Source organism: Parambassis ranga, chromosome 15 (genome assembly GCF_900634625.1).
Source record: "Parambassis ranga chromosome 15, fParRan2.1, whole genome shotgun sequence".
Classification (NCBI taxonomy): domain Eukaryota; kingdom Metazoa; phylum Chordata; class Actinopteri; family Ambassidae; genus Parambassis; species Parambassis ranga.
This window is the reverse complement of record NC_041035.1, coordinates 7,759,446-7,903,624: the sequence shown is the minus strand read 5'-3', so window position 1 is coordinate 7,903,624 and position 144,179 is coordinate 7,759,446. Positions and strand designations below refer to the sequence as shown.

The window sequence follows — 144,179 nt, the reverse complement described above, 5'->3', positions numbered from 1 at the left end:
TCCCTTTTATTTCGGATGTCACTTCTGATGTCACTGGCCGGCTTTGGCGCTAATTTGAATTCAGACCTTTATCAGTCGCCGGCAGCAGATTTTGAGTGACAGCGCCACCAAACGCCTCTCGCCAGCCGTCCTATTGATTTCTCTAAATCCCCAACAATAGCATTTGCATGCTTGTTTCTGTTATAATACAGATATGCCGTTTCGGAAATTAAAGAGCGGCAGGCAGACCAGAGGTAACTAATTGTGTGCCTGTGTAATGAGTGCAGTTTCAATTTGATATAACCCACAGCTTTTCCCCTCGCAGGCCTGCGCTAAGTACTTTCAAGTCTTTGTGGGGAAATAATTGATTTTTTGTGCTTTGGGCACAGGGAAAACTATTATGATCTTTTTGAATAATGGCAGCAGGAGAAAAGGCACGTTGAACGATTTAAATTGGTATTAGAGGAGAGGAAGGAAGGGAAGGAGGGCTTGGTGACGGGTGGAGGACTGATAGCATAGCGGAGTCCTGGGTTTGACTGACAGTCTGCAAATGGCTACCAGTATGTTGATTACTCATTCTCTTAAGGTGGAAGTGGGGCAGTAAGTAAAGCCACATTGAGCCCGACCGCTTGGGTTGATGGCTCGAGGAAAGGGAGGGAGATGGAGGGATGAGAGGAGAGGAGGGCGGTCAGGGTGGTCTGGCTGGCTTGTGATGCCAGGGGCCTGTTAGCTGGCCAAAACAGGGGGTGAATGAACAAGCACAGAGGGTGGGGTTGGCATGTTGTCATATAGCTTCAGGGGTCTGTGTGTGTGTGCTTGTCCTTGGTTGGTCTTACAAGTGCCTGGGTGCAGGATGGTAAAAATAAAAATTCAGTGTGCAAAGTCATAGAAAATGTAGCACTGTCTCAAGGACGGATTTAAATGTGTGTGTGTCTGTGTGTGTTTGCACTACATGCCAACCAGTCTGATTTATTTGAGGGAGTTGTGATTATTCTGGATATCAGTGAGCCAAGCTGTCTTTCTCTCTTATGACTGAGAAATCCTTTTTGGTCCTCTGTTTCCGCTCACTCTCTCTCTCTCTTCTCTCCTGAGGCTTTGTTTCTTTTGTAACAAAAGCAGGGTTTCTAAGTTAATTCGGCATGTTCTAATTTCACACCCTTAATTGTACGCAGAGATAAACAGGTTCTTCTATTGTGGATGAAGGTGGTGGTGGTGGGGGGGGGCTTTTAGCATTGCACTCCTTTCGTCGTTTTTACACGGTGGAGGGCAACAACTATGCCATGTTCTCTTGTCCTTTCTTTGAAGCCCACTGGTTCCCCATTAAAATTACAGTGACCATTTTTCAATGGCATTATCCGATGCTCAAGGTTTTTGAGTGACAGGTGAGTACAAAAGGAAAGGAGAGGACGGGTTTGTAGACCTCTCCTGCGTGTTTCCTTGTAACACAATATAGGGGGGTTATGACAGCTTACATTGTGTTGTTGAAGCCACACGAGTATTTATTACAGTCTCAGTAAAGGTTGAATTATAAAGGAAATGAAAAATGAAAAGAACAAAAGTTTATTTTTAAGTTATTCTGTGAACGTGTTTATGAATATGACAGATTTGTTTAACATGTAAAAACACACATTTGGTCAGTCTCAGAAAAAAATGCTGCTTTTGCCACAAGGTCAATCAAAAGCAAAATAATTGAAAAAATAACCCTCATTTTTCACAGCTGAACTCAGGGTTGAATTTAAAAGATATCTCTAATTAATACTGCAGTTAGCTCTTTGAATGAACAAACCTGCTGAGTATTGATTTTTGTGGGATCTGGGAGGTTGTCTTTGCACATAGACTGCGTCTTCCTGGGGCTGTAAGAATACCAATATCATATCTGCACATGATAAGCAAGGGGAATAGGCGGCGAGGGGGCAGGGGATGGACGACGGGCGCAGAGGCTGCAGGTTGTTGTGCTTGGCCCTGTCGCGTCTCCTGTCAATACAGCCCAGATGTGATGGCTTAATACTGTTAGCGTGGGCTTAGCAGGGAGCAGTGAGACGCTGGGAGTGTGTGTCTTTGGGATGTGTGTGTGTGAGGGGGTCAAGTCATGCAAACAGAGTGTGTGTGTGTGTGTGTGCGTGTACGCCGAATGGATCACAACCACTGTGTCTATCCCCCAGGTCAATACACATTTAAACACACTGAGGCCCTTCTACGCAACCATATGATTTTTTTTAAATAACAAAATTAACTTGTAATGAAAGCACATATATATGTATCGATAAATTACATTTTCTTACTATTTTAATAGTAAATATAAATATTTATTGTAGTAATTCACCTGTGTACACTGTTTCTGTATATCCATTGTATTCCAGGGATCTACATGCAATTAATTTAATTTAAAAAATCAAACACAGAAATGCCATTAACCCTGAGGCTCATGAATCAAAGAGATGTTGTTAACCAGAGTGTCTTAACTGTCTCCCCGAAAATTGTGTTTATTTTCACTAGATGGTCTTTTCAGCTGCACTGGAAAAAACAGCACTTTACTCAAAGTTATTCTGGTGATTGTTTTATTCCACTGAGACAATTGTTGGATTTTCTATATAATTTGAGAGGCATCCAGTGAAATGACATTAAGTAAATAAATGAAATTACATAGTATGTGTAAAATTACTGTGGTAATGGAAAATTTCATGTTATTTTGGCTTGTGTTTGTGCATTTGCTTTTTTCAAATACTTGACTTTCTAAATGTTTCCTTACAAAGCCAGTGTGTGCGTGTGTGTGTGTGTGAATATATTATCATAGTGTTATGATATCAGTGCAAACACTGTGTGTATGGTTTGCAATACACAAGTCCCAGAGTGAGCGATACAAAATGAGCCACTTCAGTGTACACACATACCGCTCACAGCACTTGGCCTCTTTCTTCCTCCATCACTCAATATTCACCCTCTTTCCATCAGTCTCCCCCTGTTTGTCCCTCTCTTTCCTCCACATGCTCATTCCATCCTCCTTCCTCCCTCTCTCTCTCTCTCTCTCCTTCTCTCCCAGGGAAGTGGCAGTGGTTAATTTAGTTGGTCATAACTAATAGCAGCTAATCTGCAGGCGGGAGTCTGCCGAGGATATTGGACAGTGTCGAGGTTAATCGCAGCCCGCCCGGTTAGCCAAGGCAGACAAGGGGAGGAGGGTGGGAGAGGAAGAGGTGGAGGAGGAGGAGGGCTTAATTCCACCGAAGGCAAATGGCATGCCGGTTTTTATCTGGGCCCCTGATAAGGAAGCGCTAATACACCGAGGAGAATGGATGCTCAAGGGCCGGGTTCCCCTTATCAGCAAACTTTACAACAGGAGCCCCGGACTAACGCCGCAACCCCCATGCCGTGCACAATAAGCACCTCATTTCACCTCTCAAGCAGAACTATCGCCACACCACCAACCCACTACTCACCCAGCCTTCTCGTATGCCTGCATGCACGTACACACTCGCACACACATGTACACTGCATCCTCTCCACTTCACTTTTCCTGGTTGCCAACCCCACCCAACACCACCACCGCTGCCACCAGCACATCAAGCTGTAGAACATACACATTTACACACACACACTTGCTCACACACTTACATACACGCTGCTTCCCTCCCTGTCTCTCTGCAGCCCAGAGCAGGCAGCCACCAGGAAAGGGGGAGTATTATGAGCGTGGGCTAATTGGAAGATCACTCTAATGCATTAAGAGATAAAATAGTTTGGCTGCGGGCCTAGAGGCAGGATCAGAACAACATTGGAGGAAGCTATCTGGCCCTGTCACACATTCGCAGATTTCCATACTAACGCAGAGAGAGCAATTACCCCAAACACAGAGCTCTGTTGGCGCTACAACACACTCCCTGCCAGTACCACGGCCCCAGGAAATTAGAGGAGGTGTGTGTGGGTGTGTGTGTGTGTGTGTGTGTCTGTGAATAAGCCTTAGCAAAGGAGGAAATTGGCTTAGTGTTGTTTGATTGTGTATTTGTTTTCTGGGGAAAAAAGAGGCAAGATTTGGCTTTAGGATGAGTTTGGATTTTACAGGGTGGCCTTGGGTGTGTCACAGAGGGAGCAAGAGACAGACTGAGAGACACATACATCCACCAATACAAAGATATTAAGACAGTAAGCTAATCAACAAGGCTTAATAGAGAAACAGGCATCTGCTTGCTTACACCCCGTCTGTGTTGTTTTTCACATGCTAATCACTGTTTGTTATCACCATCAGTGGGAGGTGTGTGTATTTGTTTGTGTATTTGTGTGTCTTTAGCTGATTTCTCTGTTTACCGCTCTTTGACAATATCATCTTCTGTCTTCTTTGCTTTTTAAAACGAGGTCCATCCTGCTCAGACTGAGGGCTGTGGCTCATTTTGATACAATTTCTGACAGTATTTCTTTTATTTAATAATTTACTTGTGAATGAAACTTCACAGCTACCTCACAACTACTTTCTGTAAGCACCCACAGAGATACCTCAGTGGCACCTGTAGGCCTGAGTAGCAGGCGTAACAGGTAGGCGCTCCCTGTAGCTCAAAGTGTGCCTGGTGGAGTCAACACTGTGCTGGCATGTGCCCGTGGGCAGAAACAAGGGCTCCCCTGACTCTCTTCAACTAAATGGATAACAGGTCACGGTTATGAAGAGAAGGTGCTTACGGTCAGAGCGATTTCATACCTTAACTGAGACGAGAACGCTTAGCCAACAAGACTTACATACAAACGCACACAGAGGTCTTCGTAGATCCTCGCTGTAGGGTGGGACAGACAACAGCCCTTAGCGTCCACAGCCATTGTTGTCTATGATTTGCCGTTAAATCCAATTTATCGCTGTTATGGAAATGCATCTCTACCCCAGGGCACATAAGACTGGGTTTATACCGCACAACCCCTCCATTTATCCATCTTTCATCCTTTTGGTGATTTGCTACGGTGCCATAGCTTAGATGAATGTAACAGCAGCCTGGGGCTACAGTACATTATGGTATTTACATTTTACTGACACAGGAGTTATTGTACAGTGGTGGTATGTAGCAGTCAGAGAGTTACCTGAATGAAATCCCAACAACAAATGTAAACTAAAATACACTTTTTATATCCTGTAGTGATAGTTTTGGTTTATTCACTCAGGTCTTTTTGCCTCCAATAAAAAGGAAGTGACTGAGTTTTTATTACATTTAAAAAATATCATGAAAACAAAAAAAGGACCCTGATTCCGTGGAGAAATGCTGAAATCTTTGAATGACATTTCCACTGCTGTGTGCGCTACTAAAGAAATTTCATTATTATCCATTGTACTGAGGTGGCAGCAGAAATCTCAGGCACAGATCTCAAAACCAGTGCAAAGAAAACTGAAGCTGTTTGCACTGATTGATAACACTAAAGGGAAGTAAGTGAATGTGACTTTTTAAAACCAGTGACAGTGATAATAGAATATACAAAGGTGAGAAATTGTATTTGGTTATGCCTGCAATAACAGTTTAAAAGAAATTACTGCTAAGGAATTTTAAATATAATTCCCATTAACCTCTGATTTAAAAAAGTTCACAGGTCCACACATGACGCAGAGGATGGAGTTGACACAGATTTAAGAATAATATCACATCATAGACTGCAGAAGAAGATGGACAAGATATCACCCACAGGTTCCTCCATTGGTTGCTATCTTTTTCAGCATCTGAGTCTACCTAACTTTTGGTTATTCCAAACACGGGTAGAATAGTAAAGTGAAGCTGAGTTTGAGAGACGCATGTATGGGAAACTGCAATCTGTGACACTACTAGTGCTGTATTGTAATGCAACCTCACCTTGCTGCACTTACTCTGGGTTCAATCCCTTTGTACTGTTGGCACAGTTAGCACTAGCTAGTTAAGAAGCCTACTTAAGTGAAGGTAAGTTAATATACAATGTTCAATATATTTGACATTGAGCGAGACATAGATTATGGGTTAGATAATCTAACAGATTACAAATTGGAGATTGCAGATTGCAATGGGATGTAATCTGTGGTGAAAAACTATTTAAAACTAACACACCCCACATTGTTTATAACAGAAATGGACACTACAATTTTAAATATTAAACAGTCCCTGCACTTCATTTCTGGGGCCCTGTCTCATATTTGTGTCTAAAGACAAACATAGACCCTACGTCTAATAAAAAAAAATTACACTTGCACCCTCTGGAAAGCAGACACATAGACAGACAATGTCTTGTGGGATGGTGTCTGTTTTTCCTCCACCCCCTGTGTAGTGTGCTAATTGCTCACAGGGTGATATGTAACAACCGGAGCAACTCCTGTCGCAGTTTTCATTTCAGCGGGGGTAAACAAAGGCTGGCTCTGCCCATGTGGGGTGGTGCTGTGTGTGCATACATATGTGGTGGGTGCCCTAATGTGCATATGTTTGTGTCAGTGGATGCTGAGGTGTATGATGAGATGCCTGATAAAACAATAAATATTCATTATCACGCGCACACACGAGCTGCTGGCAGTTGGTTGTTTTCCACTAAGCAAGGAGATTGGTTCCAGGTGTCAGTGAAAGGCAGTGAGGCCAAGATATCTGAGATAGCTGCTGTCTGAGCGGATTTCAAAGTGTTAGGATACGCTGTTACACTTCTAACACTCCATCTGTCTGTCTGGTCCACACACACACACACACGTCAGATCAATATAGGCTGGAGCGATGACACTGAGATGCTCAATGTGAAGCCAAGAGCTGTTTCTATCTGTCTGTTTTTCCTCTCCTCACATTACCCGTCTACTCCCTGGCCTCTGCAATCTTCTCTTCAAACAGTCCACTATGGAGTATTGTCTCACCTCCACTTGTCTCCTCCTCCTCCTCCCTCCAGTCCTCTCTTCCTCTGTTCTCCAGCCGTACCCTCCCTCCTCATTGTCCCTGTGAAACAATTGGCAGATGTAACATTTAATTATGGCTGTATCTCCTCAGGCGCTGTCGAGGCAGAGCGAACCTAACGCCACTCACAGCAAAGGAGGAGTTGCATTACAATTTACTGTGAAGTGATTTATTCTGCGAACAAGGTGGGAAGGAGGAGGTGGGGGGTGGTGGTGGTGGTGGTGGGGTGAGAACCAAGCAGGAAAAGGTAATTTCTCGATTCTTGCTACAAAAAGGTCAAATGCTTTTTAATGACTGTGTTCCCTGATAATGCAGAATGGAGTATGGCGGTGGCTACAGTGACAGCAGTGCTGCTGTGGGAGTGGAGGTGTGTGGGGGTGGGGGGTGAGCCTGGCAATAATAAAGTTGCAGATTGATATCACATTGCGACGGTTTAATGGAGTCTTGTGGCTGAGGACTTCATTTGCAGCGGGGTCCGGCCCTCGCCTCGCTGCGACTGTCAATGTGTGTGATTTCTCTATATTCCAGGCGGGGCCCTGTCGTTGTTGTTTGCCATCAACGCCAGCCAATTTTAAAAGAGCAAATGAAGTGCGCCCTATTAAATGTTGCCATTCACACAGTCATCGGGGGTTATTGAATGGTGATTAAAACAAGACAGAGAGAAGATATGACTGTGTGGGCAAACTCAGGGGGAAAAAAACACGTATAGTTCTGATATAGCCGGTATGCATGGAGGACGGGGACGAGAGAATATAAAGAGAACTGATAAGGGCAGAAGGGGTGGAGTTAATTAATGAAGCAGACGGGCCATACAGTAGCCACAGAGAAGACATCCAGTCTATTACAAAAGTCAAACTAATTTATATTCTACAGCTCTTCAGGAAAGGTCATATACTTTTTGTCGAGTCCTATTTACGTCCTTCTTGAAATTCTCTTTTGTAATAACATCTAATAGATAACATTGTTGAATAGTTACAGCTATTGATGAGCCACCGAATAGAAAAACAACCATTACCAGATAAGTCACTGGTTGAGCAGGCATTTTTAAATCATATATTAATGCCCCTTTAACCCTATGAGCTTCCACAGAAAAACCCTTTTGGGACATTTTTTCATTCACACTCACACACAACTTTGGGGTGTCAATGCTTCATTTACCAACATTCATTCATCCATTTAAATCTAGAAATTTTTCTCTCATTTCTAAAAGAATAACCAATGTAACAGCTATAATAGTTCAGTTTGGACAAATGATTAAACAAAAAAGAATAAATGCATTTTTCATGCAATCTCTTATCATTATTTGTCTCAATATTCTCAATATTTTAACTGTTTACTCACACTCCACCTTCTGGCCCTTTATATGTGTGAACTGACAAGAATGAACTGCTGTCTAGAGACAATATTATTATTTCCACAATGACTCTTGTCAAGAAATACAGAAATACCTGTAGTTTATTTTCACCTATGGGAGTTCAGATTGTAGATGTGTTTTGTTTTTATTTGACCTAAAGGTGCACGGGTTAGGTCTCTTATAGAAAAGCACATAAGGTATGTGGAGCCCAGAAACTATAAGGACATGTGCTATCCAATACATTTTCCATCAGTTATCAACATTTAGATCATTTAACTTGTCAAACAGGGTCACACTGTATATGAACTGGCAGCCATGTTGTTTCTCTGATGTGACAGCTTAAAATGCATAGCAGACTAATTACCTGGTGTGTGTGTGTGTGTACACACAATACAATAGATTGTTAGAAGATAGCTATTTTGATATTGACTTGAAAAGCTAAAGTATAGTATGTATGCACAGATTGTATGGCCACTTGGGAGTTTCATTAACACCGATGCCATGTGGGCACAAAAGAAGCCCTTCAAAACTGATGCGCTTTTAATTATAGCTTTGCCTATATACAGCAACGTAGTGTATTTGTACCAAATGTGGCTCCAAGTCCACAGGAATTATCAGTGTATTGCTCAACACCACCCCCACCATCCCAATCATCCACAACCAAGTCCTGTTTTGAAAATTACATAATTCTCCTTATTAATGAGCGTGAATTGTACTCGACAATTAGAGATGGGTGGAAAATGTTAAGTTGGGTGTAGAGAGAAATGCTTCCAATTACACGGCGACACGGGGCCTTGTACCTTCCCAGCCTCCATCGTCGGTAATTAAATCCACAAGCTTCTTAACGAGGCAGCCATGAAATAAGAGTTGAAGGGTTAATGCGACTATCATTTCTCCCCGCAGAACGACTCCATGAGGCGCATACACACACACACACACACACATTAGCATATCTGCCGCGACAACACAGAGCAGCCTTGGCTTTTGAAAAAATGTGTAAAAGTTAAAAGAAAAGAGGGGAAAAAAGGAAATCACCTTTAAAAACATTTACGTCTCAGCACAGCGGAAAATCTGTCCCCATAATAAACTGCAGCTTCTCTGGGTTTTTCTTCTGGTGTTGTCATTGTTCACCAGGTTTTCCGGCTTCAACATGCTACAGCATAACTCTGACAATTGCTGAGCAAAATTATGCCACTGAGGAACAATGCGAGCCAGGGAGTCTGTTGAGATGATTAGGGAGCTGCTGCTGCCCCTCTGTGTCTGCTGCGCACAGAATAGACCGTCACTGCAAGGCCACCCTTTTAATTTCCACATGTGGTTAAAAATAAAAACACGTCGACAAAAGAGGGTTGTGGACATAAATGTGAAAGGACTGAAAATTAGTTTGTAACATGAGACACTATTCATGACGTTGCCCTTGAGAAGCTGTAGCACACACAGGCCTACCAGTGTAGGTTACAGACCTGCGGTTATTTAAAATAATTGGGACTGCTTCTGTTATTTAGCCTCTGTGGTAATTTGGACTTTTGTGTTGTGTGTTTTTTCTTAAATTATTATTTTATTTCGGGGCCAGCGGTGACATCAAAAAAGGGAAAGGCATGCGGTCTTTGGCTATTTGATGATTTTGTTAACTTTTCACCTTCGTTCAATATCCTGTCAGCGCGGCTGAAGGCTGTGCTTGCCTTGTGCCATTATCAGCAACAGCCCGTGACTTATTGTAATGGTTCCCTTCAATCACGGGAGGATGTATTTGAATTCATAATAGCGGCAGAATCTGCGTCTAATCTGCAGCTTGAGCGAGGGGGCGCGCGCAGAGCCGCGGTGTGCAGTCACCCGCGCTAATGGAGTGAGCGTCTCACTGTGAGAAGGCACTGACAACAAGCACTTCACTGTGCGCGCTGAGTGCGTGTGTGTGTGTGTGTAAAGTGATCAATCTTAATGCGTCATTTGTTTTAAAATCATATTGTTTTCCTAAGAGTTAAATTAATCGTATAATTGGTTGTGATTTAGATTTTAGGATTTTTATTTTAAGGGATATAAAGTAAACATTTTGATGATGATGTATGGGGGGGGGGGGGGGGGGGGGGTAAGATATTTATGATATAGGGTTCTATTTTTTCAGGGCGTGCCGTCCTGCTTGCTTATTTCCATTGCATTTTCTTTTCTAAAACTTATTCACTCCATCATATAGCTATAAGGTCTGTGCTGGCACCTAAAGATAGTTGCATAATCCGTTGACACAATGACTTTCCCATTATTATGTTTGGCCCTAATCCTCAGCTTTAGCAGAGGTCATATCTACTGAATTCTCCGGTCGCAGCTTTCTTATGCTGCGCCACCAATTATTGATACCTTATTCCAATAGGCGATGTGTTTCATTTGTATTTTATTCAACGCAGAATGACCTGAAAATGTGTCAAAGAGCTGACATTGTTAAAAACCAACGATGTGGGGAAACCTCATCACTGCGCCGGCTCTGAAGCTCCTCTCGTCCAATAATTAAAACACTGTTAAAATATCAATGTCCCGCGAGAAATGAGCGCACTTCTCCTCAAAAAAATGGGCCACGGACATAAAAGATATATGAGGCTGTTCACGCCGTTATAATTTAGTGAAAGAAATGGAGTCTGCTCATGGTAATGTAATTTAAGGTATTGGTGCTTTCTAATGTCCGTGGATCTGAATATATCCCCGGTATTTGACCTGCATGGAAAATAACCTTCTGTGGAAACTCAGGCACAGTCACACTGCAGCAGCCCACTCTCTGTCTCCTATTTAACGCTACACATAGAAAACTGTTATGTTGCATAAGGCCTGCTTACATGTTTCTGTTATATATCAAAGGAGGCCTGAGGAATCCCCAGCTCACCACACACACACACACACACACACACACACACGTTATTACACATATGGATTCATTACCTTTGTTTGTTTTGTCGACCTGTAAACAGCGGAGGCCGATCTGGTATCTGTGGCCTGCAGCTTCGCCCGGGCCAGACACAAACACATTCCTTTTAATGAGGCTACAGAATTGCCTGCACATAGTCCTCCACTCCAGATCATTAATATTGTATTGTTCATATCATGAACTCCTAGGTTACACCGAGCATGCATTTTTCATTACGATAATCCTTAATTATTTTTATGCACCCTTAATCTTTCATATAGTTTCAGTGTTTTGCTTAAATATTTAATGGCATGATGATGCGGCTTCTCTTTCAGGACTCGGCTTTCTCAGACGAGGAGGGAGATGGAGAAGGAGAAAGAGGTGGTGGAGGGGAGAGGGAGAGAGACAAACACAGAGAGAGAGAGAGCGAGAGAGAGAGAGAGAGATGAGAAAATGGATTTTAACGCCTCTACCAATATAAGCCTCCTCGGCACTGTCTGGTTGAGTGACTAGGCCTCCAGTGGAGACGCTGTTTTAATTCATATCAACACTGACCTCATTCAAAATAATCCCCTCTCCCTTAATCGCTTTTATTCTGGAGCTGCAACTCATTTCTTCATAACTGCCAGCAAAATAGATGACGCACAAAAAGGGAAATAACTTTAAATAACTTGAATATGTTCATTTTTAGAATTCTTATAAAAAGATCCCATTATTATTATTATTATTATTATTATTAGTAGTAGTAGTAGTAGTAGTAGTAGTAGTAATTATATTATTAATATTATTAATAATAATAATAATAATGTTTTAATTGTAAGCTAATTGCCAAGGAAAAAGGTAGGAAATATTTTTCAAAAATAATGCAGTACTATTCTGCTGAAAAATATTTAATAAAAACCATCTGCCAAGCACAAAAACTAATATGATAAAAAAAAATACATTTTCATATAGACTTGCTACAAAAAATGGCAATAACATGTGGCCTTTCACTCAGTAATCACTAAATAAGTTCTGATAAATTATGAATCGATGATTGTTGCCACTAAACAGTTACATTGTTTAAAAAAATGTGCTAGGTCAAAGGTCAGCCTGTACACCAGATACCTGGTGGATGGATTTGAGATGTTACTGTGGATGTGATGAGGGAGGTATCATGGTGCCCTGGGTTTAAACTCCTGCAGCTGAGTGGCAGATGGGCAGTGAGTTGTTACTGGTTCAAAGGTCCATACTTGGATGTGTTTATCTCCACACATTGCACAGAGGGAGCCTAGTTTAATTCAAGCATCGCGCTTAGGGATCCATTAATCCCATCTACTGATATGATAGGAACGGAGATGGGATAAATCTCCACCAACACCATTAGAGGTAATGTTACTGTAATAATAATACCTATATTAGTGTGTGGTTTCAGAGAGAGATACAGTATATAGGGTAGTTCTAAATAATCTGGTTAAAGATCTAGACCATGATGATTGATAAGGTATAAATAGATTCTACAGATGACTGAAGCCTTGATTATCTGAGGAAGAATATACAATGACGGAATATTATTTATGTCTTAGGCCATTTTATAGAAAGTGATAATAAACGAAAACAGCAGCAGCTTCTTAAGCAAAGAGAAAAGATATAAATTACACTACTGAATCACAGGAAGAGGAAATGTTTGAAAATGCTTGCACTTATAACAGAGGAATCATGATTCTACAGTTTCTTAATGCCACCAAAACTCCACATTATTATCCCTGCAGTGTCACCAAACTTCCTAAGCCCATTAGTACTGCTTGGTGACATCTTCATTACAGGCACCGTAGTTTATTTTGAGCATTTCACACCCAGTCTGCAGCTGAAAGTAGTCCCCAACAACTACAAATACACAAATTACATCTGCTAGAAGCTGGTGGGCGCTAAAAAACCAACATACAAAAAAGCAGCTAAACCTTAAGAACGTTCCAAAATGTCCTAAAAAGTTTTATCAGCAGTTAGTTCAGAGGGCATCTATGTTTTGTCTGAAGTAAAATGTATGTAAAATGCGCCTGTCCCCTCCTCCACCCCAGCAGTCCCTTCCTTTCCACACCTGTTGTATTGTAGTGAAGAGATGCTCTTATTCCTTCTTCTGGATTCACTTATGCTCTCTCTGCACTTAACTCTCATGGAGATCTTTAGACCACCCAGGCTCTCACTGTATTGGCGTCCTGGCCTGAAAATTGTGCAGTTGATTAATGGTAGGAACACACTAAAGAAAAGACATTAATAAATACTCAGTTATTTAATGATTGAACTATTTCTGTATCCTTTAAATAACTGAGTGGTTTATTAGACATAGAATTTGGAAGTGAATGCCCATGTTAAAAAGGGAAATGAGAATTCATTCATTCATTCATTCAACCTTCTCAATTCTTGATTGGAATACCTTCTGTTACACAAAGTCTACATGGCCCCTTTAGGACTGTTTAACAAGTCTATAACAACACCAGCAAGAAGGACATCTATTCAGGGGATCCACCACCCCTGATCTCCTCATAGCATGGCCAGTCATGAAGAGCTCTTCTCTGGTCTCCGCTGAGCATGCCCTGCGTGGGCTGCTGTTATAGTGTATAGTGTAAAGGCAGGAGTATAAGAGGAAGCCAGGTTCATCATCTTGGAGAAAGAATGGTAAATAAAATGCACTCACAGGAAGCAAGAAGAAGAGGAGCAGAAAAGCACAAGGATGAGAGGAAGAAAAGGAGGAGGAGATTGTCTTCACTGCTAATTAGCCACCTAGCACGGGCCCTTCCTTGAAGAATACTATGGTGGTGAGGACTAAGACACTCACACACACACTCTGAAGCACTGGGTTGTGTTGTGTGGGGGGTATAGCATCCTCTGAGTGTTAGGTAATTGGAGCGCTGTACCTCTAGAGAAAACTGCTGATTTCATAGGAAGTGCTAACAGGACCTTTGTGTGCCATGTTTCCCTTTTCCAGGGAGCCAGAGAGGCCAGACACAGAGAGAGCTATGGGTCTATAGTGGGAACAGACCCAGCCATACCTGAGTATAGCCAGCCACAGCGGTAATGAACCTCTTCACATGGCCGTTCACCCAAAAGAAAAAGAGGTGGATAAAGAAAGGAGGAATGAGAGAGAGGAGGGGGTGCAGCCTAATTTCACAGCCGCAGAATAGCAGGTGGGACAAAAGGTCGAGCTTGAGGAGCAGAGGTGGGGGTGCGGGGTGTGTGGGGGGGCTTTATTAGTGGTATTCTCCTGCCCCATTTACACCATCTCTCTCCTCGGCAATGGAGCACTTATCACAAGTGTACCCATCCAGCTCACCAATAGAAACAAGCAAACGCTATCCGTCAATGTTTACCATTAAGGATCCGTCATTTGCAGATCCACCATATGTGGCAGATTAATGGGACACAGGCCTCTCTCTCCTTCTCTCTCTCTCCTCTCTCTCTAGTGCACACCTAACACACGGTGTGGCCAAACTCAATGTTATTCTGAGAAACAGAGAATGAAAACAAACCAGAGAGAATGGAAATGACAGAAAGAGAAAATGACGGTCAGCTGGGAGGTAACGAAAGCTGTTCATTTTACACTCTACATTAGACTACGAAGGAGAAACGGCTTGACAAACATTTTTACAAAATGTAATCAAAACATAAACAAAACATATTTATATAAAGTCCCCCCAATGTGGTTTTTAGTATATTGTATTGATTTTCTTACCTACTTTGTTTGTATATTTTGTGTTATACAAACAAATATATTCAAACACTTAGGCACCCTGTTCTCTGTCTTAGTGTCTTGACCTTTTATAAATTTGTGTGGTCTGCATCCAAACCCCCTGCACACACTCTACAGCACTGTAGTTAAAGCAAGCCAGTCAAGCCGGAGCCGAGACACTGACTTCTTTTCTCCAAACTACACACTGGACATCTTTGTCAGCACTTTGGGCTGAATGGTGACCTATTGCCAAAGAAGAGGAAGGGGAAGAGCAGGGAAACAGGGCGAGGGTGACACTCAGGTGGTCCTGACTCCCCACTTCTTTCTCCGACTCTTTCTCCTTCTCTGTTGGACAAACATCTCTACACTGTGGTCCGTCTGTCTGTGTGGCTCTCTTCACCCTCGTGGCCATTTCTGCCCATTCAACGAGGTCCTATAAGTAAGTGAGTGGACAAGGGTGGGAGGTGGAGGAAGGAGGGAAGGCCAGACAAATAATTTGGGTTCTCCCCTTTTTTGTTGTGCTCTTCCTGTGAGCAACACAAAACAACACAAAAGAGAAAGTTCTGTTCCTCTTCCTGACCCCCCGTCCTCTCACTTGTAAGCCCCCAAAATACACACATGCACACAGAACAGGCCCTCTGTAAACTACAACTTAGATAACCCATGTCAGAAAGGCCCCTCCTTTTTTTCCAGAGAAATCACAACTTTGCCTGTTTGGGTGTACACAAGAGGCAAAACCTCTTCTCAAATTAGTCCACATCAGGAGAGAGGGCAGATGGAGATGAAGAGACAAGGGACAAGGAGAAAGAAAATAGTCAACCTGCTCCAGAAGTTATCACTCATTTACAAAAGAGAGATAGATGGTAGGGGGGAGGAAGCAGGGCCAGAGGGAGGTAATGAGGAGGAGAGGCCAGACTTCACTGAAGTTAGCCCTTATTTCCATTGTGCTTTTGTGCCCTGATGGCCTCCCTTTGAGGGTCTCTGATGGCTATTGTTGGTGCCAGACTGGCTAGGCAGAGAGGATTGAAGAAAAAACTGGTCTGGATATAAAGGTACGACTGAAACTTACCTTTTATACAAGACAACCCACAACCAACATTAAGATTAAAGACGAGAAAATAAAAAGACGGTAAAACAGAGCACTCCACAAAGCGGTCACAACACCAACAGCTCTTACTAAGGGCGTGGAGACAGTGCATACCTTTTAAGAACAGGAGGATGTATGTCTCATTGTTGTACTCTATATGTCATCTACAGTGAGGCGGTATGGAAATTGTTATGTATACTGAAATGTCATAGCAATCAACTGGCTCTCAAGCTGTAATTTGATGGCTGATTTGGTAGCTAGATGGTAGAAGGATGGAAATGCAGGATGTGATGGGGAGATAAGTTTGTAAATCCAGGCTCACTGAGAAGAAGAAGTACTAAAAAAAGAGCAGGAGCCCGACACAGATCTACCACAGGCACAGTGCAATGACCTGTCACAAATACATGCAAGGAAACATTAAGAGATATCTACAAACACAAATAAGATTCAGACTGTGTGGAGTTTCTTATGGGCTGAGAGGAAGACAGACAAAAGGCCAGAAAGCGATGCATTGCAGACAGAAAGACAGGTTTGTGTCACAGAGAGCTGATGGACAGGTTTGACTGACAGGCAGACAGACAGGTCTGTGGCAGCCCAGTCAGTCCCATTATGGCGCAGGGGTGTTCCTTCTACAGTGGAAGCTGTCACTCCTCTATCGCTCAAATGACAAGCCACTCTAGCCGGGGACGCGCTGCAACGGGCTGAGAAAGCATGTCATCTTTTTCTTTTCTTCCCCCCTCTCGGCGATGTCTCGCTCGATAAAGGAGCAGCCACAAGAACAATAGGAACGACGGACTAGAAAAGGACAGAGAAAGACAGAGAGACGGGGGAGAGGGCGAGAGGGAGAGAGCGAGATGGGGCGTTTTGACATCTGAATTACATTTCTATCGCCTCAGACATGGGAGAAGAATGGAGGAAAAAAGAAAGATAGGAGGAGGGTGGGAGGCGGGACGGCAAACCATCACTTAGATGTTTATTTTAACTTCACTGTATTTGGCTGGCATCTAAAAAACTAAAACCTCTGCCTGTGACATGAGCTCTTTGAATAAGGCTGCACGGAAGGAGCGAACAGAAAAGTGATATTCGTGTTATTTGACAAGTGCGACAAATGTAGGGAAGAATTTGGGTTGGAGGCAGTTTTCCAAGAATCACTAACTTGTAGAGTTTCTCACACTGCGGTCTGCAAATACCACACATGAGGCCTGACAAAAAGGGACACTGCAATGTGACAGGCGATGACAGCAGGCTCTAAAGACTGCCGCTCAAAGACGCCTGTGAGGAGATAACTGACACTACCTGTCCATGTGCTGCAGGATCCTTCCTTTTAGCGGCGCTGCTTTTTAGTATCACACTAACTATTCCTTCTTCATATCAAGCACTACATTAATGTCAGCTGTGGTTCATGTGGTGCAAGAGAACAACAAAAGCCAAGGGGGTAAAGAATGAGCCTTCATCTATTCACTAATTTTTACCCATTCTTCCATCTTATTATCCCATTTCAAGCTCTTCTCTCACACTTTAACTTGGCATACATCTACACAGTAAAGAGTGTGCACGTGCATATGTAAATGTGTGTGTCTGCCAGTCTGTGTTCATGTGTGTATGTGACACCCAGCCCTCTATAACCTCATTAGAATCTTTCAGGTCCTGCTGTGCACCCATCCACACACACTCACACTGCTTTGATTTCTCAAAGTCTAAAGATGTCAATCACCTGCCTCCCCCAAGTCAGAGCAGGGGAATTCATACATGCAAGGCACACACACACACAAATGCCCGTGCACACATACACACATGCATAAACTATCCATCAACGTCCTCCTCCCACTCCCCTCCATCTCTATCTTGTTCTCCCTCGTCACTCCCCCTCAGCCATTCCACTATTTGAGAGTAATTTCATGTGCCAGCGTGGTGCATAATACACTTTTAATGGACAACTAATTCTCTGCCATTACTTCGTCAACATGATTACGGGATCTGCCGCTCGCAATCCTGAGGAGTTGGGCCCAGGCTTTTTAAATATACACAAGACATTAATGTGTCTCTATTCAGCTTTACATCAGGGGATGTCAGCCATTTACATAATGCTGCCATTGAGGTCTGTGACAGCCTCTCTCTCCCTCTCTCTGCCTCGCTCACTCTCTCTCTGTTGCCCCAGCTCTATTTTTCGACATGATTTCTTTCCACAAAGGGCCTCAGAGCACTGCCTTTTCCCTTCTCTCTCTCTTCTCCCTCTCTCTCTCTCTTCAGTTCTGTGAATGCTTGCACTTTCCACCAATGTCATGGAATAGAAGCTGGAGAGATGGAGAGAGAAGGGAGCAGGGATTAGGCGAGGTTGGTTTTTCTAAAGGGGTGTGAATGAGGAAAAGTTGCCTTTCCATCACCTGTACAAAGACGGGATATCAGAGGATAAAAGGGATGAGTGTATAATTTGACCACTTAAACGGCTAGTTCATTAGGCCTGTCAGGATAGCACTTCTCTGCCTGTCGGGAGGCATGGCAGATATGCAAATCTGTTCTCCGTAGAAGACATCCTGCTTTTGGTTTCTTTTTTTTCTTTCTTTTTTTTTAGGGGGGTGTGGAGAGAAAACACAACTCAGACTGCAAAACACAGGCATTGCATTAGAGCAAATAAATCAAAAGTAGTGAACCTTTGCGGTACAGTTTTCTTTCATGGATTTTTAAAAAGGAGATTAATCAGATTTGATGTGATATGACAGTCAAGGGAATATCAACAAAAGGTTCAGGTTTTTCTATCCTTTGAATGAGGGCTTGAATCACTGCAGTCAGTTCATCTTGCTGTATTTAATGAGAAAGGCTAATTCAAAAGGAATTCTATTTACAGAAATGTAGTCAAAAGGCCTTCCGAGGCACTGCTCATCTAAATCTTGCTCATACACTTTATGAGTAAAAATCCGTAAAGCAAACTTAAAATATTTAAAAAGCATTTACAGTGAAATAGGAAGGCTGAAAAATGCATGTGCATATAAACCCAGTGGCCCGCTGACACAGGAAACAAATTCTCTCTTCTGGCAGGAAGTTCGGGCAGTTTCTGAAGTCCAGTGCTGAACATAATAAAAGCCTCCATCCGGCAGGTTTGGGTACCTTTTGGCCTCGATACACAGCCTTGCGTGCAGTGTTTGTACAGTGGGGTCTCCAGTTAAATCAAAGAAACCAAGGTTGTTATTGTCTCCACAGGGACATTTCCTATTGAGCCCTGTTTGATGTATGAGAGCAGACCACTATTGGCCACTGGGGCCAAATACAGGAAGTTGTCTTTCATGTTGTCGACGCCATTTTGTCAGGTCACGGCTGGTTTATGAGTCTCTCAGGAGCATGGGGTGTCGAGAAGAAGTTTATTATAATGCATGTGTTTTTGTTGACAGCAGTGCAGAGGTGATTATTATAAATCTAATTTTCTTTTACTCTTGTATTTTTGCAATCAGAAAGCTAAAAAATACATTAATAGTAGATGTATGTAATGTAATAAAATGCTTAATTAAAAAAAGGTACTAAGCTGCACAAGTATTGACCAAGGTGTCATGTACCTTCTGGGATGTACAGTGCATGCATGACATAAACAAACCAGCTCTTTGACCAAAAGAGATAAAAAAATGCATGAGAATGTTAGAGGAGGCACTGTAGTGTGAGCAGTAATTGCCTCTAATGGAAAGACATATAATAGCAAGAGAGTAGGAAGGCCATACAGCAGCTTAAGAGTGAGAGTACTTTACTTTAGAAAATGGATGGAAAAGCCTCAGTGGAAGACTGTGTGTGTGTGTGTGTGTGTGAGTGTGCGTGCGCACACAGCTGGAGGTACCACATTGGCTACCATAAGGTGGGTAACAGGTGTCCAAAAGAGCCAAGTGTGTGTGTGTCTGTCTGTGTGTGTGTAGGTGTGTAATAGTCTGTGCTTGTCTGTAATTTGCCACCACTGCCACCATTAAGGGCTGGGCTGTACTGATGATGGATGCAGCCACATGTGCACAGAAAGACATAACAATAAGTTACATGTGAGAAAAATGACAGCAGGAACTAAACTATGAGTGCATTTAGTTGCACATTAGTATGCAGAATTTGTGTCCAATCCTGGTTTTTGTTGGTCATTCATTTAGCGGCATATATATTCATAATATCCAGGTTACTAAAAAAAAACAAAAAACAAAACTGCATTTAGTCATGATTGAAATACACATTCTTATGTTACTGTCGTTTTCTTACACCAGCATTAGGTTAACATTTAACAGACATGTGTTTGTTTCATTCATGTGTCATTGATCAGGATGTACAGGTAGATTTTGTAGTGAACATGCATTTTTCTGGGTCTTCTTATTTTTTTCAAAACTAACCATGTGTCACTGACTAAAACCTAAACAGGCTGGACAAACTGAACTGGACAATCCATAACCGATCCTCTTAATGAGATCGAGCATGGTGATGACAGTAATAATAATGCCATGACCTGTATTTACACTAGATCAGTAGTAAACATACTATACGAATGACACATTTAGATTATAAAAGAATGAAAATTAAAGGCTCTCCGCTGTGAAAGAAAAACCTCTGAACAGTAACAACTTTGCTCGCCGAAACTGACAATTACTGCACTTTTCAGCGGCACCTGTGTGAAATATTAATTGATGCTATTCCCATATAAACATTCCCCTTCTCAAAATGTATTTCACAGTGTGACTGCTCATATAATATTGTTTTGACTTCCAAAGCTCAGTGTTGCCATCTCCGGGTTTGAGATAGTGACAGGTAAAAACACATGCTATATATAATAACAGACATTTCAATGAATAGCTGAACAGTGCCATTAGAGAGGTGAGGGGTGTGGTGCTATGCAGATCACAGAGCAATAGAAAGATGATATTGCTATTACCAGGTGTTGACACATGAGATTGCATTTACATTTTCATCCAATGGAAACCTAAACACAGGCTGTTGTTTGTGCGAGTTAGCCACAAATCGTGAATGCCAAAACAGTAATCAATATGTAGAACAACTTTGAGAAATTGCATTGTAAAACATGAAAACATGAAACATCTTGCCTCTTCACCTCCCATCTCATCTGTCTTTGTCTCTCTTTTTCTCTCCTCCCCACACCGTCTGCCTCCAACTCTTACCCTTCACTTCCTTCCGCTTTTCACCAGCCCTCTCTCACTCTCTGGACCTGGTTGTCGGCGAGAGACTTCTCTGTGTTTGTGTTTCGTGTTGTCAATGGCAATGGCGTTATCAATTAGTGCAGCAGTGGGAGCCCAATTAACAGCATCAAACAGCTAATTAATAGAGCCGTGTGAGTTAGTAGCGCACAACAGAAAGCTGCATGACTCTAAGCCAGCACAGCCGCGTTATAACATGAGTACATGGCAGGAGAGACATGGCTATACAGTAGAGCAGTCAGACATCCATGCATACATTTGCACATGGATTAACACTGTGCCTCAAACACATATGTAAACACAAAAGCACAAAAGAACAAGCATAGTCAGGGACATAGAAACCAAACAAAGACCAGAGAAACATGACTGATGTATTAAAGACAGAAATGTTGATGCTCAATTACCAACTGAAACCAGCTCCTAGTCATAAACCATTATGTTGCTTGAAATTAACTACAATAGTATATCAATAATTATGAAATGCAAACAGCAACTTGTTTGTTCTATTAGATTACATATTGACAGCATCATAATCTGAGATTTAAAAAATAAAGTTCTCTTACCTGCAGCTGGTAAAGAAGCTTGTTATTGAGCAGCATGCTGCAATTTCATATTAATATAATCATTTTTGGCATCAATTTATAATATTTAACATGCTTAGAATATTAAAGTAGTTAGTACAAACTGTATCTGTAGCACCTTACACACTGTGATACCAAATTGACTGGTGAGCAGGAAAAGTGCAGCATAAAAAAAGTGTCTTCAGATCCAAAGTAAAATCTCAGTGTGAAAGAACCTTGGTGCGGATGATCATACAATTAAAGGACGTTGGTCTCACATTTCACTCAGATGCCACTTCACACAGAACCGACTCTGAACCAGTGAGCTGAGGCCGATCATTTGTTTCACAAAACAATGAAAAGCTAAAAAGATTCGTCATTAATTCTGCGCTGCATAAACATACAACACTATGTCATTCAACACACGTTCTTTTAACTCTTCAGTTACTGGTGAACAGCATCAAACAACAACTAATCCAAGAAATGCTAGTCGCAGCCTTCAGAATGTGCATTCACAGAAAAAAAAAATCCAACCACAATCTCACACACAGACCCAGAAAAACTTAAGTGGGCCCGTCTGCATTATTCCCTGAAAACATGGACAGGAGTTGGCACTCTTGTTTCCTATGGAGGCTCGCTGGCACAGTGGAGCACAGGGGAATCAGGCCAGCCACTGCAACAAGTAAAGTGCTCAATTTTTGTCTGGACAGCTGGGCACTTGTTTGAATCAGCTGGCAGCAAAGGGCACAGACTACACTACAGACAAATTGCTTAGTAGTACTGCATGGATGACATCCAAGTGAGACTGTCCTCGGTGTAAAGAGAAGAGCAGCACAGGTGACCACATTTAAGGTATAATATACACAAGTCAGCAAAGGCGATTAGAAAAAAGCATGAACATGAAGGGTAATACTAAGCTCTTCTGAAGCATGCCAATATTTTTCTTTTTTTTGAGGGGGTCCAATATTTTTTGCACACTCTTAGCTCAATCCATTGAATCCATAAAAAACAAACTTGCAGCTAGTAGACTCTTGACAGATGACAGTCTGCCAGGGCCACAGGCAAGGCTCAAGCTGAAGCTGTGGATTCTCCCTCTGCAGGAGAAACCCCGGCCATAAAACTACAGCTCAGAGTCTAAACTCATTGGCTGGAGAAGTAGCTGCACTTAGGGCAAGTCGGAGGAAATAACAAACACACACAGAGATTTACATGCAGAAATTTGTAAGGAAAACTATGTAGAGCACATCTTCCTGGGCCTAAGTACATAACCCTCATTCAGTATTTCAGAAATACACATGCCTCTCTCTCTCTCTCTCTAACACACACACACACACACACACACTCTCTCAATCACTCACAGGAGGTTGTGGTTATGGCTTAGGGAACACTCCAGCTCTATTCAATCAAACAGAGTACTAGGACTGAATCAGCTAAAGGTTAATTGCACAAATGTCCTTGTGCACATATGGAGGGGAAACGTGCATGTGTGTATGTGTATGTTTGTAGGACTGAGTGTATCTGTTGAAACCCTTACCCGACTGCCGTATTGAAGCAAAATGCCTTTTTGTCACAGAAGGATTAGTGTGGACATAATCTATGTACATTTCCCCCTGAGGAGGCAGACAAGTGGCTGCTGGAGTATTTACCTCCCCCAAACAGAATGGCCAGAAAATTGTTTGGAACAGGTGCATGCCACCCTGTAAGCTGACATAGAAGACAACTGTGGGAAAAATGGCTGAATCAATGCTTTGAAACTGAAAATGTGTATTGTGATAACAATCCTTTAAACTGATGTAGGGAATATGTGTTTTAAGTGCTCCACACTTCTTTTTCACTAGCAGGCTGCAAATAAATAAAATAAATGACAGTAAATATACAGGATTCTTACAGTCTAATGTGGTGATTCCTAATGGCAAAAGTGTTTCAAGAACCTATCCTGTTGTATAGCCTGTAGACCTGTGGAGACAGTGCTCAGACATCACTGGTCTATGAAGATTTTGTTCTTTTTGCCCACAATGTGAGGGATCGCACAAAATCTGAGAACTTGCCAGATAACACTTGAACATTTGATTTTTAAATATCTAACTGAGGTCATCACTGCATGAGACAAAAATGTAGCAGTAATTTGTTATTACAGTACATTCAGGATCTGCACTCAGACCACAGGTTCTAGTTGAATTGGACCTTCAATTTAAAGCTACATTTTGCAGTGCCAGTCGGGGTGGGCAGGTACAGAGGGCCTAAGAGTCAATGGCAGAGTGCCGGGCTGCGGCCCCATTGACCTTCAAAGCAGGGACGAGGGCCCTCTCCATCCCGCCAGCACCACTTGTGGCAGGAAGAGAGGCTCGTTGACTGGCCTCTAATGGCCCCCTGGCCCACGGGAACATGGGTCGGCGGGTTAGAGCTGTTTCCCTGGAGACCGCAGGCACATAGGCCAAAGGGAGAGGTTGTGTTGGGGGGAATTGAAAAAGCATGACTAGTAGTGTCTACTGGTAATAGAGTGTACAGAAAGATCATACCATCCGTATTTTTATATTGTATTTTTTGTTTTGGACACAGGCTGGCATGAACTTACGATGAACTAAAAATATAATGGGGCAGGTGCATGTATCTGGTTTACATTTGAACCTAACTAAAATAGGCTCTATCATAAATATTAATATCTCTGTATTAGTTTGGGGTTACACACAGCTTGAATCCACAGGCAAACTGTACAAGACGCTTTTCAACTTTTTGCAAGTTTACTGAGGAGAACAGGTGTTGGCTAAGGATAGCTATAGCAAATATCCCTGTCCTGTTAATAAAAACGTTTATTCACCGGAAACATTCTATGCTGTTTATATGTTGGTGTGAAATCATACTAAATACGATCTAGTGTGCAACATGCATAAGCACAAAAAGAAGCTTAAACTAATTTAGTTTTAATTTAAAACAAAATAAAAAATGATTGAGAAGAGCGATTTTAAAAAATAACAGACCTTGTCTTTTTCTTATTTAATGTTTGTAAAAAAAAAAACAATATTTATTTCATAAGGCATACAATTTTTAATTATTCAAATGGAAAATTTTTTAACACAAATTTTATCTTGAAAAATATTCTGTATAACTAATGGACAAATATGTTTATCACTAAAAATGATGTACAAGTACACATGAAAAGGAAACACTACACCTGTGTTCCTGTCTCATTGGTGAATTTACTAAACTGCTAGCATTTCCAGTCAGGTGGTCACAGACACACTGGTTGTTCCGCAGACTGATTGATGGCTTCACTGATTAACTGACTCACAAAGTCACAGGCAGACAATAGCACAGAAAGGAGCTGCTTGTATGCAGAGAGGCAGGTGTTAATTCAGCATGGCTCCTACAGTGGCTAATGTCGGCCCTCTCTCATTAAACGTAGGGTAAACACTGCCACGAGAGACTGTCAACATTTAGAGGAAGGACTCTTGAACAACACAAACCACTTGTGTCGTCCTATATGTCCTGCAGCATGTTTTCTTCTTTCTCTCTCTGCGTCTCTTGCGTCCACCCGGCCTGACCTAATCAGCGATAAGTTGAGTGCCTTCGTCAACAGTGCTGCCCCTCAATTAGCAGCCCATTGCTATAAGCTCATATGTAAGCATCACTGTACTGTGTGAAATTGCATGTGTGTGTATATACTGCCAGCCTCCAGACTGACCTCCGCTCCCTCCAGTCAGCCAGAGAACAAGTCTGTCAGTGAACTTCCACATATCCAGACGGAGAGGTTTAATTGGTATTTAAAATGGAAAGGCTGAAGAGGTAAATGAGGAAATATACAAACAGCCTAAACAGCTGTGCAAGCCTTTTAAAAAAGACAGGATCATACAATAGATTTGGTGTGTTTACATCTACGAGCAACAACAACGGTACACGATAACAAACACTAAGACAGTATTCTGTTCCACTCAGCTCCAGGTGACTACATTAATGCCACAGAAATCCACCACCACACATTTCTCCATTCCTTCTCCCATAATGAAAAACACCATTGTCGTCAAGGCCAGGTGTGTGTGTGTGTGTGTGGGAGGTGGGGGTAGCTCCCACTCGGCCACGTCAACTCATACTCGATGGCTTTCTAAATTAAAAAAAAAAAAAAAAAAAAATGCTCTCAGGGACTTTGCTGCATTCCACTTCATGAGCACAAACAAACGGACCAAAAAGCCATTCTGGAGAAGGAGTGTGAGGCTGTGGAGGGTTGTGGGTGGGGGCGCAAGCAGAAAAAAGCCCCTTTAAAAAAAGAGAGAGGTAAAGAGGAGAGAGGGGTGGGGGTGGTGGATAGGAAGCAGGAAGGCAAGCAGACAGCACTGAAAAACCAAAGTGACTCCACTACCCATAATGAGCGGATCATTTAAAAAGCCCTCCTTAAATTGCCTTGAGGAGGAGAAGAGAGAGGGAAGAGGCTTGAAAGGTTTTGAGAGATTTTGGGCAATGGACGGAGTGGTGCAGGTGGTGGTGGTGGTAAGTTACAAAAAAGAGGTGAGACATGTAAACATGTTGTGGGCTGTGAAACCCACACACTGTGCACTCACATGCACAATGTACATACCCTGGCACATATGGCTGGTGTTAAGGTCAGAGGTATACATGGCCACCTGAGCCCACCTGGTGCACACCATCTGCAGCCTTAGGATATAGAATCTGCAGGCTGTCTGGTGATGATCCAATGCAAACTGGAAAACATGTAATATAATAGGAAAACAATTGTAAGAACATGTTGGGCATAGATGAGGCTTTGCTATATTTTCTTTAAATTCAAAAACATGTTTTTCTTGGTTAAACTGCAAGTGTAAACACATAAAAACAATGGAATGGAACTGTGGCAAGAAATGAATGTAAATGAAATAAAATTCAAAAGCTCAACAAAAATAAACATCAATCCATTTGGCCTTCATTTAATTAAATACCTATTTTTGACCTTGTACTTTAAAAAACAAAAAACAAAAAAACAAATAAGGTGCTTTAAGATACTTTGGAGTGCTGTTTTAAATTTGTGGCATCGAAAATGTGCTCCTGTAAGAAAGAGCAGAATCTGCATTGATGATATGCAGCATGTGTGTATGTGTGGCATGCTGCTGCAGTGGCAGAGACCCTGGGGATGCCAGCTAGCTGGCAGCAGAGTATCAACAAAGCTCGACATGACACAACACGGCTGGACTGCAGCTGAGCCCACAGCGAGCAGAGGATGTGAGCGTTTGTGTGTGTGTGTGTGTATGCCACGGCTGTTTTGTTTTGTTGCCTTATTGGGCTGCAAATGTGTGTATTCTGTATGTGTGAGCAGGTTCATAGTGTCATGTAGAGGATTCCCTGTTGCGTTTGTGTGGTATTGTGATGCAGGTCCACTTATCTGTTTCTTTCAGCTCATGTTTTGGTTTATTATCCCAGATTCTTTTGTCTGATCGCAGTCAAGCCCTAAAAAGATGGAAACAGGAACATGTATCTGGTGTCACTGACACTTGTTCTGTTTAAACAGCTGTATGTCTGATTGAATGACTTGTGAATAGAAAAGGTAACTGTACAGTGGGTGAGTGGATGTGCTCTGTCCTTGCCTGTCTTTGTTGTAGCTTTAAGACAAACCCATTTTAATGGACAGTTCATAGCCAGGTTAGAGAAAACAGCTCCTTCACTCTAATAACACATATGTTGTCAAAGTGGAAAATACACAAATGAATCAAATGATGCACGCAACAAATGGAAACAGAAAGGGCTGCAAATAACAGTATAGTGAAAGCTTCTAGAGCACTGCTCCAACAAGTCATTTGCATGTTGTGAGTGCAATCAAATGCTCAAATGAAATCAGTGTTAACAACAACTTTGTTGCCCTTCATCATCCGCCCCTCACTTCCTTGTTCTCTCACTCCCTCAGTCCCCTTCTTCCTCCTCCCTGTGCCTGCCTTTCTCCCCTCTCCTCTTTTCCTTCCCTCTCCATCTTGACACAGTGCACTGAGCCTAATCGTGGATAATTGGGTGGGAGGGGCAGTGGGCCGGCCCTGCCTTTGTGTGCAAAGGGCAAGTGGTCAAGTTAATGGGGCCCTTGTGTCGAGCTGGGAGCACTCTGTCTCTCTCTTTTCCTCTGTTCGATCACTCGGCCAGTCAATCTCAGTCTCTCAGTCAGCTTCTCTTTTCTTTCACGGCTGAAGCTTTTCCCCACTGTTTCGATCTAGTTTCACCTCATTTCCAGCTGTCTCACATGGCCTCTCCTTCCAGACATTCAGAGTGTCTTTTCCCATCTCTGTTTTCCCTGTTCTTCCTCTGCCTTCATGTCTCTTTTAGTCTTTGTCTTTCTCTCTATCTCTCCAGCAGAATGTTGGGGAGGAGAGAACAGACCTCTTTAAAATATCAAAAGACAGATCAGGAGGCCTCACTGGTTGCCCCCCCCCCCCCTCTCCACCAACTCTCCCTCCCTTTCTGACAGATAAACAGAAGAGTGAGCCTGCAGGATTAGCTGCTGTGTACTGCCATCCCTCCCTCCTTTATCCCTCTCTCTTTTCTTCCTGTGGAGGGGTAGGACTGTTGACTGGGCTTGATATGTGTGTGTGTGAGAGCACATGTGTGTTTTAGTCTGTGTGTGTTACCTTGTCTGAAACCAGCTTAGCCTGCAGGAGGCCATTGTGTGAAACACAGGCCACAGACGATCTAGGCCTGAAGAAAACTTTTATTACATCTATGACCAGTTATCCCTGGAGTCTTGATAATGTGCCACACATTCACCTTTTATCATTAAAATAATGCTATAACACTTTATAATTTCATTAATATAATGCAGTAAAATAAATAAATAATCTGCAATAACAATTCAGTAGAAATGAATTAATTTAATAATTTAAAAGAAAAACCTACACATATCTGCATTTTTTTTAATTGAATAATTTTTCTACCATTTTATTAATGAAATTATCATAAAGTGTTATTATATCATTATTTTAAATTGAAAGTGTAAATAAAAACAGTCAATTTTTTTGAGGAATTTAAAGTATTTATTCTTAATTCATTCACAAAAAAACCCCACTCGTAAATATTCCATCTTCTCAATCTATTACACTGAAGTAGAGAGAATTTGGTGCTTCAGCGTGAAGCATGAATGTCTGTTCTTGAACAGGAAAAAAAGGAACACAGAATACTTTGAACTGCACTGTGGCCATAAAATCTGCTTCAATTCTATCTAAACTCTAGAGTTTTAGTTTATTTAGTCTTTTCCTCCACAAAAAAAGAGTGACAGCATGTTGACCCAGAGTACCAAACATCCAGAAAAAGTTTCAAAGTAAAGGCCCAGAAAATTAGACAGAAAAGAATCAGCCAGAAAATATGTACAGTAGAACTGCTGAAACTCAGGTTTTACACTCTGAATCATTGTGGCACATACTGATGGGTTGAAAGAAAACGGCAATAGATCTGATTTAGAGTGGTTGGGCTAATAATTTTAAATGATTCTGTTTTATAAACAAAACTGAGACTTTATCGTAGCTGAGACATCCAACAAAACAGCTATCATTTCTGTTGAGCTGCAGTAACTGACTGCCTCAGAGCCGTTTCTGGACCGGTCTGTTGTCACAGTGAGAAGTGGTTAAGTGTTAATATCATAACAACAGAAGTGATTTCATCATCATGTGTAAACACAACATCACAGCTGAACAAGGATGGAAGATGTTGCCACTGAAAGAGGCAGCGATGCTGCAATAAGGATGTCACAGTAAACAGTGATGCCTTATGTGTTGTCACATTAGACAGTGAAGTCTCTGTACACAATCACAGTCAGGAGGGTACCAATGTACACAGTAAACTGCATTACACACAAAAATGTAATTAAATACCTTTTGAACCTTTTAAATGGGAACATTTTTGCAATGCAATTTAAATCCTCCATGCACTGAGACCACTGATAAAACCGGCTTAATTTACTTTTCTGAGTAGGTGCTCTCTTATGTTTTGAAGGTGGACTATTTTTCAACACGAGGAATGTAAATAGCAGCCACCAGGAGATTCTGCATAGCTTGTTGGTTCTCATACACGGCAATGGATCACAGTGAAATATGGAAACACAGCTTTAGGCTTGAATCACTCATAGGTAAAATGAAGATGGGAGACTTCTGGTTGCAAAATCTTAATAAAACATAGCATTCAGCTGCCACATTTTAAATGCTGCTTTCTAATGCTGCTGATTGGTTTATAATAAACATGTTTCTGTTCATTGTGGGTATTTATTACTCACACTGCAGGTCAGCAAGAATGCAGCAGACTGACTGCACCCAGTGGACATTAGGGACCAGAGACAATTATGACAGCTACATTACCAGAAAGACACAGCAATAATACTTTTCTTATCATTTCCACAGTATTGGGGTCACAAGTCATTAATAACAAATGGTGATGTATGCATCGTTGCAGTTTAGGTGCTTGTATTGTCTCTCACTTTAGACAGAAAAACACCAGTGGTATAGGTTCAGATAAGGAGCTTTAGCAGCATATAGTAGCTGCCACAGGAGCTGACTGTCATCAGAAAGTGGTTGATATTCCACACAATGGCAGATACATTGTATATGTTGTGTATGTTTTTTGCTGCAAGGTAGTTTGCGGTATAGAATTGCAAAAACAGATGTTTCAGATGTAGAACTTAAACAGAGATTGGCAGAGTTATGTAAGATGTAATTATACAGTGTAATGTAGTCAGGACTACTTCATTGTGCACTAAACCATCAGTAGCTCCTGGGCAGCAGCGTTTGCTCCTTAGTCTGAACATGCCTTAATATGTTAATGTTGTGTTTTAAGTAATGCACAAAAGAATTGTTAGCGTTGCCCTCTGACTGGGATGAGTGAGTTGTATCAGAAAATAAAGCAGGAGAAAACAGAGGAAACTGTGAGCCGCTCCACAGTCTGTGACAGTTAATGAATTAAAGCTGGCCTCCATGCTGAGGCCAGGAACACAGTGGCACAGGTTAATACTAACAGTTAAAAGGAGAATGTCTGACTGAATAACTGACACCTGTGGTAAGGCAGACATATGTCCATGTAACAAACTGACTGAACAACTATCTGACTGATAGTCATGTTCATTGAAGGCCTGACAGAGTACTGAATGGTTACCGGTACTTTGCTGACAAGCAAAGACATTGTTGGCAATATGGTTGTAAACTGAACTTTTATCAAACACTTCAATGACAGGCCAAACTTTTTAAAGGGCTGACTGACCGTGTGGCTGCAGTATTTCCTGGACATTTTGTCTTATGGCAGATGGGTAAATTATTCTAGGTCAACATATATCCAGGTTGCCTTAAACATGAGAATACATGTGTATGGTGAAAAGCTGAGCTCACTTGTTTTGGTTTACTAAATGTGGTTGACAGGTTGAGGTCCTTTGGTCAAGGTGAGGAGGAGAGGATAGTGGATGTTTTCATCATATGCTTCTTTTCCCTCTGTCAGCATCTGAAAGCACAAATTGAACTGGGTTTGATGTTAATCACTACAACACAACTCTAAATCAGTCCGTGTTAATTATAAAGACACAAATGTAGTGAACTCATGTTATGTTCAGTTGCCTCGATTTAAACAACATAAGATGCATGTTGATTTTAACATGACACAGGAGGAAATGCTTAAATAACACCAGAATGCTTGCTTAATGATTTCCTGTCAATTAATTGGCTAATTATTCCCATGCATGCACACATACAGAGCTTTGTGGGGTGCCCATGTGGTGCCCACTCAGTGCCCTCTTAAGCAGGCTTGGCAGTTTGGGCATGCACCAGCTAATCAGCTCGCTCAGTGTCTGGCCAAATGATCAGAGACTTATGAAAGTGAGTTTAGTGAGTCTACTCATGTGAGAATGTGTGATTGACTACATGGTGTGTGTGTGTGTGTGTGTGAGTGGTGGGAACAGGATAGTACAGAGCTGTGTGAAAAGGAGTCCTCACAACAAACACAAACTGAGACTGACCCCAGATTCACTTCAGTTCAGTGATGAGTGCCAATGCCCCAAACATACTAACATTCAGAAATGTTGACTGAGTCCCGTTTTTACCCCCCCCCCACACACACACACACACACACACGCACACAAAAAAAAAACAGTTTAAAACAAACAATTAACAGCTAAAGATGAATTTGACTAATTGCATTTTTTAGATTCTTTATAGCTATAAATTAATATTAATAAGACCAATGCATTTAGGCCAGCACAGAAGGCTCCAGCAAAAGTCAAATTTACATACTATTAATTAATTAGAATTGAAACGACAATAGCAATTGTAACATTCAACAAAAACTTCAATGCTGCTTAGCTTTTTCTGCAACCTCACAAGTCATACACTATGTTTATATTGGATGTGTAAAATCAATGAAAGTGGTCTTGATGAATGTGTCTTCCATATATATCCACAGTGTCACAATACCCAGAAACCAGCAGTGTGGTGTGATGTAAGCGGTTACCTGAGGTCCTCTCCCCTGACACACCTCTTTTATCACACATCTTCCCCACCCTTTCTCCTTTAATAGTGTGAAATCCTTACTCTACATTTTTCATTGTTCTTTTTTCTGATTTCTCCCTCTTTTGTTGAGTGTGAACAAACTGTTCATGTCTGCCTCTCCCTGCTCTGTTTTAGTCCCTCCCTTCGTCCCCTGGTGCCCTTTATGTGCGTTATCTTCCTGTAGCAATCCCTCCAGGCACAGGCCATGGTTGAACCTGTGACCCCCAGAGAGAGAGAGAGAGAGAGAGAGAAAGGTTGGCAGAGAGAGCAGGAGCAGACGACCCAGGGGGTGGTTGGGCGTGGAGGGGCAGCTGCCTGCCCCCTGTGTAAAGCCTGCTGTGGGGACCGCGGCCAGCTTTCACATTCAAATTCTACCAGGCAGAAGGAGCAAGGAAGCGATAGACGAGAGACGTAGGGATAGAGTGGGAGGGATGGAGGGATAGAAGAAGGAATGGGAGGGGGGCCTTAACACGGTGAGGGCTGAGAGCTCGCAGAGGTGAAAAGTTTAACAAGCAAAGCTGTTCCTCCTGATCGCAGGCTGCCTAATCAGCTTCATGGGTGGCTGGCTAAATCGGCTCTCAACCCGACCCCCCACCCCACTGCCCCCACAATCTTTTTTTTTTCTTTTCCAAGGTGCAAGTCATTTATTTTATTGCCATTTTCGCCCGAGCTCCTGTCTCTCTTGCTCGTGCTCTCATTTTGCCTCTCCATTTCTCTGCCTCCTGTGTGTGCATGTGTGTGAGTCTGTTTTGACCTGTACAAAAAAAAAGTGTGCAAGGTGGAAAAGAGGGAGGAGTGGGCTCTGAAACAAGGGAAGGATGGATGAACCGGATGTCTGGGGTCTCTCTTGGTGGGATTAGGAAACAGAGAATGAGGGATTGGATGGACGGAGAGATGAGTAGAGGAAAGGATAGAAGGACAGGCTTGGATAAATAGAGAAGTGGGTCGTGATGTAGGAAATGGGAAGATAAAGGGGAGCAGAGGGAGAGAGAGTGGAGAAGGGTGAAGGAAGATATGTTAGCGAATGGAGGGAGGGGGAAAGGCAGGCTGCTGTGGTGGGGGGGGGGGGGGGGGGGGTTGCATGAACACAGTGGGGATAGTATTTATGCATGTGAGAGAGACGGGGGATGTACACATGTGCACACACCCTTGCATGCATGTGTGTGTATGTGCATTGGTGAGAAATTAAAATTCATGACTCTCTCTTCACAACCATTTGAGTAACAAGATTAAGATGGCGGGTTAGAAAATAGTGCTGGCATTATCAGGCTGCTTGCAGTCCCTCCAGCTGCTTGCCTCTCTATTCCACAACAGTGGGGATAAGAGGATAACGCGCTAGCCCTGTCTGCCTGTCCCAGCACACGCCTTACACTCACTCTCCAACACACACACACTAGCGCTGCACATCGGGCCTGCCTGCCTGCTGTTGGCAGTCCCTTGAGTGTGTTTGTGTCAGAGGGTGAAAGTGTGTGTATGTTTGGAAAACTGCAGAGTAGTGAGCTGGGGTGTGGAAAAGGTTTATAGAGAAGGCTAAATAAAAACACTTCCATCTCTCTCTCTCTCCCACTCTCCCCACAAACACATGCAAACAGTGGGACTGGTAAGACTGGCAGTATATTCCAAACAAAATCAAATCTGACGTGTTGAACCTGACACACACAGAATATTCACAGCTACTGGGAGCACATGTTTAACAGCAGCTGTGCCAGATGGAGGAGCTTATGAGTCACTATAAGCAGGTGAAATAAGAAGAGACACACCAACTAAATGATACACACAGAATTACATGACAAGGCCACATTAAAGTTTGTTGCTGCTGTCCATGCTAATAGTTCGATTTAGAAACTACTGTGAAATTAACTGCAGGTAAGAGAAGTTACCAGAAAAGTAATTACTCAAACTTTAAATGTGCATAAAATTGCTATATTATGGTGAAACTGATTTTGAAAACATCTTAATATAAGATTCTACAATTTTAAATTATTATATAATATATAATATTAATGTTATATTATTACTGCCTCTGTAATAAATATTATAATAATATTTGTTACAGAGGCAGCAGTATGAAAAAAGATTACATGCAAAATGAAAGTTACTAAACGCTTGCAGTTATTTAATAAAGTTATAATATAACTCAACATACAACCTAAAGACTCAGGAAGCAAAAAGATAATTTAGTGTTAAACTATGTAAGTGAGGCTTTTCAACAGCTAGAGGTTTCTGTATGAACACAAACACATACAGGCTTCTCAGTAAATGTATACGCATGCTTTCCGTGGAGACGTCTTTGATTCTTTTAAGCCAAAGTGAAAGAAAATCCATAGTGTGTGTGTGGTCCACTGTCAGTTCTGATATGCACGTTTCTTCTGTTCTGCTCCGCCTGCTGTAAGTAAATATAACTAAAGAAAGCTAATCTGTAGTGCAAATGAGTAGCAGCTGCTCATTTGGATGTGCATGTGTGCAAGCGTGCACAGAGATGGTGTATGTTTCGCTGTGATATCATCATGTGGTGTGTGCGTGTGTGTTTGTGTGTCATGTCTAGCCAATATGCTGTCTGAGTGATGTCTGGTCTGTGTGGGATTGTGATATAGCTTGTTTCTTAGCTGTGTTCACAGTGTGTGTGTTTGTGTGTGTGTGTACAATGGTCAGGGAGGCACCTACACACACACTCACACACACACACAAGTATCCACACAGGGGTTGTTCAGAGTGTTCATCAGAAGATAAGCAGGGGGAGACTTAATCACCTTCAGAGATGCGGGGGGCACTTCAACTTGTCCTGATATCCACATACAGCACCTGACCCTACTACCTAAACGTGTGACTGTGTGTGTGTGTCACACAAAAAGAAGTGTGCATTTCGAAAATACTCTGAATGGTCTGACAATTCCCTCGCACTGTACAGAAAAAAAACCCCAGAATTTTAGGGTGACTTTATTGTTATCCCACATCAGTTGTATTGTGATTCTATTGTGCACTGGGCACACACTGTTGTCAAACACCTCTCATTACCAAAACAGGTCTGAGTGGCAATTTGTCCCAAATGGTTAAGTTGCTGAACCATTAGAATTATTCAGTGAATGCAGTCTGTGGCCTTGAGGCCCAACCAATTCTTCTTTCCCACAAAATGTATCTCTTTTAATTTTAAGACAATGACAGTATCCACTTTAATCCCACAGGGGCGACATCTGTCTTTCAGCCTTGCCCCGTTTAACTTCTTCGACTCCCTCACCTTTTGTTCGTTATGAAATGAAATGACTTCAGCTCGTGTTATGCTGAACCCACTCCACCCAAGACCAGAACTTCAGACTATGAGAGTTTTAATGACAAGCTCTTATGTTTTATGTTTACACATGCTCAATTCAATTCAATTCAATTTTTTTAAATGGCACTTTTTACAGTCAGAACCGTCTCAAGGCGCTTTACAAAAACTCAGATCATGAACCCCCGAGCAAGTAGAAAAACTCCCTTTTAACAGGAAGAAACCTTGAGCAGGACGCGACTCATAAAGAAGAACCTTCCTGCTGACAGTCGGCCGGGTAAGGGAGGAGAAGAAGAGGTGGACAGGACAGAAAGAGAGAGAGGAACATACATGCAAGAAACATCATACATCACAAAGGACAAACATGAAAGGTTGTTGTAATTTAAATGTTTTTTAGTTAATTATCAAGTTGATTATATGCTCATTCATGCCTCTGTTTTTTGCTAAAACTGATGCAAAGCTAGTGACACACAGCAGAACACTTTTAATTAGAAGTAATGATGCAGGAATGCTGCATGTTTCAAACTTTCTCAAATGTGGATTGTAGCTTGAGTGAATCCAGTCATCATAGACGTGGTTATACTGACACAAGACATGCTGATATGTGGAATATGTAAGGAATCATTCATAATAGAGCTGGTTTAAGGACAAATAATAAAGAGAAGGAGTATTTCCTCGCTGAGGTTTGGGCCACTTTACAGGCACTTTAATAGCCAGGCTGTCCAATTCTCCCACCACAGAAAGTGAATGCGTGCGAACCAATTTAGCCCACTCCTCGCTGTCCTGTTCTTCTGTAGCTGTGTGTGTAATGGAGTTAACAGCTGGACACCACTTCTTTTAACACAGCTTACTCAGGTGCTTTCTGTCACTCCTTTTCACTCCTCTCTCATTCTTACAGTGCCAGGTTAAGGCAGCTTGTTTTTGAACCACAAAGTGTCTCCAATCATCAACAACAGGCTAATCTGCTAGTCTTTATTTAACTTACATGCACATTATTCAACCTGGATTGTTGTTTTGGAAAGGCAATAAAAGCAGGTTTTTTATCCGTTATTTTAACATTATAATGATTTAATCAAGTCCATTTATGAACACGCTAAGGGAGTGTTTATAAAGAATTGTGTGTTCTTCATAGCTCTTCCCTAAAGCTATAGCAGACGAATGAATACACTAACCAGCTATTTCAACCAAGCGGCAACCTTCGGAGCTCAAACTTAAAGCCCATGCGGAAGTGTCAAATTTTTTTAAAACTCACTCGTTTTAATTGTATTTGGACTCAAAATTATGCATAATTACGGGAAATGCCTCTTTAGTGACAGGGTGACGTCACGGAAGCTCTGGCTATAGTTTTTACTGTCAATGATTTCAACTAACACATGACATGTAACTGAACGTGCTGACCCTACTGACGCACAGTTCCTCTTTTACTAAATGAGATGCGACTGAATCTCGCGACTGAAACTTGGAGCAAGATATCAGAAACTGAAAAATTCCAGAGAATAGCTGTTCATCATGGTCTAGATATCATAATTAGTCATTTAAAAATATGCTTGTACCTCAGCATCATGATTTTCTACGTTAATTTGGTGCAAATTACTCCTGGATATGTTTTTTCTTCTCACCTTTAAATGGACATCCCAGACCTGAGCATCATACTGCTGGTGCTGTGAGACGTAGAGTCCGGCCTGCTGGGCCAGCTGACAAAACAGTCTCAGAGTTTCACCTCTCAGTGGAGCGAACACCAACGCCATGCCCTGGATAGAACACAAGAGAAGGAGGGTGAGTGTTTTATGGTGTTGGAAAATACAGTAGTAGGTTTTCTGGGGCAGTTCACACATACTGTCACACCTGCTTTCTGTTCACACACCGATACTCATAGTCAGTCCTTTTACCAGGTATATATTAGATGGTAAACTGCAGAAGTATCTGAAGTTAAGGCTCTGTTAATCCAACCAACCTGGATAACTCTAACACACACACACACAAGTAGGTGTGAATTTGAGAGTATGACATATTTTTTTGTCTGTGTGTCTGTGAGAAGGACAGAAAGAAAGAGAATGTGTCTGCACAGGCATCACAGACATCCTGCAAATACTAAGAGGATTACCAACAGGTTCAAAGTTTCTTTGAAATCCTTCAGCTTTTAGTTTCATTTCATGTTGATCGTGTTCTTATTGTTTTAATTAAATGGACCAAAAGAAGGATGCTTACACAAACACACACATAACAGAAAATACACACACACATGAAATGCACAACAAAAGGCAGTGAAGAAAGCAGGATCACAGCTTTTGACAGATGATTTTTCATCTTTATATCCAGCAGCATTTTTTTTCTCAAAATCCTATTCTCTTTCTAAAAACACTGCAAAAGTAAACAAAATTCCTCTCAGCACTAATCAGCTGATTAAGGGGATCCAGCCCACCGGATTGACCACCTTTGTTAGAAACAACAAATTAGTGCCATTAGATGGGAGAATTAATTGCTTTGTTAATTGTTTAATCAGCTTAGCAAATTATTAAATATTAGGCAAAGCTTGTTGTGGTAGCGACAGTCTGATGGCCCACACTCAAATCATATTAGCCCCTGAATTATCTCTGTTGGATTAAAGAGAGCGAGACATGAAGAGAGACTTAACACACAGATGTACAACAACGGCCAGATGTCGTGTCAGTCAATAGACAGCATTCAGCAGCTCCTGCCTTCACCTGCAACCGAGACCCATATTCAGGGAGCAGGTGCCACTCCATGTTCTTCTGTCTGAAAAGTCAACTGTAGAAACTGGAAACTATGTGTAGTTCCATTTGAATATCAGGACCCATGCTGCTGCTTCACCTCATTCTCACAGTGCATCCTGTCAGCACATTGTTTATACCAGGTAAACACTGCATTTCCTGTTATTAAGTCCCAGTTAGTCCAAATATGGACAAAGCAGTGGAGCTGATGTGGACGGGCAGACACCTAGGAGTTCATGCTCATGCACAAGCTTTGATTTAAGTAAAGCACTATAGATTCCTCCAACAGGAGAATTCTCAATACAGACCAAAACAGTTTTTATATGAGGCTGTAAACATGTTTATTTTGCTGTAAAGTTGGACATTTTAACATGGAAGGCTGTGGAAGTGACTTGACTTCTGGAGCTACTCTCAAGTGGCCACTTGAGGAACAGCGTTTGGTGCTTCTGTGTTGGTTTCCTGTAATTTGCCACCTATCATAGATTCCTGCACTTGCCCATTGTTCAAACCCAAATACCAGAACTTTGAGATACAACATTTCTTCCTCAGATCAAATGAGTGGACTGAAACAAGGACTTTTCAGAAACAACAGACTATCAATATAACATGCAGCATACAGTTTCAGTATGTTTAGTAAAAAGTACTTCTAGTGAAAATATTTCACTTCATGAAGGTGATTTTTTTTGTTGTTATCATACTTTATTTGTCTGTGCCACTTATAAACAAGCTCCAGTTCCACATTTACCCTCATCACCCATTCTTGCTTGATCTTTCTCTCTCCCCACATCCTTCCCTTTCTGTGTCTTCTCCTCCTCCTCCTCTTTCTTCTTCCTATCTCCTTCCCCTTAGTGCCATTTTCACCTCTTTCATAAACAGATACTCATTCTACTAGTCTGGCCTCTGTACTTAAAACGCACCCCTCCTCCCTCTGATGAATAGAAATCTCAACTCTATCCCTCTCAGGCTTTTTTTTTTTCTCCCCATTTGCTTTGGCTGTCACAGCGTGGGGTCTTATCGCAGGGCCAAAAGGGAGAAGTTGCCTCGGATTTATGATTAAGGGAAGAGAGAGACAGAGATCAGAGCAATGCATTCAAGTTGCCTATAATAAGCATTAAAGCATTACATGATATTAATCCTGTCAGACTATTAATGTGTATAGGGGTTTGGGCAAAGCCTAATTATGATTGAGAGAAGTGGGAGGTGATTTAGAGAAAGGGGATAAGCACAGATATATACAGTAGCAAACACGAGCACACGCACATGCACGCAACCTCACACACAGGCACAGTCACATATCCACACACACACACACACACACACACACACACACACTTACATTGGGTTGCAGTAATCTCCTTATAGCATCAACCAGGCTGGCTCTGTACTGGTCCAGAAACAAACTGAGAAGCAAAGAGAGAGGCAGGTTAGAATGCATTCTTATGATAGCAGCTCCAGATAAAGCAGCAAGCTATTTATTTTTTTTTGTTTACAAATAAATCCACCAACAGGAAGAGGAGAAAAACAATTTGCATGAGTAAGATGCTCTTCCTTGTTGTTTACGTCCGAGTTGTCATGGGTATTCACCTCAGCCGCTTGTCAAGGCACTGAGAAGAATGCAAAACATCAGAAAACCCAATGTGCACTGATACCATCATCTCCAGTAAACATACACACACACGTCTATGTGCAGGCATGCACACCTTAACCGAGACACTTCAAAGCAGCACAAAACCACCTTCAATTGGTGGAATTAATACCTGGAGTGTGCACTTTGAAGTTAATATGAAAATATAGGAATAAAAAAACACACAAAGTGGAGAAAATAAAGAATTAATTGGCTCCATTGTACACAAACATACTGTAACTTGAAGAAGAGCATATACATACATATATCATAAAGTAGAGTATTTATGCTCTATGTGTACAACACACACCCACAATGATAGCACTACATCTGAAAGGTTCAAGTATTATGTCACAGCTAAAATACAACCACCAGTTAGTATGCTGTGTCTACTCTTCAGTGCATCCACCATGTGACTGTGTGTGAGAGCATATGCATGTAAAATTTCACCGTAAATGATTGATTTATGTAATGGGGATTCACTTTTACCCTCAAAAGAGAGGTGGATGTGGCTACCACTTATACACACACATGCATACACATACACACAGGCCCAAGTCAACTTCAATCCCTCTGCACAAAGTGACACCTGTCTGTCTGCCCACAATGACAAATATCAATCCATTATGCAAGTAAGTATGCTATGAGTAAGAGAGAAAGAGAGAGAGAGTGTGTGTGTGCCTATTATCACAGATGAGAGTGGAGTAATTTATCTAAAATGCAACAATACAGTGCAGATTTGACATAATCCTGCACATCCGTCCAACTGGCCGGTGGGTAGGCAATCTGGATGCAACCTCCGAGTCACAGTCTCTGACCTTTCCTCATCAAAATCCACTGATCCCAGTGAGGAAGGAGAATGCATGTGACAGAATGTCCTTTCTGCAGCTACATCCTGCCTACACAGACATGATATACTTTTCATGGCTTCATTTCTGTCCACACACTTTTTAGAAGAAAGCTCTGTCAAATCACTTCTTGCCAAAACAAAAAGGACGCTGACAAAATGCTCATTTATAGAAAAATTCTATGTTTTAATGTATAGTCACAAGCCAGTGTTTCAGCCGTTAGGGTGCCAGTTATTTTGTCCACTAGCGGGTGTGGTTTTCAGTGTATGACGCTCTGTCTCTATAGGCGTAAAGTTTATTATTCTTTTAAGGCTAGACAGAAGTGTGAAGTTTATTTAACTTGAACGGTGAGAGGTTTCTGTTTGGTTTATTTTGCCACAGATATCAGTTCACAGGAAAAGTGAGTGGCAAGGATAACAAGGAAGCAAGCTTGTTGGGTGGAGGCCATAGTATTGACACATACACACACAAACTGAGGCCAAGGGAAGGACAGAGTGTCATTCAAAGGGCAACAGATCCACAGCCACTGAGGAAAAATGCTGTTTTGACCATGTCTACAACTACTGATCTGTCTACAACATAAGCCTTTCAAAATATAGTGTTACTATCAACAAGTGGCCACTGTTCCCATTTTTTTACATTAAATGTAAATATTAGGCAAATTAATATGAGCCAGTTCTAATCATGTTTGAATATGTATTTCAGTATTAAATAATTGTGCCATATGATGGTCAAAAATATAAAAAAATAATTTACTAACAGGTTGTTTTCTGACATATTTTACTTTGACAGTTTATTAATGTCAACTTAAAACGTCAACTTAACCTGTCAACAACAGGACATACTCTTGTGAGACACACACACGAACAAATGTCTCACTGTTGTATAGTGTCAGGATGATATTTATGAACTCCCAGATGGAGTGATCTTCCCCTTCAGGGTCACTTCTAATACACATAGACAGCCAGAAGCCTATTGTCTCAGCCTGACCCATCCCACCCAGGACAGGCCAGTCAAAACTGACAGGAGGTCAAAGGGCAAAGAGGGTGTGTGTATGTAAGACCATTGCTGCTATATTTGTCCACTGACGTATGTGAATGTATAGAATGTCATCACGGCTACAAATGACATGCATTTTCTAATAGTAGGGCTTTAGATGCTAACTGGTGGGTGTTAATAATAATCTAATGTAAATGGTCTGTTTCATCAATATGATAAATATTTTCATTGCTTAAGCCTCTATAGACTGTGTTTACAACATAGCATTTACAGCTTTGTAGTATGACAGATAGAAATATGCACCAAAGTTAAGAAAAGTCCTCTTTGTGTGTGTTTCAGCAACTATCTAATAAACTCAAGATGACAGCTCTGTGTGAATGTACAGAGAGGCAAATGGCATAGATATAGTACACAAATAGCATGTGCACAAACTCACACACCCACAAACAGAGCTTTATCTCATTGCCCACACATGGACAGATTTTGGGGTATGCAGACTTGCCAGATTCGGAGCCAAAGAGCCCCTGCCACCCACATGCCCACTGCAGGAATCCCTCTCTCCCTCTGTCTGCCAGTCACACACTACCACGTGTCAATATGAGGACATTCAAAACACTTTTGCTGCACAAGATGTTTCCTGCTTCGCTGAAACTCTGTGTGTGTATAAACATTTCCGCATCCCACACTCATAAATTTGAACCAAACTGGCTTCAAAGTAGTTTTGATGCCACAAAATCCTGGTGAAAGGCGACTGAATAAACGGTTCATGACAGAATGTAATGTTTACTCTATCCAACAGTTGTCTGATATCTCCATCTCTCTACTGTTGTGTTTCATCAGTATCTCATATATCTTCATATCTTCACAGCTGATCGTGTCCTTAGTTGTGTTTGTGTAGACAGCTTAAAATGGCACAGCAAGAGTGTTTAAATGGATGACAATCTATGACTGCATCTGACATTTCTTCTGACTAAACATATTTAATGCAAGCAATGTTTTTTTTACAAAATTCATTTTCGGAACATACCAAAAGCAATCTCAGCATGATGAGTTATTTATGAAGTCACACTACAGTTGTGACGAATAAGAAAAATCATCTAAAGAGCCTAAAGCTTACTCAAGTAGTAGCAACAGACCTTAAGATAACTTAAATAACATTTGTAATGGCCCAAACCACTCCGACACTGTATAATCCTACTTTTGAATAATACCCCTCATCATGGATAGGCAGGATGTCCAAAGAAGATGGCACATAATGGTCTGCTGATAGACAATCTTACACCCAACTCCTCTGCTCTGCTGTCCTTTCCTCTCAGCAGTGGTTCCACTGCAACCAGTAGGGGCTATAATTAATCAGAGTGGAAGTCGTGTTGTTGACCTTTTCGCAGGTGATCATCACAATGACGCGCCCGTTAATCGGTCAGCCATCACTCTTCAAACACCACCACTGCAATTATCGCACAGTGACTCACTCGCATACACACAAAGATGACACCACACAGTCTTGCTACACACATCGCAGCGACACAGCTACAGCATGGATCTCTGCTGAGAGAAGTGGAAGAAGAACCTGTGATATGAAAACTTCACGTACAATTTACTCTTTTCTTACACCGTTTGTCACACACACACATGTGCATAGTCCGCTGTAAGATATGCTCTATTAGCTGCCTGCTCTCTATCTCTCTCTGAGTGTTGTACCTGACTATTACTTGTAATGACCGTGACATTAAAATAATGATAACAGCGTTTGCTAATGCTGCACTTAGCACACATGCACACACGCGTGCAGATAGATACACATATACACTATTCCATAACCAGGACAAAGTGAGCTTTCTCACTAACAGCCTGACTTGAGCAGGTACGCTAAGCTTGCCTACAGAAGGCACATTTTTCCACTGCAGGAACTACAAAAATGGGCCAATTCAAGTAGGGTCCTTATTGGATTATTTATTGTTTTCGAGATCTGTCTGCTTGATATTTTCTGGGACAACTAAAATGCCCTCTTCAGCATGTTCTCCTCATTTATTGTAAATTAACACTGCATTGCCCTCCTCCTACATTACTGTCCACAAGACAACTGAACTCCCAGAGCAGAAATGCATGACCCACTCTTGAAGATTTTAAACTCACAACTAAGGATTCTAAACATCATCTCTGTCGCTAGTGTAAAAGCGAGTAGTTTGGTTAGTTGGCACAACCTGAGTGTGTAATATAAATGTAGATATGTCATATGTAGCAGACATTGCAGGTGTGGACTGGCTGTGTCCATTGTGCTATAGTATAATTGATCAAGGTTTACCTACCCTTTTATTTACTGTGCCACTACAGCCCGTCTTTGTGTGTATGAACAAGTCAAGGCTGCACAGCGCATCCCTTTTGAAAGCAGATATAATTCAAATACTGAAAATTCAAAGGACCGAATCGTTTCAGTGCGATTTCGAGTTATTCTTTCTTCATATGTTTCCAAGGGTGTCAGTGTGCACAATACATCAATATGATGCATTTTATCTAACACAGCACAATCCAGCTGAGCAATACAAAAAGATGTAATTCTTGATTGGTCACGAGAGCTACATTTCAATGGCCGATGGGCTAATTGTTATGTTTATGTTGGTCTATCTCTCCATTTCCATCTCCATTTCTACTCCTCCTCCATCCACCCTCATCTCTTTCTTTATCTTACTGAGTCTCCTTCCTTGTCAAGACGCAATTATTTGCAATTTGCCTAAGTCACCCATTTGCTGGGACACCAAGCATGAAAACGAGGCAATTTGGTGTAAAATGGATGCAGGCAGGCGCCTGAGCTTATGTATGAATGTATGTGTGTGTGGACAAAGCAGGGGAAGGTCCATGAGCTGGTGGGGAGCCATGTTAGGACTGTCATGCAAAAGAGAAAATTAATGTCATGAGCTCATACACAAAAACAAATCAGTGCTCCGTGTGTGTGTGTGTGTGTGTGTGCACCCACCAGTCTGCACACATGACGATGTCAAAGTGACCCTCCAGTGCAGAAATATCCAAGTCACAGTCCCACCTCACCACCCTGGAACACACATGTGAAAGACCAAAGTTAAGTATGTGCGAGGATGGGGACAGGGAAGAACTTGTTTTTCCTTCTTTTCTTTTTCGTCCTCTGCGTGTGCTTGTTGCTCTCTGGCACCTCTCTCCTTGACCCCCACTGTTTTTCCGCTTCAGTAGAGACTTAGAGAAAGCATCAAGGAGGAAAGATATGTCATCTGTGAGGTAAAGAGTGGGAGCCTCTGACATGACACTTGACATTTATACCACATGAACACACACACACACACACACAGAAAGGCTACCTCCATGAAGTCAACATCCACACTGTCCTGTTTCTTACTCTTGTCATTTTATAGACCATTGCCCACAACACTAATGATTACAATGTTAATGTCAGTACAAGAAAGCAGGTCGGATGCAATAAAAAAAAAAAAAAAAACAGGATGTCCAATATATGAGGTTCACATTCTGCAGTTTGGAAGCCAGTGTTCTTTTTTAATTCTTCTGATGTTACAGCAGAAGATATGTCAAGTGACCAACAGAGATCGCAGACAACACTACAATGGCTTGGATGATCATTACCAACTCCTTAAGTTGTGTCACTTCAGTCTCTGCTTGTATAGGTTTTGACACAAAATTACTTTTAAGAAAAGGTTGTTTGCAAATACAACTTTTCACAACATTAGCCATATTTTAGAAGAAAGCCCATCTTATCTACAATGTACTTGGCCTCTTTTTTGTTGGTTGGCTCTGAGATGAATTTCATCTAATATTGACAGTGACATAAGCGGCACAGATGGATGTGATGCTATACGTGATGCTAAAGAACAAAAACACCCTGCACATCAAGAAATGATGTGCAAGGTGCCCCGTTATCTACAACGTGTTTTATTATTATCTCTCTTGATGGAAAATATTACTAGTTACATTTTTTGTAGCTGGTTACCACTAGTTATTGTTAATTTTTTTCCCCCTTCTTCTGTTGTAGATTGTGTACGAGCTGTGCTGAGATGTGCACTGTTAGAGGAGCTGAGCCTTCCTTTCTCATCTCTTTTTCCACACCATTTTCCCTTACTCTCTTTCACACTGTCAGGCAGATTGGGGGATTATTAATTAGGCATTATTAACACTCAGTAAACAAAACATTAGGCCCCGCTAGAAACACAATCTCGATTCGCAGCAGGAGGCCCCAACATACTCACGCACACACACACACACAATGTGCACACACCATCACACGACATGCCCCTCCCTATCCATCCCCTTGTACAATCGCATCGTGCCCTTCGCCCTCTCTTGCGGTGCAGAGATGACAGCAGGCATAATCTGAAAAGAAAACAATCAAAGTAATGTAGCCTAATTATACGTTTACTTTTTCACTCCATCTTCCACTCATGTAAATATGCGCAGGAGCGAGAGAGAGAGATGGAGAGAAGAGGTAGGGGAGCAAAACAGTCAGTCAATGGAAAAAAGCCTTTTTGAGACCAGGACAACAATTAACAATGTTTTAGCTCGTCCTTGCATATATGAGGTGTGTGTGTGTGTGTGTGTGTGTGTGTGTGTGTGTACAGGAGCCTTCTCTCAGTGGCTTCAAAGGAGGTCTTTTTGTTTTTTCTTTTTGATCAGCTTGTTTGGTGTACATAGACATGCTTTGTGCTTGTATTGTTGTTGCAACATAAACCCATTACTGCTGTGGTAATCAGACAAAAATGTCTTTAAGTTAAATTTGTCATAAAAAATATTCATGCACCTCAATGATATAAAAATGGCTTATCCAAGCTTATCCAAATCACATCGCAGTTTTTCTGTTGCCCAGAGTTGAAGTCATATTTTTTTTCAACAAAGAACTTAAATATAGGTTTCACCTCGATGATACATGTGTTGAGCCAAACTTTCCAGCCCGCCTGTTTCTCTCCACCATGCCTCGAACATCTGATGTGCACCGTCAAGGAATCATAGTCGAACATTTTACAACAATAGATGCTTATTCACGTCCATGCATACAGAAGGTATACAAACTTCAAAATCACTGATTCACTACGATAAGGCCTGTAATGAGTGTGTGTGTGTGAGTGTGTGTGAAGTTTGAAACGGCAATCACAGAAAAACCATTAATAATCACACTAATCAGAACCATTAAAGATATTTAAAGATACTGGTCTGGATACAACATCCAATGAGGTAAAAACACATATGGTGGACGTCCACATAACGAAGCAAGAGTGAGCAGAGATGATCTCCAGGGATGGAGAGCCAGGGTGCAGAAGCAGATCACAGCAGCCTCTAGCTGGATCAATGGGGAGGCTTTTAACCACAGATACAAAACCTCACACTGTCCTCCTCACATACACACTCAGATAAACACACACAAAGACAGGGTGATTGATGTCAAGTTGTCTATTAATACACTGGCTTGTGGAGTTGCAAAGCAATTCAATTAGGATTTCCTTGTCTTTAAAGCCCGCAAAGAGCTGAGACAAATCCAATCTACAAAGACAGAGCGAGACAGAGAGAGAGCAGGAATGCGTGATAAATTGATAGATGGATTGATATCTGGAGCGCCAATCCAAAATCAAAGAGGCCTCCCATACACACTAACATGTGAGTCTGCATACATTTATGTAGATACTCAACACAGACACACACTGGCTGGACACCTGTGTATGAGTGTGTTATGCATAGAAATGACAGGGCGAAGAGCAGAGCAGCTTACTGTAATCTCATCACCACCACACCACTGGGGGAGAGGTCAGCACACACACACACACACACACACAAAACAGAGGAGGTGAGAGACAGATTTGAGTATATTGGACATTAAAGTGGAAGAATATTTGCTTCTATCACTTGACATAGACAACTAGCAGCCAATGACATTCATCAATCATTCTTAATGGAACATTTCAATTGATTTTCAACAAGAGTATTCAAGGTCAGAGACAGACTGGTGTGTATATGTGTGCGTTTCTGCTCTGCAAATGAGGTCAACAACTTCTGGAAGGGGGAAACACAGTATCTAAACGTCATCTCTTCACAACTTCTTTCTTGCATATCTTCTCATCTATTTCACTGTATAAAACTGAACCCTATCACAGCCCACTATCTCTCTCCATTCTAACACAAGCTGCACAATAAGGCCATGAGAGATAAACAGTGGCCATTAGCGGATAGCTAAGACCAACAGCTTCCTCAACTGGAGGAAATACTACACACAGCCTGCAGTGTGTGAATGGGCCAATTTGGCTGAGCCCAGAACAAATTATGTCTTTCTCAACCCTCCCTTTTCTTTCTGTGTGTGTTCGATCCATTCTTGCTATGATTTCACTTACAATTCTCTCTATGTGTTTGTTCTATGAAACAAAGCAGTCGGTCAATGGCGCATTGTTTGTGTGCCCAAGTGTGTGTGTGTTTTACAGGCTCCATAATGTTATTGTTTGGTCTTATTGTGATCAGTAAAGGAGCATTGTAGCTGGCTGAGACAGAGATATTGTAAGCAGAGCTAAATATGGAAGTGCCATATCGGTCAATAGGGAAGAAATGTGTATTTATATTTCCTGCTTTTGTGAAGCAACTGTAACAAATCAAGGCCTCTTTTCTCCTTTTTTGTCGTTCAGCAAATAAAGCACAATCTAAGTGGATGGGAGAAAAATCAGAGCAGTGAAGGAGGAAGATGGAAACTAAAGGATGAGAGGCTAAAAAGGACCCCAGACAAGAGTAAAATACAAAATAAGAAAAAAGGAGCAAACAAACAGCGTAGATCAATAATCCACTTAAACAAAGAAATGTTGCCCAAAAATCTCACCTAAACATTTGTCCAAAAAACTTAATTATAGCTCTAAACCTTAGCTGCACACAAATAAACCTTGATTGTCCCAGCTTCTAAAAAACACTCACCAAGTCCTAACTCTAGCCTCAGCTTTAGATAAAGTCTCAAACAAAATCTGACAGGATGGCAATTACAGTGCTCTTAACTTGGCATTGTGGGCAGCTGGGATTGGTAGATGCCATGTTGAGCACTGATGCAGGGTTTTTGTCACTGTGGGTACCCCATCTGCTGTGCTTTTCTTAAGATAAAAGAGGTGGACAGCTATTCTTTCTCACTCCGATCCAATCTTTCTTATTTGATTTCAAGACTGAAACAAACAGGTTACAACATACTGTCTATTTTCTGTTTGTGATACTCGGCCTCGAAAAAATCCCTGTATTATAGCTGGAGTACAGTAGGGCCAATCACAAAGAGATCACATAAGAAATTAATCTCGATCACACAGCATGGAGGAAATTAAAATACTAGTTTCTTAATTGACATTAATAATGGTTTAAATGGCAGCATCCTAATTAGGATGTTTCCTATGTTTAATTGGTAATAACAACTGCCACTGCTTAAGACTATAATATTACTACCTAATGAGCTGCAATAATTTACTGGTGCATATATACACAGAGTTGACAATTAGGTACACCTAGCGCAACAAGAGTTGTAATTAAAAATCAAATATTTTAATTGAAAATAGTACAAAACCAGCATAAAACTCTTTTTAGTGCACAGTCAATACTGGTGTAAAACATGCAGAAGTTTTGTGGCCTTGATCAAAATGATGAAGGCATTTCCTGAAAATGTCATCATTTGTATGGGACATAACATATTACACGTAGCATATTTTGCTCTGACAACTGTACATATCATTCTGCATCAAAAAGAGCCTTCACAGAGGTGCAGATTACTCATGTCATGTATGAATGCCCTGAATGCCTTTTTCAGCTGTCTGCAGACAGACAGTGTAACAGCCCAAAGATCATGGCCATTTAATTTAGCTTTTGTTCCTCATGTTTAGACATTTCTCTGGATTCTTTAAATATTTTAACATTATGTTCCATAAAATCTATAAATCTGCAGTTTTACGCTGAGAAACATTTTTTGATGTATTTTTCTGTTTCACAGAGCGATGAGTCTCTTTCCATCTATACTTCTGAAAGCTTCTATGTGATGATCCTTTTATACACAATCCTGTCAGTGATCTGCGGCCAATTTTTGGTTTTGATATAGTCTTTATACTGCTTTCAATTAAATACAAATAAATTAAAAACCATTCATGGATTGTTGTAGCTAACATAATAGAAAAGCTCTGCAGCAACCTTTCCTTCGGAATGAACTTCAAGATCATTTAGGAGAATGTGCTGCGCAGTGCAGTTGAACAGTACTATAATAATGGAGCTAATGCTCTTATTTTCCCTCCTTTCTTATTTTTCAAACCACTATTGTCTGTATCATGTAATCCACATCCTGTGAATTTGAATTTACATGTGGCAATTAACAATCAAACTACAAATTATCCACTTGAAACCCTAATAGAAAAGACAAAAGTGCCCACAGAGTGAAATCTATATGAATGCAGATAAATAAATGTGAGCTGGAATGAGGCAAAGATGTAGAGATACACATAAAGGAAAAGGAGAGGCGACGATGAAAGGATACTCTGAATGGACTTCTCATTCCCATCTGATAGCAGAACTTCCTTCACGTCAGCACAAATGGCAACCTGAGAGAGAGAGAGAGAGAGACAGGAAAGAAGCAGAGAAATGAAACAACACAGAACAAAAGAACAAACCCAAAAGCACTCTTAGATGAGGCAAACATCTGAACATACACACACAGTAATGACATAACCATATCTACAAAGCTTCACTCTTGGCAGCCCAGCTCGCCCCACCCTTTCTCTCCATTGCTCCCTCTCCTCTCTGCCATTTCCCTCTCTATCTTCACCCCATTTTTATGTGTGCATTATTTTAATCATTCAATCAAATCAGTCAATACTTTTATCATTGTGGCTAGCGGTGGGGGCTGCTATCTTGCTATCACTCTGTTCAGTAATTGCATTGTGACAGGGGATGATGGCAAGCGCAGAGCCTTTTCATTTGACGCTGGGTGTTTATCAGGCCGAGCCATCACTCCGTTCGCCGCTGTCACTCTGCACTCAGCTCGCCAGGCCTGCGTGATGCCCTTCATATAACTTTGCGGCGCAGACTGTGGGAGACAGAGAAAAAGAGCGGGCGGGAGATGACAGAATGGAAAGAAAGCTTTTGCGCTGTGCTGTAGAGATATAGATAGAGTGGTGTGTGCTTTACTATAACCTCATCTATTCACATTCTCTTTTCTTTGCTGATGTTTTTCTTTTTATATCAGCAAATGTGTCAGGCTGTCAATTTCTGTTAAGGAGTCTGTGTGCATACACACTAAAGTGAGCATAGGTGCAAGTGGTTGTGGTGGTGTGTGGTTGGTTCAGTGTAATATTGACTCAAATTACATATAGAAAATAGAGTTTATTAAATGTATTAAACACATACACACAAACACGAGTCTCCCCACACACAGACACATGCACACATGTTCATGCTCAGACCCTGAAGGCTGTGTGTGGGGTCACTGAGTGCTGTGTCCCACCATCTGCTCAAGAGGAGGATGGGACCTCCAGGCTGAACTAGAGCATCCAGCTGAAAGATTAACAGCCCAACCTGGCAACCCATGAGCACCATCCTGTCACCTGCCACCGCCGCCACCACACACATACACACACACAAAATAAATCTATGTCATAAAAATAATGTATTTAAATCATGGGCCCCCCCAATCAAGTAATGCAATAGCAAGTGTATAGAGGCCTAACATTTGAGCACTAAAAGAGGTTTTCTTTGCCCAAGTCACTATAATATGTTCCAATACAGAATAAAATTCTCTTCATGCCAGTGAACCAGCATGACAGCATTTGCTTATTAGCACTGATCACAAAGTGATAAGTATTTGGCCAAAAAACAAATTATAGAGCAAATTGAAATTTTGACCTTATGACAGACCATGAGTGTCTGTTTCAGGTTTTACTACAATCCATTTAATAGCTGAGATGTTTGAGTTTAAAAAAAATATGTCAACCTGCTGTTGGCACTGAATGAAAAGTCACAGGATAATCCATACATTGTTTGAGAACCATGGAAATTTGAATTCAATCTTGAGCCAATCCTTCAAATAGATGTAGAAATATTTCAATGGATATGTGAAAAGTTTGACTGAAAACCAAACAGTCAAGGGTACCGAGAGCTAGAACACAAGCTTCAATGACAACAGAAGCCTAACTTCACCTATTTGGTGTTGAGGATTGATTGCATGTTAAGAGTACTGTAGATGAAAGCGTTTAAAAGGACACACTGAATATAAAACTATTTATCCTTTCCTTGCATTCACATTTAACTGTACAACTCAGCAGTTGGGCAATAAAGATTTCAAAGCCTTACAACTGCCACGATAAATTGTGTTACAGATGCAGCTGTAGTGTTACCTGCTCACTGAGGTTTATTATATATCTTAAGCTCTATTTTACCTGGACACTGCTGAGGTGAAAAAAACAGAGTGGGACTTTCAGAATGTAAAGAACAGCGGTAGAAATAGCAGGGTGAAGAGGGAAGAAATACAACAACTGAAGCCATATTTAATGAAAAGTATTACAGAGAGGATGTGGTGTCAGTGACGGATGAAGAAGGGAGGAGGAGGAGAGGTGTGAAGGAAGGATTCCATCTCAAGCCACCAATGTCAAAACATGGTGTATTGACTGGCAAGAGATAAAACCTAGCTTTTTCACACACACACACACACACAGAATGGTATCCAACAGATCGATGGGCCACTGACGCCTGCTATGTGGAAGGGCCCTTAAGACCCTGGCTAATAAACCCTATGGCTGACAGACTGCAGTATATATGAGAGAGAGAAAGAGTGTGTGTGTGTGTGTGCATCTAAGAAACCTGCCAGGGCTTGTAAAATGTAACTAGTACATGGGTTTTATAGTGATGTTGTGCTTGAGTGTGGATCAACAAACTAATGTTGTTGTAAGACATTTAATTCAGAAAATTCAAAAATGTCTTCATTGTTAAAAGGATAACTTTAAATGTCCAGAAGGTGTTGTTGCTTACATTGGTTTTCCTACAACCAAATGAGAGGGAGATGCATTCCTTCTGAAGTCTACTGAAGTTCACTGAAGTTCTCCAATATGACATGATAACCCCAGACACCCACTTTGAATGTTATCATCCATTAAATGGCTGCTGTTGCCCACTTTTTTAATTACCACTTCAGGTTGCATTATAAACCATGTGCTGTGTACGATGGACAGGACAGGTCTTCTTATCAAAAATGCTTGGTTATATTTGAAAGGATATCATTGTTTATATGGTTCTGAATCTCCATGTGAGGAAACTGAGTCACGCTGAAATGACATGTAAAACATCATTACCAAAACAGTACACCCCACACTTTGATTGTGCGTTGTTGAAAAAGTAGATGCCTTCTGCTCAGGCACGCTGTCCTCCATGGTGGTGACTTCTGTTTGGTGCTATGTTGGATGATCTTTTCTTGAAACAGCTCCTGATCTTGTTCATCAAGAGAGAGTTTCTGTTTGATGAATTGGCAGCAAGACCTTCCTTTTCCACTGCTCTTGTTTTTGAATGGGTAGACTGCAGCTCAGGTACACTGACTTCCCCTGCTGCGACCTCTTCTGAACTTTCTACTGAACCAGCTTTCTTCTTCACACTTTGGAGGTCTGATATTACAGAAGTGACCTGTGTGTCTACCGCAGATGAATATGATGGTTTTGAAGCCAGAGCATCCTCTTCCTCCACATTTTCGCTGTCCAGTGTTGAAAATGCAGGCTGCTGCTCCGGTGTACTGACCCTCACAGAGCTGTCCTCTGTGTCTATGGCAGTTGAATAAGATGCATTTGCATCATTCTCTGTATCATTCTTGTCAATCTCAGTCTCCTGGGTGGCCACAGATGCAGTGCAAACTCTGTGCAGAGTTTTGATATATGAACAACTGGTGGTACACATTGTGATTATGCTGTTTGCGATACGTTAGGTAGACTTCTATCGTGGTACCTTCAAAACTCCACTTACTATGCAAATTCCTGTCAATCTGACAAAAGAAACATTTTTTTTATAGGCTAGGTCTATTTAGGTTCTGTAACTATTAAACATTTAAATTAATGCCAATCAATTTTGACTCTAGTTGCCAGATTGTGAGTCATGATCTTTGGCAACGTGCATGTGTTACTGAATATTTGTAAGTCACAAACGAATACACAGACAAAAAGAACTTAAAACACCAGTTATTAGGTAATTATTTGCTTATCTGGATCTAGATCAGTGATCGTCAACTGGGGCTGACAGGAGCTTTTTATCCGCCCCCTTGAATATCACTGAATTCCTAGTTAAGAGGGAAAACTACGTTTTTAGTGTCAAACCCAGAAACACAGTGACATACAGCCAGGGTGGGATTGTACCACCAACCCCGTGGTTGTGATGAAACACTCCTATGGCTCTGGCCCTTGGACATATTTAGTTGATAACCCCTGCTCTATGGTATTATCACATCATAAATACAAAGAAATGCCCTATTTAGCAGGACAGCAGAAGAACCATTGCTGTTCAAATCATTTGTGGAGAGATATAAAGCTGTGAGGTGGACAAAATAAGACGCCTCCACCCCTGGTGGAGTCCAAAGGTAAAAAAAGTTATGATCAAGTGCTGAACTTAGCCAGCTAGGAGCTAACCAGAGGTAAAAGGTGACCTAAAAATACAGTGGAAAATACTCAGAACTAGGGACTAACTTAATTTATGTGATGTAGGTCAAACATATACTTGACAGACATTTATTACACACACAAGAAGTGAATGATAGCGCCTGAATAGGTATGGATATTGCATGCACATGCTGGGTTTGTATTGATTGCTGAGGTTTAGTTTCATTAGAGAAGGCAAGCCATTTCTCCCACAGTGTGTATGTATGTGTGTGTGTGTGTGTGTGTCACTTACCATAAGCCCACCAAGGCAAGTCATACCCCCTCCCAACTCACACACGGTACCCCTGAGAGACAGAGAGGAAGGCAAGTGGGGGTGAGGTTCAGTCAACTGAGGCAAACCTAGTAGTTTAGTACAAATGCACATACAAAGTCACACACACATTTGGGCACATACTGTACGGTAGTTGGACAGCGATGTGGACACACACGCACACAGACATACTATCATACAAACACATGCACGTACACACAGTGAACACAGCAGGATAAGAAATATCAATTCAACCATCAACCTGAAAGCTGAATACTGAACATTGAGAAGCACAAGCTCAATCAGCAGGAAATCTAAGGAACACACACACACACACAGTCCGGTAGCTTGCACACACATTCAACCCCTCACTCCATCCTCTTCCTCCTTTCATCTCCCCTTCCCCTCCATCTCTACCCCTGTCCTCTTTCATCCCCCCGTCTCCCTCCCTCTCTCGCTGACCTTCACTATGCTGCTCTGATCAATACCCCTCTCTTCCTCGCCTCCCGCCTCTTGAATGTTAAAACAGAAAATCAAAGGGTGACGTTCCACCTTGAGTGGAAATCAAAAGTGCCTGGGTGCTTTTCAGCCCTGTGCCATGGGGCAGGCCCACACTCGGCAGACAAGAGCAGGGGAAAGAGCAGCACAGAACAACACAGCGTGGCATGGAAAGGTACAGGCTGACATGAGTGGCGAGCATTTACTGCAGGTCTCAGTGGGATCCTCAGGAAAGCAGAGGTGCTGACAGGTTTTCTGCCAACTAATGGGCCATCAAAATGTAACTTACTTTTCTTACTTACTATTTTGTCTAATGGTTCTTGATTTCAAGAGGACAAATGATGGCCCTCTTGTTGTTTTGAATCACAGTAACTTTATACAGCAGGGTCATTTCTCTCATTTGTTCTCATTTCAACATTTCTCTGAAAGTCTCATTTGTTAATGAGTAAAAGGCATTTAAATACATGCTGTCAGTAACACGAGGACTCACTTGAACATGTGATGCTTCTGCAGGCAGTAATGTGCCATCACCTCTTCAGATGGCCACACACCTAAGAGAGAGAAAGAGAGAATCAGTCACTTACAATGCCTGAGTGACAGATCTTTAGGCATACACATGTCAGCTAGCATTTATAGTGTGACAAAGTGCTTTGATCGCCATGTATAAGCATCAAAAGACATATATTGATATAAAACCCAAATAAAAACAATGAATGTTCAGTGAAACACAGTTGGAAGCATTGTATTTTCCAGTCTATGTTCGTTTGCTTCTCTTGTGGTTTCCACCTTGCTTGTGATCCAAGGCTTCTCTGTCTGTTTGTCTGTCCGTCTGTCTATCCTAAATCCTTGCAACACACACTCTCATTGGGCGTATGCAAGTGTGTGTGTGTGTGTGAGAGAGACAGGGGGTCCAGTGGGTGATAATCACAGCGTGCAGGCCTGTCTGGCTTATCACCTACTGTCAGCCCTTCTCCTTCTGCCGTGCATGTAACACACACTAAAATGCACACACTTGCATGCTCTGTGCTATTTCCTCTCTCTCTCTCTCTCTCTCACTTTCAACACACACACACACACATACACCCACAGACAAATACACACATCTTGGCAGTAGAAGAAGTAAACATTCATTTGAATAAAACTTCAGCTTTTTGCTTCTGGCTTTGAACAAGAAGGTTGGCCTTGGCGCTGTCTGTTTCTGTGTGCACATATGCATCTGTGTGTGCTTGTGTGTGTTTATATGAAGGAGCTGTTAAAAAAAAGTGAGTGAATGAGGGGATATAGAATGAGTTAGAGAAAGCAAGTGAACGAGGGACTTAGATAGAAAATGAGTGAGGTAACGAGAGAAAACATGGGAGGGAGGGAGTGAGGGAGGGTTAGAGGAGGAGAGAGAAAAGGTAGTCGATATAATAAGCGGCTTACAGGCGGTCTCTCTTCACCTCATGGGGCAGACATCACTGCTCTCTCACTCTCCCTCTCTGAGCATATCTCTCTCACTCATTCTCTCTCTAACTCTTTCCCCTCGCTCCGGTCTGCCAAGATTAGCTCAAGCAAGCAGGATTTAATAATGCCTATTGATAAAATGTCCAAATATTCCTTTTCCCCATTAGAAAAAAAAAAACACACTTTCTACATCTTGTCCTGGCAGCACACACACACACACAAATACAATGACAGCCTGAGTAACTATGCTGTGTGTCTAGAGAGTGTCAAGACATGTAAGGCTGAAATTCTGTGACATTTTAAGTTTCATCTGTTATTCCCCTTCATCCAAGAGCTTGTCACACAGCATGGATAACTTTAAAGTGGTGCACAGGTCAATGCAGCAAATGCTTTATGAAGAGCAAGTCGTGTTATTTGTTGGTGCATATATGCTTATTTACTGTCACATTTTACAGATTTAAGGGGTAAAGCTGGTGTTATTGTATTTCTTCCTGGTATCATCCATTCCAAAAGTCCACAATTCAGCACTGTGTCAGCATTCGCTCAAATACGTTTTTAGTAAGGGATGCACCCCATAGTGCAACTGTGCAGCTCAAAGTTTGATGTTTGTGTGGGATTAGTCACAACAAGGATTATCTACATTAACACCAGCTGTATATGTCTTATGTGTGTGCATGTCCTAATTCTATTGTTCAACTTTGACCCTTCCCCCGTCTGATGGTCAAAATATGCTGCAATGTTGAAAGCATTAAAACACACACCTTTTCCCTGTGGGATGACAGTACAGCCCCTCCCTCTCTATATGAACACTTGACGTGAAGGGTCACCCAGAACATCTTGGGCAGATGAACAGTAGAGGGTGGTAATGCAACATTAAACTGAAAAAAGACGAGCAGAAGAAAAATGATTGCCCATGTACTCTCATCTGCCATTTTTTTATTTATTTAGTTATTTAGGTTTTTAATCTGTAGGCTTCTGATGATGTGCAGAATTTAGTGTTATCATCTACGCTGACACTAAAGGGGAAGAATACTGAAAGTAAAATGTCCACATGAGTGAGTGAGTGAGTGAGTGAGTGAGTGAGTGAGTGAGTGAGTGAGTGAGTGAGTGAGTGAGTGAGTGAGTGAGTGAGTGAGTGAGTGAGTGAGTGAGTGAGTGAGAGCAAGACAGCACTAAGTAATAAAGCTTTGTAAAGCATATGTGAATCTGATGGTTAATCCCCAACTCCAATAACATTAATAGCACCAGGGTGATAAGAACTGTGTGTGTGTGATGTGTATGGGTGTGCTTGCATGTGTGATAAGTATATAGCGCCTGTGTTTTTGTGTGTGTGTGCCTCCCAGGTCGAGGTGCACTGTAGGAAATGAAGGGATCAGGAGTAGAGAGCAGATTACTCTTCCTGAGGATAATGAAATTATTTCTCACCTTCAATTACTAGATGAGGGAAGGAAGCTGTGTGTGTATGGGTGGATCAGCTTAATATAGTTAACGGTCCCAGGAACTAAACCTTGTCAATAGTGTTATCCTGAAAACCATATGTATAGCTATGGGAATGTGCAGTGCCTGATTTTTTTTGTTTTTTATGAATGTAAATGTGTGCAGTGTATGGTGGCTTTGCACATCTGATGTGCTGAATGCTGCTGTGACACAGCACTGCACAATTGTCCACAACCTTCTGATGAACCAACAAGACAACAGGGTACAGATCAATGCAGATCAAGTAAAAAAATTGATTATTGTTTGAGTTGCATGGCTTCTGTACATTTTCTGTGTTTCATATAAATACTGTGTTATGTCCTAGTATGTGATAAAGACATAGTGATGAATCTGAAACACAAGTTGTCTATTTTTTTGTTACACTATGTATATGCTTTAAAACGTGCCTCGTTCCCGGAACCCATCAGAATTGTTATTTGCATTTACCATGGTGACCTGGGGCTGGGTCTGTGACTTATGCCAGCAGTAATCTGGGCTCAGTAGCTGTCAGTAATCACATGCACCAGGATAGAATTATCAATCCATCCCACCGTTTACTTTCTACTACTTACATTGAGCTAAGAAAAGTAACCTAGTTACCCAGGTATCCTTCCCGGCCCACCAACATTCTCTGGTCTACCTGTAGGATCTTAAGCCAGGGATCCAACAGCAGGGATGGAATTAGCTAAAGGGCTATTTCAAATGTCTGAAGGGGATCCAGACACTATTATACTATCTCACTAACTAAGCCAAGCTTAGCTAGCAGCACTTGAGACAAGGATGTTACTCTGTCCTTAGTACCAAGAATTAATTAAACGGAGCCTGAACACTTTCATTTAAGAGATAACAGGATCTGCTAAAGTTAGCTTGTGCTGAAAACAAAATTGATTGACGCGGTTGCTAACAAAAAACAAGCACTCTTCATGTAGTTGAAATGCTAAAAGGCAGCTCTCTGGCAACCCTGCTTTAAACATCATAAAGGCTGACATTAGTCAATGACCATTGTTGACAGCTGAACTGAAAGCTTAGGTCATACATCAGTATGTCTTGTGTTTTTTTCTTTACATTTCTCACACCCTGCTGAGAGAACAGCATAAGTAAAAGAGAAAAAAGCAGAAGGAATAAGATATTATTGGAGAGAAAAGGCAACGTGGAATAAGAGAATGAAGAGTGTAAAACAGCAGTGAGAAGGAGATAGAGAAGAGAATGTGAAGCAATATGGAGTAGTGAACTTTAAGTGGAGGTGAAAAACAAGATGGAACAAACAAGGGAATGAGATGAAGAGGGTAAAACAATGAGGAGTGGTAAAGAAAAAACGACTAAAGGGAAAGAGGGAGATGAGTGAGAGGAATAGATGGCAAAAAACAGACTACGCAAAGAACGAGAGAGAGGTGTCAAGATGGGGTTAAGTGGGCCCACACATGTGCCTCTATCACCACTACATACTGATACACAAACACACACCTCTATGTTACTCTCCTATACACATCACACTCACACACAGGGTCTTTCTCGCCCCTCAGGCCCAGTGTGTCTTTAGGCTCTGTGGCTCTCTGGTGGTGATCCGTCTCCACATTAAGTGAGGCCTCAGATAATTCCTAAGCCTCCTCCATGGCCGATCCAATAAGGGATAAGGCTCTCGGCTGGCCATGATCAACTGACAATCTGTCCTCTCACACGGCTACTTTAGTGGAGGCCAGGATTACTCCAGCCAGCCTAGACGGGGTACATACAGTTCATAAGACCACAGAGGTATGTGTGCAGAGACAGAGTGAAGAAAGACAGACGGCGGAGGTAAAGGTGTGAGCATTTGTGAAAATGTGTGTTTAACAGGATTGAAATAGTGGAATTTATGTAAGTATGTACTCTCCTGCATTGAATAAGTGGCAACACATTGAGTACTCTTTCATTCAAGGACAAGTATAGTTAAATTTAGCATGTATAGAGTCTTCATCTTTTATCTTTAGTTTTAGTACATTGACTATGAACTGTACACCTGTAAGATATATTAATCAGTGCACAATGGAATACTAAAAAAGCAACAAGAATCTAAATACCAATACAGCAATACACCAAGTATTATAGCAGTTAATTAGCCTCATAGGAGTCATCATGCAAGTGATGGTAACATGGTGTTTGGTAACATGTCAACAGGGACAAAGAGTAAAAGAACTAATTATTTATTTTCTTCCAAATGAAGCAAAATGTTTCATGGCCTTTCCGGCCCTTTATCACCTGATTAATCAGATTAGGAAAGACTTAAATAAAACTTGATCTATTAATAGCAATATGTTAATATTTAGAACAATTATAAAAATGATCTTTCTGCCAAGCTGGATCGGTAAATACACATGCTGTGGACAGGCAGTTTAGACAGCCTATTCGCCTTTCACCAGAAGAGCCAGGCAGCATGTGATAAGCATCGACATTCTAACCAACAGAGTCCGCCTTGGAGACACTCCTGATCCCTTTTTCCATTGGAATAGGCTCATTTTAGTGCGCACTCACAAACACACACGCACACATACACACAGACATGCACTCACACACATGCATGGAGGATTGTGCAGGGCTTCGATAAGCGTGGCCCTTCTCTCTCTCTGAGTAAACATCGTTTTGGATTAGGCAGAGTATAATGAGAGCAGGGGGCTATCTGCCCACCACGCCTGCATTGTGGCCCCCCGCTCCTCTCTGAGGGGGCCGGGACCAATCTTTACTCTGCTATTTATCCCCCTCCTCTGATAGCTTACTTATCTGCTGTGAAATGCCAGGGCTGACTGCCTGTCTAACTGCCCCTCTGTCTGCCTGCCTGCCTGTGTGTCTGTCATCTTGTGTTTAAGCAAAATCATTAAGACAAATACATGTCTTATTTATCTTCTCTCCACCTGCCTACCAGCATACATGGCAGACTCTTTTCCTCTTTTCCTCTCATCTTGTGGTTGCTGAGGACAGTAAGAGCAATACCACAGCTTTGGTATGCAGTATGCAGGACAACCATAACCAACCACAACCACAGGCAACAGTCTCCTGATGCTGGACTGTAGAGTTTGTTTTTTTTTTGAAAGTCCAAAGTTTGTTTTGTTTCTTCAAGGTTTGCTTGGTGGGAAGGCACCTGTTTTCGTTTCTGATTTTTGGTTGTTGAGGAAATGCAACAATGCTCTAACTGGGAGTCAAAGTAAGCACACCAAGATGACAACAACATCATGAATTGGCTTCCTTCACCACCTATCCCATCATGCCCTGCATTTCTGCTGGACAATAAATAGAGGTAGAGAGTGTGCACTTGATAAAATTACATCTGGTGCGCAACCATTGTCAGTGGAGAGTGAGTATTCACAGCAAAGGAACACAGAGGAAGCGAGGGTTACAAGAGGAGAGCTGAATGAAGGAGAAAGAAACAGGAGTGAGAACGTCAGAGAGTGAGAGAGGGACAGCGGTGCAGAATTAGAAAAACACAGGAACAATTGAATAAGAGAGGAGGGAGTGAGATGTGAGGAGAGACAGAAACAAAGGGGGGAGGTTGACATGTGGCTAATAGACATATCAGTACTGAGGTGTGGGGTTTAGAGAGCTTTGCAGAGCATCACTTATTGATTAGCATACAGAAAGTGGCATGGGACACACATGGCCATGTGACAACCCCAGATTACACCGCGCGCATGCAGGCGCACACACACGTACACACACAGATTTCATCTCTCTTTTGGAGGCAGCGATGTTGTCAAATTACAGGGTGTCACCTGCAGCATGCTAGTTTCTTGAATGTTAATGTATATAAACAATTAGGAAGATGGGAAAGAGAAAGACTGGAATAGATGTGAAAAAGAAAGAAAAAAATTAAAATGGAATGGAAGGCAAAATCAAATCAAGGCTGAGCATGTATGCAATAATAAGTTCAACATTCAGTTTAGTTTTTATACCCGTCAGTTGTTGCCCTTTGCTTTTGTTGAGTAGCCTGTTACATAAATGCCATTTAAACATCAAGGACACTAAATTTCAATCCCATTCTAAAATTATACAATGACACCCACAATCACCACACTCACAGAAATCTCACTGGCTGCATTTAGACCATAACTGCTGATCAATTAAAAAACAAACACAAAAAACAACTGAATTAAAGGGGTTTTGAGCATGTTATGATGTAGTCTGAAGCCACATCTTTACCAGACTTTTATGAACTTATCAAGTACTTGCCTGTTGACTATAGCCAACATGGATGAGCATTGATAAGCCCCTAATTCTGCCTTCCACTCATGACTCAGTATAAGATGAGTACATGAATATACTAGATTTTATATAATATAAATGTGAAATCACATCTGCACAGGTATGTCTGCACTTCTGTGAGCTCATTGTTGTTGGAGGCAGCACAGGATGAGCAACTTACATACCACTAAGTCATCAACATTCAAAAAGGGAGGCAACTGACAGGGGGGGAAAGGGATATATTCAGGTAGAGTGATGGAGATGGGGGAGAGAGACTGAAATCAAATCCACTAGAAAAGCATCCAGGAGTCTGCCCAACAACTGCACTGATGCTTTAAACATGAGAACTAGATTTTCTATCTTGGTGAAGAGGCACTGAGGGAAGAAGAGAGAAGAGGGAGATGGAAAAAGGCATGAAGGAGGGACCAGAGGGTGAAGGAGATAAATACGAGGGGCAGATCTGTTTTCGATTGAAAGGCAGTGCTGTTGAGGGATAGATTGTCAGATTGGCTGTGGATTTGTTTTAACTCTAGTTGACTGTTAATGTTGTTGCCTTGGCAAAATGGGTCTGACAGAACAAAGTGTCAGTCTGCAGCCAGTGCCTGTGAGATACCCCTAACTCATTCTAAACTGCAGCAAGGGAATATTTTCTACTGAAAGTTGTAGAGAAATTAGGAATAAATTAGGTAACTAATTTTAAAATTCCGTGTTATGTATGACCACAAACACTCTGCTGTGTTTATAATTATTAATAATTATTAATAAGCTTTAACGATCAGGCCATTATGACTGATATGGTTTTAGGTATGAGACCAGATTTTCAAAGTTATCTTATTATTTAAAACTATGCAGACACTGCAAGCTCTGCAACAAGACTACTTCGGGTACACCTCTTGGACTCATGGCCCTGCTAAAATAGCAGCAACTGGGGTCACTTGTCTTAAAAAAACTGCTCTTCAGGAAATCTACAGGTGTCACTCTTTATTTGTAGTTGATGTATTCACACTGCCTCAGATTTGACTTTAAGTGAATCACCTCATTGATCACCTGCTGCCCCGATGTTTAGAAAGATTGTAAACATTTGTGAAGGATGAGAAGCCAAATTACAATGAATGATTGACAGTAATTAAAAGAAAACACTTTCATGTGCTAAAACTGGAGTGAGGGCATGGTAAGAGCAGTTTATGAGAAGGTGAAAGCAGGATAGGAAGGAGGTTATTAGGGCGATGGCGTGGAGTTTTTAAGCTAACGGTACACCTGATTCAAATGGGTGTGAACAGGAGTGGGAGGACCAAGTGTTGGTGGTGGCAGGGTGTTAATTTGGGAAGTTCAGAAGAGGAGGGAGATCCCCGGGGCTCTCTGTCACTCTCTCTTTCTCAACCACAGCACAACAAACTCACCCTGAGAGGCCACCGCGTGTGTGCACATGTGATACAGCAGCACCCGTGTGTATTTGCATCTGTGTGTGATGGGCTGCCTGAAGGCTCCCTGTGTGCAAGCGTTACATTGGAGAGGCAGATGAGCAGGGCAGATATCCTGGGGCGGCCAGAGCTTTATCTGAGCTGAAATGATTTTAGCACTTCGTTTTGGAGCACTAACCCAGGAGCAATGTCAACCCTTCCTCCTCCTCCTGTCTTCTCCCTATTCTCTTTTAATTTCTTCAGTGTTCTTGGGTAGGCTACACTGTGTTTTTCAGCTGTCTACTGCTACTTGCTTGAGATTAAACTCAACTTGCTGCAAAACCGAGTAAGATTTCATGACTCATAGACGCGATGATGCACCTGGCGACAATGCATTTCATAACTAGTTTGAGTTCATTGCCGCACGTGTAGTTGCCTTCGTGTATGTGACTGACAGGCTGTCAGATGACTGCCTGTCAGTAAAGTCTGGTGGGTTTTCAGACACTGCTAAACCTACTAGTCGGAAACACTGACATTAAGTGGTCTTTCACTGCATTTTCCCAGTAGGAGGCTGGACATTCAAACTTTCCAAGTGGTCAGGAATGCCATGATAAATCCAAGTGAAGTTTCCCTCACCGTCCACCTACCATTCCAAGCCTCATATATTTTTGCCTTTATGAAACAACCCGTATTTTACATGAGAATCTCAAGCAGAGACACACTGGTCTTCTGCAATCAGAGCCATTATCACACTGGGCTGGTGGCTAAGGCCCATCAAGTAACAGTGGTGTAGATGGGTACCTTTCCCACTCCTCCTCTCTCATCTTATCTTCCCACTCTCTCTCATTCCCATCACCCTACCCTCACCACCATCAGTGGTCACTGCACTCTCCTTCGGTTTCTCCCCTGCATTTACTTTGGCTGCCACATGGGGAATTAAGTGGTATTACGAGGAAAGGCTTCTAGCTGAGCTTAACTGCATTACAAGAACAGGTAATATACCCTGAGAGTGTGTGAGAGAGAGCAAGGGGATAGCGGGTGGAGGGACGAGGTGGTCTGAGAGAAAGACACAGTAGAAAGGAGAGAACGAAAGAAAGGGTCTTAAGTGAATTGTCAACTCAAACGCTCTAATCGCAGTGAAAGCTCTGGACAAAGAGCACCCATGGATGCCAAAGGAGTACACCCTGGGGGCAACCAAAGGCCACTTAGCCCTCTGTGACTCCCCCTCCAGCTCTATCTACCTGCCTGTCTCTCTTTTTCTCACTGGATGCAGAGGCAGATCTCTTCAAAATAATACCTTCCACAACACCTGTGAGAGGAATGGAGGGGGTGATGCAGAGGAACAGAAAAAAGAGTGAAGAATAAATATATTGATTTTTATATACTACAAAACAATGAGAGAGAAAAAAACCCACACACATCCATACAGTTCATTTAACAATAATTGCTTTTACTTTTCACAATATTCTTATAACGTTTAACTTGAAATAGCTCAGTTACTATAAGCCACACTGTATTAATGCCTTTGTGTATCTCTGACTGACATGCTATCAAATGACTGCCTGTCAGCAAAGTCAAAAACCCTGCTGAACCTGCTGGTTGGAAACACTGACATTAAGTGGCATTCAGTTGCATTTTCCCTGTAGGAGTTCAGACATTTAGACTTTCCCAGTTATCAAGAACACCACTCCTAATAGAAGTGGAGCCTCTACCACACATCAATATACAGTGATCAGACAACTGGGTAAAGGTGCCACTATTCTTCTGCAGTATTTGTGAAGTTCTGTAAAAAGGCTGACATATTCTCTTGCTAACAGGATTTTTCTTTTTTTTAAGTTTACACTTAAATAGTCCTGAATGATTTTATTACTACTTAATAAAACACAGCCACCAGAAAACTGACTATGCATATCTTACTGCTTGTGTGTGTGTGTGTTTTATGTTTTAGGTGTTTGTGTGTGTTCCTGTGTGCATGTGTGTGTAGTTGTGTGCAGCTAGATGTGCATCCCAAGCCTTAGGTTATTCAATAATCACGGGAAAGGAACCTATAGCACAAAGGCTCAGAGCCGCTTGGAGGAGCCCACAGTGGCCTTTACTCTGCCCCTCGGCAGCTCTGCAGGATCTCTGCTATTCATAAAGCCCATAGGCAGATCACTGGCACCCCAGGGCTAGGCAGCCATGATGGCTCTATTCAACAATACTAGTAATGCTATGCTGATTCTCTGAACACAGCTAGCATGTTGTGTGGCTAAGCATGGGTCATTTCCTAGTTTCCCCAATGTCTCTTTTCAAATGTCCAGGCAGGGAGGGCCTTTACTGGGACGATGGGGAGCCGCTGATGGTGACTAAAGATGAGGAAATCTGCATGCAAGAAGTCAAAATGAAAAATTACTATGGTGCACACATACACGATTAGTGGAATGCAATTACAATAGGGAACAAAGAAATGAGAAAGAATAAAAATGTCTGCAGATTCCCAGGTAAAACACAACACAAAGTTGCTGGCACCCCCTTCAGAGTGTGTCCATTGTGAAGAGTGACAAAGGAGCACTCATAGAGCTTTGCTGAAACATAATGGATGTGGCCCCTTGGTCCACTTTTGTACCATGGAAGACCTCCTTCTCCACGCGTGTGCATGTGTGTATGTGCATATGAGTGCTCAGTTGGAGCAAAATGTTCACCTTTGCACTTTCAATGTAGCCGTATAGGCCTGTCAAAGAAAGAAAAAACATTTCCATCATTCATCTTGACACTACAGTACATTCTTCTCAGAGTTTGATCCTCTGTCCTTTTGTACCGACATTTTTTAGAATATTTTTCTTTCGAAGTTGTATTGAAATAATAACTCTGATCAATAAGCTGTCACGTATTGCTGCATTTTAAGTTGATGTGAAGGTCAGTTTTCACAAAAGAAAAGTTTATAGCCACAAAATTCAGAAATCCATGTACTCTTTGTTTTCTGTAAGCTGTATGACTAAGAATTGACCTTTACACATCTTTATTGGATATAGGGTGATTTCTGTTTTAACACCATACTGCAGAATATACAACATTGTGTCCCATACAACTATGGGAGAAGTCTAATCATCATGAGGTTTTCTTTTAAGACAGAACAGGCCTCAAGGGCTGAGAGAGAAAGCCATCATGGAAGGAGTCAAACAGTTCCTCACATTTTCATTTTAAGGCTGTCTCAAAAAGCACGTCAATCTCCATAGACCTGCATGTTAAACACCCAGAAATTACAGCATAAATATACTAGTTTTATACTATGTAAGGGGTAGCACTGTATAAAAAAAAGAAACAAAGAAACACTGAGAAGGAATAAAAAGGCTATAACACCAAGTGTGAGCGAGATAAGTGTGTGTGTGTTACCAGGCTGCATAAATAGAGCAAGGCACTGTAACTGGGCATGGACCGTAATAAATATTTCATGTCTGAGATTGGGCCTTATTTAAATCGCTCCCATGTGGTGGGTCTGTGTGTGTCCATTTTTGTTGGTGCCTTCGGAGATCCCCTGTAGGTTTCTAAAGAGCCATTTAAAACTCATAGTCTGCCTAAGCTTCCAATACAGGCAAGGAGGTGAAGCACAAGTGCAGCTGAGGCAGCAGCCAGTTGTTGAAGCTAGAGGCGTACATTGTGACTCAGCACCTGCTTGTCATGTCCATAATTACATGTAATTTTTTTCTTAATATTATTAAAAAAAAAAAAAAAGAAAAAGCAAGTTTAAAAAACTACCCCCATACAGTTGTTACAAAAAGAGAACTTCTCAAAAGAGACCCAGACTGTTTTTTGCAACAGTCTGTAAACATTTCTGTTGGGAGTCTGTGGAGATTGACCTGCTTTTGGAGCCAGCTCGTAGATGCTTCTGGGTGAACTGCAATATTTAACATGTTCACAAGGGCTTCATCTGAGGGTTGCTGCTTGATCATTTCTCATCCTCTGAACTATATTAAGACTTCGTTTTAAGGGAGCAGCAGGTTGGTGCCATTACAGTTCAATAGCTGTCTGTTAGATGTCAAGACTGCTTAGATGCCATACACAACAACCACTGAGTAATGTCATAGAGGGTAGTTCACTTTTTTTATTCCTCACAGAGGGCACTGTAACCTGGAAAATCACTATGTTTGGTTTTTGTTCTCCATCTTTTGCTCTTTTGGGTGACGCTGTAGGTTTGACTGACTTGTCCTGGTTCATAAGTAACATCAGTGACAGAGACAGACAGACAGACAGACAATAGCCACATGTCAGAGCTTTCGGATGAGAAAGAGAGAGGGATGAATGCACATGCACACACACAGCGACACACACACATTTACACTTGCAGTCTGGGTCAGTAATTGAGTGGGAGGGATGTGCTCTCCTGATTCTTTCTGTTTGCCTCCCCCCCTCCCCGCTCTCTCAGACACACACACTGTAGCACACCAGTCACCCCATCATCACCCAACAAGACCAATTTGTTGCCACAAGTTACCAGCAGGGGCAGCGACAGTGTCAGCTGTCAGTCAGAGCAGATGGGGCCTGTTGTTGGTTTGGTGGTCACCAGTACTTACACAGTGTTGCAGAGACAATTTCGGCTGGGAGCAACTTTCAGTCTGCACATAGACACTTTCAGACACATAAACACACAAATACAGTCTAAATTCACTGAACACAAAAAACAAACTATTTTTTTCCACATACATCTACACAAATGCACTGACACACAAAACCAGCTTTGAATAGAAAAAAGCAATATAAGATAGAGAATAAAAATGCATTGGTGGTGCCCTGTATCAGACAAAACAGAGCGACACTGAGATTAGGCGTCACACTGCTGAGAGAGAGAAACAGAGATGTGAATAGTGAACGGCCAGATATCATCCATTCATTTTAAACAGGGGTGGGTGGTGATTGAGTGAGCAGGGCTGTGAATGAATCTATGTGTGCGCGTGTATGTGTTTGCATTCTGGCCCCAGGGTCGTAGCGAACACACTGACACAAAATAAACAGTGCTCAATCTCCCAGGCTGTGATTGCTGCTCCGGTGTCAAGATAAGTCCTGTGCCAGTGGCAGCCGAGACTGCCCGCTCACTCCACAATAGAGGACAGAGAGGGTGGAGCAGAGAAGAAGAGGAGAAACACTGAACACCAACATCTACATGTGTCTGCCTTAGCATGTTAGCCACATTTACTTGATTTGCTAAACACATTAAAATTATTGCAAATAACTTGTTGAGACTACAGTCAGAAGAATATACAAACACTACATTTTCTTTCTTGCCCCTCATAACTTTTGAGAAAAGACACAGGAAATTTCAGCTACAATCCAACAAGCCATAGTTGCTACAATAATGCTGACCTAACAGTTAAACACAACACAACAAAATTTGTTGAGTCATGACAAGTCTGTCAGCTCAGACATTTTGAGATTTGCATCCCCATACAGATGCAAGCCTACGCAGAGTAAGACTGTCTGCGGTCTAGGACAAGAAACTTCTACAAAAATACAGTAAGTTGGCTAAACAGTAGAGAATGCATGAAGGGTGCATGAAGAACAAAAAAAAAATGACCTCCTTCTCCTCAGGGTCTTCAGTCCCTCTCCCAACCTCCCCAGAAATGAATATTTCTCATCACCATATTGCAGGCATGACAAGTGCGTGTAAACACACACAGGCGGAGAGCTCAAATCCACTCACTGGGAGCTATTAAGTCGTCAGACGGCACAGAGAGGCTGACAGAGGAGCGAAACAGCGTGCGAGTATGTGTGTACGGTGACAGGCATGAGAAACGATGTGGCAGACCACTGAACAGAGCATCCACATACAGCGAGAGAGAGAGAGGGAAAGGACCGCCATTGAGGCACAAAAAGAAAAAAAAAACAAGGAAAAGAAAGAAAGGATTCCTGGCAGACTGCTAATTTTACTTGTCGTGGAAAAAAAGAGAAACACCCAACCCATGCTCAAACTGTCAATGTCACCTCAAAACCTAGTGAAAGGTGTGTGTGTGCACGTGTGTCTATAGGACAAATACATGTGCAGGTGTGTGAGCAGGGAGGGCCTGTTCTGAAGTAGTGTGAATTTTAATGTGTTTGCACAAACACACACAAAAAACTTGAACTTGTAGTACTTGCTAACTAACGTAAGATGTTCACTCAGTACTAGGGGTGTACAAACCCGAACTGACATAGGACTGACACAAAATTATTTGTCTGCGAATTTAATTCTGAGCATGCAGAGAATATCTGTGTATGTTTCCACAATAAGATGTGGCTTTGTGGATGCCAGTGTTGTTACCTGAATCCAGACTAAAAGTGGGTTCCAAGTTCTTGATTTGTTTAAATACGTGGTTTTTATTAAGCTCTGTTGGAGACCATAATCACAGCTGAACCTAAGCTGTGCAGCGACAGAAAGCAAAAAATACAAAACTCAGGTAAAAACCTGTAAAAATACAACTTAACTCTGAAAGGAAAACCAGAGTTAAGTTAAACCACAACACGTACAAACACAATACAGTACACACAACCCATCAGATCAACCTTCTCTCCTTAAGAGTAATGTTCAACTTATCAAACCAAAGGACATTTATTATTCACCTGCTGTGTAATTTTAACTCCCTGAGGTGCTCATTTTATTCAGCACACACATAGAAATCCCCAGATGGCCCCTTGTTCTTTGGCATTGTGACCGTGATGGGTTTCTCTCGTGATTGCTTTGAAGATACATAAAGTTTTTTTCTACCATAGTGATATTACTAGTGTTTTACAATGCTTCCAGTCATTCACACACAAACACAAGCACACACGCACCTACCAAAAATGTTAGCCTACCATCAGAGAAACATGAATTTTAATGTCTTGCCAAAGGACACGTGGTCAGGGAAAACAGCCAGGGATCAAACAGCAAACCCTGTGATAAGTGACTTAATCTAACAATATATAACAGCAAAAACAAGCGAATTAGGGGTCAACTGCAGCAGTTTAGATAGCTTTCTAAATCTGAACAGAAACAGCTGTGACGTCAACCAGTAAGTGGGCCAAGGGTCTATCAGTCAACGGATCTGTTAGGCTTGTAACCTGCGGCGACAGGTCCTTAACGCGCTGCGTGGACAGAGCCGTAACAGATGCCCAGCTAAGTGCCTGATTAAACCTTAATGTGCAGAAGGAGCCCTGTGCAAGTGTGTGTGTTGCACAACGTTAGGGAGAGTATGAGATGGGCGCCAGCCCTGCAGCGAGAGAGAGGCCATGCCAGCTGCTTCTCTCCCCAGAGACGGAGCCCTGAAGCTGGGCAGCGAGGCAAGGGAGTCAAGGGAGGCTCTACGGGGACATGGCACAGTCACAACACAAGTGGCATATGTGATGTGACACTCCACTTATCAAATGAGATTTCATTTTCTAATTAAAGCTGCAAGCAGCATTGCGGGCCCTCGCGCACCTTGCGATCCGCGGGGTCATCGCAGTCTTCTCTCCTATGCTCTTGTCTCCTATACTCTCCTGTCCTATGCTCTCCTCTTATTTCCACAGAGATACAACGAACACATGTTTACAACCAAACTTTCCTGCTACCAGTAGGTGGCGCTATGACCGTATCATCCTATTAGCATATATATCTGTTCAGACTCGGGTCCATAGCAGTACTGTAAGTTTTTGTCCACATTGCATAAAGTATATGGGTAGTACTGCATAAAACACAGCGAGTTCCTTTGTAATGGCGAACGGTCAACTTTGAGGCCACTCCCCCGCCACACGGTAATACTTTTGAAAGAGTTTTGGAATGCATCTATTCCCTATGGTGTCCTGAGTAGACACAGTGAATTTCAGCTCAATTGCATGAAGTATGTGAGGCGTGAAAAGTTTTGAAGCAGGGTCAAAAATAGGCAAACAATTGCCACAAAAGTCAAAATGGCGGACTTCCTGTTGGGTTTGGAGGCGGGGTCCAAGAGACTTTTTTGTGCGTCTTGGGGTGATACACATGTGTGCTAATTTTCATGAACCTGTGTCAAACTGGCCAGCGGGGCTACACATTAGGGCAAAAAATACAGGGAGTTCCTTTGTAATGGCGAATGGTCAACTTTGAGGCCACGCCCCCACCACACCGTAAGACTTTTGTAAGAGTTTTGGAATGCGTCTATTCCCTGTGGTGTCCTGAGTGGACACAGTGAATTTCAGCTCAATTGCATGAAGTATGTGAGGCGTGAAAAGTTTTGAAGCAGGGTCACAAATAGGCAAAAAATGGCCACAAAAGTCAAAATGGTGGACTTCCTGTTGGGTTTGGAGGGGGGGGTCCAAGAGACTTTTTTGTGCGTCTTGGGGTGATACACATGTGTGCTAATTCTCATGATCCTGTGTCAAACTGGCCAGCGGGGCTACGCATTAGGGCAATAAATACAGTGAGTTCCTTTGTAATGGCGAATGGTTAACTTTGAGGCCACGCCCCCGCCACACCGTCAGACTTTTGTAAGAGTTTTTGAATGCGTCTATTCCCAATGGTGTCCTGAGTGGACACAGTGAGTTTTAGCTCATTTGGATGAAGTATGCGAGGCGTGAAAAGTTTTGTAGGAGGGTCACAAATCGCCAAAAATTAACAGAAATTTCAAAATTGCGGACTTCCTGTTGGGTTTGGAGGGGGGGTCCAAGAGACTTTTTTGTGCATCTTGGGGTGATACACATGTGTACCAATTTTCATGACCCTACTCAAAACAGGCCAGGGGGGCAGGCAGAAAAACCTATGAAAACACAACATTTTGTGTAGCCAGTAGGTGGCGCTCTATCAAAGCCTCAATATTGTTGTATAGATGTGTTTAGGGTCAGACTCTGATCATACATGTGACATTTCGTACAGATCGGACAGAAAACGAAGAAGTTATAGAGACTTTCTGTGTCCTCAGAAATGGTCAAACTTTGAGGCCACGCCCCGGCCACACCGTCAGACTTTTGTAAGAGTTTTGGAATGCGTCTATTCCCTATGGTGTCCTGAGTGGACACGGCGAATTTCAGCTCAATCCGTTGAAGTATGCGAGGCGTGAAAAGTTTGGCAGCAGGGTCACACATCGCCAAAAATGGCCACAAACCTTCAAATGGCGGACTTCCTGTTGGGTTTGGAGGGGGGGTCCAAGAGACTTTTTTGTGCGTCTTGAGGTGATACATATGTGTGCCAATTTTCATAATCCTGTGTCAAACCGGCCAGAGGGGCTATGCGTTGGGGGCGCTATAGAGCCATTTTTCTATGTGCGTTTCAAAAGTCAGCAAATTTCAAAATTTTTCGAGCGAATGAATTTTTCTACCAAGTTTGGTGAGTTTTTGGGCATGTTAAGGCCCCCAAAAAAGCGATCAAAGGGGGGGAAAGAAAAAAAATAATAATCCTAAGGGTTTCAATAGGGCTCTTGCACCATTCGGTGCTCGGGCCCTAATTATAATAAACCCCCATACTCACCGACAAAAACGTACATCCAAATCAGAGACACTAAAAAAAAAAATCAAAAAGTTTCACAAACATGTGCCAAAGATGTCTAGTAAATGGGAAACCTTAAGCTGAATCTGAGACTGTTTATGTGTATAACTAACATCATAATGTTCCTTTTTTACATCGAACCTTTCTTACATAAATGCACTCAAAATTTAGCTTAGCTTTTATGAATGGGAGTGATTGCTTTTGTGTATGTCCAAGACGTAGAACTAGCTTTGTGGGTCAACAAGCCAGCAGCCAATAATTTACCCACTGACAGAAAATTTCATCTGCCTATCATCCTCCACCACCTCCCATGCTCTGTCTCTACATCTATTCCTCTCTCTCACTGATTATGCCGTCAATACGGTGCGGATGAGAGGAGCTGACAATTGACCAGCCTGGATCAATATCAGCTAATAAGCATGTCAGGAGAGAGGAGAAAAGAGCAAGGAATCGACTGAGAGAGAGGGAGAGAGAGGATGAGTGAGAAAGTGACAAAGAGAAAAAGCCAGTTTGATCCAATTCGGCTGCTTGGCGTGTGGAGGTGTAAGTGGGATGATTGGCCTGTTATTGCTGGTTTAATGTTAGGCAATCAGAGCCATAGTGGTCTAGATATCAACAAACATCCATCAAATTGTCCCTTCTTCGTCTTGATACCACCTCCTCTGCCTGGTCCTGCCTGGACGCTGACAAACAATACGACAACAATGAGAGCTGAGCAATGGTGCCATTTAAAAAAACCCCAGGGAGGTTGAATTGATAGCCCTGCACTCGCTGCACGAGCCAAAGGAAAACATGCTTGTTTGGTGGTTTTGTTTGTGCTTGGGAGATCTTCACTTATTTTATTTTTTTTATTTTCCTTTCTTCTCGCCATCTTTCCCCCTGGCAGAGGAGCATGCCGTTGTTGATGGTGATATAATACCACAGTCAGGTGTCTGTGGCCAATTCCCTGTCATTTGGACTTTTGCGTAAATCACCATGTATTTTTCTCTCTTTTCTTTTTACTTTCTCCTTTTCACTGCTCGATCTTCCTTTTTTTCTCAGGGTATCATTTTCTTTTGCTCAAATTACCTTTCCCGTGTCCTCCCAGACGCCACAATTGTTGGTGTTGTATGGATACTGATGGAAGCTTTTCTGTGGAAATGCAACACTGCTACTAGCACAGCTAGTCAACACTACTTAGTCTAATACTGCTTATTATCTAGTAGCAGGAAGATAAATGACTGACTCTTGATTGAGAAAAACACTGTTTGACTAACTACCTCAGTGAAACACTGCTAAGTGACAGAAAGACAGACAAGAGGAATCTGACAGAATATTCTTTCGGAGTGAACAGCTTTATTGTCTGTCCACAGCATTATTTAACCTGAACATAGCTGAGAAGCCAGTCAAGGCTTCTTTCATCAAAATCAGTGACAAAGAGAATCAACTGAGACATCACAATACTGTCAACCTCTGAAGATCACCCCCACCCCCACCTATCCAAAAAATATATATGCAACAGTAAGTACTTTGCAAAATATGCTACAAAGAATATGTTTAGTTTTCTGTCCTAGTTTGTTAACTTAAGTTTGTATGCAGCTTAATCAACTCTCTAAATCTGCTTGTTTAGCTACAATAACATAAATGTTGCCTGGAAAACTCATCAGAGAACATAATCCATATGTCAGTTACTTTCCTCCCAAACTTGCACAGCCATTTAGTAGTGTGTAAACAAAATATTTGAGACTATTTCTTTTCTGCAAGTAAAAAATTCTCCAGGGTTGTTTTTGTTTGTTCAAACTCGAACAGATGAGTTGTCACATTCCTGTCTTTCAAAACACGTACTGTCCCCTCCCGGTCTTGTTAATCACAAAGCAGAGCCCCCCTGTCTTCGTATTCAGCCAGCGTCCCTGCCAGGATCAACTAGACAACATGTCCTGATTGCAGCACGGACGCAGTGATGAGTGATGGAATGGAGGAACAGACAAGGAAGTGGAAAAAGGAGGAGAGCGACATTCTCATTTACATGTTTATAGCTCCTCGGTAGGGAGGGGACAGCACTTGTTGGCATGTGTTCGATGGACATGTCCAATTATCAACCCTGTTGTTTCCTCAACATCACGTTCTGACTCAACATGCAAGCCCACATAACCACACACACACACACACACACACAAGCCAGCTGTGCATGATGGGAGCAGGGACTGGCTGCTTGCAGTGCTTATGAGCATAAGGGTCATATGTCAGATGGTATGTATGGAATCAGCTGTGTTTTAATGACAGCTGTATGTGTGTGTGTGACACAGAGAGAGAGAGACATACTCATCTGGGTCACTGCCAACCTGCTCACACACACACACACACACACACAGAGCAACAACTCATAACTCACTGACACCAGACTGACACTGGATGGGACATAACATATGCCATATGGCAAACATACAAACTCAAGCATACCTAATGTGTTATTTCCATGTTAATACAATTCTCTTCGTCACCGAGGCAACAAAAGATGATTGACAGCACAGAAAAGGTTAGGGGAGCAGTAGAGAAATAAGAAATAAGTGTTTAAATTTTTTCATACCAAATGCATCATTTTAACCCCTCCACCTCACAAATTCATGCACAAAGATAAAAAATTGCAACAATTTATTCTAGTGTAGGCCCCCAAAAAATAATCAAAGACCCAAAACGTGAGCTGAAAGGAGGCTAACCACACAATCATGTGCCATCTGATAGTCTGCTTCTCATCTCCTCATTCCCTTAGCCGCCCTATCCTCGCAACTCCAACAAACACACACACACACACATATACACACCACACCCAGGATGGGAAGGGAGAGAATATTAAAAACAAACAAACAGAGAATTGACTTGCTGAGAAGAATTACAGAGGTGCTGATTACATCTGACCCCTCACCTCTGCTGTCAAAAAGCGCTCCTCTCATCTCCCTTGTTCTCCCTTCCATTTGTGTCAGCTCCCATCACCCCCCTCTCTTTGCCACTTTGTTAATCTTAGCATTCCTGCTCAGGATTTTTTTTTTGTCACATTGAGCGTTCTAGTAGTAAAAGTAGCCAAATCTTTGCATCTGTTTCACTGTGCTATTCACATTTTAAATGAGGAATAAATGGGGAATAAAGTAGCAAGGAGAACAAAAGAAGAAGAGATTTTAATGTCCGTGTTAGACAAACAAATACATGACACATGTAAATGTTGGGGCAGAATCTAACCACACCAAAAGCCATGCTGAGAAGTTACTAAACAAAGCCTTGGTTCTCAAATCAGAGCACATATCCAAAACTATACTGTAGCTCACACGCATACATAAACACAGAGTCCCTGTAAACAGACCCAAAGACAAGGTTTGTAATTGAGGCCAGTGCTGTTCTCCACCCCTCACTGATGGGAGATAAAGGAAGCACATATCCAATTGCCCCCTCTCTCTCCCTGACTTATTGACCAGCTGAATGTCAAAGAGAATACCTGACAAACTGCCTTTCTGCTTAAATTTATACCAACACCTGCATTCATTCATTTCTAGAAATTTGCTTTCACTGTTTGACTCACATAATCTGCTTCCTCTGTCATCTCTTTCTACGGTCTCCTGTCTCCATGTCCCGACCACTTACAGGAGACAGAAAATGAACATATTACTGTCCAACTGTCACTTAATTGCCCCTAATTTGTTCCAATTTTCTGCTCATGATTTCATTCCAACTGTCAGAAGCACAGGAGAGGGTCACACTGAATCGCATATTTGTACGCTGCATGTGTGCATTATTGAAAAAATATGCATGTGTCTTTTTTGTTAGACTCTGCTGCCTGTTTATTATTATTCATTTGCCTGTGTCTGTTCATCTGTTTACAGGAGGAAGCTACTGTATTGCTTTTAGTACAGTCATAGTTTGATTAAAAAATGTTATTTGCTGTTTTTGTTTTTAAATAACAAAATAGAAAAGTTATTTTAGTATATATACAAATCTATAAAACAGACTGAATGAGACAAGCTAATCTGGGTTACGTGGAGGTCAAGTCACAAAAAAAGGTCTCAGGAACGTTTGTACACAAAGACCACCTGGTGACTCCACAGCCAAACCAATCAACTAATACCCTACCTCACTAAGCCCACACACACACGGGTTGAATTAGAAAGTTGCATGAAAACAGAGTCCCTGCTAAAACCTAAGGTCATTTACTTCTTAAAGTACTTCATGGTTCATGATGCAGCACTAAAATTCTGTTGTGTCTTGACTGCTTCAGGCCAGAAACCACAGCGCTGATTCCATTTTAGTTATTAGTTCCCAGCAGTAACCAGCAAATGAACTATCCCACTAATGCAGCACAAATGTTAAGGACTGCTTTTGGTGTTGAAGGTCAATCCGCTCTGTATCTGAGACCGGTCTTATCCTACACATGGCTTGGGTGGGACATACAGTAGAGCTGTCTGATCTTTTAAGTGACTTACATGCATAAAACCACTTATGTCCTCAGAAACAGAATTGTCAACAGGCAAGTTAGCATGATTATGAGCTGGTTAGAGGGAGAGGTCAGGAGTGGAAGCGCCCCATTAACCCGGGCAAGTTGTATGTTTTGGTTTATGTTTTTATCAGCAGTTAGATAAAACAATTGCCAAGTAACCCTTCAGTCAGATGCTTAAACATTTACACTAAATTAACAACCTAACTGAAATTTGCTCAAATAAAAAAAAAGACATTTTGGAGGAGCACAACATACAGACAAACTGAGTCGGCTGTCCAGTCAATGCAAAGTGATGCTGTGGCTGCTTCTCTTTTTTGCTTATATTGCTTTTCACTCAATTCTTTTGCACATTGGCCATGGAAACTATGCTAGTAGTAAATAAATAATATTTTATATTATTAATTAGTATTACATTTCATACTAAATGTCTGTTTGTCTTCTAATAGGAAATACAAAAACATACAACCATCTTTCCAGCATGGGGCTGCTTTATGAGCAGGTGGTGGTGACAGTCCACAGGAGGAGACCTGATCAGAAATATATCACTGGTGCCCAGTCATCTGAATCCTGTGACCCAGATTGTTGAGCCAGCTATTCCTTTCTCTATCCCCTGTACATCTTTCTCTCTCTGCATCCCTCCCTGTCTCTCTCTCACTCGCTCTCAACCACACACACACACACAGACACACAATGTGTTTCTAATGACAGCAGTGTGATAGTTAACTGGTGGTGGAGTGGAGTTGCAATGGTGAGGCAGGGGCTGATTTGGCAGCAGTCACAGCTGAAAGGCTTTTATCCTGCATGGTAGAAAGCACAGAGATGGACATGCACAAGGACCCCTGAGGGACACACACACACACACACACACACACACACACAGACAGACAGACAGAGAGAGAGAGTAGTGGCAGTGAAAAGGAGTCTACTCAAGTGTTTGTTGGGTCTGAGAAGGCAGAAAAAAAACAGAAAAGATTGAGAAAGAAAGAAAAAGAGTCTGACAGAGGAAGAAAGACCTCAGGATGATGTTGCTGTATGTTGCTAGGAGATAAACTGCAGCAGATTTTTTTTATTACCCAGAGGGCTTTGCAGCAGTTTATGTGTCTATCGGTCAGTGTACAGATCAATGGAGCTCTTCAGACCAATGCTCTACTGTATAATACCACATCAGGTCAAACAAGTGTGCACAGGCAGACAAGAATCTTGGAGAAGAGGTTCACAGATTCTGCTGCTGTTGAGAGAGAGCTGAGGGTTTATTTATTTTTTTATTTTTTTTATTTTTTCCTCCGTTTGGAGCAAAATGCAATCTGTAAGGTTTTCTTTCTCTTCACAGATCTTTTTGACACACCTCAGGCAAATCTAACAAAACTTAGAAAACAAGCCAGAGTTAAATTATGCTATTGTGTTGACACACAGATCACAGGCTAAAGAGAGACAAAATAAAAAATGAGCGCATAAAACAGCAAACCAGTTATCTGGCTATTACAGAGTTCATTCTCATTATAGCTTGTTAGCAGTCTGGGGTCATCCTTAATCCCGGTGCAGACAGTAAACACATGATTATACCAATAATGAAGGAAGATACTGTATAAATAGCCAGCCAAAGTTGGGTAAAGGGGCAGACTAGGATGGATCCATAAAGGAGGCAAACAGTGCAGGATAGATGTGTAAGGCCCAACACTGCACACAAAAGTAGGCAAATAGAAAACATATAAGTAAATAGTTTGAAATCTCCAAGATTGTTATTTTAGAGTATAGTCAATGTAACACTGAGAAGCAAAGCATTACAAAAAAACACAGGAGGTCAGGAAAGGATGCAGAGGGAGGCGAGTGGTGAGAAGGTTATCACAGGTCGAATGATGTTCAGATGTAGTATGTGCAGTCATCCAAGGATGTCATGTCAGCAGCAGCACAGGTGATGGTTTTTTTTCTTGAATGATGTGGCAAACAACCTGCTGGCAGGTAATAAAATAGCAAAGAATGCTTGAAAGGATCTTCTTTACATTCCTAATGTGATATTGAACCTTTGGTAAATATTTACACAAAATTTAGAAAACAAGCCAGAGTTGAATTATGCCATTGTGTTGACACTTAGATTAGATTTCGGTAAGTATCACAGGTTTTGGATGACCACAACCAGGCATTTGTTGAGATGCCAGATAAGATGCTCAGATAAACAAATAAGGAAGAGCTGAAAGTCGCTCTTAATTAACTCTTAGCAGTTGTTTTAGGTTTAAATGCCAACTGCCATTGAACTTTTACATTTTAATTCAAATGATAACCAAGAAGAATATGCTTCTGCAAATTTAAAATAGATTTCTGCCTCAATCCCTTCAAACACAAACATGCACAGAACCACCACAGGGTGTATACGGAGCCACAGGGCATATCTAGTACAGTGTTTCTCCCTCGCTGGTTTGACTATGGCACTTATCTGCCTACTGCAGAGAGAAGAGAGCAGATAGCACACAGATGAGCTTCACTGCCAGTATGTCTGTGGCTGAGTGTGTGCACTCACCTCTGTGCATTCATATTGTATACGTGCATGTGTGTATTTTTTTTATTTTTTTTCAAATGCATCTTTCTGTGCGCATGTGTACAGTTTTTATATGACTATGTACTTTGTGTGCATGTATGTATTTGCCATTCAGTGTACAGTTGGGCACTGTGTTTGTCTCCCTTTTACCTTTTCCACTTATCTTGACATGCAAACCCCTCTGTGTGAAGGTGTGAGATGTGAGTAGTGGCGTCTGACTGTGAGGAGATTTGAGCTGTGGTAATATTCAGGTTTGGGATCCCTCTCTCTCTGTGGGATTAACCTCAGATGGAAGAGATCTGCCCAACAGACTGTTGACAAAGCCGCAGTTATGTATGATACAAAAGCTCAGCAGATGCAAGCCGTGTCAAGGCCACACCATTCATCGTCATATCGAAGATGCAGTACATTTTTGACTTCATAATCTATGTACACTGTAAATATTATGCTAAATGTTCTGCAAAGTGCATGCATATTACATTAGGAATGTGCACACATACCTGTTGGCAAGCCATTGTTTTATCAAAAGTAGTACATTAAAGAAAAAGCAGCCTAGCCATGTTTGAGTCAAGAAGTCATCCAGCAACCAAACAGTGTTGTAACATGATCTCGACTTACGGGCCATATTAATGATGACATTCCACTAATCTAAAAACATAAATAAATGACCCAAATGACCCACTTTGTTGCTTCGATTGCTTCAAACACTTAGCAACCCTGAATCCAAAGACGATGGTCCTGTCTGACCAAAAGGGGAGTAAGGAGACAGATGGAGTGAGAGAAAGAGGGGAAATTGAGGTAGTTATAAAAAGTACAAATAGAATTCTGTATTCTGAACACATATTTGTGTTCTCCCAGCTCTGTGGGTATATCTCTATTGTGTGTGTCTGTGAGTGTATGTGAGAGAAAGTGAAGAGAGCAGGACCACCATGGGTCATCTGTCCATCTGTCCAGCCAACGGTCAATTTGTAGCCAGAGAATAGAGGCATTGAGTCAGGTAAATGGATGGTGAACACAAAGTCTGTGTGTGTGTGCGTTCATGTGAGAGTGTGTATGTGAGACACCTTCGCCCACATTGAAAGGCAATAGTGAGTCAGACCAACTCTATCACCCTGTATGAATAGGGACAGCCAGGGATGAACGGATGGAAAGAGAGATGGAAGAATGGAAGAGGAGAAGCGGACGATGAGGAGTGACAGGTGGAGGTTATCTGGCCACAGAAAGAGAGGACGGCAGGCACACATGGGAAGGAGTGAGCCATTGTACATTATTAATGGGCATACAGTAAAAAGACCTCATACATGCACAAACACACCCTAAGCTTCACTGAACAGAGGGCTCCATCAGGGATCAGGTATTTTCAATGGATAGAGCATGTGCAGAGAAATTATTCTGATGCCATTTTGTGCCATTTTGGAACAATACTTTAAAGAGAACGAAAATTAAAAATATAACTTCTGCAATGTTGATTTACCTTATCAAATGTCAGCACTGCAGAAATGAGCGACCATAGCACACTAACCTGATAATCCTAACTGCATTTTCATTGCATTCATCTCATTACTCAGACGAAATTAAGATATTTTTGTTACCTTAAAAAATATTCCAATGCGAGACTAATTACTTTCGGCTGAGGGAATGGCCATCAATGAACACAACATCAAACCTACTGTGATATAAAGCTGGAGTTCTGGACAACAATTCAGAGACGATGGGTGACTGTGGAACTTTAAACCACGGACTCTCTTCACATGCAAAAGCAAGCAAACACACTCAGACATATATATTTTCACAATTACCCTAAGGTTAGTAAAACATTTCAATTAACAATTATTATGCTTCATAGGCAGCTCTTAAAATAAACTTGCTTGCCAGCTCTCTTTCAGTGTGTCAGGCTTTTTTCTCTTTTAGTATTTGTGGCTCGCGCTCGGATCTTCCCTCATTTCCTTCTCCTCCTGCGGGGTAGTAACTGTTCATCTCTGTCATCTCTCTCTTTTCATTTCTCTTTTACCCTCTCTCTCTCCCTCCCACCTCAGGGCCACTCCAGTCTAAATGGAGTGATTAGTCTAAAGTGGGTGCTGTCAGTGAGATCATCCTAAGATAGAGTTCTATCTGGAATGACCTGAGCCGACAGCAGACCAGCTCCAGAGAGACAGAGAGAAAGAGAGACACTATTAAATGTTCTATTTGTGACAGCTGGCTCCGGGCTGTGCCGCAGCCATGCCTGCTCTCTTCAGAGCTCCATCGAGATCCAACAACAGCTCTAAGGCTGTGTCTATGTCACCCAGTCTCTCTCCGTAGAGTTAACATGGTAAGAAGGAGGAGACGGAAGAAATGAAGAGGCAAGAGACTTACACCAAACCAGATAAACCAAGTGGAGGTTAAGGCCTCAGAGGGAGGTTGAGAGGAAACAGGATAGGTATGGATAAAGAAAGGGGGGTTAAATTTTAAGGTGATGAAACAAGGAGAACGGTAAAAAAGGACAAAAGGGCCAAACACTGCAAGCATCTTGCAAAGTTTAGACTTCACATTGAACAACGCAAACACAGATTCCTGCCACACAGCATTGTTAAAATACCATCGATATAATTGTGTATACGTGTACAACTACTATAGTGGAGATATGAAATTGCTATGACTATTGTTGTAAACAACTCATGTTGTTGAATGCCCTTGAACAGCTTAAGGGAAGCTAGAAGGGCTAACATACTAACACACATGATTTTGATATTCCAGTTCTTGAAAACAAAACACATGTGCTTATTTCTCTAGCCGACTCTCTACACTGTAAAATGTATTGTAACATTACTTGAAAATATCAAGTGGTCTTAACTCATGTGTGTTTACTTTGTAGACTCTACTAAGTTACATTTAGTTAATAAAACATTCTAATGTAGAAAGTATTCTCATCAGCCTCAAGTAACCTTAACTGAAAAACTGTGAGTGATGAAGACCGATCCACAAGACACACGCCATGATTTGCACCATCAGTGAGGAGCGCTGTTAGGGGGTGTATGTGTATTGGCTAATAGTAAGGCAGGTGAAGGTCTGGGTGGTTGAGTCCCCTCCCCACCTATGTGGCTATGCAGACTGAGGTGGACCTCTAAGTCTTTCCGTCTTGCATCTTATGCTTCCAGTTTGGTGAAGTATTGACACACAGGTGTTGGTAAATTTCATAAAGACACATTAGGCATGTTGAGTGACATAAAGTGGTCATAAAGTAATTCATCTGTGTAGTGTTATGTTCAAGACGGTATAAAATTAAGTAAAAAAATTAATTATAGTCATTGTTTTTTTTTCTGTAGACATTTCTTTACTCTCCCAACCACTTTCACTCATGGTCCCTCCACGTAGTGTCAGCCTATTACATTCTACAGTGCAGTGAATAGCTGAAACATTGATTTGTACCATCAGTGAGGAGGGCTGTTAGGGTACACATGTGTACGTGTTAACATCAGAACAATACACGGTTTGATCGGCTGTGTAAAGAAATCTTAAGGATGATGACGGATTAAAATTGATGCAATCAAGGTCTAAATCCTCTGAGAACTGTTACGGCAATGACAATAAGTCAAGGCTCTTGGACTCAAAGATACTTTTTTTTTTTGATCTGTAGACATTTCACTGCTCCCCCAACCACATTCACTCATGGTGCAAATCCTCCATTCAGGGACTGAGCCATCAGTTTCCTCATACTTGAGTAGTGCTTACTTAACATAACTCTTACTTTTTATGTCATGTGAACTGATATTTAATAGTACACCAAACTAATTATTTTGACTATACTGATGTTTACTGTCATGGCATGAGTAGTCTAAACGCAGCTTTTTCATCTTTAATGACTTAACATTAATGACATACTTTACTTAGAAATTTTGAGGCAATCTGTTTCCAAACTTTTTTTAAGTAATGTCAACGTATTACACTTTACAGTGTATGTGTTCCTGGGAGCAGGGACTTGTGGAGCCAAAAATGGCAACCATGCAAAGGGAATGGGCTTCTTTGTAAAATGAGTTTAATGTTATGAATTTGTGTGTTTTAAGATCATCTGTACCTAAGCCCCCCCTGTGTTTAATGTCTGGCTTTAACCAGCTTTTATGCAAAATTCAGCCACAATTAAAAACTAAATGTAACCATGAGTGAAAACAAAACAACTCATGGTTATCATGCCGAATTGAACCCTGGACTCCTGAGTGAAAGTCTGCTGTGTTGCCCTTGGACTTTTGCAGCTGTATCAGTCTCATGATTGTATAATGTCAGGCAACAGAATCATGTTCTGTTATTGTAAACATAACTATGTTGTATCTGGTGGTATTATCAATCAAATGTTTTTTTTCACAAGACATGTTATTCAAGTGTTGTCTGCATTCGTTTGGATTTCACATCAATAATATAATAGTTGCCTTTATCTAATTATTGAGGAGAGCAGAGGAGAGGAGAAGGGTTAAAACGGAGTGACATCTGACACATTAACAAAACAAATAAAGACATATGATCATAAACAAATATGGTGGCTTAAAGATTAGAAGGCTTTGGGTTCCACCTGTCTCGCTCTCTTCCACAGATACAGATGCACAAAAGGACAAGGACAGAGCATTACAATAGGCTGCAGAGGGCACAGGCTGACAAAAGCCATTTCATCACGGGTTAACCTCATTCACACATTAATCTGCCACAATAGCTTCCTAATCACATAATCCACAGAAATTATACAGACGACACCTTTAAATTATGATTGCACAGCTGGAGGGAGTGGGGATTAACACTCAGGAATAAAAAATGACCGTGTGTGTGTGTGTAAAACTCTGTCCTCATAGAACCAATGTAAACTGAGTTACGAACACCCAAATACGCCCTCACACACATATTGATGCTAAGGTTTGTCTGTATTATTTGTCAAGTGAGCATAACACTCTACCTCTCAAAAATCTCTTAGTGGGATGCATTGTTGTGTTGTGTTGTGTTGTGTTGTGCGTCTGTGTGTGTATTAACATTATAATATTTGTGCCTGTTTAGACATGGAAGCCATTCCTCCCACTTGACAACACAGAGATGCACTAATCATGAGGGTGTTAAAACACTCAACATAATGTATGATCCAGCTTTCTCACACCGACACATTGACACAGAGGCACATGCACACACAATGCTCTGTTGAACAGATGTATGGGTAAACTGGATGATCAACAACTCAAGTGTTTTGTTATACTGAAAACCACCTCTCATTAAGGTAATGTTACAAACAGCAATTGACCTGTGAATGTATGTGAATGGCTGTATGTGTGTGTGTGTGTGTGTGTGTGTGTGTGAGTAGGTGTTACCAAACAGCTGATGTTTGAGTGTATGTGTGTGTGTGTGTATCGAGTAACACAGTGCTATGGAGAGATAAAATTTTCTCCTTATGCATTTCCTCCTGCAGTCATCCAAATCATGTGTTTGTGTACGTGTGTGTGTCTAAAACTAGGCTCTTCAGTTAGACAAGGTAGGATTAAAGAGAAGGGATAGACTTTCAGAGGGAGAGAGCCCATCTCGTATGCATTGAAAATTTCTTCTTCACTGCAATTATTCAAGAGCTGCTGTTTGCCAGAGAACGATGAGCAGCAGTGAGAAGAGTCAGATGGTGGATTAACCTGGAGTCAGATGGTGTGGGAAGGTATACCAGTTAACCAGAGCAGCAGTTTCAGAAGGCCAGGACAAAAATGTGTTTGTGTGAGTGTGTGCAAAGTCAGTACAACAGTGTCAGTACAAAAACAGAGGTACATTTTATTTTGGTCCAGAGAGAGGAAAGAGGAAGAGACAGGGAAACAAGAGAAGGAGGAGAAGGCTTCAGAGAAGGGACGCAGGTAATAAAGCAGAAATGAGGTTTGGTGAATGCAATAATCAAAACATATCTATTATCAAGTAATTTCATTTTCTCTAAATAGAAAAAAACAATCGTTTCTACAAGGAGGTATCACATAGAGTCCATAGTCAAGGCTTTTTCTGTAGGTTATGAAGAGTTTTGGAAGCCTACAAAGAAAATCCTCCTGTGGTAAAACTTAAACCATATAATAAAATTCTCTCTGTTAGTATTTTGTAAGATAGGTAGAACCTAAACTTAATATGCTGCCTTTGGCTTCCTATTTAATTGTAGTCCAGTGATCAACTAAAAAAGGTTTCTGTGATAACTGAAAATCTGCAAGGTCCTAGGCCAACATGGTTTGACTTAGTGAAGCTCCACATGTTAGCAGATAGCTAACTAATGTTTAACTGTAACTGTAATTTAAATAGGTTTATCTCCTATAAAATGCTGCCCAACCTGTAATCTGACACTTTTAATATGCTAAGTTATTGACTATGGTGCCCCCTGATACAGTGCAACATTTCAAAGTCCTTTGTCTGCTTTTCTATGGGTTATTGTAGAAGAAGGAAGCACAGTGCATTCTGATATGACAGGAGAGAAGACTGTCAGCGCCTGTGAGTGTGCATGCACACGTCAGAGGTGGTCGACACAAAGCCTGTGGAAGAACCTCAGCTTCCACTTCCACAAACACAGAACCAGATTCATTTCTTTTTGAATGTGTGCAACAGGTCACACTTGAACATCAAAAATCAAATGAGACATAGAAAAAAGCACTCTGAGGAGACCAATCCAGCATTTCATTCAACACATAATTTCTGCATCATTACTCACTTTTCAACTCTCACAGATTAGTTGAATAGGATGAATATTCTTTCATGGTCGCACACACGAAGAATGTACACAGATAAAAGCAACATCTGCAAGTGCACACAAACATCAAACACCATTAAAACCAGTGAAAGCTCCCGTTTGTTAGCTAATCAGATTGTTCTTGCTGCAGGCTTGCCTCTAAACATATAGCCTACACCCGCCTGACGCTAAAAGCCTGACTTAGTCCTGTTAAATATTACATGGCGCTAACGTTTCACAGCCTGGCACAGATTGGCAACACACAGTCTCATGGGTGAAGTGTGGGTGTAGAGCTGAGAGTGCAAAGAAAGATGCATCAGTCTCATTTCCTTTTGTCTTTTTCTTAAAAGTTTCAACCCTTTCTTAAAGCAAAAGCAAAGTGTTATCATTCACTCCTGCCACAAAACATGCTAAGAAAATATATTTTTAACCTTTTGTCTAAACGTTAACACTGATATCACGTGTGTCTAACAAGGACTGATGTCAAGTTTCATGCAGATAGCATTGTTTCTTTTCTAAAAACAAATATGCATACCATGCTTTTTCTTCTACAAACTGTACCTTTAAAGCAGTGTTTGCAGCGGTGGCTTGTAGTTATCACTTGGTCATTTATTACATCTTCCTGTTCTGCTCAGTAACATCTCTGTCACCACTCATAACCTTTCAAACCTGCATTTTCCTGTGTTCTGTCTGTCACTTTCTATCCTGCATAAATCTCACTCTCAACTCTACTTTCCCTTCTTTCTCATCCTCGTTCGCTTTCCTTAGTGACATGTCCTGTTAGCATTAGTGAGGCGGCTAACTGGAAAACCATCTGTTTTGTGTACCTCTTTAGCCCATTACATGGTTGTCTGACTAGAGCACTCACAAGGTGTGTATGTGTGTAAGACGGAGAGAAAATCACCAAGTTAAATAGTTTAAAGGAAAAGAAAGATATAAAAAAATGTGTTGTGATTGCTTCACAGGACAACTGTACAGTGTTTGCCCTGCTCTGTATAATGGGACAGCAGGATCTTGACAATGTTGATTTGGAAGCTCCAAAGGGTGCCTGCATCAAACATCCACACCTACTCTCTCTCTCTACACACACACACACACACACACTGGGGGGGAGGCCCTCATCAGAGAAAGGTACGTTGTTTTACCAACACAAATCACATCAAGTGATTAGACACAGCACAGTCACTGTGGAGACAGGTGGGAATGGCAACAGATGATGAAGCAGGGCTACCATCATGAAATCACGCAACACACACATACACAGAAATCCCATATGCAAGAATGCAACCACACAGGCTTTCAATCAAACACCTAACACACATAATACACCCTCATACACACACAGAGGGACGCCATCAGGAAATCAGCAGCCAATCAGAATAATTTGACTGGGATGATGACAGGTCTGTCCAATCTGTAGCCGCTGTCGCCACAAGAGAGCACCGTTATCATCACATACACACCCTCTTAGCTCCTGTATGAGTTTAAAATCTGTCTGTGTTCAGATGCACTGCTCACTTTACCATGTGTGTGGGTTTGTGCGTCCAAAGTGCTTGCTTGCTCCATAAAGTAGTAAGCATGCGGCTGACCAGTCGAGTGTGCTCAGGCCTCTATATGTATGTCATTTTGCATATGTAGGTGCTCAACTGTTCTACGTGCTGTATATAAATCCAGTGTGTCAGTCAAACTAGGGCGTTCATCTCCCTGGCAATTTCCATGAGATTTGATTCAGAAGGCTAATGTATAATAGGCCCTCGAAGGGAGGTGGGAGAGTATTAATTGAGATGGACTGAGTAAGAGAATGAGGGAGGCAGGATGAGAGACAGACAGAGAACAAGTGAGAGAGAGGGAGACAGAGGGATGTTACTCCAAGCCGAGAGTGGACTCTAGTGGATACTGTCACTCTCACACATTCACATCCTTTTCAGAGAGCAGCTGATAAGAAAAACGCTGTCTACTGTCCTGTAGAGATGACTAATCTGCACTTCCATTTTACTCAATGTGTTTTTCATGAAGGAAAACATAGGAAATATTCTTTGTGATCCCAGTGCTGGGAGATGTATTTGTTATTTTGAATTAATTTGTCTTTTGACTTTGAACTAAAAAGGTTTTAAGCATAGCTTCATTAAGACTGTCCGACAGCTTTTAGCTGTTTGTTTTTGATAAATGTCTGAATCTACTGTCCTGTAAACTTCTTATTTCACCTAACAGTATCCTGTTTCATGGAACTGAACATTTACAGTTCCACAAGGAACTTCAAAGGAACTTATTTCACCGTGGATGTACCATTACAGGTGTCTGACAGACCTTTACTTTATCACATCATGCAGACGGCTTTATCCAAAGCAGTTTTACATTCAGGCAGTCCTGTAAAAGGAGAACTTATGTAACAATAAACACTTCTTTACAAACACCACAAGACTTCCAGTGGATTGTTATTATCCAGATATAGCATAGGTTTGAAGCGACCTACTCGAATGTAGCTGCATGCACTTGTTTGACAGTCAAAGAATCTGGAGTGTGTTCCTAAACAAGTGCAACAACAGGAGCACAGGTGGGGTCAGATCAGTGAAGAATCTCCTGACCTTCACGATCAATGAATGACTCAAACTATTCACTCAGTGCTACCCACTAATTCAAAACAGTGACATATTAATTTTTAAAAGTTTAAGCACCTCGCCTCCATTTGCAGGAATCCTACACATGAGTGTGTGTGTGTGTGTGTGTGTGTTTTTGTTGGACCTAGTCTCCCTATGACCACTTTAATGCACTAAGATGTTGTCAAGCAGGAATGTTATTGATGTTTCTACGGCAACCTAGGGGCTTGAGCGCAGGATTATGTTGGAAAGAGAGGAACAAGAAGACAGAGAGAGAGAAAGTGAGTGAGGGGGGCGAGAGGGTGAGAGGGAAGAGGGTGAGACTGGGAGAGGAAAAGACAAAATACACTGCAGTTGGAAGAAAAAGAGAATAGGTTTTTATTTCACTACAATATTGCCTGTTTTTTGGGAGAAGAAAGGCCACTCAGAATATCAAAAGGCGTGAGAAAGGAGTGGTGGGTGGACTTTGTCAGAAATGATGACGAGGAGCAGGAAGAAAAGATGGAAAACACTGAGCTTCAGCAGTGGATTCAGAAAATAAACAATATGTGTTACATCTGATTACGTACATTATTACCAAAAGAATAGAAGAAAGAAAGATTTTCTCTTTAATGTATCACAAACCTTTATCACAAGGAAGAATATAACAAAAACGTTTCGGTTGCCAAAGCTAAACCTAACTACATATATTAGAAAGTGTTACACTTCATAAAAAGATTCCACAGCATTAAAGACACCAGTGCTTCTGAATCGATGTAAGTCAAATATGGATGTGCACAAAGGCCCACATCATCCAAAATGATATGAAAGCAATGATAAACATGAGAAACAGAGAGAGAGAGAGAGGGAAGTCCCAGTTTGAGCATCATTTAGAGTCCAGCTGGCACGAAGTGATGTCCTTCACCATATGTACCCTTTTAATTTTCCATCTCTCTCATTTTTTTTCCACACACATGCAAAACCAGACTTAAAATACACACATCCCGTGTCTCTCTCTCCCTTTTGTTTTTTTTTTCTCTGCCTGTCCCACATCAATCAAATCTACTCCCAAAATGATCATCTGTTTAAGGCAGATTATCTTAGGGAAAGCCATCTATCGAATTACAATAGCACTACTTTATCCACCTAGCCAGACATCATCCCTGGAGTGTGTGTATTTGTATGCATTTATGTGTGTGTGTGTGTGTGTGTGTGTAGCCACAGAACAATGTCCAGTGCATTTTGTTTTTCGCATGCCAATGTGTACACACACATGCTCCTCTCACTCTCCTGAAGCGTTGTTCAGCCAAATCATTTGCGTGCAGTTTGTTTTTAAGTGTGCATTTGCATAATTGTATGGTATCACTGGACTCTGGTTCAGGTTCATTCCCGCTTCAAATCAACAAATATGCATCCCGGTGAAAAAAAAAAGACATGCCAATGTATCTCTTTAAATCTAATATACACACAGAGAGATGGGAGACCACTGCTGAGTACTCGGATTACAATTTCATTTAGATTTAAAAACACTTTTGGCTCTGCCTGGTGGCATCAAATGAAACAATCCTATTATAAAGCCAGCCCACATATTATGCCACATTTACTCTGCAGATATGTGGCTGGACCTAAGTGTGCAAAACCCTCAATCACTGTTTTCCCTTATTGCTCTGACAGGGCCAACTCAGAAATGACATCTGAGCCACAATATTACTCAAACTTTCAAAACCACTATGTTGCGACTCGATATCTTCTGATTGATAACAATCTATTTTACACTGATTTTTTCATATGAAATCATTCCTAAAATCCAGCAAACTATATTTTTTTCAGTCAAGGACGGCTCTGGCTCAGCTCATTCTTAGCCTGAAATCTTTTTCAAGTCACCTTCCAAAAAACAACCTACTTATAGTGATGCTAAAAAGCTAATCTAACCCAAAATGCAGTTTTTTATGACATGTAAACCCAGATTAGTGGTAGGGAAACATTAAGAGGGAGAGGTTTTTTTTTTTGTTTTTTTTTTTTAATCTGAGGTTGAGTTAACAAACAGCCCGCCTAATTCCAAAGACAGAAAGTTATTCTGACTAGTAATTACAAGAATTTTCACTGTTGTTGCCAACACCACTTAATAAAAAAGCAGAGGAGAATAAGTGCAGAGTGACTGGGCTGAACGTGTGTGTGTGTGTGTGTGTTCATCTGCCGAGGGGCCTTGTGCTGCGGGCACTCTCAGTGAACAATCAAAACAGCTCAATTTAGGCTTTATCTGCAGCTCAAGCATGCATACACACACCAAACACACACACACACACACAATTCCGCACAGGGCTAAGACAAAAGGACAGTGAAGTGAGGAAGAACGCTGGAGAGGATGGTGATGTCAGTGGTGTACTGCAGTGATGATGGCAGCAGTTTGGAAGGTCAGGTAAACTTGGAATTCGATGCTCACGGCACCTGATCAATATCTTCCTGCTCTCTCTCCTCTCTTTCTTCCTTTCTTTCCCTCTCCCCCTCCACTCATTCTCCTTCTCACCCAGGAATACTAAGACCTGGCAGTATTGACTGGTGGCGACCACAAGGCGATCCATAACAACAGGTCAATCAATTAAGAGTGCACATCAAGGCAAATCCGTAGAGAGTGACAATGTGTAATCAACTGTTTACAGTACCCTTTTCTCTACTATGTACTCCTGGGAATAGAATGTAGGAGAAAAAACAAACACTAGGAAAACTTTCTGTTAAAAACCCACATTAAATACAGATGAGTAAAATGATTTTTAGGTATTGACTCTAAATGCTTGTATTCATTTGACAGTTTGAATAACATTGTCATTTGCTTTGCAGTTCTTTTCCATTGAATGTTTTGTTTGTACTCAGAAAGGAAGAGACAGTTGTTTAGAAGCTGCTCTGTCTCTGTGCTGTAGGTCTTGCTCTACTACAGCGGCTACCAATCTACAGCCACTGCTCCCACCTACAGGTCAGAAGAAGTACTGCAGTTCAGGGTAGGAGGGCACAAACAAAAACCATGTGTGGGACAAGATCCACAAAGTCAAGTCATAACAATAATAACACATAAAACATTATATCCATGCAATTCAATTTCAATTCTTTTCTACTTGTGTAGTGTCTTTTACAATTAGAATTGTCTCTGAGCACTGTACCTGTAAAGAGTATGATATAGTCATGTTGTGCATTGTATACAAAGGAAATTTAAACTAAGTAAAACCACATACTGCTGAACCTTTCTTGTCATCAAACAGAAATGTTTTTAAGGAAGTGCAGTAGATGTACATTGCTAGAAACTAAGATACTATACACTTTTGTATTGGTAGCCTTGTTGGACAAGACATAACAAGAAAAGGGAAATGGGATGCAACAGTTCTACCCGCTTGACTTCCAGACCACCCAACATACCACTTGAACAGATACATTTGAAATATTTCAGATATTTCAAACAATTTTAAATTGATCTGCTATTGCTCAGGAAAAGTTGTGTAAGCTGGGACTGAAATTCAATGTGTATCCAACCAAAAGACAAATACACAAGGATGAAACTGACTAAATAAATGTCAATAGAAAAGGAAGTGAGATCAGGGAAGAGACAGCCATGCAGACAGACATGTACAATGCTTCGAATTATATCAATAAACACAGCTTATTCACAGTTTGGAGCTAACAATAGTGTCAAATTGTGTATATGTGTGCATTTTTGTGTGTGTGTTCTTAGCTGCGGTCAGGACTGACAGGGCAAAGACAGTACTTGTGGAGGTTCCTGGCAAGATCCTGTGTGATTGTCTTCAGCAGGAAGTGATGTCACCTGTTTGTCTTCATCCCCTCCTGACACAGGAAATGGAGCAGAGAGGGATACTGGACTGTCTGCCTGGTTGTCTGTCTCCATTTCTGCTTCTGTCCAGGTGCCCCGTGATCAAATTATCATGAGATGATACTTTGTTTACAAACAAAGTACATGTTTGTTGTCTGTACTATAACATAATACCAATTATGCACTTTCTGTTTAAAATCTATTTTCCAATATTGCTAGATAAAGATTTTAGTGTTTCCTCGAACTTTTCTTCACAAAGTTTTGGTATAGAAATTGGTTAAACTAAACATTTAATCAAATTAATTTTCTTGATTAAAGAGATCCTCTTTATTTCACTTTCACTCCGTCTTAAACATACAAAACATATAGGACTATTGTGTTATTTTTACAACACCATAATAGTGCCATAAAGTTTACTAATGAAGTATTTATTTCGATCAATGAAAAAATAAACCACTTAATGTAGATTTTTCAGCTCCACAACACTTATTCTTCAAAAACTGTGGGGAGTTGCCTCTTTTGCTCGATCAAAACTGCAGGATTCCTAATTTCATCAGCACGGCTTGTGTCTTTTGAACAGTATTACACGAAACGTTAATAATACATCAAGCACCACAGATACTGAGCAAAAATAATTTTTCACATCTGCAGTGCCCACTCTTTGCTTCTGGCCTCTTGTATCTGTGTTGGTGTGTGTTTCTGTGTGTGTCTGCGTGTGTGTCGGACTCACCTACTCCTCTCCACAAATGACAGTGCTGTGGCTAACAAGCACTCCTGCACATTTTGACTGGACAACAAGGGCTTAATGACAAGTCACATAACAATGGAGAGAAGAGGGGAGTACAGTAGAGCGCTCCAGCCAAACTATCAGTCTGTTAAACAATGGCTTGTCAGCCCTGATCTTCTCCTCTCTCTTTCATTATGGCATAGATAAACAAATCCTACATACACACACACACACACACACACACCTGTGCGTGGACTGTTATGTTCATATACACTGCAAACACACAAGGAAAACACGCAGGTGTATGAATTAGCACATACACAGATTAAAAAGTACAACAAAAGTGCAAACTCTCTCGCACATATTTATGCACGCATACAAACACACACACACACACACACAGGGAGTGTAACTGGCTGTACAAGCAGGGTTTGATGACAGCCCCCTAACAATAGGGAGCAGAGCAGCCTAGCTATCTGCCTGTCACACAATGAAGGGGGTACTGCTGAAGAGCTTGTCACCACCAATACATGTAAACACACACACAGAGACACACTGAAAAAAATCATCACAAAAATAAAAACATGAGCTGTAGAGTGTGTGCACGTGTGCATGCCAGTGGGCACAGACACACACATAAACGGGGTAATTCAGAGCGCTGCCATTTATTTGAAGAGTGCTCTGTTTTTCAGACTGTGAGTGGAAGTGAATTTGCTTTTTCTGTCGAGTGCAAGTCAGGTTGGATTAAACAACACTTGGCCAGTGCTGATGGGTTATCACTGTGCATCTGTGTGCACATTGCTGTGTCTGTGTGTGTGTGTGTGAGCCTGTACTGTGATGATGCCCAGAGGCGCCTGGATTTGATGCAGGCAAATCCACAGACAGTCCCCTTCTCCTGTCAGGACCCATCTCTCTCTTCTCTTTCTCTCAAGGTGTCCTTTCACTGTTTTCTTGCTCATCATCTTTCACTTTGTTTTCATCTATTCTGTGTTGCTCACTACTCCTCTCCTCCCCACTCCTATTTCATATGCAACACTGCTCCTGTGTAGACTTCATAGTTTTTATTTATCAACTTCATTGACCTTCATCAACTCTCATTAAGACAAAAACATCACAGTGACTTCCACCACAGGAATGTAGCCTCAAACAGCACCAATAAAACACTTCCAACTTATGCTTTTCAGGAGGTATCAAGTCCCCCCTGTGCCATGCAGGATAATGTAAGTAAATGTTTATATACTTATGTCAGTTTGACAACAATATGTTTTCCATTAAGGCCATTGTTCCTTGCAGGTTCGGGGTTTGCTCTAAATGATATAATTGGCTGGCTGTAGTTACTCTTGATTTGGTCTAAATATATAGCCTAGAAACAGTAGTTTGTTAGCTTCGCTAAGCTTTTGTGTATTTTGATTATTGAGCTTGACACTCAGTGAGCAATACAGATCTGTGAGTGTATGTTCAATTGGATGGACTGGAACTGAGGGCTCTGGAAAAGAGAATGAAGAAAAGGACCAAAGAGGTGCAGTAAAGTAGAGAAGAGTAGCACTAATGGTGTCTGGATTGCAGCTCGATGGATAGCAAGGCAAAGGATCAGAACATAACGTTTGATCCTGCAGCACTCTGGTGATTTTAGCCATGTGAACACTGATGACCTAATGACCCTGCTGCCAGCTAAGGACAGGAAAGAAGAGGATTGTGTGCGATGCCATCATAAACGCCAACACTACCAATGAACTGCAACAAATGACGTGCAGTGTCACGAATCAGCACAGAATAACTTCCATGGCAGAGATGTGGAAGTTTTGAAGTCACCCAAAAATATCATCCCGGGACTTAACAATTCAATTAAATAGCGTTGGTGAATACCTAATTTTGAGTGGTCAATCACAGCTTTCTGTATCCGTTATTTCTGAGGGGGAGACCACTACTGTATTAACAGACTGTTGTTATAGATGTGGTTCTGCACAAACAGGCAACAATACACGACCATAAATAAGCCCTAATAAAAAGAAGTCCTAATGCCATATTGGCCTGTAACAGAGCTGAAACACGCGCCGTTGAGCATTTCACACATTCAAGCACAAATGTACGTGTACATTTGTGCTTGTATTAGAGCTTGTATGCTCTAATACTACAAATACATGCAAGTGGTGTGTACACCACTTGCATGTATTTGTAGTATTAGAGCATACAAGTCTAATTATCTTTGGGGGCATGAAAGTACAAGGTTTGTTTATGCGATTTTGTTAGTGTACTGATGTGTGTTTGTGTATGTGCGTCTGTCTGTGTCCCAGTGAGTCTAATGGTCCCTGGAGGCAAGCCAGCATCCATCAGCAGACAGCAGGCATTAGTGCTCTGCCTGAGTATCGATGGACCACCGGTGCTTGACAGCAGACCCCTCCCTACAGTCACAGGACAAGATGGGTATATGTATGGCTTTGTGTGTGTCTGTGTGGTGTGTATCTAATAGTCACAGAAAGTGTTTTTGGCACATACACATATACAATACAGAAATACAGAGGTATGTCTGTGTGTGTATATGAGATACTGATATGTTTGTGTATGACCCCTGACCTCAGACTATGTGTCACATCTCTCTGTCTGTGTGTGTGTCACTGTGTGTGTGTCAGAATGAGGGGCCGCCCGGCTGTCATCGATCTCACACACACCAGGCCAGCACTTAACACTTGGACTGTAGCGACTAATACACTCACACCCTCTATTACTGCCCCACTGGAGGCACAGCATGTGTGTGTGTCGGTGTGTGTGTTTGTGTGTGTGCATGGCCTTCTGCCAAACCCATGCTGCTGCTGTTCAATGGCAGCACAATAGATTACACATATAAGAGTGTAATGATATATCTCTATTAGGCATTCTCCTCTTCTCTCACCATTTGGCCTTCCCTTCTTACGTATGGAGGACAGGATCATCATAACTCCTGCTTCTAGTTGAATAGAGTTGAATATTCTTTCTTTTTTATAGTTTACTTAAACACACAGGGGTATAGAATTCAGAACTAATTGTATAAAAACATATCTACTCTGAGAGATTTTTTTACACTGGAGAATCCATAGAGCGTTGTATAGATTCTCAGAAAACAAACACTTATCAGTGAACAGACGATTTTCAAATTTCTGTGTGAAGCAGTGGAACAATCACAAACATAATAAATGTTTTGATCCAGAGTGGTGAGGAGCTGGTGAAGCTCAAAGGTGTTTTGTTCATAGAAGGTCATAGAAATGCGAATGTCTAACAAGAAGAGCAGAGACTACGAAGCCATTTCAGTAAAAATCTCGTTTCATGCCACTGCAGATCATACTGTATACATGATACAGTAGAGATAAAACAACAATACAAGTGTGTCCTTGACAATGAGGCTGCATCAAAAACATACTGTAGTTGCACAGTTTTCAATTTGTGAGTTTTTTCTGCAAGACTGTGTGGTCCATAGTTGTGTCTAAATGGAAACGAGCAAACAATCCACCTTTCTGTCTTGATACACACTCTTCTCCTGTTGTAGTATCATCAAAACCCTTTTAAATAAGCTGGACTTAAACCTGCAATTTTCTCTATAAACAGTCTGCATTTTTATAGCGTATTCAGCTTATACCTGAGAGGTTCTTAATGTGCTTCACATTCATCAGTTTGCACAAAAAATTACTCACAAATTCACACTGCAGTGCTGCAGACTTGCCATGCACGGTACTCATGTGCCATCTGAAGCAAGGTTAAGTATCCCAAGGATGCATCGGCATGTGAAGAACAGGATTCAAACTTCTAATTTTCCAATCACTTGTCCATTTGTTTAAGCCTGTGGTGTTATCAGTCTTTATCCTCTCTATTCTCTGGTCATGTCACATCCATTTTACATCCACTTTTTTTAATGAAAAGGCCTTATTTCAGTAGTAAAGGGACCTTTCACCATACAGCCTACTCAAGTGAATGAGGCTCATATGCAACACAGAGATTAGCCTCTCAGTGGTAATGTTGTCCATCACGCATGGATGGAAACAGTCCACTAAGCATGATGTCAAGACACACACACATGTGTATTATATCTGTGTGTGATGCACAACACTCGGCACACCAGTAATGAGTGACGCAATGTCAGTATCACTAGGTCTAAGCAGCAGTTACCCACCTGTCTCACACACGCTCAGAAAGACAAGTACTCAGCTGAGGAGCAATGCATTACCCTGGTCTCCATTCTTGTCAGTAATAGCTTGTCAAAGCAGCCAGCTAACTGAAACTAAATAATGCCTTATACACAATTGGGCATTATCCGCTAGGCAAGCTAGCCTCTCACCACAGCTGCCCAAGGGCTAATGTCCAAATGAGATGGTTCATTTCAGCTCTCTGTCTCCCTTTCCCTCTTCCACTTTCACTTTTCTATGTTTATCTTCATGACCTTGTCCCTTTTCCCCCCGTGGAGGTAAAGGACAGCAGGGGAAGAAGCGGCAGAGAGAGGAGAGAGAAGATAAGGGGTGATGGCCGTGGCTGCTGGGGTTTTTGTGTGTGCTGGAGAGGGGCATTAAAGGAGGGAGAGAGAGAGAAAGAGAGACATACAAGGAGAGACAGGAAGCTTTAGGCCATAGAGCATAGACCAAGTAGCCTATTAAGTGATCTGATTGCTTTGCTGGAGAACCACACGGACCAAACACAAAATGGTTACTAATAATACATCTCCATTTGGCCTGACCCTACAAACAGATGCGCCTACACAAATACACATGCTCTTAAAAGAAGAGGGCACAAACTCTTATTCTAACAAGAGAGATCACTATCTTGTTTTATAATAATAATCCCGAACAACAGAAAAAAGAATACAAAAGAACACAAAGAAAAGTCTTTGTAAGCCAGAGACAGACTCTCCTGGTCCAGATCATGTCCTTAGGAGACAAGCAAACAACTGAATGTCACTTACTTTCAATTGATCAGCAAAGCGCTGTGCTGTGTACTCCTGCGTGTGTTTGCAGGAACAGAATGGGCTTAAATGACGGCCATTGATTAGTATTAGGCCTATGGCCCACTTAGGGCATGCCATGTGTTTTCATTCACACATATACAAACACACAGACACAATCATCATAAGTGGATTGTGAGCTGACACCGAAAATAACTGGACTAACAAAAGTACAGGGAGAAGTCGAACAGACTTATGGTTTTAAACAAACAACTACAACTAAGACGTTTTTTTCCTGGTATCCAAAATTCAACTTCTTTGCAGGTAGAGTGTCTCGCTCTCATCAGTAATGCTCTTTAATTGAAGTGGCCACACACTTTGCTAGTAGTTAGCTGGCAAATTACCTTTACTTATTTATTATTTGTAGATGGTAGCCACCATTAAACTGCATTAAAGTGATGACAGTAAAAAACAGAAATGATTTAAGATTATTAGATTATCAAAAATGTTGTTACCAGATTATCATATATTATGCCACAAATCTCCTCTTGATAGTACACCTTCATACAAAAAAGTCAAATGCTACTGAAGCTATATAGCAGAGTCATACAAAGACTTAGAGCACCCCCAACTGGGGGACAACACAAACAGAGACATAGAAGCACTTTACAGTTTGTGTAGTCACGTAAATGGGGGCTCTGGAGATACAGTAGTTCACACGTATTCAATGCTGTACTACTGTATGTATTCTTTCTCTCTCTATTTGTTTCTCTCGCTCTGTACTTAGGCACTTCACACCCATTATGTGTGTGCCATGAAGCTTATAGTGTTTGTGTAGTGTAGCTATAGCTGAGTAAATGTTTTCCCACACACAGTCTAAACAAAAGCCAGGTGACACACACACACACACACACACACACACATCCACAAACATACAGACGCACACCATGAAAGAGGTGCAATTAGAGCATCCTACTCCAATTAACCAGCTCTCTAAACAAATCCACATTAGGCCCTCCATTGTGGCTATGCTCGAGAACAGCCACTTGGGAAAGCAGCATAAAAGCTCCAACTGTATTCCTCCTCGAGGACACATGTGCATGTGTGTGTGTGTAGACTCATGGGGGTTACACACTGGCACAGAAGCTGGGCTGTTATGATTGTGGTTGAGATGGGAAGATTGTGCAATCACTGGTGGGTGGAGAGAGAGACAGAGAGGAAGGCAGAGAGGGAGGGAAGAAGCACAGAGGAGAGGGTGGAAAGCAATGAATCGGTGAGGCAAGATGTTACCAGCAGTACGAGAAAAATTGAACCTGTGACACTGGCACAGGAAACACCTTTTTACCAGTCACTGGAGAGTTCTTGTTTGCTCATAAAAACAAAAACAGGCTAGCTGTATTTGAAGTATGATATATTTTTAAATGTGCCCTTGCCACTGTCGCATTAACAAAAAAACTGTGGTAATAGTATTAATTTTATTTGCTTATTAACCAATCAATTTTGAATGTCTTTCCATACATGCCACAAAAAACACACAGGCAACCAAAATTTCACAGATTTTAGAAGGCAGAGGCTGATACACATTTTACAATAACCCTATATAAATATAATTTGCATGACATCACGGTGTAACTGCTGGACACTACAGGGTCTTACAAGTATGATTGGACCTCTCCATAACCAAAGCTCAGTGTCACCTGATGTCTCCCATACTTTCCTCTATTCTTCACTGCGTATGTGAGCGACAGCAAAGGAGAGAGTATATTTCAGCCTCAGTGGGCAGACACAAAGATCTGTGGCGCCATGGCCTGCTGTGGACACAGACAAAGTAGGAGAAAATTGTGTGTGCAAATGCCATGTGTAAATGAGAGACAGATTAAGAGAAAGAGAGACTGCATGAGAAAAAAGTCATCATTTTACTAAAATATATATTTGCATTGATGTGTAAAATATAAAACCAGTACAGATGTATTTTTTGTCACTCTCTTTTCTGCACAAAACAATTCTCTCCCACAACATCCATCAAGCCACAAAGCACAATAAAGCAGTTGGCAGTTATCATAGTCACAACAGTTTTAGTCTCTCCAGCTTGGAGCCCCAGAGAGATGCTACAGCTAGTTAATGATTAGGACAGTCTCTCAGGGGGGCACTTGAAAATCAGTTAACTTTCCCCTCAGACCCCCATTAGCGTCAACACCTACTTTAGCTTTAGCACAGTCTACTGGCAGTTAACGGCCCCTGTGGGGCTATTTAGTGAATCTCCAGATGGAGAGAGAGACTGACAGAACAAATGAGTGACTGTAGCAGTTTGTGCATTAAAGCTGTAGTCACAGTGAGTCACAAAGCAAGTTATTGGCTCTTTAGCTAAATAACAAACACATTAGCCATTTCAGCAAAGACGTGTTGACAGGTTGAAAGCTGACAAGCAGCAGTTGCCTGTCTCTGTTAGGGCGATTAGTGAATAAAAAAAATGTGTGGTTCCTGAAGGCTTGATTGACTTACTTAGAGTGACATATAAAAATGAGAGCTGTAAATCAACAGCTTGTAGTATTTTTTTAATGATAAAGATTACTTTAGTTTTCTCCAAGACGTCATCAAACAACTTTTTAACTTTTAACTTTGTGTTTAGATAGACAGATGTAATTATTATTGTAATTATTTATTATTACTTATACAATACAGATGTTTACTTAAGAAAAACAAAGAAAATGCTGCAGACACAATAGGTACTTTTCTTGCCTATTATTACATTTGCTGATCAAGTGAGCTTAATGCAATGAAACTCAACATAAAAGACACACAAATCTGTTTAAAACAGCAGAAATATTATATAGAAAGGCATTACATCTGGGGAAACCGATGCAAAGTGGGGTTACACTGTACAGACAAACTGAGTGTTTGGATTGGAGCCAAAGCCTATTCCCATATGGCTGTGCAGCCATTTACAATAGCTGTTCCACTCCTCACTAACACACTAATCACATTAATCATCTATTTGTTTTAAAACATCATTAGGGACGTTCACACACAGACTTGCACATGCATAAACAAAGACATGCATACTCATGCCTTTCCAAGTACCCAGTGGTGCACTTGACGGGTACAAGAGGGAGGAGAGCCAAATTAACTACCATACACTAACAACTTAGCTCACTAATGGAGGCATACAGCACATGTGTTTGTTCATACATTCATAACACACTGACAAAGTAAACATGGATAATTAGAAAACACAAAAATGGCAAAGATATTCTGTATTGGTCTGGTAGATCAGCATGTAAAACTACTGTATGTATATATGACATTAAGTAAGTAGTAGTATTACTGATCATGACTGCAGCATATGCAGTATGTAAAAGATTGTATACTCTAAGCAGCCCGGAAGTCTGCATTAAGAAATGCATTCGATACAATTATCAGGAAAAAGAACATGAAAGGATTATAGCTTTCAATTCAGCATTATTCCTGAATGTATTATTATAAAACATAAAGATTTAAAAAAAATAAATAAAATAGAAAGGTTCCCAAGAGACCAGAGAGACTTTGTCTACGCATGTTTTAACAGAATCTTGTCTATATTTTAATTATTTAAAAGACAGCTGTATGAAATAAGGCTAAAACAAAAAGGGGCAAAAAAAATAGGAGAGTTTGCATTGGTGATACCTGGTGGCATGACATTCTGACTGTTAATCACAACTCAATGATATATGTTCTCTTCTTCCACACTCTGTCACTGTGTGTGTGTGTTACATGTTTGGAGGGGGCCAGAGTATGCTGAGCTTAGGCACCATGGGTAGGAGGGGCATATAGGGGTTGGGTGACTTAAATGGAGAAAAATCCAATAATTGTATCCGTCCAGAGGGAGGGTGAGCTTTTAGGGAGGGGAACGACCTGTTATTACTCTTTCTTTTTTTTTCTCTTTCATTTTATCGCCTAACTCTAGGGTGAGGGGGTAGCCTAAGAAAAGGAGGGAACAAAGTGGAGAGACATGCGGGTTACAGGCTGAGCTTGCTGTTAAAGTATGTCCTTGTAATTAGCTGAGTATTAGCTGTGGTGACAATGCAGGAGCACTGGGCAGGGAAGCACCCTTTAACGCTCTACTCATTTCCTGAACTTAATCCCCACCGCTTACTGGTAATAGTGCACAAGTGCACACGCATCTGGACACACACATAAACTCTCAGCCATGCACAAATTCACATAATCAACTGCTGCCTATAATGGGAAAGGACTCAGCAGCCCACCTTCAATCCTCATTGTGATCAAAGTCAAAATGAAGGTTTACGACGGGGAACTTGCATGTGCATATACATTCATGTGTGCATCTGCATATTAGCATCAAGTTGGGCCTAGATGTAATGTGGCAGCTCTTTATTTCTTGTGTGCCAAGAAGCTTCTAACACCCAACAGTACTTCGGGCAAGTCCCTGCTTCGTGTTTCCTCCAGTGAACGGATGGAGGAGACAAGGCTACACAAGCAAAAATCAATTACTTTCAATTAAGTCAACCGGCAACTCTTTCAGTGTGCCCTCAAGCCACTCAAGTCTTGCTTACAATACCTTCAACCCCCTCTCCGACGTCACCAAGTGACACACACTACATGCACATTAGCGTACACACTTTAAAAGCCACATCCACTTACTGCGCAACTGTCTTTTTGTGTTCTGTGGTTAAATTATAGACCTAGAAACAATTACTATGGCAATGGCGAAAATAGAACAGTTGGAGCATTTGAGTTATTTTTTTAATCCATCTGTATATTTGCCATTTGACATGAGGTGCAAGAAGATTATATTATTTCAATAACTTCAAAATGTGAGCCTTCGTGGTTACATTTTTCATATATACTTAAAACATCGTTTTTTTAACTAATTATGAAATAATACAGTCTAAATGTGTTTTACAGCCAATAAAATGTCTTTTTTCTCAAAACTTATTTCGTCAGTTGACTCTAATCAAATCATACAGTGAACTGAAAGTAAACTGACGTGCATTTATTGTTACAATGTACAAGCGGAATTTAGAAAGAAAGGAATAAATTGCTGGCAAAGGAGCAATTAACAGCTCTGTGGAATATGAGAGACAATGAGAATATGAGCATGCACCAATTGTGTCACATTGTAAAGAAGCCTGAGCTGTATTCTCGTCTCACATTGACTTTTGTTCCATTAGCTGAAATCAAAATCATAAGAGACACCTGAGCTCAGTCCAAAGCGCACCAGTGGAGAACCAGTTCTATAGAGAGCATGTCATAAACAGCACAGAGGGGGACCGCAAACCTTGTCATTGACACAACAGTCTGTGTGTGCGAGTGTGTGTGTGCGCGAGTGTCTGTACGTGTGCGCGTGTGTGCCTGCCAGCTCCCAGTCTAGCGCTATTGTCTAACAAGGTCTAATTAGCACTATGGCACAATGAATTAGCATAATTATGCAAACAGGGCTCCGCTAAAGGCCTGGCACAAGGGGAGGCTACGGGGGGCACCTATTACAGCACACACACATACACATGCGTTCAAATGCGCACACACAGAGTCACTAAGAACACTTAGACACTAGTACACTAGATTAAACACGCATACATGACCAGGACAGATACTCCAGATACGAGAAAAATGCACACGCCTGTCCAACACTTTAACAAAGAGAACATGATTCTGTCAGGTACAGTTGTGAATGGCAATTTTGATAGGATGGCTGATACCACTCTTCTTTACAAACAGTAAACAAAGATAGTCCCCATGCTACCACAAACATCTAATACACACAGACAAAATGATTTGCCCTCCCTTTCGCACATTCAAACACTCAGGACTTATAGTATTTACCAGCAGGGTGACAGGTGAAGTCTGTGGGAGATAATAGGGACAACTGAGAGGCTGAAAGGCTAGTACCCATTCAGACAATGACAGCTGTAAGAAGGCTCTAAGGCTTTACTAGGACGCCTTGCTTTAAATTACACACACAAATACACTGTATTTTTATTGCTTCAGGATGGAAAATGAGTTACACTTCCAGTAGATGCATTTATAATCTAAACCATAATAACATTGTCCTAAACCTAAAACTTACACTAGGCTCCTAAAAGTCCCATGATTTCCATTGTGTGTTGTTCTTGACATTTACAGCTTAGAGCCACACTAAATATTCAACAAATACACAAAGTTTCTATGTGTGTGTGTGCATTTGTCTTTCTCCAGGACCTTTGCCTGAAACATGAACCAAACAGGTAGCCCCTCAGCCCAACATGCTCTACCTAAGCCCTCTCAATCACATACACTCATGCATTTTGTGATGCATTCTTAGTCACCCAGCCCCAAGGGGCCTTTATTGTGTCCTAGAATCCTGACCCTTAGCAGGAAACAAGCACTGCTAAACCCCCAACTGATGCCTACACAAAGCTTTCTCACAATTACAAGCCCCTGCTGTCAACTAAAGAATCGGGAGGATCGGAAGTTCAGAGTTCAAATAGTTCAGAGTGATCAAGTCCGGTCTGAAAACGGCCGACTCATTCACACATAACGAGTTACAAAAGTTACTACAGCTTCATGGCCTGTGGGTGACCAACAGAGGGGGTGCTTTTAACCTGATACTGAGAAGGCTAAAACACGTGAGCCTAATGTCACCTGGCAGATGTGTATGCACTATAAGACACCTGGAGATCTCCAGGAAGAGTCCTTCTGGGTCTAGAACCATGGTCCAAAACAAAGACCTTCTACTAAATGCATAGAATTAGTAGAAGAAGTAATAAAAGCCTTCATTTACAGATCCAGCCTCCATTATATTCTGACCATATTTAATTTATTTAAAAGAAATAAAATGCATCTCCAACTTGGTTTCGTAATAGGTCTTGTGTTCTAACAATAGGAAGTCGCCTCTAACACACACTCCCAAAGTCTTCATTGACATGTCTTTTCTGCCCGTCTGGTCTTAAAATGAAACCATTGACTCTGCCTTATCTTCACCTCAAGAAACAACATATTGTTCACGTACGTGCACAGTAGTGGGATCAACACAATAGCCAGGAGAGAGGGTCATGCTGAGAGGGGGTAGCAATTTTAAGCTGAGTCCACACATTTTGGAAGCAGTGGGATAATCCGGCCAGGCTTTTTAGCCTGCTATTCAAGAGGACAAGAACCCCTAGGATTTGGGCTTGTCCACACCTCAGGGGTAGGGGATTATCAAGACAGCAGGAAAGGTGGAGTGGGTGTGATGCTGGGTGACATGAATATGTGTTAGCGCCATAGCAGTACATTATCAGTGAGCATTTGGCCTCACTGGTCCATCTTTGCATAGATAAATCCATATATCTGTGTATTTAGAAGGGTCTCTCTCTAACTCCCACCTCCAAAAATACACCTCTGAGCTCTGACAGGGTCACCTCTGGGCCTTTCAGAGCCTCCTCTCAACCAATCCTAATTGATCTCACGCATTACTAGTCCTAAACATGGGACGGAGAACAGGAGGGAGATGGCTGCCCCATTGTTTGAGGAGAGAGGTCCCCTTGCTAGTGGCTCTCCATTCTTTACACACACACACACACGTTCCACCTCTGGCATTCCCACCCACTACTCCCCCTTGTCTTCTCTCCCCTCCTCTGTTCCCTCATCTCCGGCTGTGCTAATCCACTGGCCAAGTCAGGAACTCAGTTACCCATCTGGCCAAGCATGACTCCAGCTGGGATGACAGAGGGTTGAAGGAGTGGAAGGAAGAAAAAGGGGGAATGGTGACAGGGATAAATTCAGAAAGAAAAATGTGGCCAAATGAGGAATGCTCTGAATAATAGTTACTACGTTAAACTTCCTGAAGGATGATAATGAAGAAGAGACTGTATGAGGTTCCTAAAAAGCGCAGAGAGCAAAGCAAACTGGAGAGGGACAAGGCAGAAACATCATGACCACTTCATTTTTACTCTCTAAAAAATCAAGCATTGATCATCTCTTTGTAGAGAAAAGGGATCACCCATTCTAGCAGGTTTGAATGAAAGCTGCCATAAGATCACGTCATGTCTCATATACTTTGATTCCAGGGTGAAATCAAGTAGCTCCAAGCCATGATGTTCACCTCTGACCTTGACCATCTGGCTGGGTAACGATAAGCTGCAACCTTTCCTTTCACCTTTACATGCCTTTGAAGGTGGGCCCGTGCAGCAGTAACGACAACACTAAACACAAAGGCCACTTTCAGACATAGGATACATAATATTACTGACCTTATCAGAGGATGAAGTGTCAGGTAGAGCTGCAGCACATGTGCAATATTGTACAGACAGACAAGATTAAAAAGTGTTTTGAACCTCCTGATGAGCCTGCCCCTGCTTCTCCGTCAACCCTGACCTCATATTCCCACAGCCCCAACATGCAGACTGCCTTTCTTTCATTAAAACCCCTGCCCAAGTCAGACAAAAACATTAAAAGGTTTCCAGAAGCGAGATCACGTTATCACTATGTGAACATGTCACTGTAGTTCCTTCTGATCTAATGGTGCTATTCTTAATAAAGTTAATTCAGGACAGATTTCCTTAAAGGTGGTAAAGCTATATTTTATGATATATGAGTCACTACTACAGGCAAGTATTTCACATTTTTAGACAAAATCTGTACTATTACATGTACATAATTACATGACAATTTAATTTTGAAAAAGCATTCATGGATTGTACATACCAACCAGCAGGTTTGTTTAGGTATGATATCTAAAGGACTAAATTAATATTACAGTAATTCATAAATGTATTAAGAAAATAAGACTGACTTTTACAAACCAGAAGTGAACTTAGTCAAGTGCAATGCTTAAAAACCACTTCACAGAATGAAGGTCAGTGTCAAAGCGCTGTATATCAAGTGATGCTGCTCCACTCCATATCATAGAGCATGTGCAAATAGCCAATTGAGTCATGTTCTTTACTTTCTCCAAAACCACTCATCACTGTCGACTGGAGCAATAAGAAAACCGCAAAACACTTTTCCTCTAAAGGACATCTGAAGGTAGTTGGGAGGAATGAGTACATGATAAACTGCTGTAAAAGGCACACAAGAGACACACTCCCATTCAAAGAGATGGAATCAAACCACCTACATCAAACCGTCAATCAAACACTAACAGCACACAGCGTGAGGTTAACCTGAACTTGTACTGTGTGTGCATGTGTGTGTCAAGAATAAAAGCCAGAGAGCAGTATGGGTAAAATGAACACTACTGTGAACACAATGCATGTTTAAATAAACACAAACACAAGTGAGATAAAATATTCACTTACAGACATTGCCAGTGTTGTCAAAGCTGTTGAGCACTTCAGTAACTTGTAGAGGCCCCAGGTTATCTCTGAGAGATACAAAGATAATTCAGATCATTTAATGACTTTTTAGTGGTAATATAAACACATTTTTACTGTTCATATGCTGGAACAAGATTATATTCAACAACAAGAAATCTTTGCTACTATTTCCTAAAATCTCAAACAATCAAAAGTCAAAAGTCAAGATTTGACTTACAGCTATATTCATAAATCTTAAAACCTGAAATTACTGAGTTACAGAGGAGTGATTTTACAACCTTTGTTAGCCAGGAGGCATAATAATAATAATAATAATAATATTAAATTTTTATTTGTAGTGTAATTTACATATGGCACCAATTCATAAAGTGCAAAAAAGTATTACTATATGTTGCAATACTTTTCAAATAGTTCCAAAATCAGGTTGAAGTTATATTTATGTTTAAATATGTTTAATATATATTATTTCCGCCCCCATACACAAGACATGTATCCTCTGCTGTAATTTAGAATTTTTACTCATAATCTAATGTTCTCTGCTGTGCGGTGCATAGCTGCTGTGCTTTGTCAGCATGCAACAACAGCTTTTGGTGCATCTAATCAAGTGTGTTTACCTGAGTAAGGCACTATACTCAGGAAAGTAGACACTTCTGTACTCCACCCACTGGCCATCTGAGGTATCACTTCGGTCTTGTACCACAAGGTTTTGCCTTCTGAAAAGGTCAAATGTGGCAAACCTGCGAACAGACACCTTATTGACCTCTGGACTTTCTACCTGCTTTTGACGCAACACCTAGAAGAGAAATAAAGAGGGAGTAAACGAATTTCAGTGTCCCCAAAATACCACATCCAGTTCTTTCCATGTTGTCCTGTTTGGGTCATTTTCTTTTTCAGACAACCAACCAGAGGTATAAGTTAAAGTCTGTGTTGTAAAGTGGTATATGCCATGTTTGTTTAGACAGCACACAAACAATTAATTTTAAGCTAACAACATGCATGTACACCCCAACTATTCAAAAAAACGTACAGGAAGGTTGAGCTATTTCCTTTTTAGGTAGTTGTTGCAGTATGTTTAGTGCAATGACAAACCCAAGCCCATAAAAAAAAAGAGTTCATGACTATATCAGGAGGTTGAAGTGTAAAATGGAGACTGCATGATGGCCCCTTTGCAGGGAGCTTTTCGTGTCCGCTCACTGAAGGGTCTGTTGTGTCCATCTATGGTAAAATCTTACAGCCCTATGTACTGCTACTGCTCCTATGTGTGTAAGAGGTCCTTGGCCATTTACATTATATTCTAGTTTAGGTGGTGAAAACTACTGTGAAGCTGCAAGCTTATAATGTAAAATTAAATAAAGTATCAGACACAACTGGAAGATAAAGACATTTAGATTAATGTTGCAGGCTAAAAATGTACATTAGACTGGCTCTTGTACTGCACACAATAAAGAAAACAACATGTGACAGCAAATACAACAGCTCCTTTACAAGCATGGACACATATGAGAAATGTTATACTAGGTACATTAACTGAATAGCAGCGTTCTTGCCAAATCAGGAGAAACGACTGGTTACTATTCGGTCCCATTAATCATCCATTACTATTGTATAATAACTGTTATGAGGATACTAACCGATGTACGTTTTTGAAAACGTTTCAACATCCTAAATGTTGAACCTAAATGAGATTTCTGTGCTTGCTTTCGAGGCGGTACCTGTTTCAGTAGAGTCCACCTGGCTCGGGCGACATCAGTAGTAGCATAAGTCCCAACCTGGGACGTGTGGGAATTAGCTGCGCAGGTGTCTTCATTAATATCATCCCTCAAAGCCGAAGCCGGCTCCCTCTTTTCTGCACTACCGGCGCAGTCAGTCTCCATTTTGTATTATTCTGGTGTAGATACGTCTGTAAACAAATGTCCTGGCTGTAGAGCCGTCACAGTTATCGGTACAAATATGATAATACAAAAATAAGGTTTCTTTCAAAAACTACACTACCACAAAAACCATCGCAGATGTGACTTGACTGTTATCACCTGTTACACCCACAATGGAAGCATGCTACTTCCGTACACTTTTACAGATTTAGACAAAATAGTAGATTATCGAAACTGTCGGACTCCACTGTCTGTTACAACTGTCTACAGCGAGTTGTCGAGTTCGATTACTCCAGTCTGCATTTTCTTGTTACGTCATTCAGCGGGCTTTGTTTAGGAAATCATGCACGTGTATAGAAAACACTTGCTGACAACGTTTTATTGTTTCATAAGGGAGAATAGTTTATTTGTAACAAGATGGCAGGTGTTTCAGCATAAATTAGGGCATGTAGTTTTCATCTGAGATGCATTTTCTGTCCTGAATGTGTCTGACACGATTTGGAAGACCTGGAGGAGCTGTTAGCTGCCTAATTTCAAGTAAACATCCATGTTTACCCGATAAATCCCTGTCATGGCCGTTCTGTCGCCTCTGCTGCGTTCATCTGCTCGTCTCTTCACACCATGTCGGTTACATTTCTGGGAGCTGCCAGTGTGCAAACGGATAACATGGCTCGTGTTGTCCGCCCAACCCTGTTACACGTCGGTAAGGGTGTTCGGTTAAAGTTCCTGTTTTTACTCACCTTAGTCTTGGTGTAGAATTACTGACTGGCAAGCTATCTTTTTGATCACGTCAAGTCATCCATTATTCAAAACGGTGTCTCTACACCGAGCTGACAAAACTTGTCTTGTACCAGGCGTAGGGTAGAAACTGGACTCCCCTGAGATAAAGATTGTTATCTTGGCAAACGCCTGCACATTATTTTGTATTCTTTGTGTTGTTGTGCCTGGTTTGATTATAAATCAATCATATTTTCTCATTACTACATGTTATTCACTTTACCACTCTCCTAGCTGTTATACCATAAAAACAAATATGTCACGTCATAATTTGATTTTTATTGTTAATATTAGAATAATAATTTTATTATCTTTATTTCAGGACACTTCCGTCTCCACAGTTGATCAGCTCAGCTCTGGACTTGAGAGGTACAAAGACTTACAGGAGTTTTTCAGCAGGAGACTGAAGGCAACATACCGCAGGTTCTCAAATACACCTGATCACTCGGTGGTAAGGCTTTAGGTTGGATCATTTCATTATGGTGTTATTTCTTCGGTGCAAGTTTCATATCTTTCATTGCGAACAGAACCAATATTTACATTTGAGTAAAAGGTTTGCATTTCTGTGCGGGATAAGGACATTATTCAAAAGTTCAGTGTGGCCTTCTTTCTCTTGTCACAGATCTTTGGACATCACCATGTGTATTTCATTGAAGATGATGTCATCTATAGAATGGACAAGAGACACAGTAAGCAGTGAACATGAATGTAGTACTCAAGGTTCTATCAGAGGCAGGATCAACCTTTTAAGAACTGCTACAAAAAAGAGATTACAGAAGTTGATTTGCCAAGACCTCTAATATAAGCCTGCTCCCTGTGTGAGACTTTTTATGCTGTCTATTATTAGGAATACTAACTTTTCAACTTTTGTGAATGACTCTGTTTTTCTCTCTCGGTTTGTAGGTGAGAAGAAGCCTGAGCAGGTGTTAAATCTAGGACAATTCTCTGGAGGCGTGGAGGAGGTTGGACTGAACAATGAAAAGAGGAAGCAGAAAATTCAGTGGATAGTCCAAAGAATCCGTCTGTCCCCACAGGAGAAGCATCTTGCTGCTACACTAAAATGTCATCCCATGGAGGAGCTGAGGTGAATCAGTTAATCATACAGCATGGCATGGCAGCATTGTTTTTCTGAAGTTGAATTTTACTTGCTCATTTAATAAGTTTTTGATACAATAAACCAGATGTGTGGTTGTGAGGCTTGGACAAAGAAACCTTCCTCCGCATCCCCAACATATCATAATGACACTAGAGAAAGTCTTCGGCTTTGGTAAATTTTAAATAATTTTCAGTGATATGTGAACTGGCTAAAATGAAAAGTGAAATGTTGTATATTTCTTTGTGCACGATTAAAGAGTGGGCCACAGATGATGTCCTGTTTTACACAACTCTGGACGGCCTAAGTTCCAGCACAGTGTTTCGTCTGGATCTGACCTCCAGTGGAAGCAAGATAACCCCTGTGTATAGGGAAACACAGCCCGAGTAAGTCTAATGTAGCATGTTAGCTAGCTCTGCAGCTACCCTGTCTCTTAATAGAAACCCCACCCTTTCTGCAGCATGTTTGTGGAGGTTGCCCTGTCCAGAGACCGGCAGATCCTGACCATCAACTGCAACAGCAGGACCAGCTCAGAAGTGCTGCTCAGTGATTTAACAACATCCCATTTAGAGCCTTTTGTCGTTCAGCCACGCCAGTGGGACCTCCTGTATCACGTGGAGCACTGGAGAAAGTGGCTAATTATACTGGCCAATACAGGACCAGGGCAAGACTATCAGGTAGGGTTTTATACAAAGCATATTACTGTCATTTAGGTTTATCTTCCCATAAATACAGAATGAAAAGTGTGCTCACAGTGATAACTGCATGCGATGACCTGCAACGGCAAAAATTCCTACAGTATTTCACTCATATAGGCAGACTGGTCCACATCTGATACTGTATGTGTAAATAATCTTTTAAAACTGCAAAATGTAACATTATTTACATAGTGAAGCTAAAATACAAACATTTCTGTTCTCTGTCCATCTGCTCCTCACTAGGTGGTGCAGGCCCCTCTCTCAGAGCCATCCCTTGCCTCATGGGTCTCTTTGTTTACCCCTGGCCCGGGCACCGCTGTCAAAGACATGGAAATAGTTGGAGATTATTGCATTTTAGTTGCAAGATCTCCAGTCAATGACCTTATCCTGATTGTTGTCCCCCTGACCCATCCCAAAGAATCATATATTGTACAGGTTAGTCAAATCTTTTTTGTTGTTTTTTAATGTGGATATATTTCAGTTTTATTTTTTCATCTTTTCTCCTACACTCACATTCCAGCTCCCTTCCTGGGCTTGTGCCATTGAAACCAAGAAACCAGGCTTGGCAGACCAACAAAATGAGATAGAACTCCTCATCTCATCCCCCGTCCACCCACCAGTGTCATACTGTCTGTCCCCAAAGAACGGACTCCTTTTATCAGGCACTGCGTCTTCCTCAGAGTATCAAGACGATTATATCACCACACGCTTGGAGGCCTGCAGCCAAGTGAGAACACTCGACATTTCAGACACATGCACGCATACTGAAACAATATCAATGGGGAGGGAATGTATTTTGTGTTAAGAGTCCATCAGCTGGTTTTGTACTTGACCACCACAGAGTCATAAAAACTAGCCTCTCTGCCTGTGCTTTGTAGGATGGTACCTTAGTGCCAGTGACACTGTTTCATGCAGTTCCAGTGGAAGGTCTGAGACATACGCCACTGCTGGTCCATGTCTATGGCGCTTATGGCAGAGATATTAACATGGACTTCTGCCCAGAGAAAAGACTGCTATTGGAGCAGGGCTGGGCTCTGGCCTACTGCCACATTAGGTAATGTGTTGCCTCTGATGGTATCAGTATCAATTTCTGACAACTGCTTACTACTGATCGTGAAGCTGAAGTGTCAATGAATTGGATTGAATGTGCTTTTTGCTTCTCAACTCTGTAGAGGTGGAGGAGAACGCGGACTTTCATGGCAAAGGCAAGCCCGTGTGGAAGGGAAGCAGAGAGGAGTGGAGGATGCCCATGCTTGTCTCCAACACCTTTTCTCTTTAGGAGTCTCTTCTCCTTCACTCACTGCCCTCACAGCCTGCAGTGCTGGAGGTGTGCCAGTGGGAGCTCTGTGCAACAGACACGCACACATGGTGCGGGCTGTCACACTGCAGGTAAGATGATAAAGCTTTGGAGGCTTGTGTGTCTACTTTTTTGAATGTGTAGCTTTCATTTCAATATTAGAGACTGTGTTATTTAGTGTCACTTGAATACTAGCTGACTTGTACACATCATCCAAAGCTATCTTTTCTGTGTTCAGGCTCCATTCCTGGATGTCCTGGGAACCATGGAGGATCCCAACCTGCCTCTGACTTTGGAAGATAGAGATGAATGGGGGGATCCAGTGGGCAATCCAAAACACAGGCATATCATCAGCTCCTATTGTCCACTTCACAACATTACTCCTCAGGTATGGAGAGGAAAACAGATTGAAATAAGTTATTTGGGTGGTATGGTGCTTTAGTCACACACAACCTTTAGTTAAGCATAATAATTAGGTCATTCATTTATGTGTGACAGTGTTATCCATCAATGCTGCTGACAGCCTACAGTGGTGACGCCAGGGTCCCTTTGACAGGAGTGCTCAAATACACCAAACAGCTAAAGAAAGCTGTTCACACACACTTCAGCATGAAGCCAAAGTCAGGTAACTCCACACACAAACTCACAAACAAACAAACTACAGCTTATTCACTTGTCGAATGTGTATATGCTTAGCAGTCATGGTTATCGGGTACAAATGTGTGTTTGAATACATCTTTCTGCCAGTGCGTGTGTGCATTCCAGACTGGATTTCCCACTTTCTTTAAGGTGTCATTTCTGCACCATCTGAGGTTTAAATAGCTCAGGGTCATCTCCCAATAGTAGTGTCAGTGTACATGTCTGGAGAGGCAACCATAACAGATGCATTGCTGTCTGTCTGGGGAAGTGCTAACAGCATTTGAACTTCATGACCAAAGTATAACATAGGTCACCTTGCAGTAAAGTGTGTATGTGTGTGTGTGTGTCAGCTAATTGCCCTCATTCCCCCCCAGACAGGCTCTTTCCCCCTCTCACTTATAATCTTCCTTCACCATGTTGGTGGTACTCCTTATTTACACCCCTTTCTCTCTTCCTGTTTCAAATGCACGCATTATCTCCCTCACTCACCCTCTCTCACACTTTCTGTTTTCTGTGCATATATACCAGGCAGCTTAAGTGTCTATGTGTGTGTGTGTATAAATATCTCCCTAATCTGACTCTCTCTGTTCTCCAGAGTCTTTGATAAAGTGCTGATGGCATAGACACATCCAAGCGGGTGGGCAGGCCTATTAGCATGGTAAAGAGATAGTGTATCAGAGCAAGAGATTAGACGGCACAGACTGGGAGCTGTCAAGGTCAAGACCGCACTTGTGAAACAGTCCGTACCACAGAGACAGGGAGCAGGGGATAATAAGGAGGGAGGGTGCAATATCAGAGGGGAGGAGAAAAGGGAAGCAGAGAAACTAAGGACACAATAAGATAAGAGAAATATTTTCTGCCTTTATTATATCACTACCTTTTGTCTTCCTCTTTTTTTAGAGTCTGAACAAGAACCTAATATAGTTTTGAATATCCAACCTGGAGCAAATCACCACGGACCAGAAGACTTTGAGTCAATCCTGGAGGAGGTCGTACATTTTTCTGTTAGAACCATTTTACTTGTTTACATTTGTCATTTGGATTCATTTAAGTGAGGTGTGTATGATATGTAGTCTGTATTCCTACAGGAGAACTGTAGATAGGGCTGACCATTCCTTGCCATTGTTGTCACTACTCTTGTTAGCTTCTCATACAACCCCACTCTGCTTAACTCCTTTTCACTTGGAGCTGTATCTAACCATGTGTTTTTGAGACATCCAGTTTCAGTAGAGGTGAAATCTATTCTGTTAATCATACCATTGTACTGGTGTGGTCACAATAAACACCTGAAGTTTTAGTTTAGTAGTTGAGTTTATGACTACAAACTGAGAAATATCTGTATTTTCTTTTGTATGCAGAAAGCCCTCGAGCTTGCATTTCTATACACAGAGCTGGGTCTGGATCGTCCTCGCCGTCCACGTAAGAGGAAGAGGTAGCCAGTGTCTCCAGAAGCGTTCAGGTATGGAAATGATCTAAATATTAATGATCAGTGAAAGCAAAGACATTAACAGTATGTACATATGTGTAATTTGCTCTTTTTTATTAAGTGACACCTTTTCTTATAGAGAAGACACCAAAGAGGAATCTTACTGATTCAATAGCTTCTGTGATACTATTGTCCAGTAATATTAGCATTTATAGAGAATGTCAACGGCCTCAAGATAACAGGCCTTCTCAGAGACGTAGCACTCTCTGGGATGATTGAGATTATACCGAGTGTGGGTGGAGTACTGAATCACCAAACCCTCTCCTGCTTCTGTGTGGATTTTAGACTTCTGAAACACCTTGCCATCATTGACTGGATTTGTGCTCATTAGCACCTTCAGTTGGTCTGGCAACTCATGAACAGAGGACAGATCTGTGATTGCCGATTCTTTGCCAAAGTTAAGCACCATTAGGTAAGCGCTGTGAAATCCATCAAGCTCTCTGAGGTAGGAGAAGACATTGACATCTGCATGGATGTAGCAGAACCATCCACGGTGAAGTGGGAGCTCTGTCTGACGCAGGGTGTTCAGAAAACGGTACTGAGCCAGCACAGAATGTTCATCCTTCTTCTGGACCTAGAATAAAAGAGTGAGTGGGAGATCCATTATATGAAGTGAGAAAAGTATGAACAAATACTGGTTTGAGGTGACTACACTTAGAAAACATGTACCTCCACATTGAAGCTTTCATAATTAGGGTGTACAGGCAGCCAGGTGGTGTTGGTTTTGTTGTTGAAGCCTGCATTCATGTCACCACTCCACTGCATTGGAGATCGTTGTGGGTCACGACTGGCACTCTGCGAATCATTTGATTTATTAGGTGAAACAAAATGAAACATGTCCATTCAAATCCACAATGAACCGTGTGTGTGTATGTTACTGTGTATGTTTCTCTTCTCATTGTCAATGTATTCTATTTCTATCTTGAAAATGCCGTCTAATAAATCCTGTTGTGTTTTATGAATCTACTGCGAGTGAGTATTTAAATGAGCAGTACTGACCGAGTTGTATTTGCCAGCCGGGTCCTGTATCTGACTGTCAGTGACGTTTATGTTCTCCATGCCGATCTCCTCCCCATAGTACGTGGTGGGCGTACCCGGAAGGGTCAGCAGCAGCATGTTGATTACACGAATATAGGTCTGACCAGAACTGGTGGCAATTCGGGGCTTGTCATGGTTCCCAACCTGATCACAGCAGAGGTAGGAGAGTTCCAAGTCAACATGGAGAGGTGAATGAGATAAGTTAAGGAAGAAAAAGGCAGGCTGAAATGGATGGGGTTTGGATCAGAAAAGAAAAGGCTGAAAGTATAAACAAAGGGATACAAGATGGAAGACGGAGCAAAACTGTTGACCCTCACAGAGAAAGGATGTACATTTCAGCAGCAGCATAAACAAGAGAAACAATGAGTGAGGTACTGACAGTGACGCAGCACTGATCAGTGACTATGTTCCTACAGAACTAGTACAGTTAATTAGTACATGTATTTGAAGGGTCACCACATTTTTTGACTTACCACCCAGTTGGCCCATTGTCCTCTGGGCATGTTGGACATCCAGAGGTGGACCAAATGTTGTGCCCACAAGCCACTGGTGTTCTGAGGCAGGTCCAGCAGGTAGAAGTTAAAGGGGAAGTCGCTTTCTTTAACCAGCGGGGTGCCATAGTACATCATGGTCTTATACACCTCGTGGTAATCGTATGACTCTGTCACCATGAACCTGCATTATCAAATTACACCAAAACAACATGGCTGATTAAAATACATGACACACGTAGAATGATAATTACACAAAGTTCAGATTATATAGGTATGTATTGATTTAGCAGCCACACCTGTATCTGCCTGGCTCACGGCTGTATGTGTCCATCTCTGCCCTCCATTCCCTGAGCAGGTCATGCAGGCCTAGCTGACTGGTGGTGTAGTCATGGTAGAGGTCCCACTCTGAAGTCACAGACTCCTGGTAAGACACATGTAGGAGGTAATGTTGCTTTTTTATTGAATTTCTGGCTGAATTTCTTGGATTCATTATATGTAATAGGTTGAAGGAGTTCAGCAGTGCTGCTGAACTCCTTCAGGTTTGTCTGTAAATGTGTTCCTTTGTCAGGTCAGTCACAGGCCAGGCAGGTGGAAAGTGAAGCAGCAACCAGATACGCAGAGACTAGAGGCCAAGTGGCAACTCACATTGGGTTCATTATCAAGAGGTAATGTTATACGCGAGGACTGAAGTTGTTTTTTTTAAATAGTTTTAAAAAACACAATAGAAGAAAAAAATGCTGGGCCTACAACACTGAACACTCTGTAAGGGATATAACACTCAAATCTGGCAAACCACTAAGCTGATGTGGTGCCATACCAGTGAACTATTCATGCTTTAATGTGCATGTTGGTTTGACCTTACCACTGAAGCCATAACAATAACACAGCACAGTTAAATCTGACTGACTCAGATTCAAGGCTGTGGTAAAAATTCCAGTATCCCCATAAACACATATCACTGCCTCTTTATTGTATGACAGCATCTGCCAAACAATACCCAGCATTACTTCAACATTAGGAGTACATGTTATGTTGAGGTGTAATGCCAAAGCAGTGGGTCTATAGTAAGTAAAGGAGTCAGTCCCAGTATTATAGTATTACCCTGCAGTGGTAAGTAAATCTCACTGACTCACTAATCCACCAAAATATGCTTCTTCTGTGCTAATCTTTCGTCTGTGAGAAATAACCCCGGCCACTGTGGAACAAAAACTCTTTCTCAGTGAGCTTAATAACCCTTCCAGGTCTAAGGGTGTTTTTGGGGACTTTCCTTGTCTGGCATTCTTTGTGTATTACTGCTCATTAAATAGTCATCTTGTAATCCACAATCAAGTAATATACATGTTTTTTTTTCAGGACAACATGGGCTATAGTGCTGTTATATGACTGTAATAAAAATTCTAGCAAAAAAAATAATGCGAAAAATAAACTTCATACCTATCTATTGAAAAAACACAGAAAAAAGTGCCAATCGCTCCATTGATTTTGCTGCCACTGTTACAGGTCTGCCTCACAGCTGGGCTGTCAGCTACTCTAGGAATACTCTGTGTGTCATTTGAGCTTTTTTTTCTTGATACAAGGCCTTGTGTAGACTGCTGATGGGCTGAGGTGTGAACTTAGGCCTTTCTGATAAAGGGAGGGGGGGCTGGGGTGTGAAGGTAACACAGTGGGGGGGGGGGGGGTGATGCAGCTGGGACACTTTTCTGTATAAAATCAATGTAAAAAACACAAATAAGTATAACAAATTACTTATTTACACATTATTTTTACTTCATTTCTTATTGTCACTATAAATGTTTATCACTTTTCAGCTGGTTCCAGATGCTCCAGGTAATCCAGCTGTTCATTTGTGAATGTGCGCTGTAAATGTGTCTTGTGTCACTGCAATATTTGTGTGACAAAAGTTGAAAAATGAAGCTGCGCTACATGAAAGAAGCTCTGTTTACCGGAATGTCTTCGATGTTCGACTTTCGTTGCTATGCTCGAACCCTTTGAATTCCAAGAACTGTATAAATGATTAATTATGCCTCATGGACAGTGGACTTGGGTGTAATTGTGTTTGTTCCATCAGCAAAACTGAAGAGTAGATCTTGCCTAAGTCTGGACTCTAGCATGTCACATGATGCTACAATATGTTACTGCAGAGATCTTTAACAACACTGAACTTTGAGCAGCAGAAAGGTAGTTTTCAGGCCTGATGAATCTCTTCAAAGGGCAAATGAGGTTCTGCTTCAACCTCAGTAATTAAACATCAACACATGAGGATAAATGTGTTTGACATACACTTGCTCTGTCAGTTGATATTATTCCACCATAAAAAATAGACCGGCGTTACCATTTTTGGATGCCATGTGGAGTCCATGAGAGGTCAAACAGCTGCCTGTTACAAGCATGGCCAGTTTTAGCTGAACCGAACAGAACAAAGTGAGGTCAGATGTTGTGACGTGCGAAGATGTAACACTCACTGGTGGTTTGTTTGGATCCACTTGTGGTTCGTCCCTCAAATGTTCAGCTTCCAGGATGTGCTTCACTGCATCCATCCGGAAACCATCCACACCTTTACCCAACCAGAAGTGAATGATATCCTGAAATGATCAAAAAAGGTGTATTCAACATCACTGAGGACACACATTTTATTATGCGTGTCACTGAAATGGTTTCAGAAATGAGTCAGTCGCTGAGGTAACGTCTGTGCTTAAGCTATCTTACAATTATCTCTTGGTGGACATGTGGGTTTCTGAGGTTCAGGTCTGGTTGCTCCTTGAGGAACTGGTGCAGGTAACATTGCCCCCTGACTTCATCATATGTCCATGATGAGTTCCCAAACACACTCACCTGGGAGGCAGGAGGGACACGAATTCAGTCTGATCAGTGTATTCAGAAAAAAAATATCATTTGTAACAAGCCAACAAGCACCAACCCAGTTATTGGGCCTGGGTGCAGTTGCATTGCAGTCAGTCCAGACGTAGTAATCCTTGTAGTGAGGATCTCTGGTCCGGCTTAGGTTGAACCAGCGATGTCGGTCGCTGGTGTGATTGGGAATGAAATCCATGATCAGCTTTAAACCTGGTGGAAACAAAGGAAACAGAGTTGCTTCCACTTGGCAAATCCTTACAAACACATGGAAGCTGAAAACACACACCTTTGTTGTGCATTTCAGCCAGAAGTTCTTCAAAGTCCTGCATGGTTCCAAAGAGCGGGTCAATGTCCCGGAAATCCTCCACATCGTAGCCAAAGTCCTTCATAGGAGAGCGGTAGAAAGGACTGATCCACACAGACTTGATGTTCAGGTACTCAAAGTGATGCAGCTGCTCCTGAATCCCTGCCACATCAGTGTTTACGTGCATTAGGCTCAAATATATAAGCTTTAATGCAGTTTTATAATCTCATTCAAACTGTTTATTTATTGTACAGCATACTATTCATTAGTTTTAATTTAAATTAAAAAGTAATATGTGCCAATAAACCAGAATAGTATATATATATATATATATATATTTACAATAAAAGCACTAAAATATATTATAAAAGGATAACTACATGACTTTGTTATGGCTGTAAGTAAATTATTAACTTTCATTTTTATTGAAGCCATAACCCACAAAATCTTGATCAACAGGTTGCAAAACAGGTATCAACTTTATGAATCAATGCCTGCATTTAAAGTTCAATCTGAAAATGAAAAAAATAAAAAAGTAGTAAAAGTATCCTGTGTTATTTTTGCTTAAGTGTGGAACCCACATGTTAATTAAAGTTAAATTCTGAAACTATCATCGTGCAAAATTTAAATGAACTTTGCATCATATAATAAGCCACAGTACTTATTTTGGTACAGCATTGATTACTTCCACGGTTGATTGCGTTGTTACAGCTGTGATAGGACTCCTGCCCCCTGATGTTATCAGACACGCCGCAGTCATGGACATCATACCTTTCAGATCTCCGACTCCATCCCCGTTGGAGTCCTTGAAGGACCGGGGGTAGACCTGGTACACCGGAGAGGTCTGCCACCAGCTCAGGCACCTCGGAGACAGCGCGATCACCGCGATGGTGACCGCCACCAGCGCCAGAGTGCAGCACACCGTCAGCCAGAACAGGATCTCTCGGGGCACTCGGTACTTGGCCTGAGAGGAGTACAGCAGCAACACCTCTTTGGGCATTCCAGCGTACGGCTGGACCTGTGTGTACTCCAGCTCCTCCTCTTCCTCGGGGTCCAGCTTCACCGCTGTAGAGTCCTGCTTCTCTCCGAAGTCGGTGCTGATGGTCTCGGCTGTGGCTACACCGCCGTCTGTGTCCTGATATCCCGGGTTTCTGGTGCACTCTCCCAGCTCCATGCTGCCGGACTCCTTTTTAAACAACTTCATGGGGGACGCTCTGAGAACAGACCGCGCTGCTGCCGCGTTCCTTCAGGAGACTGAGCGACTCGAGGAGCTCACAAGTAATCTGACTGCTGTGGGGGGGTCATAGTGCGAACAGCAGGCTCGCCCCTCTCTCTAACACACACACACACAGTGGAACTGGTTACATATTAGCACTTCCTGCAGAAATGTTTGCTAACGGGCTGTGGATTAATTTTGCGCTGCATTCAAGTTTCAACTACTGTACTGTACTTGTAACTTGTAAATTATTATTTTATTACTTTTAAAGATGAGTCTTGTGCAACACCGTGCGCGCGCACACACACACAAAGAAACATTTACAATGTTCACCAAGTCCTGGAACTAAAACAGAGGACACCAGTCCAAACAACTTGTTCCATAGTATTGCCTTACATCAACAGACCCGCTTGATTCTGAAGCAGAAGGATACGTCACAAAAAAAAAATCTGACAGCCTTAAAACTTAAAACCATGTTTTATTGATGTTTATGTTCACTGTATGGTCTGTAAACATCACAATAGCATACTGGGAAATGAGCACAGACAGAAAAGATGGTGATACTCTCTATTCAAAGGTTTAGGTTAGTTCATCCCGTCTTCAAGAAAGAGCATTTTAGTAAAAGCCTGCAATAAATAAAAACAAATATGTCCGTTTTAACAGTGTGTGTGTGTATGAAGCGTGACCAGAGACAGGTAACTGAGAGTTCTCCATTTCATTTCCATCCTAAAAAGCAACACACAAGGAATGTAAAGTCCATCGATCGCTGCATTTCCTATTTCTCACCTCCCGGCTTTACTGTTACTTTTACCCAGAATAACTGAGGGTCTCCAGGAGAAAATGTGCTTTGTAAAATTCTTTACTTAACATCTCAGCAAAATCATAGCACCAAGCCAGATTACTCAGGCATCAACAAACCTCCAAAGTGTGTGAAGTCTTCCTATGCCGTCCTGGTATTTAATTAAGTATATATAATTTTATTTTTTTCAAAAAACAAAAAGGAAGCCAAGACAGCTTTTTGTGTCATTAAATGACCGATGAGGAGAGAGTGTGATGCTGCAGTGTTGCTTGTAATCAGTCCATGCAGTGAAATCAGTGTTAGAGTAATGATGAATTACATTCAGAAAAATAAAACATTTCTCCCTCCTTTAATTCCTCTCCTGGCCCAGTGTCTGATATAGCTTAAACATAAACCTAAACTGAAGACTGCTCAGTGTGGGGAAACCTTATACAATGTTAGAAAGTCAAACAACAATGTGAATGGCTTCGGAACAATATCCAATGTTAGCAGGTTTTTTAAAAAAAAGATTTTAAATGGCAAGTGAAAGTTTAGCTCTATATCAAATAGTCATACTTTTCCTGTGACCTGCAGTGCCATTTATTATATGGATTGTGAGCAAGTTTTTGAAATATCAAAATTTTCTTGAGCATCTAGGACATTGGTATTGATTCAGTTGTATTTTGTGCCACTTGGAAACCACAGGTAGAGTAGCAACATTGATATTATATGCTGAAGATACACTGAAGAGAACCAAGAAATCCCTAGAGCCAATACATTTCAAACAGACAAACAGCACTGGAGGCCATGAGAACATGAGTATTTGAGGTCAAGCAACAGTTTGGATCTATGTAAATAAAAACTTGTGTTACATAAGTGACCCTTCCTATCTAACACTGTGGTCCTCCATACTGAGCATGCCTACCTCCCCCCCCCCCCCCCCCCACGCCACCCTCACAAACCCAGCATATCTCACACACAAATTAACACTCCTCGCTCAATCACAAAACATGCACCAATACACCCCCCACCCCCACCCACTACACCCAACACAAAAAAATGAGTCATCGCACAACTGCAAAAGAACTACACATTCAAGTACCTAGTTGTCATATGGCACCAAGAGCAAGTGTACCACAAAAAACAGCAAACTGTTATGCCTGGTTTCTTTCAATACTGCCACTTTAGAAAGCAATTTACCTTGAATGATTGAAAGTAAAGTGTATATTTCAGTTTTAGAGCATATTTTGAATCCATCAAAAGTGTGTATCCACTTTGGTGGTGAGCGTATTTGCTTCAAAAAGAGGTTATGTCTGACAAATGTTTGTTTCTAAAAGTTTTCCAAGTGCTTGTGTTGGCAGAAATTAAGCAGACTCCTGGTCAGTACAGACTCCAACCACTAACTGTCCTGTGCCTTACAGGCAAAGTCTTATGAAGGTAGATGTGGAAAAAGCAATTTCAGTGAATTCAACCCACGTTTCCTCCTCTGCCCTCAGTGTCTCCTGCTTTAGTTCATACCGTCAGCAGACATTTGTCAAACAAAAGCCTGCTTCTCTCACATTATGCTGCACATCCGTTTCATGCTCCCCTTGTTATCTTTCTCAAATTGTAACAGGACACAGCTACAGTACTCAAGACGTTTTAAAGAAAAGTAAATAACTGAATTTTTTCTTCCTTTTTTATACACAGGATATTTGAGACATAGAAAAAGGCAAGTTGTAGCATTCGCAGATTTGTATGTGTGCCAAAGGAGAAAGAGGGAATAAGAAGAAGAAGAAGAAAGTGAGGCTGGATCCCCATATCCTGTCTTTGGAACGCTGCTGTGTCGTTACACTTTGTGCAGCATTTTACTTTGTCTGCACACTTACATGTACACGCGCACATGGACCACACACACACACACACATTAGGCCACAATGAATATCATGGCTAGGAATTTAGATGAAATAAACAAATCAAAATATATATATTTATATATTTTATGAATTAAATATATAATTCCTATCTGTCTATCTATATCTTAAAACAACAGCAGGCTCAAAAGCTTATGATTCTGGATAGGTCTGACAATACAAACGGCAGCCAAGTCTCTTCTGTCCATATGGAGAGACAGACAACAAAAACAGAAAGAAGTGGAAAGAAGAGGGAAGAATATTTGAAAAGGGCAAAGAGAGTGAGCCAAGACGTGCAAGAAGAGTTGCATTTGCAGGCAGACACACAAGTCTCCTGTCCTGTTTTGAAATTTCTTGCCAGAATCCCACGAGTTCCCCCCTTGTGTTCATCTGATGGGCGTCCATGCCCTGAATGTGTGACACTAACCCAGAGGTCTTTAGAGAGCAAGTACTTTAGGAGTCTGGGAGTTTGAGTTCATGGTGTTCTCCAGTAAGCCGGGTCCATGTATAGGTGGATTGTCAGGCAACGTGTGAACCACTAAACCTGACAGTGGACAGTGTAGCTTAAGGTGCATGAGAGTCACAGGATTGTGTCAGATGCAAGAAACACTTCAAAAACAAATAATGCCACAATCCACTTTTCAGTGTCTTAAAAACATCCATGAGTGAAGACTGGCTGACTATTGAATTCTGAGGTCCTGCTTTCTCTCTCAGGTCTGAGCAAGGCACCTTAGAGCCCCAAAGCATTTAGATCAAGGCTGTTCTTGTGTCTCCATCAACCCATAACAAAAACAACCACCACAAAGAAAGCAAGAAAGCAAGGGGCAGGAGAAACTGTGCTCGATTGCTTCTCGTCTATACTGTCCTGCTTTCAGGACATGAACACTTTCCCCATTTTGTTCTATAAAAAAAACTGGTTCAACGTCCTCCACATTGGGTGTGGGTTTTCAAAACCAGCTTTGTTTAATCTTTTAGAGTGGGGAAAAAAATGATAAGAAAAAGTAAATCCCAGAGGAAATTAAAAGTTTACTATGGATGTCATCTCCTGTGGACTAGTGGTCCTGTTTTTATGGATCCGGCAGTTGTGCTGGACATCTACCAGTGGCACTCCAAATCCGCTCCAGTCTGCAAGAGGAGGAGGGAAAGGAGGGAAAAAAAGGAAAGGAAAGAGAAGAAAAACAAGACAAAGGCAGTTGGAAAAAAGAAGAGACACCGTTATTAAAATGTGGAAACACAACTTTAAAATGTAGAAACACAACATTTAAAGATTATTTTCCCAAACCAGGACATCAAGGCCAGATTTTTCCTATTGACAGCAAAAAAAAGTTACAAAGCAGTTACAACAGCAATGTAAGCCAGGGAACATGTTCAACCTCAGTCTGTGGACTTTCTGCAATAATCCCAAGGCATTTCGTCTTATTACATGGAGCGACACAGAGACTGTTATATATTTTGCGTGCAGTTTGTTGAAAAGACTTGAGTGAGACAGCGATGCATGCGTGTAGGGCCAGTGCATGCGTGTTTGTGTGTTTGTGATGTGAGAGAGGAAAAGACAAGACCAGAAACACCTCATCATTCATCCTCACCACACCTAAACAGTCATGTTCACACACACACACACCTTAAACTCTAAATGGATCTCCACATGCTTGAGTGTAGAACAGAGCAGGGACTAAAGACTGATGAAGGTGTGACAGGGGGGATATGCGTAGCAGGTCACCACTTACATGCCTGTAAGAATGTGTGTGCGTGGTTGTATGTGTGTGTAGATGAGGGGTTGGAAAAAGGGGAGGGATTTAACAGTTATATATGTGATCACTTACCAAATGAAACAGGAAGGCTGCGTTAATCAGAGGGTGAACACACAGTTAGACAAATAGATACATCCCTTATCCATGTGTGTGCAGGTGTGTACTTTACTACACACCATTTGCAAAACAGCTTCCTACCTGCGTAGGTTTTATGTGTGAAACTGTATCAGCCGTTCTTGCAGCCTTGGTGTTACCATGTGGCAATATTTAAAAGTGGAATTACAATAATCTGACAGATAATACAATCTCATAAAAATTCGATTTATTTCACGTGTGAAAGTGTGCGACAGCAACTCTACGACAAACCAAGCAAGAACTAAAAAGCAGACAACATCACCCCCTGCACAAGCTACCAAATATAACTCACACACACTCACACATACACACTCTTTGCTTCAAGGAACTAAACACCAACTCATGAGCTTTGTCAGTAACAAACACACCAGTCAGAAAAAAGAAAGCTTTACAAATGTCAGTATGATGCTAATGATTCTAAAGACATCCCAGTGTGGCATTCCCTGGCAGAAAAATCTCAGACATCCTTTAAAAGCACATACACACACTCATCATAAAACAACCACCATCTGTGCACTTCCATCATGTTTTCAGACAATCGTGTCATGTTTCTGTTTCTGTAAAACATACCTCTGCACACTTAAACACAACTTGCTGGACTACGATGCAGAAATTTCATAAAGGCAAACAGTGGCCATACTTTTTACTATGTAGGTCTGTGAGACACTGGTGGGCTGAAGGACAGAAAGGTAGAGGACAAAGCGGCCATGTCCCACAGCTTCTGGGATCTTATTTCACTGTTTTCAAATTATTTTTTGATCCCGTTTGGACTGTACCATGAATTATCAAGACATTTTTTAGGTTGCAGTTTGTTGTAAAGACAGTACAATTATCTGTGAAACCACACAGTATACTCTTGCAAAATAATTATCAAGATGACTGTCAGCTCAGAGTACGGTAAGAGCTTCACCTTGCTCTGGCTGGGTGACTTACCCTGCAGGACCAGCAATACAAAGTCTAAGCATCTGTTGAGTGTGCAGTCATCCTAATTATAGTAGTATAATAGTCTCATACCTAGACAATTTTATGATGAACCGAAACTTTCTTCACTTACCAAATATTTATTTTAAATAAAACTGGTATGAGTTGAGTAAATGAGTAAATGAGTGTGTATATGCCTCTTCATGACAGCTAACTTCCAATTTTGTAAATATGCGTTTAAGGCAGTATAATACTGAAGAATGCAAAATCATATTGGCTTCTGCTGTCAGCAAGAAGTTTTTTTTTTTTGTTCCAGTCTTAGATAATCTTGTTGAAGTGCTGACAGGAAGGTGTGCATCACACACCATGCACAGGTGTTTAACATATTGGGAAGCTATGATGGGTTCAAAGCTACGCATGTATGCTGTCAATTTAATACTTCATCAGTTACAAGTGTGTAAATATATACAATCTAGACAAATCACCAGCTTTCTCCACCAGACAGGAGGTGTCAACATGAGAGTTTAAAGGCTTTCCTAAGTTCACTTAAACTCATATGTGAAAGTTCTGATTAAGAGAGATGACATTTCAATGAAGAATAAAATTGGTATAGGAATTCGGCAATAGAGGGCTGAATTCAATAAGGGCAATATAAAGCTTATGTGCTAATACTTACTCCATCTTCTTCCTTGTATGGGTTCAGACGGTTGTATACTGCTTCAATAACGCTTCGTCTGCAGAACACATAAAAAAAAAAAATGACTGAGCAATAATTTTAGGCAAGCTCAACTCTGGTCAGTTGATTTTTTAAGCTAATGTTAAGCTGTGGCAAATAAGTCCATTCCTGTACTTTCATATTAATCCAGACTCAGCATGTACTGAATGTAAAGCAGGAGTATACCTTATTTTCACGACTATAAGGCGCACCTAAAAGTCTAAAATTTTCTCAAAAGTCGGCCGTGCGCCTTATAATGCGGTGCGCATTGTGTATGGGTTGAGTACCAGCTGAGCAGTACGTCATACGTACACTACGTACGCTAGCAGCGATGAACCAATCAGATGGATACTACGTAACACGTACACTACGTAAGCTGGCAGCAATTCACCAATCAGCTGAACGCTATGGTACTGCTACTGCAGTGACAACATTGCCAGCAAAAACATCCAGCCCAGCCACATCACCAACATGGATGAAGTCCCCCTCACTTTCGACATCCCCATGAACCAAACTGTGGAGAGAACGGGGAGCAGCACGGAACAATACGGACCACGGGGCACGAGAAGTCAGCGTTCGCTGTTGTTCTCGGTTGCCATGGTAATGGACAGAAACTTCCGCATAAGACATCGGCATAAACAGGGTGTTCAAAGTAAAGTTGCGAGCAGCGTGGGAGCGATGGATGGCAGACAGCGAGCACAGCTTTACTGGGAGGCAGCGCCGGGCGAGTTTCCTGTTTCCTGTTTATTTTACATTGTTGTAATAAATATTCTGTAGTCAGCCACTGGTAAGGATGAATTAGGAGTCACTGTAGTGCATCTGATTAAAATGAGGGACAACATATATCCGAAGATTGTCTTTATTTATTAATAAAGTGTAAAGATAAAGTTGGAATCACAACAGGCATTCAGCAGCAGCCACTGTTCTGCCCATAGAAACACGGTAATACAGTGCGCCTTGTGTATGTGCTGAGGACAGAAATAGACCCTCTAACTGACACTGCGCCTTATAATGCGGTGCGCCTTATGGTTGCGAAAATACAGTAGTAGTAAAACAGTAGGCGTTGTCGTGAAAAGTGGTCCTTACTTGCTGGCAAGACCACCCCCTGGTGGCAGAGGGGGCATGCCAATGTCGGTAGACAGGTTCCTCATTACTGTTACCAGGTCCGGAAATCCGTCCTCCCCTGGCCGAGACAGCATCTCTAAAACAGCAGCAGACATTTTGCTTGTATTAGGTCGATAGCCAATTATATCTTTAAAAAGATGGGAGAAGGGGGAAGATCAGAGAGATAGAATTGAGAGAAATGGGAAGGATGGAGTCAAGATAAGTTAACTGTGGAAAGGTATGTGGGACAGAGAGAGAGAGAGAGAGAGAGAGAGAGAGAGAGAGAGAGGAGGCCACTCTCAAATGTTAAGCCAGAGGAATCCTCTGTTGTCATCAACTTTTTTTTCCTGCATTTCCTCTCCTCACGTTTGTCAGTATTAGATATTAATCCATCTATTCAATTTGTGAAACAGAAGATTTTTTTTTACCAAGAAATTGATGCTGTGTTCATCAGAAGGTCTTATTCATCCAGAAAAAAGGATGATATTAGAAAGGAAACTGGCCTAAAGAACAGGAAAGGAGCAGGAAATCCAGCCAAACAAGAAAGCATGTTTGAGTGAGGGAGTGCAAATGTAGGAGAGAAGAAAGCAGGAAATAAAGCGGGGAGATGCTCGCTGAGATGGAAAAGTGGGTCAGAGTGGTCTCGTTCTTAAGCTGCCAGGCGAATATAACTAGATTTGAGGTTAGACGATAGAGAATGGCAGTGAGTCTCATTCAAAAGAAGATATATACAGATAGGACAGTATATACCCCTATCTGTATACAGGATAGTACAGTTTAGTTACTGTTGTGTGATAAAATCATGTAATTAAATAGTAGTACCATGTGTAAATCTTCAACATTTAAAATATGTTTGTACATATAGTTTTTTTTTTCTTTACCCATACATTCTCACCTTCAACTCGAGACTCCAGATAGTCATTGAGCTCAACTTCTTTCATGACAGCCTCCTCTGACACTTTGGGTGCATTGGGCAAACACACTAACACAACACTCATGTTATCCCGACTTCCCTAAAAAGGACAGGTGGTGAGAGGACACACCGTTCAAAAACATAATAAAGATTGCATACTTTGATTATGACACAGTAAAAATGCAGTTTTATAAAGATCTGAACATAAGTTGCATATTGCAGCCTTCTTGCTGACAAAATAATTTTGTAGGATTTCATATAAGAGTCTACATAAGAAAGATAGAAAATACAAAAGAATAGAAAAACAAAAATAAATAAATAAATGTGTCCATACCTTATGCAGGCAGGTATCCACCACTTCATTACAGACTACCTCCAGGTCATCACACACTTCAAGCCTAGATTTCACAAACTTGCACAACTCCTCATTGGACATGACATCCCAGATGCCATCACATGCCAGAATAACAAACTGATCCTGTTCTGGTGCCCGAACCATCACAAATACTTCTGGTTCAGGGCTAACCAGCTGCTCTGTGGGGCCCTTGCCATCCACACACTTGTAATCATAGTCCCCCAAGGCCCTGGATACAGCCAGTGATCCATTAACCCTCTGAATCATCACTGAGCCACCTGCATTTTGAATGCGCTCTCTCTCACGAGGGTTGCAAGGCTTGTGGTCAAGTGTGGAGAAGCACACTTGTGAACTGCGACAGAGAACAGCTCGAGAATCCCCACAGTTAATAAAGAAGAAATGAGTGGGTGACAGTAGAATCCCCACTGCTGTGGAACCACTACGGTCCATTCCATTTCGAAGATCAGAGAAGCTGCGCATGTGCTCATCAATCCTTAGGAAACCTGTCCGGATCCCAGCTTTTACAGCCTCCACTCCAGGAGAGGCGGATGTTGCGGGATCACTTGTGGAGCTGTCCAATCCAGCCTGAGAAGCTTGTGTACCTCCGGCCCCTAAGCTAGCAGTGATTATGTGTTCCAGAAGATGTTTAGAGCAGTAGTTTGCAACCCTGGAGCCAGCATGCCCATCATACACGGCAAAAAAGGACCAGTCAGTCATACCGGGAGCTGGCAGTCCCAACACAGCAGTGTGAGCATCCTCCATCTCCACCCGCCAGCCCTGCATGGAGCTAAGTCCATAGCGCAGGCCATTGCCCTCTCCGTGGGAATTGTGTTTCTCTGTTTTGGGCTTGTCCAGGAATGCACCCATTTCTCTACCCTAGAGAGACCCACAGATACCTGCAGGGAGAAAAGGAAACAATAGACAAAAAAATTAAATCACTGAATTTAGACTTTTCTGTCCAATATATTACAAAATAAATAAAACATAAAAAAACAGCTGAGGCAATAATACTGTAGCTGCCAACTCCATTGCTAACTAGCACAGCACAATAATCCTACACTTCACAAACCAGCTGAGTGTGCTCATCTGAAAGATAAAACAAACTATTTCACATCTTCTTTCTTAATAATTAACTTAAAAACAATCAATCAATCTATCACACACACACACACAGGTGTAGAAGAGCAGCTGACGGCACAACAGCAGCAAACCTGAAAATAACAAGCTGGTAATGTTCAGAGAGGTGGGCGCATACGTGCTCGTAGCATTATAATACATTCATATACACACGTCGCGCGCACACACAGACACAGGCTTAGAAGAAGCGCCGCTGCTGCCGGCAAAAACAGCACCGAACATAAAGGTGGAGTTCGTTTTCTTTTCGTTTTCAGCCATAGCATTTGACAAAACAAAACCTGATTCAGTTAGAAGCAGTGCAAAAAAACGTGGCTTTGACGATCTCAAAATCGCGTTGTCTGAGATCGCAATTTTCGGTCTAAAACGATAGATCGTTCAAAATGGCTCATTCATACCTGTATAGTGCACCAGAAACCAACCAGCTCTTTGGCAGGCAATGTGAAGTAAATCAGATGTGAACATAATTTTGACTTCCACATAGAACTGTGGTTCTGTGCCTTCACAGCCAATAAAAACAGATTACAGCTTTCAAATTCATGTTTGACTGCCTGAAAAAATAAACCCTGCAAAAATCCCACAGAATCTTTAAAGCATTTGTTGACAGACTTGGCAAAGCGCGTGTGTATCTTTTACCGTTTACTTAATAGGCCTAAAGAAATAATTCAACCAAACAGTGATCACTGCTCATCATATCTATAAATAGACCAGTCACTTTGGTTTATACTGAAAGAGACTGAGTAGCATGCTTAAAAGCTTCTTTGGCCAGCCAGAACTAGCTACTACAGGAGCATTAACAAACTCCACAGAATGGTGTTTAGAATTTGTGATTGCTCAATACCTGCACATGCATTAGCCAAATGAACAGCAACATCAGGCTTCTTCATAGGAGAAATACTGTATACAGTTCATGTATACTTAATATACTTAATTGTTTACATAATGTGAAGACATTAACTTATGCAGTCATGTTGATACATGCACGTCACACAACCAAATGGCATCACCAGAGAAATTACACTTGCCCTCTGCCCTTATATTTCTACACTACTTGCAGAAAAGTTGCTGGGGGATACCTTTAATCCAAGATATTCCACATTGCTTGTCTGCATGTGGGCGTTCCAATCCACGAGGATTCAACAACTTTTTTGACCACTAAAGTTGTCTATCACTCTGATCTCTGCAACAAATCTGAAATGTTTAGTGATTGCGCCTCACACACAGTTGTGGTACCATAGCAGACAGACACAATAATAGCTGCTAAAGTATTTACAATACCTATGTGGCAGCTCCTTCAACAGCAGGTGTTTCCAGTACCACATGTTGTGATGACAACAGACTCAGATACCAGAAGCACTATTGTGGCTGGTAAAGAATATAGTAATATATGAACACATTGGACTTAAACTAGAAAGCTATTACCTTTTAATAAAATTGTGGGACATACTAGGTTTGGGCGGTATTAAGGTATTAAGGTATACCGGCGGGGCACACAGGTAGCGACGGTATCATGTTTAATACCGTCAATGGAAAAAATGCAATGTACTTATATAGAAGATAAGGATCAAATATTAAACATATTTTATTTGATGCCGTGTGTGGTTGAATCTTCAGTTTTACTTCAGTAGTATAATATATTTTACTTTTGGAGACGTTTGATAAAGTTTATAAACATGACGTGACAGCGAGGCGAAGAGAGAGAGAGAGCTAAAGTCACACCTGACTGGTCCCTTAGAACAGGGATCGGCAACCTGCGGCTCCGGAGCCACAAGAGGCTCTTTCATCCCTCTGTTGTGGCTCCCAGGCGGCGAGCTCATTTTTGGAAAAAAATAATAATAATGTGAATAAATAATGGCTGTTTAATTTAAATGTATTGTATTTTATTCATTTAGTTTTTTTCACAGTAATAGTTATTTCTTTGGAGATTGAGATGGTCTTGTGATATTAAAATAAAACTTTTATTATTTTGTGAAAATATGCATCACGGTCATGTCCTGTACGCAGCACCTGTGACACCGGACAAACTTGTGCATTTGGAGTCCTGTCAATCTTTGGATCTCCATACTTGTGCGAGCTGGTGTTTTCCATCATGAACTACATTAAAAGTAAACAACGCTCGAGCCTCACAGATGAGAGCTTGCAATCCTTTGTGAAAATCAAAGCGACGTCTTACAGCCCTGAAATGGATACGATACGCTGTGCAGTGAAGTTCAAGAGCAGAAACCGCATTAACCAGGTGAAAGAAATATTAAACAAGCTATTATTTTGAAAATACATATTTTGGACCTTGAACTAACGTGTTTCATATTCAGGTTGACAGTTGACTACTGTAGCCTACGGCATGAAGGAAATTAATGACGGCACACTGAAATCAAAATAACATATAAACTGGCATTTTTTGTTCACATAAATATTATCTATATCTATCTATCTATATTGTATATAGATTAATATTACCTTCAATTTAGTAGTCAAATAGGTATAGATTAGTAGTTAGGGGTTTGTGGGAAACCGGCCCAAATGGCTCTTTCAATGCTGAAGGTTGCCGACCCCTGCCTTAGAACATTGCTGCGCTTTAGAGGATGAACCAGAGCTGAGATGGTATTTAGTTTCTGAACAGTATAGGCACAAGCCAGCAGTTTAGTGCCGCCGTCTGAGCCTACATTTATACATTTTAATTGTTTCCATTAGAAAAACTTGGCAGTGGAAAACGTGACCGGCAGGTTTTCAGTTTCAGTAACTTCTAATACAAGTACTGCAAGGCTGCGCTCTTAACATGACAAAATTGCAAAAACGAACAAAAACACATCGGGACTGGCCCATACCAGTTTAATACCGTGTTGTGCTGCCAGCATTATAATAAATTTAAAAAGTCTGTTCGCTATATGCGTTTTTAAAAAGCCTCAATAAAAACTATATTAACTGAAAAAGATCGTTTGCAATTTCTAATGCTTTTTACAACAGGGGGGCGCACAGCACTGTATTTATGTATATCGGGGGTAAAATGTGGAGGAAACCCTAGGAAATACATGTAAAGCCAAACACATAGCCACATGGATGTGTGGTGGGTCACTGGTCACATATCTGCAGTAACTGCATACATATTGACTTAAGGTCAGAGCACTGGCATGTTAAAGCTCATAAGGTCTTTATTACTCTTATTATATTATATTATAAGTTATAAGATCTGATGTAAGAAACTCTTTGTGTGATGTCACCCAGAGTCTCCCGTCTCTGCAGTTACACAGCTTGGAGTGGCAGCTAAAGTGGTTGCCATAGAAACAGAAGCAGAAGATGCTAGTGGTTGCAGCATGTGACAAGAGGACTGCACCACCAAGCAGCTGACGGTGTGTGTGTTTGTAGACACTCATGAAGCCATTTATGGAGTACGCACATATCCATTTAAGGGTTAGGCCTCAACAAAGGTGGTAAACACTGCCATGATTAAGTCACACCACATCATTTTTTTCTGCTTATTCGCGTCGCTGAGAATTTAAGTTGAAAGCTGGTACACAGGCAACTTTCAAGTCCCAGAACAACCACTGTTCTCCGACTTCAGACATGGCAGGATAGTTTTAACAAGCTAAATCAATTTAAGAGTCAGCTGCTGATGGGATCCACTCAGGGCCAGATTATCTTGTCAAACACAGTCGGCACAATGCATTAAACTACCAGTGATATAATAGCTCTCTTTCTCTTGATGTTTGATTGGTGACATGAACTGTACTGCAAGAGGTATAAAGGCTTATGTTACTTGACTGGTGACAGAAATTTACAAGGATCTGTACCTGTGGCGACATACCAAATTAACAGTAAATTATTCATTAATAATAAATTGCATTCAGATTCACAGTACTCAATAAGCAAGCTTAGATAATCGACATACGACTTCCACGTGATTGCCAGATAAGGACCATTCCACCAAACCTTTATTTTAGTAAAATACAGTAGTTAAACTAGCTGGTTTATAGAGCACAAATATCTGGACAGTAAGAGACCATGTTACCACATTCAATTTCTACCGATGCATTTATATTGCATTCACTCAAGCACTGCATCTTCTTTCTACTGATTAAGTACCTATTAGCTACATCATCATATGACAAAGTAACAAAAAGCAAAACAGCAATGTCATCTATTATGATAAAAGTAAAGAGATTCAGGTACACCCAACAATGAGGCTGTCTGACTTTATACAAATTGGAAACGTGCAACTAACAGATCCCTCTCTTTGATGACTTATCTTTGAAGTCACATCGGAAGCCATTCATTCGTCAGAACAAGCACTCTTTGAACAGACCGCTTTAGTCAACTCCAGTGCAGTGGCGTCAGGGATGATGTTTCTTGTTACTGCAGTCTATCAAACATGAATATGCATGCTCTCTCTATGCAAAAACCTCCTTCCCTTTCAATTTGACTCCCAGGAAAGTACTTAAGACAATAGTTTGGAATCTAAATTCTTGTGGTACATACTGTAAATGCATAGTATTTGCATAATAACCCAGCGCAATTTCAAAATTGTAAACCATATTATCTGAAAATGTATCTGCATTCACTCAAGTCTATTTTCTGTCCAGACACACACACACAGTTCATTCATGTTGCCCTCTTGGCACAAAATATCTTTCAGTTATGCCAAACGTTCCAGTTAACAAGTGTAAGTGTACATCTGTGTGTGTGAACCAAGTCAGACACAACTGAAATAGCTGTGACAGTAGTCACAGACCCAAGCAGCAGAGCTAATGGGAGGATTTCACATCAAGGTGCCAACACGAACATGCCAACACAAACATGCCACTGATGGTGCTGCCATTTCTGGAACACACTGCTGCACAAACAAACCAACAACCCAATAAAACCACCACAATAAAACAAGTTCATTCCTGTACTGGTGTTTCATAAACAGGACCTTTAACTGTTAAATCAGTTCTGCTATATATACATTGATCATAAATAATGGAATGAAATGTTTTGCTGATCTTTTGGTAAACAAAATACATGTTTGCCTATTGGTGTAAAAGCTATATATTTTAAGTAAACACCTGGATAGATGTATGTTCCGTTTTCACAAACAAGTCACACCTGTTGCAAATAATCATACAGACGTTTTTTTTTGTTAAATGCATGGTTGGAATAGATACAAAACAAAACAGATCACGTAAGTCATAAACACATCATAAAAATATGCAGTTTGAGGGGTGTAAACATCATCAACACCACATGAAAACAGTTCGATCATTTACCAAATGCTGCGCAGGCACATGAACTGGTTTGCTGGTTAACCACCGATTTCTATTAGTTAGAATCCTCGTAAGATGTTTTAAAAAAAATGTCAAACTAAACACAACATATACTGTAACGTCAAATCACACAACAAAGTGGGACCCAGACGTCTTAACAACTGGCTTTTCATCAGCAGGATAACATTACACAACATGACAAATGCACAAATACTAATAACAATACTTTATGGCTCTGATCCGTAATTAACGTTCGGATACAGGCAGTTTCACCTAACTGAAACTGAGGCCACTTGTACAGCTAGCTAACCAGCTAGCGAAGTTCACAGTTATCAAAGTGCTGTCTATCGTTACACTCTACACATCGTTAGCCACTGTAGAAACGATGCTTATACCAGGTACTTACTTCGTAGAAAAGGAATCTCAACCCGTCCTTCTTCCTGTGCTCACGGCAGGTAGGTTAAAGTACCCAGGCTTGTTGTGATAGGCTTAGCCCTCGTTAATGTTAGCCACTTTCGCTTCTCGGCCCCTTCTCGTCAACTAGCCTTGACTACGCTAGCCAGCATTTCACACGATCTGCTCTCCTTTCAGCATGACTCTGTAGCGAAATAAGGCAGTTATGTACATGTTTGGCACTGCAAACCCACGGAGCACCAAATAAAGACTCTTACTTGGTTTGTCGGACGAAATGAAATACACTCAATTTGGCAGGATATACCTATCTATCCATTATATGAGCAGCGAGCTAATTTTGGCTAATGCTAAATGTACAAGGCGGATGACGTTCTTTTCAGCATCCACTTTAGGGGCAGGGCAAGCACATCGCTCTCTGTCGTGATTGGACAGAAGCCGAGCTGCAGCTCAGACGCAATTGGTTGAAGGACGAGTCACTCATTCCTCGTCTCTGAGATAATGTAAACGTAAAAACAGTTTATTCCCCGCTGAGATTTATTAATTTTCCACTTTCCACTCATTTTAGTTTGACAGTCACTTGTGGTTTGCCAGTCAATGCATGAAAATACTTTTTCATGTTTCAGGAGAAAGTGTAAAATCTAAATACTTTTGCAGTCACTGCAAAAGTTTCTCTACCACTTTTATGGATGTTAGCATCTATCTATCTATCAAAGATGAAGGTGATGTCATCACGATGGTGCCCCTATGTCTGTCTGTGTGTTTATAAATTGTTACTTAAACCATCAATAAAGTATGTAATCATTTACTGAGCACCTCATTGATTTCTCATCAGTTCCTCCTGATGGTTAGATTACTTTTTGGAGCACTATAACATTAACATTAAATACACACAGTGCTGCTTGAAAGTTTGTGATCCCTGTTGAATGTGACATATTTCTGCATAAATATGATCCAAAATATCAGCCGATTTCACACAAATCCTGAAAGTGGAAAAAGAGAACCCATTAAAACAAATGAAACAGTAGTTTAGTCATTTATTTATTTAAAAGGTGATCATCAAGTAATCAGTATGTGAACGTCAACGATTTGCAGTTTATTTGAATTCATAGGTTCAGAGGTGTTTTCAGGTGTTTTTAAAAGAGTATCATGGCAGTTGTTGCTGTTCATTAGGCCGGAAAGGGTTACACAACCACTACGAAACAAGAGTTTGGGCTCAGACAGACAGATTGTGTACAAATGAGGGAAATTCAAGTCCACTGTTACCCTCCCCAGAAGTGGTCTAATGACAAAGATTACTCCAAAAATACAACATGTGATAGGCCATGTGGTTATAAAGGAACATGGGGTGACCTCTAAGCAGCTAAAAGCTAATGTTCATAAGTCCACCATCAGGGCAAGACTGAACAACCCTGGAATGCATGGCAGAGCTGCAAGGAGAAAGTCGCTGCTCTCCAAAAAGAACCCTGCTGCCTGTCTGCAGTTTGTAAACTTCATATGGCTGCTGGGAAAATATTCTGTGGACAAATGATACCAGAATAGTTATTTGGTTTAAAAGAGAAGCCTAATTTGGAGCTGCATTCCAGTATATAAGCATATCCCATCTGTTGCATTTCATGTGGAAAAAATACCCACTAGCTCAAATTGTAGCTCTGAACTGAAGAATAGGTTAACATTCCTCCAAGCCATTTAAATTGTGCAATCTATTTTTTTACTTAAATTTGCTTAAATTTAAAAGTAGTTTGTGGAACTGCACACATTTTGTATTAATAGGGTGAATTAAGGGTGACTAAGACAGATTTTACATTTGTGACTTATACATGATTTTCTACCATGAATTTAACAAATCAACCATCACATGATGTGTCTCTTTAACACCTGTAAATGTGCAGAACAAAGAAATGACGCACAGCTGGCCATAATGTTTAAGGAACTGCAGAATTCATGCTTTTTTGTAACATTTAGGCAAATGGGACAGCACATTTTATTAAATCCTGTTGTTTAACCTGTGTGTTAACCCTTGTGTATTTAAGTGTATTGCGCCTCTTTGTCTTTGTCACTTGTCTTGTTCCTGTGAACGTGGCCAAGACGAAGGAGATGGTGGTGGACTTCAGCAGGAGTAAGTCCCCACCCTCCAGAGTCTGTATCAGAGGGAAAGATGTGGAAATAGTCTCATCTTACAAGTTCCTGTTTGTCGAAGTGGACAATAAACTGATTTGGTCCATGAACACTGAGGCTGTTGACAAGAAGGGCATGAGTAGACTTCCTGAGGAGACTCAGGTCTATGTTTGCAGCAGGATGCTCCACACGTTCTACCAGTCTGTCGTGGTGAGCACCATCTTCTTTGCTGTGGTGTGCTGGGGATCAGGCATTAAAACAAATGACACCAAACAGTCTGGTTAAACTTATTAAAAAGGCGGAGTCTGTTGTTGGGTTTAAACTTGCCAACCTGGAGGTGGTGGGGAGGAACAGAATGCTGTCAAAACTGCTGACAATCATGGACAGTCCCTCCCACCCTCTCCACAACAAACTGAGAAGCAGCTGCAGCAACAGACTCCTGCTACCCTGCTGCTCTAAGGAACGGTACAGGAAGTCATTCCTGCTGTCCGCCATCAGACTTTATAACTCATCTGTGACTGTCAGAGCTGTGTCTGGACTAATGCATCATCTCACATCAAACTTCTCAGTTACATTTACTGTGTTTTTATGTTCATTTATCTGCTTCTACGTGTATGTATAAGAGTTTTTCCTGCATATATTGTATTAATTGTTCTTTGATATATCCTGCTACTACAACTTAATTTTATAAACCAACTCTGCTACTCTTGCATAGTAAATATTAAACACAATGAGACCACGAATACCCTATTTCCTAATGCTTTTCAGCAATGTTGCTGTAGTGTACCCATGCCCATTTAAACAGTGTCCTTGCTGGTAGAAAATAAGCAGGATTTTTAAAGACATTCTCCACCCGAGGGTCACTTCAGTGGTCACGCTGCTGCTGAGGATGACATTGAAATAAGGAATTCAGTTGGTGGTTTTGCTAATATGAGCATCACTTTAACAGCGAATGTCCGTTTAAATAACAACAAATACTTTTTTGTACTACAATGTTTGAGTTCTTGTAGATCACCACAAAGTCACTGCAATTTAAGTTCCTGGTCCAGCTGCACCACTTCTCAGAGAAGCTTCTACACATTATCCAGAACGATGGAAGAGTGAAGGGAGAGAAGATAAAGAAGACCCCTGGCAATAAAAGATGCGCTTAGTGAAACTTCAGTGATCATTCTTTTTGCTGTAGTGGAGAGACTATTACATGATTTTATTTACATAGTTGGTCATTTAAACATATTTGATAAATTATAAGATATACAATTATTTATTTTGTCATTATTAAAACAGGCGTACAGCAAAACTGTGTCATAGATCTACACACAGACACTGCCCTTCACAACCCACTTTACGCCCTGTTCCACCATTGCACCCATAATAGGCTGGATATTCTCTTGTTTTATGTTGTGTGTTTCAGTGTGACGACATGGAGGGAGTGTGTCATCAAAAGGCTTGTCGTCTACTTCAATGAGGATCCAAACTCTTTCTTTAAGGAGTACCTGGTAAGTTTCAGTTTTCCATGTAGTGTGGGGTACTGTCCTTTGTTTCACATTCAAGTAGCACATTATTGTGGAATAAAATAAGCTGCAATATTAATGAATGAAAGACATGTTTTTTGTGATGTTGCACATTGTATGTAACATGAGCTTTGTTGAGTTGCTGCTGTTGAGTACAATGGGGGGGGTTGTCATTCATATTTTGGTATATTGATATACAGAATTTTATGTCCTGAAGAAGTGTTACTCACCTTACTGGTTGTATTTTTATTGCAGTTAAATAAAAGGACATCAACCAGGTATAGTGTCATGTTTTTTCTTAAGGGTTGGTGGGTTCATTTCACTAATTGTAATTATATTTTTAGTTTAGGCAAACACAAATCATTTTAATTACTTTTATTTTAGTCTGTTTGACACAAATAAGTAGCTAATGCAATTAAATTATATTTCATAGATATTCTTAGGTTGAGTTTGACTAACAAGGGGAAAAAATGAAATACAATATAATGATTTGAGTTGGGGCTACACATATTTCTCAGATGGAAAAACCTGCCCACAATTTAATTGAGTTCATCCAAAGAGTTCTGTTTTTTTGAGTGTGTTGATCAAGTGTTTCAAGTGCCTGTGAGACAGTCTTCTTTATCATGTTTTCTTAGAGATCATCACAAGTTAGCTGAGTTAACACTGAGCTGAGTGCTGCTGATTTGTATATTTATATAAGGGATGGCAAACAACAATGCAGCCTTGGCCTTCGCTGCTTTTTCTTTCCTTGCATGAAATCACCCCATGTCTGATCCTCTCTGCAGAGTGCAGCAATCACGCCTTGCCTTGCTCTCCACTCTTCAAATACAAGAGCACTTGAAAAGCTGATTTCCTGCACCTCAGAGGGAGCAGGTTTCTTTTGTCAACTGAGGAGCCAGGTCAAAACAATAATTGTTGCCAAATTGTGCCTGAAAATATAGAACGCTCATTTGATTTACATCTCATTTTCATGAGTCTGCTCTCTAGTCCTCCTTAATGTTACATTAGGGCTTTTATAAAATGTTTGAGGGTAAATCCATTTTATTTCTTATGCGCACTGTATAGCATCTGCATTTGTTTGTATGTGTGTGTGAGAGAGAAAAAGATAACGTACACTGCAACCGCACACTTATTCACATACATATTAATGCATGTTATGTGAGGGGGCAAGCTGCTCCCACTGCTTAATGGGATTAGAGACATTAACCAACTGTTTACTAAAAGGGAGAGGACCTCTCTCTCCTGCTTTGTCTCCAACTCTCTCCCTTTGTCTCTCACTCTTTCTCTTCCTCACTCTCTACCATTCCAGTCTCTCCATCGCTCTGTGTCTCTGATCCCTAATCAGCGAGACAACCTCGAAGTGCCTTGGGGCTGAATACGAATGAGTGCAGCTGCCCAGTACGGATTACTACCACACACACGCAGAAAAAAACAGTGCGTGTAAGCATACGCAGTAGGCTATGCATGGACATATGTCATTCACATGCATGCCCGACACTTGCTGACACATGTTTTTTTTCCAAGCATATGTCAAACTATGAATATATCACACACATGCATGAACACACACAAACAAATAGCCAAAATGTTCCGATCACATGCCAGTAACATAAAGTAACAGACATATGCCAAGACACACCCTCTACTTTTAGTGTGTCACAGGAACATGTGTGCATATATTAGTGTCAGGGGGCATGTGCTTATGACCATATGTTGCCAGTCATCAGCAAGTAACATTGTGGAACCAGCTAACACACAGAGATGTCTCTCTCTAGTTGAGAGTAAGCTCAAGCTGAAGTTGAGGATTTTAAGCTGGTGGACCTGGAGGTTGAGCAGCTGTAACAGAATGGGTGGTCATTAATTTATTTGCACCCTGACATTTCAAGGGTCAAGATTCCACATTTATCAAGCCTGTCTTAAAATCCTTCCACTTACAGGTTCTGCAAGCATAAAGCCCATAAAGTACAGCTAAGGCCCAGAGAGGAATCCATGTGAATAAACAAATAAAGCAAATTCTGAAAATATCTCCAAAAGCAATTTGATAACGTTGCTGAAAAATACCCTCAAAGAATTCTGCTAGTAGTGCAAACAACAATAAAAATCTTTCCAAAAAGTGTCATTTGATGGATAAATTGTCACACCAATAATAACCAAAAGCTTCAGGTTGTTTTGAGCAGCATGCATTGTCAAATTGATTAAGTTTTTCTCTTCGCATGTGTTTTCTTACACTGCAGAGTATTGCGCCACCATACAAAAGACCTGCAAACAGAATCCATTGCAGTGCATTAAAGTTTAAGTGTAATTTCAGTGCTGTTAAAATGCTCTGCTATAGAGAGTGTTGGCCTCTGTTTAGAAATTAGAGCCCTGTCAGAGGACACCTGCTGTGCTGGGTCAGAGAGAAACTGGCTGCTGTGGCAGTATCACACCTCCATCTAGTGGGAGAGAGAGGTACTGCTATCCAGTAAGGTGCACGACAGGTTTGGAAAGAGCAAGTCTGGATGATGATGCATATAAACCATTTCATGTTAATACCCTCAGGTGGGTATGTCTGCATTCACCTTCCTAGTATAGGTGCAATTGCTTTAATCACTGATTCTTTCCCTCTGCATTAAATTGGCATATCAAGAATACCCCGTGTTCTGACTGCAGCTTGGTTAGTGCACAGCACCTAGTGACAAGTATAACCGGAATGGTTATTGAAATGGCAATAAGCGGATTGATTTACTGAGTGAGCTGTACGCCAAGGTGACCCAGGGAACTCTGGGTATACATGCAGTCATCGTTTCCTCTCTATGATCTCTCAGCGATCTCTTTTGACTGCTATGGGCAGAAGAGTTCAGCTGGAAGAAATCATTTAACAAAGCAAGGACGATCTTCTCCATGAGCAGGCAGAGGAGAAGGCCAGCACGTCTGCATGTACTCCAGCCTCATCCTCATCACCGCCCCAGCTCTTTCTCTGTCTGCACTTCTGACTGGCCAAGAGCTTGTAGCATCACGTCAATCTCACCCATGGGAGGGTGCAGAGGTATATTTGTTTTGGCTTAATGGAAGGATGATCTTGAGTTAGCAGGTTCATGCAGGGGGTTGTAGTGGGCCTGTACAGTAGACAGAAGAAAAAAAGATGTTTAAGTAGATGAGGTAGTGAGGTGGTGATGTCAGACAGCGGTGGAGCTCAGAGTGAGTATTTTCTGTCATTGAGGATGACCTATGTCACCTCTGTGCTTCATGTCAAGAAGACATATTCAGCCTGCTGAAGGGTTCTTGTCCAAAAACACAAAATTTGTACCATCTCCCTGTCCCTAAAGGTCTCCTTTGGCTGATGTTGCTGGTGGGGTCTGTGAATCAGAAGAAGCTCTTTACAGCATTACATTAAAATATTTAACATATAAATGTGGTTTTGCTGACTACTTTTAAATGATAAATGATAATAAAGGAAACTTAAAACATCATTTCACTTTTTTAGTGATTCAGGGTTTCAGCTTAAAAATTAAATGCTAAAAACCACGTCTAAAAGTCAAAGTGTGACAAACTAAGAAAAATTCCAGCTGTGAAAA

The 144,179-nt window shown here is 41.3% G+C and overlaps 4 protein-coding genes across 6 annotated transcripts; 1 reads left to right on the top strand and 3 right to left on the bottom strand.

Annotated features, from left to right (window-relative positions):
• Positions 1 to 28,629: 28,629 nt before the first annotated feature.
• camkmt (calmodulin-lysine N-methyltransferase) lies at positions 28,630 to 109,922 on the bottom strand. Its single transcript, XM_028423289.1, has 12 exons — positions 109,874 to 109,922; positions 109,594 to 109,781; positions 108,496 to 108,674; positions 107,864 to 107,928; positions 55,439 to 55,499; positions 54,433 to 54,484; positions 50,051 to 50,114; positions 46,440 to 46,506; positions 44,522 to 44,596; positions 39,413 to 39,476; positions 36,964 to 37,095; positions 28,630 to 31,039 (listed from the first exon to the last, which is right to left on the bottom strand). The coding sequence occupies exons 2-12, from the start codon at positions 109,753 to 109,755 to the stop codon at positions 30,944 to 30,946; spliced, it is 1,017 nt and encodes a 338-aa protein (XP_028279090.1). The 5' UTR covers positions 109,756 to 109,781; positions 109,874 to 109,922; the 3' UTR covers positions 28,630 to 30,943.
• Positions 109,923 to 110,089: 167 nt separating this feature from the next.
• Positions 110,090 to 116,704, top strand: prepl (prolyl endopeptidase like). The gene is made up of 16 exons (XM_028423765.1): positions 110,090 to 110,455; positions 110,852 to 110,980; positions 111,152 to 111,218; positions 111,433 to 111,613; positions 111,711 to 111,796; positions 111,882 to 112,008; positions 112,083 to 112,299; positions 112,564 to 112,755; positions 112,841 to 113,047; positions 113,199 to 113,374; positions 113,493 to 113,709; positions 113,856 to 114,005; positions 114,116 to 114,242; positions 115,157 to 115,245; positions 115,615 to 115,715; positions 116,028 to 116,704. The coding sequence occupies exons 1-15, from the start codon at positions 110,324 to 110,326 to the stop codon at positions 115,690 to 115,692; spliced, it is 2,175 nt and encodes a 724-aa protein (XP_028279566.1). The 5' UTR covers positions 110,090 to 110,323; the 3' UTR covers positions 115,693 to 115,715; positions 116,028 to 116,704.
• slc3a1 (solute carrier family 3 member 1) lies at positions 115,700 to 121,867 on the bottom strand. The gene is made up of 10 exons (XM_028423767.1): positions 121,203 to 121,867; positions 120,414 to 120,593; positions 120,192 to 120,337; positions 119,981 to 120,106; positions 119,737 to 119,856; positions 117,571 to 117,695; positions 117,254 to 117,455; positions 116,742 to 116,924; positions 116,412 to 116,537; positions 115,700 to 116,316 (listed from the first exon to the last, which is right to left on the bottom strand). Exons 1-10 carry the CDS (start codon positions 121,633 to 121,635, stop codon positions 115,885 to 115,887), a joined length of 2,073 nt encoding a protein of 690 aa, XP_028279568.1. The 5' UTR covers positions 121,636 to 121,867; the 3' UTR covers positions 115,700 to 115,884.
• Positions 121,868 to 125,250: 3,383 nt separating this feature from the next.
• ppm1ba (protein phosphatase, Mg2+/Mn2+ dependent, 1Ba) lies at positions 125,251 to 137,380 on the bottom strand. Of its 3 annotated transcripts, XM_028423237.1 has the most exons (7): positions 137,257 to 137,366; positions 136,992 to 137,183; positions 130,191 to 131,107; positions 129,839 to 129,956; positions 128,926 to 129,040; positions 127,801 to 127,858; positions 125,251 to 125,442 (listed from the first exon to the last, which is right to left on the bottom strand). In XM_028423237.1, exons 3-7 carry the CDS (start codon positions 131,076 to 131,078, stop codon positions 125,413 to 125,415), a joined length of 1,209 nt encoding a protein of 402 aa, XP_028279038.1. In that variant the 5' UTR covers positions 131,079 to 131,107; positions 136,992 to 137,183; positions 137,257 to 137,366; the 3' UTR covers positions 125,251 to 125,412. The 3 variants fall into 3 exon arrangements, with proteins under 3 accessions (XP_028279038.1, XP_028279039.1, XP_028279037.1); XM_028423238.1 differs by lacking the exon at positions 136,992 to 137,183 and having other exon boundaries at positions 137,257 to 137,380; XM_028423236.1 differs by having other exon boundaries at positions 136,992 to 137,373.
• Positions 137,381 to 144,179: the final 6,799 nt, after the last annotated feature.

What these genes read in the sequence shown, in the direction of transcription:
- prepl (XM_028423765.1), top strand. Translation starts at nt 110,324, where the DNA reads ATGGCCGTTCTGTCGCCTCTGCTGCGTTCATCTGCTCGTCTCTTCACA. An exon ending in TAGAATGGACAAGAGACACA is followed by an intron (nt 111,219 to 111,432) that starts GTAAGCAGTGAA and finishes CTCGGTTTGTAG; the next exon opens with GTGAGAAGAAGCCTGAGCAG. An exon ending in TGCGGGCTGTCACACTGCAG is followed by an intron (nt 113,710 to 113,855) that starts GTAAGATGATAA and finishes TTCTGTGTTCAG; the next exon opens with GCTCCATTCCTGGATGTCCT.
- ppm1ba (XM_028423238.1), bottom strand. Translation starts at nt 131,078, where the DNA reads ATGGGTGCATTCCTGGACAAGCCCAAAACAGAGAAACACAATTCCCAC. An exon ending in TCTGGAGTCTCGAGTTGAAG is followed by an intron (nt 129,041 to 129,838) that starts GTGAGAATGTAT and finishes CTGCTGTTTTAG; the next exon opens with AGATGCTGTCTCGGCCAGGG. An exon ending in CATACAAGGAAGAAGATGGA is followed by an intron (nt 125,443 to 127,800) that starts GTAAGTATTAGC and finishes CTCCTCTTGCAG; the next exon opens with ACTGGAGCGGATTTGGAGTG.
- camkmt (XM_028423289.1), bottom strand. Translation starts at nt 109,755, where the DNA reads ATGGAGACTGACTGCGCCGGTAGTGCAGAAAAGAGGGAGCCGGCTTCG. An exon ending in GGTGGACTCTACTGAAACAG is followed by an intron (nt 108,675 to 109,593) that starts GTACCGCCTCGA and finishes TTTCTCTTCTAG; the next exon opens with GTGTTGCGTCAAAAGCAGGT. An exon ending in TCAACACATGTATCATCGAG is followed by an intron (nt 44,597 to 46,439) that starts GTGAAACCTATA and finishes TGTGTGTTCCAG; the next exon opens with GGTGGTGAGGTGGGACTGTG.
- slc3a1 (XM_028423767.1), bottom strand. Translation starts at nt 121,635, where the DNA reads ATGAAGTTGTTTAAAAAGGAGTCCGGCAGCATGGAGCTGGGAGAGTGC. An exon ending in ATGTCCACCAAGAGATAATT is followed by an intron (nt 119,857 to 119,980) that starts GTAAGATAGCTT and finishes TGATCATTTCAG; the next exon opens with GATATCATTCACTTCTGGTT. An exon ending in GACAATGGGCCAACTGGGTG is followed by an intron (nt 116,925 to 117,253) that starts GTAAGTCAAAAA and finishes TGCTGTGATCAG; the next exon opens with GTTGGGAACCATGACAAGCC.